At 38.0% G+C, this 144,179-nt stretch overlaps 8 protein-coding genes and 1 long non-coding RNA gene across 18 annotated transcripts in view; 2 read left to right on the top strand and 7 right to left on the bottom strand.

Moving 5' to 3' along the window:
- stab1 (stabilin 1) overlaps positions 1 to 23,192 on the top strand; it is a 73,417-nt gene extending 50,225 nt beyond the window's left edge. For 5 of the 6 annotated variants that reach the window (XM_051694198.1, XM_051694197.1, XM_051694195.1 and 2 more), the window contains 17 exons: positions 575 to 721; positions 844 to 900; positions 1,020 to 1,221; positions 1,308 to 1,457; positions 1,580 to 1,684; positions 4,052 to 4,159; positions 16,459 to 16,652; positions 16,753 to 16,897; positions 17,015 to 17,148; positions 17,309 to 17,474; positions 17,599 to 17,705; positions 18,150 to 18,269; positions 19,957 to 20,106; positions 20,706 to 20,819; positions 21,391 to 21,540; positions 22,335 to 22,442; positions 22,746 to 23,192. In XM_051694198.1, the coding sequence (XP_051550158.1) occupies positions 575 to 721; positions 844 to 900; positions 1,020 to 1,221; positions 1,308 to 1,457; positions 1,580 to 1,684; positions 4,052 to 4,159; positions 16,459 to 16,652; positions 16,753 to 16,897; positions 17,015 to 17,148; positions 17,309 to 17,474; positions 17,599 to 17,705; positions 18,150 to 18,269; positions 19,957 to 20,106; positions 20,706 to 20,819; positions 21,391 to 21,540; positions 22,335 to 22,442; positions 22,746 to 22,787 (2,199 nt within the window). In that variant the 3' untranslated portion in view covers positions 22,788 to 23,192. Of the gene's footprint in view, positions 1 to 574; positions 722 to 843; positions 901 to 1,019; positions 1,222 to 1,307; positions 1,458 to 1,579; positions 1,685 to 4,051; positions 11,742 to 11,840; positions 14,882 to 16,458; positions 16,653 to 16,752; positions 16,898 to 17,014; positions 17,149 to 17,308; positions 17,475 to 17,598; positions 17,706 to 18,149; positions 18,270 to 19,956; positions 20,107 to 20,705; positions 20,820 to 21,390; positions 21,541 to 22,334; positions 22,443 to 22,745 lie in introns of those variants that run through there. The other variant, XR_007896756.1, reaches the window with a different exon arrangement.
- Positions 23,193 to 28,394: 5,202 nt separating this feature from the next.
- ccdc71 (coiled-coil domain containing 71) lies at positions 28,395 to 48,909 on the bottom strand. 4 transcript variants are annotated; one of them, XR_007896715.1, is made up of 3 exons: positions 48,794 to 48,902; positions 32,486 to 32,543; positions 28,395 to 32,152 (listed from the first exon to the last, which is right to left on the bottom strand). XR_007896715.1 is itself a non-coding variant. In XM_051693800.1 (2 exons), the coding sequence occupies exon 2, from the start codon at positions 35,861 to 35,863 to the stop codon at positions 34,829 to 34,831; it is 1,035 nt and encodes a 344-aa protein (XP_051549760.1). In that variant the 5' UTR covers positions 35,864 to 35,904; positions 48,794 to 48,909; the 3' UTR covers positions 34,525 to 34,828. The 4 variants fall into 4 exon arrangements, 3 of the variants coding, with proteins under 3 accessions (XP_051549760.1, XP_051549761.1, XP_051549762.1); XM_051693800.1 differs by lacking the exons at positions 28,395 to 32,152; positions 32,486 to 32,543 and adding an exon at positions 34,525 to 35,904 and having other exon boundaries at positions 48,794 to 48,909; XM_051693801.1 differs by lacking the exons at positions 28,395 to 32,152; positions 32,486 to 32,543; positions 48,794 to 48,902 and adding exons at positions 34,525 to 35,904; positions 45,841 to 48,773.
- A 17,483-nt stretch (positions 48,910 to 66,392) lies between these two features.
- On the bottom strand, positions 66,393 to 67,077 carry kctd6a (potassium channel tetramerization domain containing 6a). Its single transcript, XM_051693142.1, is given in 2 exon segments — positions 66,393 to 66,951; positions 66,953 to 67,077. Coding segments are annotated over 2 exon segments (684 nt in total).
- Positions 67,078 to 70,215: 3,138 nt separating this feature from the next.
- On the bottom strand, positions 70,216 to 84,006 carry pdhb (pyruvate dehydrogenase E1 subunit beta). Its single transcript, XM_051693137.1, has 10 exons — positions 83,904 to 84,006; positions 83,746 to 83,805; positions 80,112 to 80,219; positions 79,927 to 79,989; positions 79,771 to 79,806; positions 78,798 to 79,083; positions 78,610 to 78,720; positions 74,321 to 74,412; positions 74,093 to 74,234; positions 70,216 to 70,680 (listed from the first exon to the last, which is right to left on the bottom strand). Exons 1-10 carry the CDS (start codon positions 83,937 to 83,939, stop codon positions 70,535 to 70,537), a joined length of 1,080 nt encoding a protein of 359 aa, XP_051549097.1. The 5' UTR covers positions 83,940 to 84,006; the 3' UTR covers positions 70,216 to 70,534.
- LOC127437966 (uncharacterized) lies at positions 81,213 to 83,732 on the bottom strand. The gene is made up of 2 exons (XR_007896640.1): positions 81,414 to 83,732; positions 81,213 to 81,285 (listed from the first exon to the last, which is right to left on the bottom strand). It is a non-coding gene; the product is annotated as an uncharacterized LOC127437966 (long non-coding RNA).
- Positions 84,007 to 84,873: 867 nt separating the features above from the next.
- Positions 84,874 to 112,213, bottom strand: pxk (PX domain containing serine/threonine kinase). Of its 2 annotated transcripts, XM_051693134.1 has the most exons (19): positions 111,410 to 112,213; positions 109,993 to 110,043; positions 107,487 to 107,534; positions 107,120 to 107,306; positions 106,944 to 107,021; positions 104,100 to 104,173; positions 103,736 to 103,810; positions 99,457 to 99,561; positions 99,186 to 99,287; positions 98,914 to 99,075; positions 98,540 to 98,657; positions 97,101 to 97,179; positions 96,631 to 96,679; positions 96,445 to 96,522; positions 94,002 to 94,088; positions 93,793 to 93,856; positions 91,833 to 91,895; positions 89,740 to 89,765; positions 86,905 to 87,049 (listed from the first exon to the last, which is right to left on the bottom strand). In XM_051693134.1, the coding sequence occupies exons 1-18, from the start codon at positions 111,521 to 111,523 to the stop codon at positions 89,749 to 89,751; spliced, it is 1,551 nt and encodes a 516-aa protein (XP_051549094.1). In that variant the 5' UTR covers positions 111,524 to 112,213; the 3' UTR covers positions 86,905 to 87,049; positions 89,740 to 89,748. The 2 variants fall into 2 exon arrangements, with proteins under 2 accessions (XP_051549093.1, XP_051549094.1); XM_051693133.1 differs by lacking the exon at positions 89,740 to 89,765 and having other exon boundaries at positions 84,874 to 87,049; positions 111,410 to 112,209.
- A 220-nt stretch (positions 112,214 to 112,433) lies between these two features.
- Positions 112,434 to 116,809, bottom strand: rpp14 (ribonuclease P/MRP 14 subunit). Its single transcript, XM_051693144.1, has 6 exons — positions 116,738 to 116,809; positions 116,046 to 116,150; positions 115,773 to 115,857; positions 114,607 to 114,683; positions 114,252 to 114,330; positions 112,434 to 113,853 (listed from the first exon to the last, which is right to left on the bottom strand). The coding sequence occupies exons 2-6, from the start codon at positions 116,117 to 116,119 to the stop codon at positions 113,758 to 113,760; spliced, it is 411 nt and encodes a 136-aa protein (XP_051549104.1). The 5' UTR covers positions 116,120 to 116,150; positions 116,738 to 116,809; the 3' UTR covers positions 112,434 to 113,757.
- Positions 116,810 to 117,926: 1,117 nt separating this feature from the next.
- On the top strand, positions 117,927 to 129,419 carry LOC127437954 (ranBP-type and C3HC4-type zinc finger-containing protein 1-like). Its single transcript, XM_051693135.1, has 13 exons — positions 117,927 to 118,088; positions 118,821 to 118,873; positions 119,333 to 119,477; positions 119,566 to 119,662; positions 121,756 to 121,954; positions 123,718 to 123,824; positions 123,963 to 124,136; positions 124,278 to 124,438; positions 124,534 to 124,645; positions 124,926 to 125,105; positions 125,311 to 125,409; positions 125,560 to 125,703; positions 128,078 to 129,419. Exons 2-13 carry the CDS (start codon positions 118,837 to 118,839, stop codon positions 128,156 to 128,158), a joined length of 1,536 nt encoding a protein of 511 aa, XP_051549095.1. The 5' UTR covers positions 117,927 to 118,088; positions 118,821 to 118,836; the 3' UTR covers positions 128,159 to 129,419.
- Positions 129,420 to 129,452: 33 nt separating this feature from the next.
- Positions 129,453 to 142,384, bottom strand: tbc1d20 (TBC1 domain family, member 20). Its single transcript, XM_051693136.1, has 8 exons — positions 141,981 to 142,384; positions 141,125 to 141,310; positions 139,662 to 139,742; positions 139,377 to 139,563; positions 139,061 to 139,162; positions 138,763 to 138,904; positions 135,671 to 135,855; positions 129,453 to 131,064 (listed from the first exon to the last, which is right to left on the bottom strand). The coding sequence occupies exons 1-8, from the start codon at positions 142,042 to 142,044 to the stop codon at positions 130,788 to 130,790; spliced, it is 1,224 nt and encodes a 407-aa protein (XP_051549096.1). The 5' UTR covers positions 142,045 to 142,384; the 3' UTR covers positions 129,453 to 130,787.
- Between the last annotated feature and the right edge of the window lie 1,795 nt (positions 142,385 to 144,179).

Here is a 144,179-nt window from a genome sequence, read left to right as displayed (position 1 = left end):
AACAGAATGTTATTTACCACAAAAATCTGGGTTACAGTGAGGCACTTATTATGGAAGTGAAAGGGACCAGTCCGTAAACTTTAAAATACTCACTGTTTCAAAAGTACAGCCACGAGACATAAACAATATGTGTGTTAACAGGATTTTAGTGTGATAAAATCACTTACTAACCTGTTCTGTGTAACGTTATATCCAGTTTTACAACTTCATGGCCATGACAACATAACGCCATAAACCATATAACCCTAAAACGAAAATTTAAACAACTTTACAGCTCAAATAATGCACAAGTTTTAACAGAAGAATTAATGTAAGTGCTTGTATAAAATTATTAGCGTCACATTTCTGCCTTTAAACCCTCCAAAAATTGGCCACATTCATGTGCCTCACAGTAACTTCCATTTTTGAGTCAAAAAGATTTTTTGTGGTAATCAAAATTATCCCACAAATGCTGTCGATTGAGCTTACCCAGAATATTCCTTTTAGTTGACATGCTGGCAACAATTTCATAAATTGTGGTTTAACTGGTAATTAAAATGCTTACCTTTGCTCACCACTCAGTATTAATTTTCAGGGCGACATATTAATCGGTGGAAATAATGCCAGAATCATATCGCGAAACATGCTGTTTGATTCTGGAATCGCTCATGGGATCGACCAGCTTCTGGAGCCTCCGAGCATTGGCGCTCGCTGTGATGACTTCGAAAGCACAGGGATAAAGGTGCAAATCTTGCAGATTTGAGACAAAGATCATGTTCATGTTGTCAAAGATATTAACAAACTCTTGAAGTAATTTGAAGATTGAAATCCATTATAACCATGCAACATGTTCATTGTCATTAGGGACTTTGTGGTTCTTGCACTGAGCCACCACCATGTCCCCTTGGAGCTGAAGACACAGTGAGTGCATCTAGTTATTGTTGATTTGTGCTTACATTTATAAGCGTGCAACTGTCAACACGTTTTAAACTTGTGTTGAACTCCTAATCCAGACTAATCGTTTCGATGTGTTCTTGCAGAACAGAACTGGCATTTGTAGACGACCCTATATGCCTTACATGTATAGACAGCTCTATCCTATGACACACAGTTATTACGATATTCACTCATATGGTTATGGATACAACTCCTATAGTAATTGGCTTGGCTGTGTTCGTATCTGTACAAAAATGGTATGGACTTTCAAGTGCTGTAAAAACCACTATGGAAGAGACTGTCAAGGTGAGAAATTAACATTGGTGTACATTAAAGTGCTACTGATGTAAAATAAGATTATATAAACTCAAGTGTGTTGGTTTGTGCTTTAGTGTGTCCTGGCGGTCTGGAGGCACCGTGTGGCGAGCATGGCGACTGTGATGACAGCCATCTCGGCACAGGGAGATGTAAATGTCACACAGGTTTTGCAGGCACAGCTTGTGAGCTGTGTGAAAAGAATCACTTTGGGCCAAACTGCACAGGTAATGCAATAAACCGAATTTAAAACCTCAAATCATTCTTTAGAGTACACATAACAAAAACTTACGAAGAAAATTAGGCCTAATTTCAGGACCATTAAGATTTTTGTCATATTTGCTCACAGCATGTAACTGCACCAGCAATGGCAAGTGTGATGATGGTCTAGATGGTATCGGTAGCTGTTTCTGTCAAGAGGGATGGACGGGCATAAGTTGCGAAGCAAAAATCGGTAAGAGCAACGGTTGCCAAACTTCAAGTGGAAAACTCTGACATAAATTCTCGGTTAAATACAAGTTAATTTCTATCGATAGCAAGGACATAGATTTGGTTTGAACATTGGGGGGGTTGCAGCGTGAAGCATTTATCCATGTTTCCATTGATCATGGTATAAATAATGGGGGGTTGTACTTGCTTGTTTTTGCCCCCCACCCCAGAGTCTATGCCCCTGATTGATAGTATCTGCTGTTGCAAGCTATCATCAAAACTCATCAAAAACGGATGGGTAAAAATTAAGATTTTCAGATTAATTGCGATTTTCATTTTATCGATATCGATTCTTTAAATCCAAGATTGATCTTTTACTTTAAAGTTTACTTTTAAGTTTTGGTTGTTGATTATTATATCTGTTAAATAAATAGCAATTGGACTACGTAGTTAAATGTTTTTTTATTAATATTTTCATAATTTACCAAGTTAGAAGGTTTCCTGTATAATTTACAGCATTAGCTGACAGCGAATTTATTTCATATGTACAGTTGTGCTCAAAAGTTTGCATACTCTGGCAGAAATTGTGAAATTTTGGCACTGATTTTGAAAATATGACTGATCATGCAAAAAAACTGTCTTTTATTTAAGGATAGTAATCATATGAAGCCATTTATTATCACATAGTTGTTTGGCTCCTTTATAAATCATAATGATAACAGAAATCACCCAAATGGCCCTGATCAAAAGTTTACATACCCTTGAATGTTTGGCCTTGTTACAGACACACAAGGTGACACACACAGGTTTAAATGGCAATTAAAGGTTAATTTTCCACACCTGTGGCTTTTTAAATTGCAATTAGTGTCTGTGTATAAATAGTCAATGAGCTCTCACATGGATGCACTGAGCAGGCTAGATACTGAGCCATGGGGAGCAGAAAAGAACTGTCAAAAGACCTGCGTAACAAGGTAATGGAACTTTATAAAGATGGAAAAGGATATAAAAAGATATCCAAAGCCTTGAAAATGCCAGTCAGTACTGTTCAATCACTTATTAAGAAGTGGAAAATTCAGGGATCTCTTGATACCAAGCCAAGGTCAGGTAGACCAAGAAAGATTTCAGCCACAACTGCCAGAAGAATTGTTTGGGATACAAAGAAAAACCAACAGGTAACCTCAGGAGAAATACAGGCTGCTCTGGAAAAAGACAGTGTGGTTGTTTCAAGGAGCACAATACAACCATACTTGAACAAAAATGAGCTGCATGGTCGAGTTGCCAGAAAGAAGCCTTTACTGCGCCAATGCCACAAAAAAGCCCGGTTACAATATGCCCGACAACACCTTGACACGCCTCACGGCTTCTGGCACACTGTAATTTGGAGTGACGAGACCAAAATAGAGCTTTATTGTCACAACCATAAGCGCTATGTTTGGAGAGGGGTCAACAAGGCCTATAGTGAAAAGAATACCATCACCACTGTGAAACATGGTGGTGGCTCACTGATGTTTTGGGGGTGTGTGAGCTCTAAAGGCACGGGGAATCTTGTGAAAATTGATGGCAAGATGAATGTAGCATGTTATCAGAAAATACTGGCAGACAATTTGCATTCTTCTGCACAAAAGCTGCGCATGGGACGCTCTTGGACTTTCCAGCACGACAATGACCCTAAGCACAAGGCCAAGTTGACCCTCCAGTGGTTACAGCAGAAAAAGGTGAAGGTTCTGGAGTGGCCATCATAGTCTCCTGACCTTAATATCATCGAGCCACTCTGGGGAGATCTCAAACGTGCGGTTCGTGCAAGACGACCAAAGACTTTGCATGACCTGGAGGCATTTTGCCAAGATGAATGGGCAGCTATACCACCTGCAAGAATTTGGGGCCTCATAGACAACTATTACGAAAGACTGCACGCTGTCATTGATGCTAAAGGGGGCAATACACAGTATTAAGAACTAAGGGTATGAAGACTTTTGAACAGGGGTCATTTCATTTTTTTTCTTTGTTGCCATGTTTTGTTTTATGATTGTGCCATTCTGTTATAACCTGCAGTTGAATATGAATCCCATAAGAAATAAAAGAAATGTGTTTTGCCTGCTCACTCATGTTTTCTTTAAAAATGGTACATATATTACCAATTCTCCAAGGGTATGCAAACTTTTGAGCACAACTGTAAGCAAAGTGGACATTATAACTAAAATATACCTTAAATGAATTCGAATCAAATGATATTGCATTGGAATCAAATCAAATCGAGAGCTTGTGAATCGTAAACTAATCAAATCAGTAAATCCATATCGATTGACAGACAGGATTTCGGTCAATTCGATTTGTGGTGTGTTTGATAGAGCGTAACTTTCCTTTAACCAAAACTTGCTTTTCCTTTCAACAGAAGTCAAGCCGGTCTGCTCTCCAGTGTGTGATCTCAACGCGGTATGCCTCCCAGAAAATCAGTGCGAGTGCGTACCACCCTATGAAGGAAATGGCATCAACTGCACTGGTGTGTTCTGGATAGCATCTCTTGTATTACATTATGTCCAAACCAGACATGGTGCATAAGGCAACAAGTGATAAAAGTCCCCAAAAAAAGAGGCAGTTCAGACCGAATGCGCTTTTGCGTTAAAAATAGCCAGACCGCAGCGCAATGAAAGCAACAGAATGCATGTGTCTCGAGACTCGTTTTTTAAAAGTTCAAGTTTTTTTAAACATGGCAGGCTCTAACCAGACACAGTGCATTCAGACTGCAGGTGCTTTCACTTTAAAAATAGTCAGAACGCAGCGCAACGAAAGCAACAGAACGCAGGTGTCTCAAGATTAGTTTTTTTTAACCCTTATGTTGTGTTTTTATTTTATTGTTTTATATTTTACAATTTGTTTTTTTTTACTTAATCCAATTGGAATCAAATTCATTGTCTTCGTTCAAATATCCATTTTCTTTACATTTTCTTGGTTTCATTTCAATTTGTTACACCTGTTGTGTTCCCAGTCAAAAGGCCGTGGCTACAAAAAATGAACAAAGAAAAAATAAGTGTTCAGGAGCCTGTCCAACCATCTGATGAGCACCTACAGTATGTGCATGTGTACTTACACACATAAAGTCCTCGGACATGTGTACACACTCGTATACACACCCATACGCACACCCACATACATACACTCACACAAACACACACACATACACACAAAAACAGTTCGTTTTTTTTTTAACATGGCACGCTCCTGTGCTGACGCTGAAAAAACAGCAAGACGCGGCACAACAAACACATGTTTAGCGCACGTTTACATTGAAAAACTATTTATAAACGGACATTAAAAAACGCTCTGTGTTAACATCCCCTGAGTTTGTTTATCTGAGTCTTAATCATCCATGACGAGTGAATGGACATTTTAACTGGACATTTTTAGCACATGTTTACGGATGCAAAAACACGTTTTGTTTGAACATCCCCAAAGTCTTTTAGTCCAAATCAGCCATAACCCAGATGAGTGACAGGACATTTTGTCGATTGCTTGGTTTCTGTTTTGGCAGTGTAACGAAAAGAGGTGTCTGGAGATGCGTTTTTTTTAGATTAAAATGTTTTTATTTGTTGATTGTCAAACAAAATACAGAATATAGCAAAGTGTACATGTATAGAGTCAACCGTTATCCCCCATTAATTCCCCATCCCCCTCCTAGTCCCCAAACCCCAACAAACATTCCCGTGGTCTGTGCCTGAGTATAGACATATAAACACAAAGAAGAAGGAAAAAAACTTTCTCTCCACATGTTCCTCACCGATAGCCTTCCTGAAAGGTAATGTATTTGTCCCATTTCTTACCATATGCATCTAATCTGCTAAACTGTTTATATGACATCTTTTCCAATGCTGCCACCCTGCCCAATCGGTGAACCATTCTTGAAATGAGGGAGTGCCAATTGACTTGCATCCTCTAAGAATTATCTGTCTGCTAATCATTACACTAGTTTGGACCCAGCTTTTTGTATATTTGTCACCAACTTTAATAACCACCCCATTACCCAATATACATAGACTGGAGCAAAGTGAAATTTGAGTATCTAAAATCTCACAGATAAAATTCTGGTGTCACGTTTATGTGTTTTGTTCTTGTTTTCATGTCTTTTATTTTAAAGTTTAATTCCTGTTCCTATTCAGGTCATGTGGTGTCATGTCATGTGATTTCTTGTTCCCTCATGTGATCTTGTCATGTGTTTCCCCTGTTCATGTGTCTTGTTTTCATTGGTTCATTGTTTTGTTACCTTGTTATCAGTCTTGTCTTTTCATTGGTTAAAGTTCATTTAGTCTTGTTATCTTGTTTATAGTTTAGTCTTGTGATTGGTTGTCTTGTTTACCTGTTACCCATGTCCTTGTATTTAAGCCCTCATGTTTGCCATTGTGTATTATCAGGTATTGTTTGTGAATGTATCTTTGTTGGTTCTATGGTCAAAGTTAAAGTCAAGTCTCGTCTAATAGTCTACCAAGTCATGTCAAGTTTAGTTAAGTCAAGTTCATGTATAGAGTTAGGGTTTCAGGATATCACGATTTATAATAAACTGCACCTGGGTTCCTATATCATCATCGTCTCCGTCTGCCTGTCATTGCTGAGCTTCGTTACAGAATACCTGACTGACACAAGATGAACCCAGCAGTTCAGCTCATTCATCTATGCCAGGGGAATTGTCTCCTGGAGGATTATGTAGAGGAATTCTGCGCTCTGGCCTGCAGGGTGGATTTTAATGAGGTGGCCCCCAAGGACTGTTTCCGTTTTGGGCTGAATGAGCCGGTTTCCTCTCTGATGCCTGACAGTCGGTGTGCCGACGGCCTTGCTTGGTATATCGACCTTGCCCTAATGATGGGTGGTTCACCATTCACTGTAGGGGAGACGGTTAATGAGCCAGCACCCATGCCTGCCACGGTTAACAAGCCAGCGCCCATGCCTGCCACGGTTAACGAGCCAGCGCCCATGCCTGCAACGGTTAACGAGTCCGAGCCAATGCCTGTAGCCTCGACCGTCCCAGAGCCAATGCCTGTAGCCTCGACCGTCCCAGAGCCAATGCCTGTAGCCTCGACCGTCCCAGAGCCAATGCCTGTAGCCTCGACCGTCCCAGAGCCAATGCCTGTAGCCTCGACCGTCCCAGAGCCAATGCCTGTAGCCCCGATCATCCCTGTAACCACGCTCCCAGCTGTCTGGAAAAGGAGGAGAAGGAAAAGGACATCTTTTCCCCAGTCTCTGCCAGTGTTCACGACCACGGAGGTTGTTCCAGAGTCTCTGCCAGTGTTCATGACAACGGAGGTCGTTCCAGAGTTTCTGCCCGTGTTTGCGACCACGGAGGCCATTCCAGAGTCTCTGCCAGTGTTCACGACCACGGAGGTCATTCCAGAGTCTCTGCCCATGCTCATGACCATTGAGGTTGTTTCCCAGTTATCCAAGACTCTTAGCCTCGAGCCTCCCATGGCTCCGCCTTCCACGGCTGCGCCCCTCGAGCCTCTCACGGCTCCGCCTTCCACGGCTGCGCCCCTCGAGCCTCTCACGGCTCCGCCTTCCACGGCTGAGCCCCTCGAGCCTCTCACGGCTCCGACTTCCATGGCTGCACCCCTCGAGCCTCTCACGGCTCCGCCTTACACGGCTTCGCCCCTCGAGCCTCTCACAGCTCCGCCTTACATGACTTTGCCCCACGTCATGGCCGCCAAACCAGAGTTCCAAGTCATGGCCACCAAGCCAGAGTTCCATGTCATGGCCGCATCGTTGTTGGTTCTATGATCAAGTCAAGTCATGTTTATGTTTTGTTTCATAGTCTACCAAGTCATGTCAAGTTTAGTTAAGTCAAGTTCATGTTTATGTTTTGTTCACGTTTAGAGTTAGGGTTTCTGGATATCACGATTTATAATAAACTGCACTTGGGTTCATCACACATCATCATTATCATCATCTTTGTCATTGCCAGCATCAGCAATGTTACATCTGGACTCTTGCCCAGAATTCTTGAATCTTAGCACAGAACCACAGAGCATGGGCCATGTCTCCATCCACCAACTGACATCGCCAGCAGTTAGGTGTGTCTTTTAAACCAAACCTAAAGAGGGAGTCCAGTAGAAACGATGCAAAATCTTAAACTGATTAAGGCGTACCCTTGCATCCCTAGACATAGTTTTTACATTTTTTAAAATACTTTCTCACTCCCCATCCTCCAATACCAAGTTCAAATCTCTTTCCCATAACTTCTTAAGAGCTGTTAAGGCCCCGTCACCAAGACTCTGAATCAATGAAGTATAATACACTGACGCTTCATGCCCCTTTCCAAACCCTGTGAGCACAATACAGAGAGTGTCTGCAGCTTTAGGGGGTGTGTACTGCCACCAAAAATAGTACAAAGTAAATGGTGCAACTGTAAATACCGGAAAAATTGAGACCTAGAAATCCCAAATTGCTGTGTTATATTTTCAAATGATCTCAAAGCTCCATTTTCATAAAGGTCACCAAGTGTAGCAACACCCCTCTCAGTCCATTCTTTAGAGCAAAAGGGGGACTTGTTAATACACAATTTGGGGTTCAGCCATATGCTTGAGGAAACATTTAGGTAAGTATCAAAATTGAACAAATGGGAAACCTTTGTCCTTACTGAATGTAAGTGTGAAATAATGGGATGCATTTTTACTTCTCCAGGCAGTTATAGAAAGATTTTGCAATGGCAAGATTGGGGCAAGGACCATTTGTTCAATGCAGTACCAGGGAGGGGCTCTCTCAGGTGGAAGAAAACAATGGGCCAAGTGTCTAAGATTAAAAGCATAGTAATAAAACAAAGTTTTGGGGAGGCCTAAACCTCCTTTGTCAATTGGTCTATGTAACTTACTGGAATGCATCCGAGGTCATTTACCATTCCAAATAAAGGACTTATATATTCTATCAAATTGTTTAAAATAAGAAAGTGGAACTTCTATGGGGAGAGGCTGTAGTAGATAATTGAATTTTGGGATACAATTCATTTTTAAATCATTGACCTTCCCTGCCTTAGACAAATGTAGTGAAGCCCACCTATCCACATCACACAAGAACCTTTTCATTAATGGGTCAAAATGAACTAAATCTCTCAAATTTGCTGGAAATAAAATGCCTAAATACTTAATGCCTTGCTTGGGTATTCTTGATGTAACATAATGCTTGACAGCCCCAATCAGCTGTGCGCTTTCTACACTGTGAAAGAGACCCCACCACACACACACACACACACACACACACACACAAATACACGCACATACTCATAGTGACGTCACCGCAAAACACATGTGTCAAACTCGCTTCAGTTCAAGTGGCCCGCAAGCTCAATTCTGAAGTGCAGGATGGCAGGGGATCGCAACGTTTCACTGAACAATCAGTTAGCGTTTTCCTCGTAAATATTAATGAGCCTTCCACTGTCATCTGTATGATTTGCAGCACATTTTGCTCACTTCAAAAGTGGAATGAAACAGCGCTACATGGATCAATTATCAACACAGCTTAATCATAGCAGCACGAGTGCAGAGCAGGTGCAGTAATTCAAGGACTGGTCTCAACTGCACAGACTATTTTAAATGCGCTTGTTAATCAGGGAGATGTGCGGCGGGGATTGCAAAACTCGTTTGAATGTGGTACAGAATTGTCTGTAGCAAAACTCTTATGTCTCGGTGATAAAACTAGTTTAAAATAAACAGCCAATACTTTCTAAAAGGCACTGTCAAAGAAAACAGGAGAAAACAGAAATTAGAAGTCTTTTCCATTCTCAAATCACAACACTTACAAAAATGTACCATGGATTTACTGTAGTAACACTAACTGTACTGTATTAACTATAGTAGTTGTAGCAGAAAAAGTTTCTAAATGTATTTAGGCTGCTGTTTTTTCATTACAAAAATGCCATAGTTCTTTATATAGAAACCATAGTTAATAATCATGGTAGTGAGGAGCCATGCATGGTTTTACCTATGGTTACCATGGACTTATTACAAATATCATTGTTAAAACTATGGATATTATGGAAGAACTATGGTGCATTTTCATAATTATGGATCAAACTATCAGTTTTCCATCTGTGTAAAATCTGTTCTCTTGTAATGCTCTCTGATTGTTTTGTTTGCCTTCAGAAATTCCAAGACATGACTATAGTTTAATCAGTAGGAGCCTGATGAAAGGAATCTGTAAAGACCCAACTTAATCACACTGTCAGAATATTTAAATGTAGCAATATAAAAATGAGGTGTTTATTTTTTCCACAGATGTTACTGTTGTTAATATCATAATTTTCATCTGCACCCCGACCTCAATATCAATGCTGTATTGTCAAATGTGCAATAACATCTTCAATGCACATAACATGTAATATTATTGGTAATTGCATGAGTGCTACCAAAGCAGGTGCTGGTACCACATTTTCAATGGGCCCTTTGAGGGCACAAATAAACTGTGATGTGGCCCAGGCTGAAAATGAGTTTGACACCCCTGTTTTAAGCTATTTCTCGGCCAATATGTGTTAATATGGGTCCGGCATCACAGGCTTGTGGACGTGCTCACATCAGCACTGCTGCTGAAAAAATCCTAGAGGAAACGCTGTATCATCTGCATAGAGTAGAAGTTTATGTACCACACCTCCTGCTACAACACCAGGAAAATCATCCTCTTTTGTTATTGCGGCTGCTAATGGTTCCAGGGCAAGACAGAACAATAAAGGGGAGAGAGGACAGCCTTGCCAGGTTCCCCTACCAAGAGAAAAATTATCTGAAATTAATCCATTAGTTTGCACTGCTTAATCCACCCAATATAAATGTTCCCAAACCCGTAAATTTCCAAAATCTTAAAAAGATAGTCCCATTCCACCCTATCAAATGCCTTGTTGGCATCAAGTGATATGGCAGCGATCGGGGTCTGATCATTCACTACTGACAACATCATTTTTATAAAACGTCTAATATTATCAGAAGAACTACAACCATGCTAGGACCATGCTTGTTAAGCGCGACCCCGCAGAGATCTAGCGTGTGTGGAGCCTTCACGCTATTCTCCGCGGCATCCACGCACAACTCACCACGTGCCCCACCGAGAGCGAGAACCACATTATAGTGACCACGAGTAGGTTAACCCAACGTGACTCTACCCACCCTAGCAACCAGGCCAATTGGTTGCTTAGGAAGCCTGACTGGAGTCACTCAGTATGCCCTGGATTCGAACTTGCGACTCCAGGTGTGGTAGTCAGTGTCTTTACTTGCTGAGCTACCCAGACCCAGTTCACCTTTCTTTAATGACTCTGTGTAAACTTCCAACATAAGTGGAGCCAGTTCTATGACATAAGAACTAAAAAATTCTGCTGCAAAATCATCTGGCCCCAGTGCCTTACCTGTTAGCCAGGCTTTAATTACCTCAACAAGATCCTCCAAAGTAATATCTGAGTCGAGAGAGTTTTTATGATCACTCGTCAATTTAGGAAGTTCTAATGGCTCTACGAAGTTGCTAATATCCTTATCAGTAGACGAAGATGTGGAACTATAAAGATCGAAATAGAATTCTTTAAAGGCTTTATTAATATCAGAGGCAGAAATAAATATATTGCTTCCAGAAGACTTCACTGAAGGAATGGTGGAAAAAAACTCTAACTGTTTTATGTATCTGGCAGGATGTGTCCCTGCTTTGTCCCCCGACTCAAAGTATGTCTGTCTTGCCCTTAATAACCAAAACTCAATCTTCTGTGACAGAATAGTATTATACCCATATTTTAGCTGAGTCAACTCTCTAAGACCATTGGATGACATTCGGCACTTCAGCTTTGTTTCAGCACTTTTAATATTCTATGTGCTTTGATCTTTTTAATGAAGGAGGCATATTGTATGATCCGCCCCCAAAGAACTGTCTTAAGCACCTCCGATGCCACACCCACAGAGGACACTGAGGACCAGTTGGTTTCTACATAAACATTGACTTCTGTCTTTAACATTTGTTGAAATTCAGGTTCTTGTAGAAGGGATGTATTAAAGTGCCATCTGTATGATTTTCTTTTCTCTATATGCGGCTGTAACAGTCTAAGGACAGGCAAGGAGGAGGCGGGAACCAGCTTAACAGTAAACAAACTTTAATGATTTAAATGAATTTAAAACAACATAAAACATAAGGACACAGACACACATGCAACGTGGCTGTGTGCATCTCTCTCTCACCAGCGTCTCCGGCTGCCCCTTTATCTTGCTCTCCCGCTGATCAGCTGGTTCAGTGCCGGCCGTGCTCCATCATGGCCTGGCCATGCCCACCTCCTCATCACACACCTCCCCTGCCCGATTCAGGCCGGGGTGCCACCGGTCTGACTAACTCCCCCCCCCATCTCTGGGGGGGAGACGCTGCCCTTCCAGCCCTCCTGTCAGCTGGTGGCCCACCCCGCCTCCTGTGGACCTGGGGGGAGAGACGAGGGGAGGCATGGGGAGAGGGAAAGGGCGAGCGGAGACACACACAGGGAGAGCAGAGAGAGACGAAGAACTTGCTCGCTGGCTCCCGGACGCACTGTTGCCCGGTCCTCAACCACTCTTCCACTGTCTGGCAGGTGCCAACTCGCTCCTCCCCTGGCAGATGGAACTGCTCCTCCCCTTCTTGGCAGACGCCAGCAGTTCCTCCGGCTCTCGGCGGCTGCTCCCCTGGCGGATGGCAGTGGCAAGGACTTCACGACAGCGCATCCCTCCTCCCTTCCAGATTTCGGCACCACTGTAACAATATAAAGATGGGCAAGGAGGAGGCGGGAACTGGATGAACAGTAAACATAAACTTTAATGGTAAACTTAAAACTAACATAAACAAACGTGCAGCGCGGCCGCGTGCATCTCTCTCTCTCGAACCGGCGTCTCCGGCCACCCCTTTATCTCGCTCTCCCACTGATCAGCATGCTTCATCATGGCCCGGTCAAGCCCTCCTCCTCGTCACACACCTCCCCCGCCCAATTCAGGCTGGGGCGCTGCCTCTCAAACCGGCGTCTCCAGTCACCCCTTTATCTCGCTCTCCTGCTGATCAGCTGATTCAGTGCTGGACGTGCTCCATCATGGCCCGGCCACGCCCTCCTCCTCGTCACAGTGGCAACATCTCTAAACACACCAAAGCATGATCTGAAACTAAAATGTTCCCAATTGAGCAGTCAGTGGTAGATGTAATAAGTGACTTAGATTCTTATGAACTGATGAAAAAAGGTGTGGTCCCACCCAGATTGATTCAGAAGTCTCCATATGTCTGTAAGACCAAGATTTTTACACATCTTCTGTAGTGTCAACATTGCTCTAAAGGGTCTACACATTTTTGCTTCACTATGATCATGGACTGGATCCATTAAAAGATTTAAGTCTCCACCCAAAACCATATCATGAAGGATCCCAGCGGCTTGTAGCTTCCCCTCAAGATCTATAAAAAGTTCTAATCAGCATTGGGTGCATAAATATTATCCAAATAAGGTTTTGCCCCTGTATTTCAGGCAAAATAATAATGACTCTTCCTAAATTATCTTTGATCTATTTGAGACATTTGAATTGTAAATGCCTACCTATCAATGTGATGACTTCCCTGCTCTTACTTGAACAAGCATTGCAAAACACATGCCCAAACTACCAAGTTTTTCAGCTTCCTGTAAAGAAAGGTGCATTTCTTGAAGGAACACTACATCATATTTTTTATGCTTTTTTGTAATTAAAATATTTTATTGATTCAAAGAGAAAGCACAACAGAGAAAAACACAACATATACACACCAGAATCAACATTTAACTTTTAACACTCATTAACATCCCTCCCCAAACACCAACCCCACCCTACCCCAAAGAACACCCCTGTGGTCACATAAAATAATACACAATATTATTTTAAATATATAATATAAAATATATAAAATAATTTTTTTTTCCCTCTCATTTTCAGCATAAACCTCAAAATGTATGCTTAAAACAATAAAAAAAAAAAAAAAATATATATATATATATATATATATATTTCAAATTTGAGTGCCCAGAATGTCATGCAAATAATTCTGAATCTTTAACCAAAAATCTTGGATCTTAATGCATCCCCAAAAAATATGGGCTATGTCTCCAACTTCTGATTGGCATTGACAGCAGGTGGGTGTGTCTTTAAGACCAAGCCTATATAATCTAGAGGGGGTCCAATCAAATCTTTGTAAAATCTTAAATTGCATAAGGCGAACCCTTGCATCTCTAGATGCAGACTTGACATTTTTCAGAATCTTAGTCCACACTCCATCCTCGAATACCAAATTCAAATCTTTCTCCCATAATTTCTTAATAGAAGTTAAAGCTCCATCCCCCATACTCTGAATAAACAGGAAGTAGTACACTGATGCCTCATAACCTTTTCCAAAAGCTGCAATCACCTCTCCCAAAGCATCTGCCTCCTCAGGGGGGTGTGTGGTACTCCCAAAAATAGTACAAAGCAGGTGGCGCAATTGTAAATACCTATAAAACTGAGGTCTGGGGATCCCAAAATGTTGGACCAAGTTTTCAAACGATCTCAACACTCCACTTTCATATAGGTCACCGAGTGTAGCAACCCCCCTCACAATCCACTCTGGCCAGCAGAAAGGGGACTTGTCAATACATAGTCTTGGGTTCTGCCATATGCTCGAGGCAACATTTAAATAAGTGTCCAATTTAAACAATCTGGACACTTTAGTCCATACCGAGTGTAAATCGAAATAACGGGATGTAACTTTTATATTTTTTATGCTTAAGGAAAGATACAACCTTCCTTATTTTTATAGGGTGCCCCAGTCCATTAACATTCCACATGGAGAGAAACATTTTACCTATATTAAAGTGTTACATATTGACATGTAAAGATAAATTGTGTACCCAAGGCAAAATTATATAGACCACTTTCAAATCCTGAACAACCCACAGAACAGAAAAAATAAATGAAAATGGGCTTGAACCCTGCACATAAAAGTCCCATCTGGCATCCATCCCCCGGAAATCTGACAGTCAATGCACGCTCACGAGATTTTCCGCAACACTATTGCTACCGGATTTCTCAAGTCCGGTGTTTTTTTTTTCTCCTTGTTTTGTATTTGTTTTTTTAACATAAACCGTGCCATTAAATTGCACAAAAATGTATTCTATATAATAAGCCCCAGTAAATAATCACATCGAACCCACAAAATGAACAAATTAACTCAACAATATGTCAATAAAGGGAGAAAGAGAAAAAAAAAAAAAAAAAAAGAGTAGATCGAGAGTCAGTGGGCAGCCAAATGAATAACTTACCCTCTCAGGCTGCATCAGTAAAATGCACGATGTTTAGTCTGTATTGTTGACTGAGTGCAGGTAAAATTACCCACTCACACCATTGATTTAATGAAGGCCATAGCTTGTCGTGGGCATGTAAATGTCTTGCGACCACCCTTGGCGTCAATTCTCAGCTTAGCAGGAAAAAACAGTGCGAAACCCACCTTCTGTCAGTGAAGCAATTTTTTACACTCTTTGAATTCGATCTAGCAAAGTCCAGAAAAACCATGATGTTGTGGTCCTCCAATTACAACTTGCCTTTATTCTTCGCTGCTCCTAGAACAAAGTCTCTGTCAGCCGACCGCAAGAATCTTGCCAGGATAGATCGGGGTCTGTCACCCGCCACGGGAAGCTGACCGAAAACTCTGTCGGTGCTCTCAATTTCGAGCCGGCTGTCCGCTGTGTCGATCAAATTTGTAATAAACCAATCCAAAAACTTCACCATATCTTGACCTTCCTTTCCTTCTGGGATTCCAATGAAACAATCATTATTACGCCTGCTCTGATTTTCCATATCCTCTAGTTTTTTCCACACACATTCCACAACAGCCTTGGTAGCAGGCGGGTTAGCCTGTAGCACTCTTTCAGCCGACTCCAGAAACTCGATCCGATTTTCAACATCGTCCATTCTTGTGATCAGGGTGGAAAGTTTCGCCTCCATAGATGTGATCACTCGACGTATTTCTGCAAGGCCCTCCAAGTCAGTTGAGATTTTCTTCAACGCTGAATAAATGTTCGAGACATCCTGACCTACTTCACGAAGCTCACTGCCACCATCGACTGGACCTCCGCCATGCTGATCCTGCAAGACATACGCGTGAGAACATAAGTGCTTTTTAATGTCCCCACAGGCCGACAATTTTGAAATTTGTGACATCCTGCCCTCCCAGCACAGTTAGCAAAGAAAACTATTACAGTTCTCACCGATTAATATTGCTTAAAAGGATAATTGTAGCAAAGTTTATGCGGAGCTCGTCTTTAAGCAACCAACCTTTGCATAGCATCACGTGACTCCCCTGGAGATGCGTTTTTAAAAGTTAAAGTTCTTTTAACATATTATAAAACATTACAAGACACGGCATCTTAAAAGCTCAGAGTTCCTGTGTGAGACACTGAAAAAAACAGCGAGACACGCTGCAAAGTTCAAAGACATACATTAGTGCACGTTTAAATACAACTTTTTTTTTTGTTAACCAGCTGCAGCCGCAATAAGCAACAGGACATTTTGTCAATCACTTGGTTTCTATTTCACTGGCGTTGCACTGGGCAGCCCCGCCCACAGTGAAATCATACTGGTCCAAAACTCTTTCCACATAACTGTATATTAAATATCAAATATTTTCTGAATGGCTGTGATTGTGCTGCATTGCACAGCAGTTTTTCGTTCAAATTGGACAGACAAATTGCTTGTTGCTTGAAACTTGTCACATCGCTCCTGGTTAGGAATGTCCTGTTGAAGGAAAATGGTTTGTGAATGCCGTCTCGTATTGACTTGAAAATCTCTGTTTTCGTAGCTCCGGATCTTTGTAGTGAGTATAATGGTGGATGCCATGAAGAAGCCGACTGTCTACAGACTGGCATTAATGTAACTTGTTCCTGTCGGAGCAGCTATTCTGGAGACGGACACGTTTGTTCCCCCATCAACCGCTGCGTAGAGGAGGCGAATGGTGGATGCAGCGATTTCGCTGAATGCATTTTCACTGGACCAGTACGCTGAATTTCTCCACCATGAGTTGATTTACTTTGAAAAGACTAATAAATGTAATATAAATGGATAAGTGTAATGTGTACCATTTACCTTGTGGCAGAATCAGAGGCGCTGCGAATGTCTCACGGGGTATGTCGGAAATGGAATTCAGTGTTTGGAGAAAGTCGTGCCCCCTGTTGACCACTGCCTGGAGGACAACGGTGGATGCAATCCTAATGCCATCTGCAAAGACCTTCATTTCCACAGTAAGACTTTGCTGAGTCTCCAAACTATGCAATCCTTTGAATAGCGCCTAAAGAGCAACCTCAGATTTTAAGTATTTCAACAAATGTGGAAACAAGGCTATCATTCTTATTTTGCAGCAAAAACAGCTGGTGTTTTCCACCTCCGTTCACCTGAGGGAAAGTATAAAATGAACTATAGCCAAGCACAGGAAGCTTGTGAGGCTCAGGGGGCAACTCTCACGACCTTCTCGCAAATCTCTGATGCTCAACAGGTGACTTTAATCAAGACTTAGTGGGTATTTACCCTTAGTAGCTTCACCTCCTCATGAGGTGGTTTGAGACACATAAGATGCAACTTGGTCTTTTGGATAACTATCTAGTTTGGAAGTCTTATCTCATGCTATTGACTTTTTTTTTTGTTGCTTGTTTCAGTTGGGAATGCACCTGTGTGTGGCAGGGTGGATGGATGGAAAAAAAGTGGGCTATCCGATCAGGTTCCCTTCTGCTAAATGTGGGGACAACCATGTTGGTATTGTGCTATACAAAGAGCCAGTCAACGCCAGTTGGCTTTATGATGCGTATTGCTACCAAATGAGAGGTGTGATTGTCAAACAGAGGAAGTTCTTCTCAGTTGTTGTTATATAATTTGAGATTTTAAACTACCTGCTTATAGATATATAAAGACTTACAGTAAATGACCATCATTTCCTTGTCTTATACAGAGGTGTCTTGTGAATGTGGACCTGGGTACGTTGGGGACGGGGAATTCTGTAATGGCAACTTGGCCTCTGTTGTTGCTGCTACTTCTAATTTTTCTATTTTTTATACAGTAAGTGTACTGCAAAAATATATATTTTTAAAATCTGCATTTTTGTTTTGACTTGCAATAAAAAAAATAAAAATAAAACAAATGTATTTGAAAAGCAAAATTGTGTAATATAATACAACTTTTTTTAGAGGATATATCTCGTTGGCATTTTTGTTTTCTTGTTTTCAGTGTAAACCTCACTAAACTTTGTTATGAAAACAAGAAAACTGATTTATATAATCAAAAAATGTTTAATATTTTATCAAATATCTATTAATATATTAAAACAGTATGTTGGGGACATCAAAATGTACTGCATAGGCTATTAAGAAAGACTCAGAGACAATTAAATGTTAATTTCATAGTAATCGACAACATGGCACAGATTAAGTTGTATTTATCCCATAATAATAGAACAACCTATAACAACGAAGTCACGCATTTCCTGTCTGTTTCCTCCTGCAGACTTTACTAAAATACACAGAGGATGGAGTGGATGGCAAGAACCTCTTGAACTTCCTGTCAGACCACTCAACAAACATTACACTTTTTGTACCTCATAATGATGGCTTCTCTGAAAACAAGGTAATTAGCAATACAAAATAATCCAAAAAGCTAATACAAGTATGTGAACCACCATTTTGTTTTTGGGGTGGGATTAAAAGGAAACTTGCCTTAAAATGTGAACACTGCATCTCTATGGCTCTATAAAAATGGCTCTGTTTGTGTGATCAGCCCATCCAGCCAAACTAAGCAATATCAACTCCACCAATGGTGTGAGTTTGGGGCGGGACTTTCTGTTTCTAGGAAGTGTTCGAAAAAGCTATTTGAAAACAATGTTCTAGAGGTGCAGAAACAACACACTTAAGCTTTAAAGGGGTCATGTCATGAAAATCTAATTTTCCTTGATATTTTAACATATAAGAGGTCTTTCTACTATAAAAACATACTGTACATTTCAGAACTCAAAACTTAATCCCCAATGTATTTATTGAAAACAAGCTGCTTAAACGCCTCGTTCTCTGTTTCCACGACTTCCCTACATCACTAGGGGTACATTAATTCATGGCTGCCTTTACAGCGGAAAAAACATCAACACCTACTTTACATCATCGCATACTTGGCCCCGCCCACTGGTGTTTCAGTAAACTGAGAAAGCAGGACAAACAGGCCTAGTGTGGCCTAACTATTCCTGAACACCAAAGGGGACCCATCTGGACAATTTGGAATTATTTTTGCATATAAACATGCACTAGACAGACATCTCTGACTGCTGTCATGTATCTGGCGCTGCTTTTGAAAGACACAGTGTCAAGTTACAACTCTGAAAAGGAGAGCCCATTCGGTTTCATCAGATGCTCTGGGTCTTGCTGTTTTGAGCACAAACGTGAGTCCTGGATGCTTTCTTGAGCTCATCTGCGCTATATTTAATTGTTGGTGAATGTAAACATGCACTAGATGGACGTCTTTGACCATATTGATGCGTTTTCAGCGACGTGATACTGTATGTGTGTACGTCTATTCACCGTGATTTGGACTATGTATGTGTGGTTTTTTCGGTTCAGGTCAGCATGGATTGCTTGTGAACCAGTCATAATACTATTCAAGCTTTGCAGAAAAACTGTTATTGAAGGATGGGTCAGGTAAAAACACTTGGAACCAATCGCAAAACCGGAAGTAAACAGATTCATTCATGAATATTTCAAATGTCATGAATGTTTGATAGTTTATGGTGCTGATTTTTAACAGTTGTGCTTGAGATGAATAGTATAATATTTGGATGCAATGTGTTGGATGTGCGTTATGTGTAAAAACCTGAAATTGTGTTTTATAATATTGTGGAGCTTGTTCATTCCCTTCTGACTGAGTTTCAAATTTGGCTGAATTGGAGGGGCTCCACGATGTTAGCCAATCATAACAGTGGCTGTTTACATTCAAGTTTAAAGGAGACGCCAAAAGTTTAGGCCAAAACCCAGCGTTTCAGACAGGGCCAAATACAGGGTGTAAAATTATCATATATTTCTAAATTATTACTGTTTTGGTGCAAAAAAAACTTCAGGGAAGATAATAAAACTTTTAAAAAATTGCATTTCATGACCTCTTTAAGTATTCTTAAGGGCCGTTCCCACTGATAGTCATTTTTAGCAACAGTTGATCAAAACTCATAATGAGAATTACCTATTTTGAGCGACAGAGAGCATTGGTGATGAGACAACGTTGTGACAGAACTACTCAATGAGGGTTTGAGTAATGGTTTTATTTCCTTTTTCAGAGCATGTCATGGAGGGATTTGCAGTATCACATGTCTACCATCAATAGTATTCATTTCTATGAGGACTTGAAGCACAAAACAGAGATCCCGACCCGCCTGGGCTCAGATCTTGTTATTATGATCCCTTCGAACTCCACAAGTCAGTCTGAGGTAAATGATCATCAGTAGATTTATACTCTTAAACCTGCATTTATACTGTCGACCAATAGAGCTGCTGAGTTATAACGTCAATTTTTTGGACAAACTGTGAAGGCTTATTCGCCATGGGTTCCTGCAGAAATTTCGAATAGGTTTTTAAAATTGCGGTTTCCTATTTATGAGTAAAATAAGGTTTGTAGTTAACATTATTTGAAAAGACGTTCACATTTTGTTCTACAACTGAAATTACACAGTCATACCTCAAACTTGAAGTTTGACACCTTTAAATAAGTTGCAGCATGCTTCATGATTTAAACTCGCATCCTTGTGGTAGTTGCAGTGCAACTTGTTAGTGCAACCCAATATTCATGCGAACCCACTGAAAAGATGAGAGTGAATCCATTTACCCGTTACTAATGCGCCTCAAATTTAATAACGCTGCATTTGTCGTATTAATGTAAACCATAATTTATGTCTAAAGCGAATGTAAACAGATGGGAAAAAATCAGATGTGTGTCAATATTTCAGATCTGTGCATTAGGCTTGGCAGTGTAAATGCAGTCAAAGTCATGTTGAGCTGGAAACTATATATTTTACACTTGTTTCCACAGGACTCTCAACCCCTGAAACTGGTGAATAAGAAGGTTATATTAGCATGGAACATTCCAGCCATCAATGGACTGATCCATGTCATTGACGGTCCATTGACAGCACCCCCTATTAATGTAAGTAGCCACTTTTGTACTAGTACAATGAGGAACAATGTAGGATAGCTTTGCTTTTTGGATGCACAGGTATAATGTACTGTTGAGGATCATGGGAAGTTGCATAAACGCCAATGGACAGCCAATTGCAGCATTTATAAATTGCATTTTTTATATGGTTAACAGTCATATAGCTACTTTTTCGTATAATTCAACAAGTTTTCTGAACTTTTCCAGAAATTACATTCCGACACGTACAGCTGAGCAATAACTTATTTTTAAACAAAAGTCATTTTTGTTTGATACCAACTTCATCGGGCAGGCATACAATGCCTTCTGAGAACTATGACTCACCAAACTTGCTAAAACAAGTCAACATCCTTTTTGCCTGACATGGAAGTCGTTATTTTCAAACAATCCCAAACACCATGTATTTTTCAATGTATTAGTGGTAGATGGTTAAGCATAGCTTTGCCGATATGTAGACCTTACTAATAAGTTCTGAATTGATTGCATTTCATTATGGAATCAGTCATTACTGGTTTTTATGCAGTAAAATGTATAATCTGTTGAAATGTTTGCCAACTTTTAGGTGGCCCCAGTTCTTCCAGTCTCCCAGTCCAGTGGTGTCGTAGTGACCATGGTTATTCTGATAATTATAGTCATTGTCTGCATTGTTGCTGGACTTGCGTACTATGTCGTCAAGCATAAGAACGATGCATTTCGTTTCCAGTATTTCAAGGTAAGTTAATGAAATGGAACTTAAGGTATTTATGTTGGCTTGACAAAGCCATTTTTTTTAATCCTTAAACAAACCAACAATTCTTACTCCTAGAGTTTTTAAACTACATCCACCAAACTTGGCACAGACCTTCAGACTGTTCTGACTTAGTGTGCTTTACCTTTTCAAATCGATTGGACTTGCGGTTTTTCTGTAGCTGATGATAAAATATCCCCCAGTCTTCCTCATTCAGTAGGCCTACAACAGCACTCTTGCTTGTGGTATATTGCTTAAAGAAATATTCCAGGTTCAATGCAAGTTAGTTCAATCGACAGCATTTGTGGCAAAATGTTGATTACCACATAAATTAATTTCGACTCGTCCCTCCTTTTCTTTAAAAAAAAAAAAACCCTGTGAGGCACTTACAATGGAAGTGAATGGGGCCAACCCGTAAATGTTAAAATACTCACTGTTGCAAAAGAATAGCCACAAGACGTAAACAGTGTGCGTGTTAACCTTTTCTGTGGTTATATATGTAAAAGTTATATCCAATTTGACACTTATATGCCAGGATGGCCTAATGCTGTAAGCCCTAAAATGACTCTAAAAACACAGATTAAAAAAAACTTTACAGTTTAAATAATTCACAAGTTTTAACAGATGAATTAATGTAAGTGCTTTTATAAAATTATTAGCTTCACATTTCTGCCTTTAAACCCTCCAAAAATTGGCCCCATTTTACTTCCATTGTAATTGCCTTTTTGAAGATGAATGAATGTAATAAATGTCTTATTTTTCCATTTATACGTCAACAGAATGATGATGAAGATGGTGCTTCTACAAAGGCTGGTGGAAACCCTCCTTTAGTATCTATTCCAAACCCTTTATACAGTGGCTACAGGGCATTTGTAGAGCCATTTGGGGTAAATTTAGACATTTTAATAAAATGTTCTATGTAGTCATCCCCCCCCCCCACCCCCCCAAGCTTAATCCAGCCTAAGATGGTTTTAGTAGGTCTTCCAGTCTGGACAACCTGGTCTTTTGGCTGGTTTTAGAGGGGCTTTTGGCTTTTTTCAGCTAGTCAGGCTGGGAGACGAGCTAGACCATCTGAAGACCAGGTTGGTCAGGCTGGAAGAGCGACCATTTAAACACATTTAAAAGAAACCGTTTTTTCCTAGCCCATATTTGTAGTGTATGAACCAAAAAAAAAATGTTGTTTGTTTCAGGAGCCGGCTTCTGCTACAGACACGCCCAACCTCATGGACTAGCAGTAGCAGAGCTGACCTTTCCCATGCTTACCTGCAATCAGCAACTACTACAAAGAACCATGCCAAAGGACGCGCGCTCAACAACTTTGTAGTTGGTTAAACCAAGAGATAAAAGACTTAAATGACCCTTTTCCTATTCAACCTATATTGTGGTAATAATTTTGGATATTGTTGGACCTTTGCAGTTCATGGTAATGTTAGGCTAACAAATTTCAATGTTTGATTTTAAGGACACTTTTGATTACTTTTGATTAGTATTGTGTAGAGGCTCCTTTTAATGTTCAGTGTAAAATCTGGGCCCTGATACAAAACCAGTTAAGAACCACTATCATAGACATCATTACAGTAACATGTGGCTTTGTGTTCAATAAAGAAAGCAGCTGTTTAAAATGTGTGGGTTTGATTGTAAACCAATGTTTTAGGGGGTTTTCTTGTCTAGGCCAATCGTAAACTAAATTAGATATCAAGGGACTATGGGTTCTCATTAACGTCTTCAACTCCAGTGAATAATCCCAGAGGTCCCGTTGACAATAGAAGGGTATTTTTTACTTTGTTCTGTCATAATGCAGACGGTTGCCTTAGCAAAGAGAGAAGCGTGAAAATTCCCCAGCGGAAAACGACCACCTGTTCATATTATATGACAAAAAGACATGGACGAGATAAGTAAATGTATGAACAACAGCTAGATTTGTATTTCCTGAAGGACATAGGAGTGCCTGTTAGGCACTAAAATAACAGTGTTCAAGTTTTAGGTAAGTTTAGATTTTAGGATTTAGTTCTGTGTAAATGAAATGCCGCGTTAGATCCATTTGCCGTCACTGGCATAGGGGCCCCCCTAACAGCCTTTTAAGCCATTTATATTATGGTAAATTTGCTCATATGGAGTGATTTTACTCTGCATAGAAGCAGAATCATACTAACAAATATATTGTGTTTTTACACACTTTTTAATGTCAAACAGAGGCGGAAAATGTTCAGGATCAATCGTGGGGAAACGTGATTGAATCATTCTCTCGAATGTTGATTGATTTGCGGGTGTATCACAAGCCAATTTGACTTTTAATCACATGCAGGATATGAATTGATATCAAAAATTACATTTTCACTCATTAAAATTAAAAAAAATGTATATCAGTAATTACATTTGCACTAGTAAAAACTTTGATTCTTGATATAAAAAATGACAGCATAACAAAATTGCAATTTTAACTAGTGAAAACCTTAATTCTTGATATCTGTTTAATTAATTTCCACTAGTAGAATTTCACAATGATCTGTCATCCTCTCCTGTTCAAAACACAATTACAGATATCTAATATTAATTAAGTTGAAATTCCAGTTTTACATATCAGCAGTGCACTTCTTACTAGTAAAAAGTATCATTTTTTATATCAATAATGATATTGCTTCTAGTGCAAATTAACATTCCTGATATCAACAACTGAATTGCAACTAGTGAAACATTTGGATATATTAGCCAATTGGTTTTCATTGGTGGCAATGTTAATTTGTGATATATGTAATGTGCTTGTTACTAGCCTTTTTAGATATCTTTAATTACTCTCCAATTTATTAAAATCCGAAATCCATTTCCAGATATCTGAAATACCAAATATAACGTGTAAATATATTTACACAAATCAAAAATTTGCATTTTCAATAATTGTAATAACATTTTTGATGTTGAGAATGGACATTTGAACTAGTAACCATGTAACTATTGATATCAAAATTGGTCATTTTTACTGGTAAGAAGTGCTTTGCTGGTATGTGTAGATATCCGTAGTTAAGTTTTGAATAGGAGTGAATGACCGATCATTGTGAAAATCTACTAGTAAAAAATGCAGTTACAGATTTTTACTAGTTGAAATTAAATTTTTTATATCAACATTGTTTATGTCTGCGAGTAATTACATCATTTTTTATATAAAGAATTACAATTTTTACTAGTGCAACTGTAATTACTGATTAAAAAAATAGCACTTTCACCAGTAGTAATTACATTCCTGATATCAACAATTCATATCCTACGAATGATTAAAATCAAAGCTCCGTAGACTTCCTGTAGCGCACCGGATTTACACGTTCTAAATGACAGAGACCTAGAAACATAAACGGAATATATATAAGCACCGAATATGCTAAATAAAGAGAAAGTACTGAAGAGAGGGAAAAACTGCCCAACATAACTTCACTGTCTGTCTCCAACAGCAATACTATTTCACCCTTCCCCCCAACAAATGCTCGTGCCCTGTCTCGTGGCTCACATAACATGACAAGAAATGACCAAATTCAATTCATTACAAATAAACATAAGAAAGAAGACCAATGGCAATCGCTGGTTAGATTTTGAAGGGTAAGCATAGAGACCATTTAAGTCAATGGAGCATTTTCAAACTTTAATCTTAAATATCAAGTATAACTCTTACAAAAGCCAAGAATAGATTGCACACCTACTGAAATGATCTACAAAAACTATGGCGCTGTCTTTTTCTGCATATCGCAGTGCCGTTTTGCAGCCCTCTTCAGCTAGTTGCGGCCTGTTCGGCATAACGCTGTGGTCCGTTTCAGCTTATCGCTACCAGTTCGGCCCCGTTACGCGGCCAGCCCACCGGGAAAAGTCCCGGTTCTCCCTATGGCCAGTCCATCCCTGACTCACCCTCATGCCATCCCAGATATTTATGACTTTCTTTCTACTGCTGAACACAAACAAAGATTTTTAGAAGAATATCCAAAACTTTAAAGCACAGAAATCACATAAAGGCAGCATTAAAGTAATCCATATGACTCCAGTGGTTAAATCCATATCTTCAGAAGTGATATGATAGGTGTGGTTAAGAAACAGATCAATATTTAAGTTCTTTATTACTATAAATCTCCACTTTCAAACAGCCCTACTATGTGCTCTTCTCTCCTAAGTGTTCTTCTTCTTCTGTTTTTGGCGATTCGCATTCTTCGTGCATTTTGCCACCTACTGGGCAGGGAGGAGAATTTATAGTAAAAAAGGACTTAAATATTGATCTGTTTCTCACCCACACCTATCATATCGCTTCGGAAGATACAACTTTAATCACTGGAGTCTATGGAGAATATGGATTGCTTTTATGCTTCCTTTATGTGCTTTTTGGAGCTTCAAAGTTCTGGACCCTGTTGAGCTCCGTGTTCAGCAGACATACATCTGGGATGGCATGAGGGTGAGTAAATAATAAGAGAATTTTCATTGTTGGGTCAACTATTCCTTTAATATAATTTATTTAACAATGATACTGATTAGGAGTTGATTTTTGCAAGTACATGACCCTTTTCTTTTCTTAAATTGAGAGATATTACCAGGACTTTCGGACCCAGGGCTGATGAATACTGCAGTGAATTCACAGCTGGGCTTCCCTCCACCATTCTTTCATTCAGTTCCCATCCCCCCATTCTTGTCCCACTCTTCCGTAACAAAGCAACGACACCCATCCCCTCTCAAACCGTAGACGTAGAGGCTTCTGGGTCACACAAATGTGTCAGATGTCACACCTTTCATTGTGTTTGCATTGAAATATATGAAAGGACACTACAGTGTACAACACAATGTAGTGTTCTTTAAATAATGTCTGTGAATTGAGATAAATGAATTTTGAGATAAATGTGGATGGGTGTCAGGTATTTGGGAAAAAATGCAGATGTCTGACACCTGTCATTCAGCAAACAAATGTCTAGTTTAAACAGCGCAACAAATGTTTTTAGAGTACCAGCCTCAGTATGCAGAAACAAGCCAAAGACATCTGGAGGGAAAAAGAGTTATGCAGACATCCAAGCACCACTTTGATTAAACACATTTTAAAATAAGCCATATACGGCAGTAATGCAATTTACAGCACTGTTTCTAAAACACAAAATAAATATATGTACATTCTGTAAATAGTTGCAGTGTCAAACCATTATTTTTGCGCTTAACTAATGTTTTTTATGAATGTGGCCAGAACTGGTCCTCAGCTTAAACCACAAGCCCAGACCAGAAGTCCAAGTGTAACAGAGACCACAAGAGGGCAAAGAAGTTGAAGTCTTTTTAACCCTTGTGCTGTGTTGAAATTTGTTACCTAATTTGGTGGTCCCGGTCAATTATTAATGATCCGCTCTATTTATCACACATTATACATTTGCATATACGGTGAAATTCTTCTTGTCACATATCCCAGCTAGGCTGAGTCAGTGCAGGGTCAGCCATGATATGGCACTCTGGAGTAGATAGGTTAAGGGTCTTGTTTAAGGTCCAACATTGGTATCTTGCGATTCAGAGCTTGAGCCAGGAATTCTTTTGATCAATGACTTATAGTTTTGAACAAAATGAGCTACCAAAGTCACTACTTTGGCGTTTCCTGGTCAAAAATGACCGGCCTAATAAAAATTGCTTATAAATCTCTCATTATGCTATATTATCACCAAATATTGGATTATATCTTTTTTCCAACTTGTTTTCATTCAATAAGCCAGGAATTTTTTTGAAATGCTTATATTTTGAACAAAATGGCACAAAGTCACACTTGGGCATTTCCGGTCAAAAATGACCGGCCTATAAAAATTGCTTATAAATCTCTCATTATGCTATATTATCACCAAATATTGGATTATATCTTTTTTCCAACTTGTTTTCTTTCAATTAGCACAGGTTTTGTATTTCTTTTTGGAGCTTATTGATCATAGGCCTCATTGACCTGAGCTTATGCACCTAAAATAAATATGCATTAATTGTGGATAATTTTGGTAATAATAATGTGCACGCGCACATACACACACACGCACACACACATACTCACGTACATGCACAAACTCTGAGTATTACATGTTTTCTTTTTCACAGAGATGAACTTTATCCTACCCTGAACTGCATCCAACATCTATTTATCCATCCAACATTAACACACACACACACGCACGCACACACCAGAACTGTCTTTGCCCCACAGTGACCCCTCTCCAACAGAATCTTTCTTTGATGGTCTTTCTTTCATCAATCATTGTGTTTCAAATGCAGAGCACACATTTGCAAGGCACATGCAAAAAGCTATTGTCAGTCATGTGCATGATGACACAAACCACCAGGTGTTCTTGATTTGGTTTGTTGTTGATTAGAAAATATAACAGAAATATGAACAATGTTGACAGTGTTAATGTGTAAATAGGCTTAGGCCCATCACGATGGTCAGATTTGACAGGAAACACCACAAGTGTTACTTTGTGCCCCTTTTTAGAAAATAAAAGCATTTCAAAATAAAAGTCCTGTTTTTTGTGATCTTCCCCATTCATTTTCAATTGCCGGTCATCTTTGATGGGAACAGCACAATTCTATTGATTCTATTGGAGAGGGGTCACTGTGGGACAGTTCTGGTGTGCGTGCGTGTGGTAAGGTTGGATGCAGTTCAGGGTAGGATAAAGTTAATCTCTGTGAAAAGAAAGCATGACTACTCAAAGGAGTTTGTGCATGTACGTGAGCATGTGTGTGTTAGTGTGCTTTTATGTTTGCAAGCACATATGCATATATGTGAATATGAACATGTAAGAAAGCATGCAATACTCAGAGGTTGTGCGTGTACATGAGCGTGTGTTCGCTAGTGTCACAATCAGATAAGAATGAACTTTATTGCCAAGTATGCTTACACAAGGAATTAGTCATGGTGACAGAAGCTTCCAGTGCAAGAGAATGCAACTTATATACATACATATATACACATTTAAACATATATATAGTGACAAAGAAATAAAAATAAGATATAACAGATTAAAAAAAAAGAGAAATATACAATAGAGCAATAATGTTGTTTGAATATTTTATATACAGATATACAGTTATGTGCAGGTGATGTATTGAAGAAGAGGCAGTATATGTTAAAGAATATAAATGAAATATGGATACAAGTAGGAATGGATGGATTGGATATTTTGTCCCCAGCTATTTGAATAAAGGCTAGAAGAAGACTGCTTTGAAAAATACAAGCTACTCCGTGACAAGATATGAGCTGCATGTGGATTCTCACCTCTAAACATGCACATTTGCAGCAGAAATAAATTTAGTGATCAGATTGTTTCCCCCTACACCAGTATAAGATGTGACTGCAATTATCAGACTGATTTGAATATTATTATATAATATTTCTGTCGTAATTTCATTACATTCACACAGCATTGGTCCTATTAAACCCTCAAGCCTTTTTAAAAGGTAACCTAAAGACATTTGTATTTCTTGATATATATTTTATTTTATCCCCTTTTCTCCCAATTTGGAATGCCCAATTCCCACTACTTAGTAGGTCCTCGTGGTGGCGCGGTTACTCACCTCAATCCGGGTGGCGGAGGACAAGTCTCAGTTGCCTCCGCTTCTGAGACAGTCAATCTGCGCATCTTATCACGTGACTCGTTGTGCATGACACTGCGGAGACTCACAGCACGTGGAGGCTCATGCTACTCTCTGCGATCCACGCACAACTTTCCACGCGCCCCATTGAGAGCAAGAACCACTAATCACGACCATGAGGAGGTTACCCCATGTGACTACCCTCCCTAGTAACCGGGTCAATTTGGTTGCTTAGGAGACCTGGCTGGAGTCACTCAGCACACCCTGGATTCAAACTCGTGACTCCAGGGGTGGTAGTCAGCATCAATACTCGCTGAGCTACCCAGGCCCCCGCTTAGTTTTTTTTTTTAAACATGCCTCTCATTTACAATGTGGTGAAATGCCACCACCTCCTCTTTTGCACCCCAGTGTCACATTATTACAAGAATGTTTTGAATTACATGAAAGAAAATTGGTTGTAGCACTTTGCATTCTTAATGCACATTATATTGAAAAAAGCACAGCGCACTAATAAACCAAACTCAGAGCAGAGATTATTCAGCAGAGATGGGCCACTTCTATTAAAATGAATGGGAGAAATTGGAACGCTTAACCAAGAAGCTCTGAGCACCCAACGGTCAACGGATGTAGAAAGTCCCACCTTGCAGTTAAAAGAGCCAATCACCTTTTAGATGCGCATTAGCTACACAAGCCAGGGAAAATGGCGTTTTTTAGCTTAATATGAGGTAAAGAATCACAATTTATGATACCAATATTGTCATATTTTATTGATGATTTGAAATATGCTCTTTGATCGTAATGTTGACCAACAGTTTTTGAGATTTTATTCTTTCTCCATTCAAGTAGATTTGAGCTGCACTGGCATGACTGGAAATAGCCTCCCGAGAGCATCCCAAAGATTGCCGACAGTGGACTGGCTTGCTAGAAAAACTTTGCTCGGAGTCAGAACACTCCTGAGATTAATGGAGTTTGTGTGGGTCATTCGCTGTTTGTGAGCTGCTGAGACAGTTGAAAACAGTAGCCGTGCTTGGACCATGTTACTCCAGAGCTTAAGTACATTTGTTTAATAAAATTGCAGCCTTTTGTGGGGTTTAATAAACACTGGGCCATATCGTGATTTCGATTTTATTTTGATTAATTCAGCACTAGATTTAACATTTAATTTATCACATACGTTGACTTTCTGCCCTACTTAAATATTCATGCAATACTACTTATTGTATTATTGATTGTACATTATTCCGAAAGTTTTAACGAAATCTTTGTCTCATCTTATACCTTCAGAATAGCTTAGTGCTGATAAGTGCAAACATCCACTGACGTCTTTTTTTTTTCTTTGCACACTTAAGGCCGAAACATACTTCACGCAAGTAAGCAAACACACACGTGAGCGCTTAGCCAATGTGTAGTCCCGTTGTACAAACATTACGTTTGCTCTTGTGTTGCTCTGGTGGTTACAAATCTCAGACCACAAGGGGGCAATAGATTTTTTAGGCATGACCACAAAACCAATGTGGTAGATGAGTCGATAGTTGAGGAGTGGGGAGAGACACAGTGAAAAAACACGTTCGTTTGAATGGACGGGGGACAAAAAGTCGTACATATTTTTTTTTTAACGCTTCAGCTCAAATTGCTGCCCGAGTCCGCCATAACAGTTGTTGATTGAAAGAAGAAAATCCGCTCTAGAGCACCTTGCAGCAACGCTGAGGATGCAGCGGGTACTTGCGTTGGGTTATGAATTGAACGCTGACACATTTCACAGCGCAACGTGTGAACTTTGCGTAGTAAGGTGCGTCTGCGTTCAAGTACTTGCGTAGACTATGTCTGGTCCTTTAGACGGATTACCTTGTTGATCGCTCCACCGCATAGTGATAATTTATGTCTCCTCTTCCAGCCAGCTGTCATTGAAACAGCTCTCTGGCATATTGATGGAAGCAGGAGATGCAAGTATAATTTCTTTGTCGCCAATCCACCACATTGGAGACGTGCAGTACTTCAGTGTGCGCACAACATCAAAACAAGATGCAGAGTGGCGCACGTGTGCTCCCGCGCTTACGAGACACCACAAACATAAAGACTGTATAATGTCTTTTTCAAACTCAAAATCATTTTAGATCTTTTGTAACTGTCAACAAACTAAGGAAAAATCAAGCATTTTCAAGGAACGTATTCACCTTGAAAACCTAACTGGGAAAATCAAGCATTTTCACAACTTTCAAGACTCTGTACAAACCCTGCACATACAAACAGCTCTTAACAATGGGATTGCTGGCCCCAATGACTTGAATTTTTGCATGCAGGGTTTTTGTCTAAGGTCCCATCATTGTCTATGAGGACATTTGTATGTCTGGAAAGATATGGCTGCCAAAAGCCAATCAAATTTCATCAGCAATCAAACAAAGTTAAAAATGCCCTATTGGCATGTAACTCTGTAGGCCTTTTTGAATCTTGGTTTAAGAGGGCTGGATAACAATTTCGTATTAAATTGTATCAATCTAGTTAGCAGTATCACTGACACATAATCTGGCAAGAACTATCCGTTATCCAAATTCACATGCCCTGACCAGAAGGATCAGAGAAAGAGGCCACCAAGAGGCCTATGGCAGTTCCCCAAAATATTGTCTCCATGACAGATGGTAGAAATGGTGCACGAGGCAACTATACCCCACTCTTCTCATTAATGTGGAAGAAGAAAGTCTTTGTTGAAACATATCACGTCTTGGCTGGAATTTGCCAAAATCTGAGTTTCTATCATGCCAGACAAACTATTTGAGTTTCTCAAATTCCAAACCAAGACTCAATGGTGTGATGAGACCATCATTTTTAAAACTTTCAGGCCTTGATGGCAAGTACTACATTGGTTTGGTGAGACGAATGGTGGTGGTGGTGGCATCATGTTTTAGCAAAACTCTTTGGCAGGAACTGGAAAACTCAACAATAGAAGAAAAAATGGACGGAGCGAAGTATAAAAAAAAAATCCTGGTGGAAAAGGGGACTTCAAAGATGATTCATCTTCCAACAAGTTGACCTAATGTAGAGAAATTCCAACTTGGAGTTAAACCAGTTTTGTCAAAGAACACTGAATTGCTTTCAACTCATTTCCGTTTTTGACTTTCAATGGAAGATTAAATGTCTTTTTTTTTTTTTTTTTCTGATCATTTACATTATATTTTGATTTATTTTAATGAGTGTTCAAATCAGTATTTCTTTAAAAAAAAAAACATTCCCTCTCATTTTCAGCATAAACCTCAAAATGTATGCTTAAAACAAGAAAAAAAAAAAATAATAATATATATATATATATATATATATATATATATATATATATAAAATCCAAGATAATATTCTCTAAAAGTCTTACCTTGTGCGATTTTTCTTCTCACATAAATGTATAGTTTCAAGGCTGTTTAGATATTTCACTGGAAACAAGAAAAAATACAAATTCAGATTTTTTTGGCTTTGCAGTTAGTTACACGCTGTAACAAAATGATCAAAGTCTAGAGGGGTGAAAGCATTTTACAGGCACTGTAGATAATTTTGATCATATATTCTCAAAAGTACAGCAGTAAAAACAGGTTCAATACTACAATCTCAAACTTTTTACACATACTGTTCTCCCAGACTGTTACGCCACAGGAGGCTATGCAGTTTTAACACAGTTATGGGGTGTTGTTTGGCACAACGTGAAACAGAGTGCCTAAAACCCCCTTAAACGTGTCGCCAACAGCAACATGATAAAACGCACCAATAGAAAATGACATGTATTATTTGTAATAATCACAAAAATAATTCTCTCAATTAACGATTTTGAAGTGGGAACAATTCATTTTATAAAAATAATATTACAATAGCAGTCAAGGTCATTTACAAAATTGCAGCAATGGAAATAATTTCATAATGTCTCTCGGATTACGCTGACTGTTCTTTCCTGTCGCAACCCCACCGAGACCTCAGTAATCCACACCACCATATTTCAAACATATTTTAATTCACAACTTGGTAACAGTAACTAAAGATACAACACTGACATTTACAGCTTTTGAGTGTCACAGATTCAACTGCATGTAAAGAACCAATTTGATTAACAGGAAAATAAAGTCTTATTTTATGTGTAGTTAAATGATTTATAACAGGACCCAAATTGGTTAGAGTTTACTCACACCTGAAAGGATTTCAAACAATATTTTGTAAAGGTTTGCTTTGCGGCAATGATAAACTGCTGCGTTGCCATTAATTTTGTTTGAGAAAAAAAACAAAACTTAAGAACCAATCAAAAGCCTTAGGCATTGCTGAATGCTAATTTAGATATTCTTAAGCATCTCACCCTCCTCTTGTGCTCAAATAGCAAAGGTCCACCCCGATGTGCCTTAAAATGACTGCTTTATGCAAATGAATTATAACTATCCTCAACAAATGAAACCTGGTGAAGCAGAACGCTGACAATAATGAAATACCTTGACCAAGCTTTAATGGATGATCTGACTTTTTCCAATATGATACTGTCTGGATAACTGGAATTTAAATAGTAATTGCTTTCATTTCAGCCGAAACCTCGTGCTGGATCAAAATAGTGGGTCAATTTAGGACACTGATTTACCTAGTCATATTGTGGGTCAAAATAGAATTTTCAACATGCTTAGAAAGCTATTATTTTTAAGATGGCCATGAACCATTTAACACAGAAATGGACCAACAACTCCTGAATGCTTGGAATGAAAAATATAAATAATTAACTGTAGGATTAACAACGAAAGCATTTTCCCATTCAAGTGTTAGAGGTACTTTCAAATCAATGGACTAGCCGTCCATTGCTTGGTAGGAAGCAGAAAACTCAACTATGCCTTTTTTTGCAATTCTTTGTGGTCATGGCACCAGCAAAACTATTAAGAGACTAAATACCAGGGTTGGCACATCAGAAGAAAAATTACAGGGACATATAAAGAAGGAGTGTAGAAAGAAACAAAGTACATCAGGTAGGAAAAAGACCAAAGAAAAGTTCTTTTTCACAGTTCTCAAAGAATAAGGCCATTTATTTTGCGCAAATTAAATTAATATGAAAAAAGTGCCCCCAATTTGAACATGTTAGAATCTAAACAAAAAACACCATATGCAGTCTATGCTGGCAGACTAACATATTACAAAACTGGTGATGTTAAAAATCTGGATGATACTCTGATATCGACATTATCAACAGGATCCAAGAAAGTAGAAAAACATGAAGACCAACTACGACAACCCAGATTTGGGTATAATTGTCTTTTCAAGCAGTAGCATGTGATAAATCACTCTATAAATTCGGTCTGTTCCCATAGTCCAGTTAGTTAGCAGTCCGTGACGACAAGGTTCCAACAAAAAGACAACTCTGGGAACTGCATAGTCATAAATAAGTGTTTGTTCATAAATAAGTGTTTGTTCATAAGTCCAATCCTTCATAAGATCTAAAAATAGATCAAATTAGAACCAAAGGGTGGGTGTCGGGATGTGTCGGGGAAATAAAATACTGTGAGAGCTGAAAAAAAAAAAAACCCATCCCATCTTTGGATTCTGATGTCAGCACTACTTGACGATAATGGAAAATGTGGAGGTCACTGTAATGCTCCAATCCAGAGTTCAAACTACGGTTCATTGCCAAAAGCGCAACACTGCAAAACAAGAAAATTTAACAAAAGAGGAGGAAACAAAACAAAAAATCCTCAGCAAGGGTCTATACAGAGTCAATAAGGGGATGGATCTGTATCACAGGTGACAAATTAACTTGCAAGATTTTCTGTGCCTTCCTCCTCACTTCCTCGTCTGTGACCGAATCGTCTACTTTTATAACCTTCCACTCAAGACCATTTCCGTTCAGTCTAGAAACATCTTGGCCATTGGTGAGTGTTGAATGGGACCAGTTGAAGCTTTGGAAATGGAGTCTCCTCACTGGCCCATTGTCTAGACCCCTGGTCATCACATCAGGTTTGCCCGATACGGTTTCAATCTTTTTATAAATGCTACCATCTTTAAGACTGTACCCATTTTGACAGACAACCGGGGCAGAGTCTCCAATGAGGGCACCGTCTACTTTGATTGGACAAGACAAAAGACGTTTGTTGCCCAAGGAAACTACGTTTGATATCGGACTGCCATTTTGTGTGGGAGAGTGGGGAATTCCAGAGAGGTCTGGTGGTCGCCTCAAAGCAAGACTTGTTGTGCTTCGGGAATCTCCTCCAAAGTGAATCTGCAGCCTTGCAGTGTGGCCCCCGGTCAATCCCTTTATGTTTGTCAGCTTGAGGCACTGCTGCTTTTGATTAGAATGTTTATCTACCATTGCTGATGCAGTGCTCTTAAGAGTGTCCACAGAGAGGTTAGTAAGGAGGATCTTGGGTTGATTTTGGAGAATGTCTTTGGCCACTCTACTGAGGACGGAGTAATTCACATCCCTACCCTTGGTCAACCCTTTTCGTCCTCGCTTCTTGCAGGGTTTCTGCACTCGAGGAACCTTGCTGCATATCTTGGATGTAAGGGGCTCTGTTGTGCAAGACGTATATCCATACACATCTTTACTCCTTAATATCACAGGCTTGGCTCCTTCTTTTCTTAGCTCTTGAAGAAAGGACACCATTTGTCTCTCAGTGTCCGTTAAATCCTTGGACACGGGGTTAAAGACCCTCAAGGCTTCTTCAAGGGCAGCATGTCCCGCTGGGGCAAATCTGGCCCAGGAGTGAACTACCCTTACCATGCCCTGATCTTCACAATTCATGGTGCACCTTCACAGCTGATATGCATAAGGACCTCAGGTGTCTGTGAACATGAAAAGGATATTAGGATGACGATTCATAAATACACAAGAATAAGTGCATACAAATGAATGAAAAGCAGCATTTAAAAGTGATGTAACTGCTGTACCTTTAGCAGGTGCAGCACCAAACAGAAATGGCAAAAATAAAGATCAATCCAGTACCCAAACAGTCCCTGGTACCCCCCCCCCAAACAAATGGTCAGACAAACAGGTAGACCCAGCAAAATTCAAATCCATCATTTGAGCCAATCTTGCTATTATCTGGCCACCAAAACAGAATAATGTCAAAAGTGCCACAGAGCCAATGATTACACTGTTTGGGAAGTCAACTGACAAATGCTCCACCACATCATGAGTCTGGGGACAATTGTTTTTAAAACAGTCACAATGTTTTTAATTCTGTCTGGTGCCACAGAAATTACACACTTCACCCACTAAACCGGGATAGAAAAAAGTAATTTAACACCAACAAAATTACTTGCATCACCTTGACAGCTATGATTCGGTCTTCTAGACATAGATAACCTAGATTTCATCCATTCACTCCAAAACATCCAATTGTTCTTGCCAAATCTATAGCCACTTTTCTACCATTGAGCCGAACAGTTCTCATTGCAGTACATCCCCATTCCGAACCAGGTTCTTTTTCAATAGTGGTCCTGTGAAAATCAGGAATAAAATGGACTGACTGAGCACATGGCTAATTAAGTCACCACATCATGTTATGTTCCATCATCTCGGTTCTTTGTCCTGAGTATGGTTAGCAAACCATGCTCAGGGAGCGGGGGCGGTTTGTAATCGTACTGTACTGAATCATGCTCAAGTTGAAATGCTACTGGAAATATTCGGCCCTGTAGTGGAAAAGTGGCTCATTTTTTTATTTAAAAATTATTATTATTATTTTTTTCATTTTTGTTTTTTTTCTCTTTTGGGTTTGTCCAAACAGTTCCATGACTCAACTAGACAAAACACCCAGCTTCTAAAAAGATCTAGAAGCAAAACTAATTGAACTCAATCCTTGAACTGGGAAACAGGCATCGATAGATGACTGCGTCATATAATATAAAGCCTCAAGAGTTTGATGGTGCTTCTTAGCTTGTTTGACACAGAAATACTAACATGGCAAAGAACAATGTCACTGACACCCTAGATTAAATATCTGATAGCACAGTCTTTTGGACAATATAACTGAAAATAAGCCATTCCCAATGACATCCCTCTAATGGTGTTTTGGCCCACTCTTCTTTTGCAAACAACTCCAATTCACTCAGATTTGAAGGGTGCCTTCTTCCAACTGTTGTTTGGGACAGGTCAAAAGACATTTAATATCCAGTAAGAAATTACAGTAGTCTGCCCTAGCATGTGAACTCTCCTAGATCTGATCTAATCAGTATAACGTCATCACCTAAATGGCTTCATTAACATAGAGACAATGAAAGGTTGAAACCTTGTTGTCTGTCACCTTACCAATAGGGTAATCAAACACTATAGTTGAAAGTCACCAATTATAGATTGGGACTGCATATGCAAGAACTATCACAGACAGATGGTGATAAACTTAGTTAGCATTACAACACAAACATGTCTTCATTTTCACACAATTACATACAAGGCAGGGGACAAAAAAGGACTCACACTTGCCAGGAGTAATGATCTATTCACACCAAGAGCAAATATTCAGCATGAACAAGACTTGGAAACAATGCATCCCTATTAACCTAGTCGGTGACCGTAATTAAAGCAGCATGTACCTAGAACAACATTCCTATCAGACAATCAGATTTTTTGAGCTGGGTTTAAGGTTATTGTTATGTTAAGGTTTAGGACAGGGGTTAGGGGCTTTTACATCATTCTTATGAACCTATAATGTCTCTCTAATTTTAGGGATAGGTTAGGGGTAGTGGTAGGGTAAGGTTTATGTTGGGGTTAGGGTTTGAAATGTTATTACAGATCCAACAAAGGATTTTGAACCAAGCAGCATGTCTTTCTTGGCAAAGTCCCAGTGACTGTACCTATTCACACCAATAAGTAAAATGTGTCAAACAAAAAATCATGTGGATAACCAGAGCGCTTTTTCGTTTTGGTGTGAACCAGTGCTGGGTGATAGTACTACAACTGCTTTGTCACAGTCTTTAGTACGATCAATGGCAGGTGCAAAAACTGGGCCGTACACGGTCAGGCCGCGCAGACTGTGCTGATGGCGAAATTTGCTTCACGCAAGACGAACCAGAACGTGGAAAACTGAAGTATACATTGACCTTAAGTCTACATCCCCACAACCGATTTCTAACAAACTGCAAATAGCAGGAATGTCACACCTACAGATTGTTTTGGTGAAATCTTACACTCTGTTGTCTGAGGTCTATGACACTCACTAATTAAAGGCTAATTAACATTTACCCTTGCATGCCGAAATTCTGCATGGCCAAATGTGAAGCGAGTGTGAAACTTGCAAAAACAACTTGCCAAGAAATCTTTTTTCTATGCTGTACTTAATACTCTGGGAGAATGAAGTCATAAAGAAACTAGACGTCGAGCCATTTATAGTTTTTGTTGATTAATTGGCGCCAATGTTGATCAAGTTGTTGATAGTTCGCCGATAGTTTTTTCCCTGTAGACAGCATTGGAGGGTAACAATCACTGACACCTTGTGGAGATTTGCTGTACCTATTTCTATTGTAATTGACAGTTTTCATCCATAATTGTTATCCTCACTTTAATGTTTATTTTTTGTATTTTGAATAGATTAGAATTATGGATGTGCACAAGCAATCATTTAATGGAGTACTCATTCAGCTTTAAATATCTGACTAGGAAAAACACTACTCGAATATTGCAATTTTATTTCCCTTTGTGCCTCTGCCAACAATGAAAATGTTTTTCTGACCTAAATCTTACCGTTACAACTGCATTGGTTGGTGATGTGGATGTCTGATGCTATTAAAGGAATAGTTCACCCAAAAAGAAAATTTTAAAGATTTAAAGTGAAGACTTAGAATGTACTGTATGTTTCTATGTGTTAGTGCAATTTTTTTATGTTTGAATCTACTGTAGATTCTGTTTATGGATAGTACTTTTTTTATTTATAAGAAAAACAGGTTAATGAGGCAGAAAAGTGGCAGCGAAACAAGGGAACACCAACATGTTTGCTCCTCTGTGGGAAAGGTAATTTGTGATAGCTCTGCTCGTTTTCCCAAACCGTTTTTGAAAACTGAAAAACAACACTCTAAAGGGCGATTTATACTACTGCGTCAAACCTACGCCGAAGGCTATGCGTAGCTACAGTGGTTACGGCATAGCCTATGCCATAGCCTGCTGTGCACCTCTTCAAAAATGTAACTGCATGTCGCGTCGATTCAGACCACAACAGCTGTGATTGGTGCACTTTGTAACCAGAGACCGCCACCCATGATGATAATGATATCTGAGGTATCTTAGATTATTTTAATATCTATGCATCATATCACATTGTATTTGGACTCTGGACCATTACTGCAATCGTCTCAATCGGGATCATCAGCTGTTTTTATGTTCTGTTTGTGTTTCTGTAATTAATAATGGCAATGTGGCACAAAGATGATTTCAATATTAAGTTCAAGTTGGAACGTAACGCAATCGTACGTTGCCATACAGTGTGAGTGAACTTGCGGTTATTAAATTTGTAGCTAGCGCCTAGCTATATATTAGCAATTGGCTTGCTATCCAGAAAAAAACTATAATTAATTAAATCCCGTGATAATACTGTCTACCGTGATAAAAACGTATGCAATTATCATGATGTGAAAAAATGTATACAAAAAATGTTTTTTTTTTTTCTGGTTATAACTGGGATTTTGGTAGCACAATAAAGTGCCTCTGGGATTTAATTCAAATTGGATTCTTTCAGCATTTATGTCTGGGCAACCCCCCTATAAAAACAAATTACACAACAAATAAACATGCGTATTCAAATCTGAGTATACGTGATGTAACGCGAGTAGTGACAATCAGACACTGTTTGAGCAATCAAGGGCACTTTCAACTTGACTCCATTCAATATGCTCACTTGCAGTGTCAATCAAAGATGCGCGCTCTCCAGGTGCGTCAGTCACTCATCTCAGTGCTATTCTGTGAGGATCCCAATTTAAATCAGATTAATGTTGGTCACATTACCACTAATAACAGCAATTACATTTTAACCATAACAGCACTGCGTCTTTATGCATTTGCTTAATAATCAGTGATTTGTGTTACAGCAAAATGGCAAAGACAGTAAACAAATCATAGATATTAATGATTTCTCACTGGAGCAGTTTTAGAGCTTGTAATGGATATATTTTTCTTATTTTTGAATGTATCTCTGCTGTGTGTGATGCTCTCGTGGTTTTTACTGCTTACCAGTATGTCACGATGACCCTTTGATATTGACAATAGAACTATTTATAACTGTTTCAAAACAAATAAATGTTAGCAATTCACAATTAATGTCATTTTGGTAACTTTAATAAAAGGTCCCATTCGCTAACAATGCATTAGGTATCACAAGCAAACAATGAACAATATATTTTTACAGCATTTAATTGTAATGTTAGCTAATAAAATTACAATTGATCATTGTTAGTTCATAGTGCATTAACTAATGTTAACTAATACAACTTTTGATTAAAAAAATTGAATAGTATATTATGTTGTAACTAACATTAAGTTCATTAGTTCATGTTAACTACAGTAATGTTGTTAAATAATGTTAACAAATGGAACCTTTTTGTGAAGTGTTACTGTAATTTAACTGTGTGGGGCATAAACTGCATAATATAACTTGCAAAAGTGTGGCAAAGGGTACTTTAAAAAAAAAAAAATTGGTATCGATAGATCTTAGTTTTAAAAAAATAGGAGATCGGTATCCGCCTCAAATTTCCTGATCGGTGCACCACTAAAATATACAGTTTGCATGAGCTTTAAAACTAAATGTGAGAAGCTGCTGCTTATACACTAACCACATCATTAACATCATGTGCACTCTGTGTGTATTAATGACAAAGAGCAGATCACTTTATTCACTGTGAAGCACATTGCACATGCAGACTATATATTTATAGCCTTTTGCAGTTTAATAAGTACAGTAGCCCATATAGTGAACTGCTTTTCCGGAGGCGACTCGTCATCAAAAACACCCGGTTTTCCGCAAACGACAAAATAAAAGCTCCATTTAAAGGAATAGTTCACCCAATAATGAAAATTTGCTGATAATTTACTCACCCTTAGGCCATCCAAGATGTATTTGACCTTCTTTCTTCATCAGAACAGGATTTAAGATTTTTAGGAAAGTATCCCAGGTTTTTAGCTTCATCCAATGCAAGTGAATGGACACCAATTTTTGACGGGCCAAAAAGGATATTTAGTCAGCATCAAAGTAATCCACACGACTCCAGTCGATTAAGTAATGTCTTCTGAAGTGAATCGATACGTTTGTGTGAAAAACGAATCGCTAATTAAAATGTTTTTAAATTTAAATCTGCGCTTCCGCCAGCTCTCTGTAGCTGTTTGAATTGACCTATGTCTCGCATGAAGTACGTTCCTCTGTGGTAAACAGAACGGAACTTCTGAATTCTCGCACAAACGTGCCAATGTGATGACATCACACGACAGCGACGTGAGGCATTCAGTGTTTACAGGAAGAGTTTTTTTTTTTTTTTTTAGTTAAAGTTTTAATTAGCGATCTTGTTCTCTGTGGGGAGGAACAACGTCAAGTGGGAGCCACTGGTGGACCCCCGGAAGGTACTGATGCCACCACTGCACATCAAATTGGGACTTATGAAACAATTTGTCAGAGCTCTAGATAAGGAGTTGACGGCCTTTAAGTACCTTCAAGATTTCTTCCCTAAGCTGTCTGAGGCAAAGGTCAAAGCCGGTGTCTTTTTCGGACCACAGATAAAGAAGATCCTGGAGTGCAATGAATTCCCCAAGAAGCTCACTAGTAAGGAGAAAGCAGCTTGGAACAGCTTTGTCACAGTGGTTCGGGGCTTCCTGGGCAATCACAAGGCCGAAAACTATGTGGAGCTGGTTGAGACTCTGGTGAAGAACTATGGCACAATGGGCTGTAGGATGTCCCTCAAAGTCCATATCCTTGATGCTCATCTTGATAAATTCAAGGAGAACATGGGAGCGTACACGGAGGAGCGCTTCCAACAAGATATCCTGGACTCTGAATGCCGCTATCAAGGACAGTATAACAAGAACATGATGGGAGACTACATTTGGGGGCTGATTTGTGAAAGTGATTTACAGTATAATCGTAAATCTCAAAATGACTCACTTGTAAATCTTTTGTAGTCATTTTTGTATTACTTTAGTATAAATACATGTTAATTTTGATTCATATGTTGTTTTTTTCTGATTTATGTGAATGAAAAGACACAAATTTGCCCGTTTTCTCATTGGAAATAGGTACATTTCAAAATATCACTGTCCTGGTCACAAAAGCAAAGTTTGTGGGGAATAACAGCCATTTTCTATACTTTTGAGGCATAAGCAATTAGGAAATAACACTTACTACCCAGGAACATAAATTGTGTTACATAGTGTATTCAATATATCGATTTTAAAAACTATCGGCAGATTAATCGTCATCGGCTTTATTCCAACACCTTTGTTAACGTCAAAATCATCGCTATAATTATTTCCTCATCCAATGTGAATATTACGTGTAGCTATGTACAAAATACCACCCACACAAAAGTCACTTCCAAACAAAGAAACTTCCTTTTGGTGACCCAGGAAATTTGCATAGGGAAATTTCGTTGGCACCATAAATCCATCGTGCGAAATTCATGATCGTGTGAAATTCATGATCGTGTGGATTCCCATTGAGATGACTGTATTTCACCTGAAGCTTGTTGAAATAAGAATAGGAGTATCATGCAAACAAAAACAATTATAATAGACTGAATAAGGGTCCGTTCAGAGAGAAAGTGTTCAAGTGTTCAAAAAAAGCCACACGCAGCACAACAAATGGAATAGGAAACAGGTCTTTTTAGACGTTGCATCACGTCTTTCAGTTACTTTCAGCATCACGTGCCACGAGTGCTGCATTTGTATGACATGTCAAGTTAAAAATTAGATGCACCTTAATTTTATTTAGTCATGCTTAATTTAGCCATCTTTGCAAGCAAGAACTTTGTTCAGATAATCCTTTCCAAACAGATCGTTAGGCACTGACAGGCTGGAAGTCACCGTGTACAGCATTTAACCCCAATCAACTGGGCCACTTAGTACCACCTAAAATGCCACTGTAACCAATCACAAATTTTTATATTAATGCATAGTTGTTATTGGAGAAATGTAATGAAGTTGAAAAATAAGTACGACAGTTCTTGTTTTCATGATCGATCACTGCCGTCATTAATAATTCCAGCATGACGTGAATGCAGGATTAGCTCTAAAATAGAGATTTTGAGATTTTAATCTAACATTTAGAGCGTTTGCTCTGTATGGCTAAAAAGATCCTCTGTCAGGTGTAGCAATGATTTACATTTACGCATTTGGCAGACGCTTTTATCCAAAGCGACTTACAGTGCCCTGATTACAGGGACAATCCCCCTGGAGGAACCTGGAGTTAAGTGCCTTGCTCAAGGACACAATGGTGGTGGCTGTGGGGATTGAACCAACAACCTTCCGCTTACCAGTTCAGTGCTTTAGTCCACTACACCACCACCACTCAATGATGCTCTGTTTTCTTTGTTTATGGTTTATACATTATCTGCATAACGTTCCATTTATAGAAAACAAACAAAGCTGTTGACCATTTACACAGGACATGACAGAAGTGGAACCCAACGTGGTCTTCTGCTGTTGTAGCCTATCCACCTCAAGGTTCGATTTGTTGTGCATTCTGAGATGCTATTCTGCTCACTACAATTGTACAAAGGGGTTATCTGAGTTTATGAGCCTTTCTGTCAGCTCGAACCAGTCAGGCCATTCTCCGTTGACCGCTCTCATCAACAAGACGTTTCCGTCCACAGAACTGCCACTCACTGGATGTTTTTTGTTTTTGGCACCATTCTGAGTAAACTCTAGAGACTGCTGTGTGTGAAAGTCCCAGGAGATCACCAGTTACAGAAATACTCAAACTACCATCTGGCATCAACAATCATGCCACGCTCCAAATCACTGGGATCACATCTTTCCCCATTCTGATGGTTGATGTGAACTTTAACTGAAGCTCCTGATCTGTATCTGCATGGTTTTATGCATTGCACTGCTGCTACATGATTGGATTTCATGGCGCTAATGCTACATGTCCATAACGTGTGCTGGTTACATTCTCTGTTATTGTAATTAATGATGACAATATTACTACTGCAAAGATGATGTATAAGAGGGGTGCATTTAGAGTATTTGAGTAGATTTAATTACTCTCTAAGACTACACAAAAAACTATGAGAACGAGTAGTTCACTACACTGCGTCTCTATGCAAACAATCATACAGATGTAAAGTGGCTTTTCCACTGCACGGTACGGCTCGACTCTGCTCGCTTTTTGGGGGTTTTCCACTGTGGATAGTACCTGGTACTTTTTTAGTACCACCTCGGTCGAGGTTCCAAGCGAGCCGTGCCGATACTAAATGTGATGTCAAAACCCTGCAGATCACTGATTGGTCAGAGAGAAGTCACTACCAGCGTCACTGGATTTCAACCCACTAGTTTTAAAGTTAGCATCAGCGATAGCAGTATCATTTTTTCACGCGACTTTCGAATTGTAAAAGAAACGGCTGTGCGCAAAACCACGCCATGGTCAATAAACGAGGTGCAGACGTTCCTCTCGTTAGTAGCCGAGGAGAGGATCCAACGAGAACTGGATGGGGCAATGCGAAATTAAATGTCTGTCAGGAAGTGTCTCAGCAGCTGTTGGCCGCTCACAGACCTACCAACAGCGTAGGGAAAAGTAAAAAAAAAACTTAAGTGACTACAGAACCGTCAAGGACCACAACAACCGGAGTGGTTCAAACAGAAGAAAATGGAAGTGGTTCGACCAAAAGGACACTATGGCAATAGACCAGCGAGCAATGGGAGGGAGAGTGCCCTGGACTCGGCCACGGCGTTGTTGGAGTCCACGATGGAGGAATGGTACCTTTTGTTAAGTTAACTCTATATTCTGCTTGAAAGCTTCACTTTATTTAGTTGACCAGCTACTGGAAAGCAGCTTTTAAATTGGCCTGGTTGTTTTTGCTGTTACACTTGTGTAAAATCACCATGCAACAACTGCTTTATGCAGCACAATGAGCTAGTAGCTAACAGCTAGTGGTCATGCTATTGTTTACGGTCAGTAATGTTCTTGAGTTGTTGTTGCTAGTTTGTTTTGTGTCGCAGTAATTCATGCAATACAAGCAAATTGTACAAACTTTGTTTCAGTTTAAGATGTGTTTGTGTCACGTTTAAGATGATGTCAAGGAAGTAGAGGTGGCGCAACTATGACGTTCAGCCTATAATCCCACCCACGTTGAGGCTGCACTAAACTGCAGTGGAAAAGCAAGCTCTGAAAAGTAAAGCGAGCAGAGTCGAGTCGAACCGTAACATGCAGTGGAAAAGTGCCATAAGTGACTAAACAATGCAACCGGAATGGCCTCAAAGTAAGTGGAGCTCCAGGTTACACCTAATGATAGCATGGACCAAAGGGAGTAAAGTTTAAAGTGTGCTTTGGTCAGACGCAGATGCATGATGCAAATTTCGTCAACAGCACTAAACGTGCACAGCACGATTTTTCTAACCGTGAGTCCTTGAACGCGCAGATTGCACATGGAGTTATTTGCACTAATTAGTAGGTCTACAAGGTGGCAACACTTACATCTGAGCCATTGCTGTCACGGAGAGATGTTAGAAGATGTAATTGCCACTAAACATCAGGAAATTATAGTAAAAACAACAACAGTGGATGTGCAAGTCAAGAGATCTGGACATACCTGCATTTGTATAACTCGAGTCTGAAGGAATATAAAGACATCTTTAAGGGTCTAAACTCCTGAAGAGAATGTCCGGTGTCTCATAGCAGTCGTAGCGTGTATGCGCCAACTGCCTGTGAATGTGCTTACAGTTATATGGAGTATACTTTGACTGGCTCGCGTTCGACTGCACGTAGTCGCTGAGTGTTCACGTCAAAATGTAAGTATACCTAGGTCTTTAGAAGGTTTTTAGTAGGGATGTGCGAGACTAGTCGACTAAACGGTTCTGATGTAGTCGACGCTAGAATTACTAGTCGGTTAATATTCCCCCCCATTAAACTGATCAACGTTTTTACACGTTTACATCTGGCTTTATATTTTTACTGAGGCTGTGCTTAAATTACTGTCATATCAATGTTACACATTTTAAACAGAATAATACAAATATTATTTTAAAAAAGAGGATATCTGGAGCAGATACAAAGTTTCATTTCACCTCAGGCTGTGCATGCTTCTTCCCTCTCTCACTCGCGGTGCGCACAGGAAAATGTCCTCTCGCTAGACAATCAAACTTAAAGTAGTTATGAAATCACTTCGGTGGTGGTGCGGGAATCGGATTTCCAAACGTTCGGAAGTCCCTATGGATGTTTTCACATTTGAGTCTTCTTTACATCTGTGCGTGCTTGCACGTTATTTTAAATGGGTCGCATAAACACTTTTTTTTTTTTTTTTTACTGTTTTCTGAAGGTTGGTTTCTTTTTAGATTAGTCGACTTCAACGTTTTTGCTTACACGTCAGTGAAATTAGTCGTTCTGCACAACAAACTCAAAAACACATTCGTTCTGGCTAGATTTTGTTCCAAATTGTGTCACACCCGTTCATTCTTCGATATCGTATTAAGTATGCCGGGCCTTAACACTGGCTATAACAAAATGGCATATTAATTAAAAAAGTGTAAAGGAACCTTACTACCTTTAACTGTTAAGACTGCTGCCATTTTCCCTGATAGCACACAAACACCCAGACGTTTATCTGATGTGCGCGTTTACATCTGGAAGACATATTTTTTAAGTTGTTTGCTCATCTGCAATATGTTGATAAAGGATGTTTCCTGCCTGATGTCAATAAGACATTCAGCAGATGTCTTCCAGACATTTCTGATTTAGAATGTTTGTAAATCTGATCTTTTTAAGATGTTTAACAGATGTTCATTAAAATGTGATGCTTTCCAGATGAAACGGTCTTAAACAGACATCACCGAGATGCACGTGTGCTGAGTCTTTTTACATTACATCATGAAGGTCTAACTAGTAATTACGAGTTCAACAAAGACGTGAATGGTTCTTACAAGCCGGTACTTAATATCGTATTTACAGCAATACCAGCATGACTTTAATGCACAGTTAAAACTAGAGGTAGACCGATATATCAGTTAATCAGTGCCAATAGTTGCTTTGTAGAACTATTGGTTATCTGCAAAAATCTACGCTGATAGTTTTTTCATAATTTCTTACTTTCAAAATAAGAGTCCCGGTGTGTTTCGGGCTTGTTTATACTTAAAAGTTCTGCGTTACACACCAAATCGGTACCGGCAAAATCCACTATCGGTCGACCTCTAGTTAAAACGTATGAGAATCTACTACATACATATTATTATAATTTTTATGTTTATCAGATATTTCTGCACAATTATTAGAAAATAATGCTACGCTTTTTAAAAGTCTCGCTGACGTGGGACCTGGGTAGCTCAGCGAGTAAAGACACTGACTGTCACCCCTGGAGTCACGAGTTCAAATCCAGGGTGTGCTGAGTGACTCCAGCCAGGTCTCCTAAGCAACCAAATTGGCCCGGTCCCTAGGGAAGGTAGAGTCACATAGGGTAACCTCCTCGAAGTCGCTATAATGTGGTTCTCGCTCTCGGTGGGGCGCGTGGCGAGTTGTGCGTGGATGCCGCGGAGAATAGTGTGAAGCCTCCACACGTGCTACGTCTCAGCAGTAAGGTGCTCAACGAGCCACGTGATACGATGCGTGGGTTGACGGTCTCAGACACGGAGGCAACTGAGATTCATCCTTCGCCACCCGGATTGAGGCAAGTCATTACGCCACCACGAGGACTTAAAGCGCATTGGGGATTGGGCATTCCAAATTGGGGAGAAAATCAAAAAAAATAATAAAAGAAAATAATGCTACGCTCTTTAAAAGTCTCGCTGATGTATGTGTGCTTATTAGGATATAGTTCGCAAATTAACTGCCATTATCCTAAACACGTAATTGTTATTTACATGTAGATAAAGTAATATGCCCACTTATAACAATTTTTGCAAATTATTACTTGAAAAAATTGTGATTTACATTTCTTGATTAAGAAAACAGAAGTTAATTTAAATGCATGCTTACAATTCACATATAAACACAAGCACGCGTCTAGATAGTAGCTAAATCGCGCAGCGCCCCTAAACTGCAATACTTCACGACGTGTGACGTAAGCAAGCGCATACAAAAATACACAGATCCGGTCTTTACTCGTTCTATTAACCTTCCTTAGCAACCAAAGCGGTTAAACACATCGAATGAGACGTAAAACGCGAAGTGATACGACAAAACGCGAGGTTTGTAGCAGCTAAACGTCAATCATTTAGAATTACATTCAGTAACATTTCAAATGGCGATGCAACACAATACAATAGAGGAACCTTCAGTTGGCGAAAGAGGGAGGTTAAAAATCGTCTAATACTTACCGAAAGAATATTTCTCCGCAATTCTGCGGAATAAAATTAATTTTAAAACACCAGACGTTTTTCAACCCTACTTTGGGTGTCTACTTGGAAAAACTAATACGCAAAATCCAGACTAAAAATGTAGTTGAGCAAATGCCAAACACGGTGTCTTTATGGCGAAGCTGCTTAAAGTAAACAACATGTAATTCTATAACACCGCGCTTCATCCGACAAATAAACACATAATTTTTTAAATACCTTTTACCGAGTCCTTTCTGAGAGCATTGAAACGAGACCCACCGCGCTCTCTCTGCCATGAAACAAAAATGGCTCTCAGAGCTTCACAGGGCGAGAGTTTCGGAGTGGCTGACTGGGAGAAGGGGCGGAGCCATCGCGAAAATAGCTAGATGGGGTTTAAGAATTGTTTATATTTAAACAAGCTAATAAGGATATATATATTTTTATGTCATTGTTGTTAATTGTGTTTGTGTGTGTGTGTGTGAATGTAGTGTGTATATATATATATATATATATATATATATATATATATATATATATATATATATATATATAGATAGATATATTATACACTGTTGGCCAAAAGTTTGGAAGAATGTACAGATTTTGTTGTTATGGAAAGAAATTGGTACTTTTATTCACCAAAGTGGCATTCAGCTGATTACAATGTATAGTCAGGACATAAATAACGTGAAAAATTACAATTACAATTTGATTTTTTTTTTCTACTATTTCAAAGAGTTCTCATCAAAAAAATTCTCCACGTGCAGCAATGACAGCTTTGCAGATCCTTGTTATTCTAGCTGTCAGTTTGTCCAGATACTCAGGTGACATTTCACCCCACACTTCCTGTAGCACTTGCCATAGATGTGGCTGTCTTGTCGGGCACTTCTCACGCACCTTACAGTCTAGCTGATCCCACAAAAGCTCAATGGGGTTAAGATCTATAACACTCTTTTCCAATTATCTGTTGTCCAATGTCTGTGTTTCTTTGCCCACTCTAATCTTTTCTTTTTGTTTTTCTGTTTCAAAAGCTTTTTCTTTGCAATTCTTCCCATAAGGCCTGCACCCCTGAGTCTTCTCTTTACTGTTGTACATGAAACTGGTGTTGAGCGGGTAGAATTCAATGAAGCTGTCAGCTGAGGACATGTGAGGTGTCTATTTCTCAAACTAGAGACTCTGATGTACTTATCCTCTTGTTTAGTTGGACATCTGGGCCTTCCACATCTCTTTCTGTCCTTGTTAGAGCCAGTTGTCCTTTGTCTTTGAAGATTGTAGTGTACACCTTTGTATGAAATCTTCAGTTCTTTTTTTCAGTTTCAAGCATTGTACAGCCTTCATTCCTCAAAACAAAGATTGACTGGTGGGTTTCTAGAGAAAGTCATTTCTTTTTTGACTATTTTTGACCTAATATTGACCTTAAGACATGCCAGTCTATTGCATACTGTGGCAACTCAAAAACAAACACAAAGGGAGTTGTGTGGCACCATGCGGGGGTCGGACGTGTGAACAGCGAGCTCTGCGCACTTTGCTAGTTTTTAATTCTTTTTGTGTCTTAAACCGGTGAGATTCGATACACACTGCTACATAACTGTTCTATGTTGTCAACATGTCAAAGAATTCAAAATCCTCTGGCTCTGGAGATGTTAAAAGACACTCACGTGCTCAAGCTGATACCCCTGACAGGGCCGCAGACCAGGGACTCAGTTTGGATGGTGTGGCAGGAGAGATTCAGCGTCAACTGTTGAGCATGTCTGTAATGCTGGTGAAGGTCGTGGCGGACTTGGAGGATCTTGCTGTAATACGTCGATCGATCACTGCGATGGAGACGAAATTCTCTGAGTTGGTTACATGAATCAGGGATGTCGAGAAACGGATCGATTATCTGGAGTCATCGGAGAGGGAATTAGCTGTTGACCAAAGTAGATTTGGAACATGTTTGGGAAAAGCTGGAAGACCTTGAGAATCGTAATCAGTGAAACAACGTCAGAACTATTGGAATTCCTGAGCATGAGGAAGGCCGAGATATGGTAAAATTCCTAGACGAGCTCTTTCCGAGTCTGCTCAACATAACAGGCCATAAGCTGGAAATCTAGCGAGCTCACAGAGTCCCGGCTCGAAGATCCGCAGAAGGAGACAGGCCCCGATTAATTCTGGCCAAATTTCTGAGATCATCCGATAAAGATCTCGTGTTATGCGAGGCGAGGAGTAAAGGATGGCTTTCTTGGAAGAACCACAACATTTTCTTGTTCCCAGAAATTTGACAAGAGAGAAACGTGATCGATTCAAGGAATGCAAGAATCTCTTACATCAACAGAAGGTCACCTTTGCACTGATGTTTCCAGCCAAATTGAGAATAGACACTAAGGATGGCCGCAAAATATTTACATGCCCACAGCAAGCATTGTCCTTCATAGAGACAATGGGGTGAGTAAGCCATTTGGTGATTTTCATGTTGCTGCCTAGTTGGCTCACTGAACATTCACTTGACTGTCTGAGGAAGCTGGGTGCCTTTTTGCCTTTTGCATCGACGGAGGGTCGCTTTGCACTGAAGTTCCCGGCCAGGTTGAGAATTGATGCTAAGGATGGCCGTATTAGTATTTACTTGTCCCCAACATGCGATATCCTTCATAAAGCCTATGGAATGAGTGAGTCATTGTGTGGCGCTCGCTTTGCAGTCTAGTGGACCTGACTTACTGAACACTTACTTGACCGTTTGAGGAAACTGTGTGCCTATTTTGTTTCTTTTTGTGCTGGTTCTGCCTGGCGGCTGGAGTTTGTTTTGTGGGGTGGCACTCCTTAGGGACAGTGTGCAGGTGAATCTGCACATTCTTTGTGTTTATGCCTCCTATTGGCTGCAGTTTGTTTTGTGGAGTATTCTTTGCAGGACATTGGAAGGATTAGGTCATCTACTGCACTCATGATCAGCAGGCTCACTGAACATTCGTTTGACTGTCCGAGGAAACTGAACAGTGTTTGTTTTGTGAAGGATCGCACCTTCGGGACAGTTATGCAAAGGAATCTACACGTTCTTTGTGTTTATTCTGCCTATTGGCTGGAGCTTGTATTATAGATTTTCTTCTGTTATGTAATTCTGTCTCACAAAATTTGTACAGAAGCACTGGATTTGAGCAATCCGATAGCAAATTTGTCACGGGGACTCTCATAGGCGTACATGGACTGTTTGAGTTTAAAGGGATGGATGCAAGTTGGCGCTGTCATGCACGGGGTTAATGCACACATTTTTCTTTTTTCTGTTTGTTTGGTTCGGGGTGAAGATCGGGGTTTGACTGTTGCACTAATGTTGGAATGTGGTCTTTATAATTTTCTTTTTGACACACAATCTATTTTTTCTCATGTCAAAATGTCAGTTGTTAATATGAGTGGATTATCTCTCTTCACGTGGAATGTGAATTGGTTTGGGGCATCCCATAAAAAGAAGGTTATTTCTTTTCTTAAACAAAGGAAATATGATATAGTGTTTCTTCAAGAAATGCATGTTTCTCCGCAGGAAGCTGAAAAATTTGGGAAGATATGGGATGGACATGTTTTCTTTAGTGCTGGCTCAAGTAAGAGCAAGGGAGTCATTACATTGATAAGTAAACATCTACAATTCAAATGCCTCAAACAGATTAAAGATAAATTAGGAAGAGTCATTATTGTTTTAGCAGAAATTCAGGGGCAAAGGTTGATTTTGGCTAATATTTACGCACCTAACGTTGATGATCAGGGCTTTTTTATAGATCTTGAAGGGATGTTGCAAGCCGCTGGCACCCCTCATGATATAATATTGGGAGGAGAATTTAATCTTTTGATGTCCTTGATCATAGTGAAGCAAAAGTGTGTAAACCCCCTAGAGCAACATTGACGCTTCACAGGATGTGTAAAAATCTTGGTCTTACAGATATTTGGAGACTTTTAAACCCATCTGGTAAGGGGTGTAAAATGTTTTCATCAGTCCATAAGATTTATTCTAGAATATATATATATATATTTTTGTATCTAAGGCCCTCATTTCATATGTTGTTGATTGCTCAATTGGAAATATCTTAGTCTCAGATCATGAGTTTAGAGGTGTTGCCACATATGGAGAAAAATAAATCATATAGTTGGTGCTTTAATGTATCCCTTTTGCTGAAATCCTGATTTCCAACAAATATTAAAGGTTGAAATCAATGTTTATATGGAGACCAACAGGTCCTCAGTATCCTCTGTGGGCGTGGTGTGGGAGGCACTTAAGGCAATTCTTAGGGGTCGGATCATACAGTATGCCTCATTCATCAAATAATCCAAAGCACGAGAACTCGTGGAGTTGGAAGGGAATATTAAAAGTACCGAGCCAGAGCTGAAGTGCCGAATGTCGTCTGATGGCCTCAGAGAATTGACCTGATTGAAATACAGATAAAATACTATTTTGTCACAGAAGGTGGAGTTTTGGTTATTTAGGGCAAGACAGTCATGCTTTGAGTCGGGGGACAAAGCAGGGAAGCTTTTGGCTAGATACTGTATATAAAGCAGAGAGAGTCTTTTTCTACCATTTCCTCAGTGAAATCTGCTGGTGGTGAAATTTTTACCTCGGCCATTGATATTAATAATGCTTTTAAAGAATTCTATCTTGATCTCTATAGTTCCATGTCTTCGTCTACTGATGAGGATATTAGAAACTTTGTGGAACCATTAGAACTTCCTAAACTGATGGCTGAGCAAAAAAATTATCTTGATTCTGAGATAACCTTGGAGGAGCTTGGCGAGGTAATTAAGGCCTTGCCTACAGGCAAGGCTCTGGGGTCAGACGGCTTTGCCGCTGAATTTTTGAGATCTTACGCTACAGAATTGGCTCCACTTTTGCTAGAAGTTTATACGGAATCATTAAAGAATGGAAAGCTTCTGCCAACCATGACGCAAGCCCGGATCAGTCTGATTCTTAAAAAGGACAAAGATACAAGCGAGTATAAGAGTTACCGTCCAATTTTCCTGATCCAACTAGATGTTAAAATATTGTCAAAAAGTTTGGCTAACTGATTAAGTAAACTTTTCAGCCGGGCGTATTTTATTCCCAGCAAATTTGTGTGATTGACTTAATTTTGACCCTTTAATAAAACGTTTTTCGAGCGATGTGGGCAGGTGGGCTTCATTACATTTATCTATGATTGTGAAGGTTAATGTTATCAAAATGAATTGTATTCCAAAATTGAACTTCCTGCTACAGTCTCTCCCTATTGATGTCCCCCTCTCTTATTTCAAGCAATTTGATAGCATAGTGAAGTGCTTCATTTGGAATGGTAAACGTCCCAGATTACATTTCAGTAAGTTGCACAGGCCGATTGACAAAGGTGGGCTAGGCCTACCCAAGAATTTGTTTTATTATTATGCATTCGATCTCAGACATTTGGCTCATTGGTCGGTTCCACCTGAGAGAGCCCCTCCCTGGTTTTGTATTGAACAGGAAGTTCTTGCCCATATTTTGCCATTGCAAAGCCTTTCTATCAAACTAATCAGAGAAGTTATCATGTTACACCCTGTAATCTCACATTTGCACTCGGTATGGACAAAATTGTCCAGAGTGTTTAATTCTGACATTTATTTAAATGTTGCCTCGAACATATGGCTGAACCCAAAATTATGTATTAATAAGTCCCCTTTTTGCTGGTCAGAGTGGATTGTGAGGGAGGTTAATACACTCTGTGAACTATATGAGAGTGGAGTGTTGAGATCCTTTGAAAACTTGGTTCAACATTTTGGGATTCTCAGATCTCAGTTCTTTAGGTATTTACAGCTGCGCCACCTGCTCTGTACTATTTTTGGGAGTAGCATACACCCCCCTAAAGCGGCAGATACTCTGGGAGTGGTGATTACTGCTTTTGGAAAAGGTCATGAGGCATCAGTGTATTACTCCCTGCTAATTCAGAGTCTGGGGGACGGAGCTTTAACTTCTGTCAAGAGATTATGGGAGATAGATTTAAACTTGGTATTGGAGGAGGGAGTGTGGGCTAGGATTAAAAAAAAACATCAAGTTTTTGCAAGGGTGTGCCTTATGCAATTCAAGATTTTACATCGATTCTATTGGACCCCCTCTAGATTGTATAGGCTTGGTCTTAAAGACACACCCACTTGCTGGCGATGCCAATCAGAAGTTGGAGACACAACCCATATTTTTTGGTGGTGTGTTAAGACCCAAGAATTTTGGTTGAAGGTTAAGAGTTTTAAGTGTGATGTATTGGGCACTCAGATTTCATTTTGCCCCAGACTCTGTTTTTTAGGCGATGGGGCGGTCATCAATATAGGGGATAAACTCATAAAAAAATTGGGTCCTAACCAGTGTTATTATTGGCAGACAAATTGTTTTAAGGGGATGGAAGTTGGCTGGAGTGCCCTCATTTCAAGAATGGTGCACGGAGATGGGGAGGGTAGCGGCTTTCGAGGAAGTGTCATGTAGAAGGCTGGGGAACTGGGATTCATTTGATGGGAAATGGGGCAGCAATTTGGCATTTTTGGAGGGCTCTCAGTTAGGGGCAGTGGAGAGAGAAGTTTAGTTTTAAATGTGTGTGATTATTATATATGTATAGAGAGGGAGGGGAGGGGTAATAGTGGGGGTTAATTGTTGATTCTGTGTATATTTGTTTTGCTTTTCTTTGTTATTTATATGAATCGATAAAAAAATGTTAATCAGAATAATTCTAAATATATCATAAATTTTATAATTCAGATAATTAAAATACACTACATTATTGTCACAGAGGAGTACAGCATTGATAAGACTATACAAAAAGTGGCTTTAGATGTCAATATTTATTATTTATTTCCATATTATTGAACATAAGCCTATCATTGGTCGGTCCACAGCAATCCATTTTGCAATTGATTCCGTCAATCTGTCCGAAATAGATTTATTATAAGGGCTTATTATGCACACGTGCATCAGATGGATGGTTTTTGAGAGTGTAACTTTTGTTGTGTCATGTCATAAACAGAGTTTTTAGGTCACTCTGTCAAGTTAAACATAACTTGAAACACATCTCAAGATCTCTGCAGTTTGAACTGCACCCTGTAGAGCAAGAACTCATTCTCATCTTGTGCTGGTGCTGGTGTCAAGCAAGCCTGAATGCAGTTTGCTGTCTGTACAGTTGCACATTGCCTATAGAGTTTCGCTTACTGCCCCCTGCTGAAAACAGGAGCTAATTCATGCTTAAATTGCTCTGATGGTAGAATATGCCTTATAACGGTCGGGGGACTTGATTGTGTTCATTTTATTTAACGCAATATATTTATATAATTGATTGCACAAAAATAATGCATTAAATTGACAAACCTAGTAATTATGCAACCAGCTATAGGCATTGCTGAAACTCTATTATTTGTTGATTAGTAGCTCAGATTATTAAGCTACAACCTCCTCAACATCTAGTGGTTGTTGAGAAAAGGTGTGCAATTACTTTTATAAGTGATCAGACTTACAATTTCCACTTGGTGGATAATAAAACAGGCAAAGAAATCCCATAGTTTACATTGAAGCAGGGACTCTAGCCACATCATAAGCTTAGAATAGCATACAGACATCACAGCTTTTTTGACGTGGGCCAGTAAGCAACTACCTAGCAACCCCCTAGAACACCCTAGCAACCGCATAGCAACACGGTTTCTAAGAACTCCTTAGAAACCGTATTGCAACACCCATGGCAATCACCCTAACATAATGGGGTTGTCTTTTATACGGGCAAGCACCACTCATATGTCTTCAGAAAAAGCACAAATCTAGTCAGTGTTTAATATGGCCATAACAGCTTTTTGACATGAAGTGTGTGATACCTAACAAAAATTATTCTTTAAAACCTGACATCTATGATTTGAACAATTTATCATTTGTATCATGTGAACATTGTTTTGTTTTTTGCTTTAGTCAACATTTGTAAAATTATAAATTATATATATATATATATATATATATATATATATATATATATATGTACAGTTTATACATCGTGAAAACTACAAAGACAAATGCTAGCTAAAATACACAGGCAAATATATTTAGTCCTGTTTGTTCACACTAGATGTTTATAATTGATTTTTTTTTTCAGTACCTTTTCTTATCACAAAGACAGCCATTAGTAAGCCATTCTTAGGTTAATTTTCTCGAAAACTGTAGAAACTGTTTCTCTGTGGCACTAAAAAATTCCTCTGTTTGGGGGAGCCTGGGCAGCTCAGCGAGTACTGACGCTGACTACCACTCCTGGAGTTGTGAGCTCGAATCCAGGGCATGCTGAGTGACTCCAGCCAGGTCTCCTAAGCAACCAAATTGGCCCGGTTGCTAGGGAGGCTAGAGTCACATGGGGTAACCTCCTCATAGTCACTGTAATGTGTGGTTTTCGCTCTCGGTAGGGCGCATGGTGAGTTGTGCATGGATGCCGCGGAGAATAGTGTGAAGTCTCCACATGCGCTATGTCTCCGCAGGAACGCGCTCAACAAGCCATGTGATAAGATGCGTGGATTGACGGTCCAAGTTTCGTCCTCCACCACCTGGATTGAGGCGAGTCACTACGCCACCACGAGGACTTAGAGCGCATTGGGAATTGGGCATTCCAAATTGTGGAGAAAAGGGGAGAAAGTAAAAAAAAAAAAAAAAAATTCCTCTGTTTGTTCTGAGTGACCTGTCCAGCCTGACACAACAACATGGACTCAACCAATGATGTGAGTTGGGGGCAGGACTGTCTGTTTGTTAGATTTACAGCAGATGGAGGGTGTATTTAATTCTGTTCAGTGGTGCTAGAAGTTCAGAAATTACACACTTCAGCTTTAAATTTAAAAGAAATAGACTTGAAATCATGAAATTAAGAGTTTTTTTCCTCAGTTTTTTGACTTTTTCAGCAGTACACTTTTAAAAAGAAATCTTTTTCTTCTGGAAAAATGGACCGAAAATATTTTGTCCAATCAAATATCACACCCAAAGTTCCTGTTTCAATAGTAAATTTGTCAACACAGGATGGAAAACTGCATTCGTCAAATGATTTTCTGGATTGATCCAAGTGATTGGGTAAATTACAAGTAATCCACTAAAAATTACTAATTATTTTTCTGAAGTTGTAATCAGATTACTTATTAGTTCCTTTCTAAGACACTTTCACACTCAACAAATTCAAAATAATGTCTATATTTCTTGTTCATTGTTACAATTCATACACTCAGTACCTTACATTCCTCATTACAGGGCCATAATTCATGTATTCTACATAAAAATATATTAGAAATAAGCATAACTCTATAATGTACTTGAAAGTAATTAAATTCATTGAAAGTCAGTAACTGTAATCTGATTACAAAAATTTTAAATTTAATGCAATTCTCAAATTTTTTTGACTACAAATTATTTAGATTACAGTAACTAATTACTTTGTAACTGGATTACACCCAACACTGGCTCTGGATGTGTGCATTACGAAAGCCATTAAAACATATTATAACTATATGTACACTGGTGGCCAAAAGTTTGGAATAATGTACAGATTTTGCTCTTATGGAAAGAAATTGGTTCTTTTATTCACCAAAGTGGCATTCAGCAGATCACAATGTATATTCAGGACATTAATAACATGAAAAATTACTATTACAATTTGAAAAGAATGTTCAGAACTTCTTAAACTACTTCAAAGAGTTCTCATCAAAAAATCCTCCACGTGCAGCAATGACAGCTTTGCAGATCCTTGTTATTCTAGCTGTCAGTTTGTCCAGATACTCAGGTGACATTTCACCCCACACTTCCTGTAGCACTTGCCAAGAGCACTTGTGTCTTGTTGGGCACTTCTCACACACCTTACAGTCTAGCTGATCCCACAAAAGCTCAATGGGGTTAAGATCTATAACACTCTTTTCCAATTATCTGTTGTCCAATGTCTGTGTTTCTTTGCCCACTCTAACCTTTTCTTTTTGTTTTCTGTTTCAAAAGTGGCTTTTTCTTTGCAATTCTTCCCATAAGGCCTGCACCCCTGAATCTTCTCTTTACTGTTGTACATGAAACTGGTGTTGAGCGGGTAGAATTCAATGAAGCTGTCAGCTGAGGACATGTGAGGTGTCTATTTCTCAAACTAGAGACTCTGATGTACTTATTCTCTTGTTTAGTTGTACATCTGGCCTTCCACATAAAAAAAGTATATATAGTAGTATATATAGAATGTACAGTAGGAAGTATTGTACTGTATTGACATTCAGGCTGTCGGTTTATAGTCAGTTGTTAAGAGAGAAAATAATATAATAGTAATATAATTTATGACAGTCCGGTGTGAGATATAAGAGTAAGAGTAATAAAGTGCAGTGCTGATGTATTTTGATCGTGGGAGATCAAGAGCTCAAAAATCTGATTGCTTGGGGGAAGAAGCTATCATGAAGTTGGCTGGTGCGGGTCCTGATGCTGCGATACCGCCTGCCTGATGGTAGCAGTGAGAACAGCCCATGGCACGGGTGGCTGGAGTCTCTGATGATCCTCCGAGCTTTTTCACACACCGCCTGGTATATATGTCCTGGAGGGAGGGAAGCTTACCTCCGATGATGTGTCTGGCAGTTCGCACCACCCTTTGCAGTGCTTTGCGGTTGTGGGCTGTGCTATTGCCATACCAGGCGGAGATGCAGCCAGTCAGGATGCTCTCTACAGTGCTGGTGTAGAACCGTGTGAGGATGTGGCGGTTCATTCCAAACTTCCTCAGCCGTCTCAGAAAGAAGAGGCGCTGATGAGCCTTCTTCAAAACGACTTCAGTGTGGATGGACCATGTGAGTTCCTCAGTGATGTGGACACCCAGGAACTTGAAGCTGCTGACTCTCTCCACTGGTGCTCCATTGATAGTGATGGGACTGTGTTCTCTGTCTTACTGACATTGAGGGAGAGGTTGTGCTCCTGACACCAGTGTGTCAGAGTGTGCACCTCCTCTCTGTAGGCTGTTTCATCATTGTCAGTGATCAGACCTACCACCACCGTGTCATCAGCAAACTTAATTATGGCATTGGAGCTATGTGTTGCCACACAGTCATGTGTGTACAAGGAATACAGGAGTGGGCTGAGAACACAGCCCTGTGGGGCTCCAGTGTTGAGGGTCAGTGATGAGATGTTGCTGCCTATTCTAACCACCTGGCGTCTGCTTGACAGGAAGTCCAGGATCCAGCTGCACAGCGAGCTGTTTAAGCCCAGAGCCCGGAGTTTCTCATCTAGCTTGGAGGGCACTATGGTGTTGAATGCTGAGCTGTAGTCTACAAACAGCATTCTCACATAAGTGTTCTTTTTTCCAGGTGGGAGAGAGCAGTGTGTATTGTAGATGCAATGGCATCATCAGTGGAGCGGTTGTTGCGGTAAGCAAACTGCAATGAGTCTAGAGAGAGGCAGCACAGAACAGATGTAATCTCTGATTAGTCTCTCAAAGCATTTGCTGATGATGGGAGTCAGAGCAACAGGATGTCAGTCATTTAAGCTAGTTATTTTTGATTGCTTTGGAACAGGCACAATGGTGGATGTTTTAAAGCATGTGAGGACTACAGACAAAGAGAGGGAAAGGTTGAAAATGTCCGTAAAAACACCAGCCAGCTGGTTTGCTCACGCTATGATGACGCGGCCCGGAATGCCGTCTGGGCCCGTGGCTTTGCGGATATTCACCCGTCGGAAGGATCGGGTTACATCAGCTACAGAGACGGAGAGTGAACTAACCTCTGTAGCTTCGGCTGCGAGAGCTCTCTCCGCGAGGTCGGTGTTATTTCCCTCAAAACGAGCATAAAAAGTATTTAGCTCATCCGGGAGAGAGGCAGCAGTGTTCATGGCGGAGTTTTTATTCCCTTTAAAGTCCGTGATGATGTTAATTCCCTGCCACATGCTTCTAGAGTTGGTGGTGTTAAACTGTCCTTCAATCTGTACTGGCGTTTTGCTGTTCTGATAACTGGCTTGTTTATGCTCCTCCGCGTTCCCAGAATTAAAAACGGAGGTCCGCACATTAAGTGCCGCGCGAACATTGCTATTTATCCATGGCTTCTGGTTCGGATAGATCCGTGTTGTTCTGGTCGGAACGACGTCCTCCACGCACTTTCTGATGAAACACATTACGCTATCAGCATAAAGCTTGATGTCGTCATCAGAGGTGGACCGGAACATCTCCCAGTCCATGTGATCAAAACAGTCCTGTAGCGTAGAGTCTGATTGGTCCGAACAGCACTGGATCGTTCTGAGGGTGGGTGCTTCCTGTTTCAGTTTCTGCCTGTAAGCGGGCAGAAGCAGAATGGAAGAGTGGTCCTATTTGCCAAATGGTGGGCAGGGGAGGGATTTGTAGCCATCCCGGAAGGGAGAGTAGCAATGGTCCAAAACCTGGTCCCCTCGTGTGTTGAAACTAATATGCTGGTGGTATTTTGGTGCGACTGATTTGAAACTGGCTTTATTAAAGTCCCCGGTCACAATGAACGCGGCCTCAGGGTGTGCGGTTTCCTGCTCACTTATACTCCCATACAGTTCCTTGAGTGCCCGGTCTGTGTCGGCTTGTGGCGGGATGTACACAGCAGTGATAATGACCGCTGTGAATTCCCTCGGTAGCCAGAATGGTCGACACAGAAGCATAAGAAATTCCAGATCAGGAGAACAGAAAGACTTGATAGAATGTACGTTCCTCTGATCACACCAGGACTTGTTGATCATAAAACATACACCACCACCTCTGCTTTTACCTGAGAGGTCTTTCGCTCTGTCCGTTCGGTGCACGGAGAACCCCGCGGGTTCAATGGCTGAGTCTGGAATCTCCGCAGACATCCAAGTTTTCGTAAGGCAGATAATGCAGCAGTCCCTCGTCTCTCGTTGGAAAGAGATCCGCGCTTTCAGCTCGCAGAGCTTGTTATCCAGAGACTGAACATTTGCCAGTAGAATAGTTGGTAGCAGGGGCCGATTTGAACAGCGTCTTACTCTGATGAGAACGCCGGCTCTGTTTCCCCTTTTCCTCCTGCGTTTCCATGTCCGGACTGCCCAGACAAAGGGCTCTGCTTGCATGTTTGTAAACAGCGGGTCGGCATCGAGGAATTTGAAGTCCGGTTTATGGTGTGAAATTGCTGAACCAATGTCCAAAAGTGTTTGTCTGTCGTAGACAATAAGGCAGACAACATCCAAGACAAAAAACATAAGAATTGTGAACAAAACAAACAAAGAGAGAATTAAATCAAGTTGAAATAATCAATTATTTCAACTGTATTTGATATAATTGCAAGTGATTTTCTAGTACCAAATTAGCAATTTAGCATGATTACTCAAGGATAAGGTTGCTGGAAATGGGGCCTGTCTAGATTTAATCAAAAATGACTTTTTTCCTGACTATAATTTGTGACCAGCTGAATGCAACTTTGGTGAATTAAAGTACCAATTTCCTTCTGAAACAGCAAAATCTGTTCATTATTCCAAACTTTTCGCCACCGGTGTATATAATTAAGGGAAGGAGTTAATTAAGATGATGAACATACCTGGTGCTGCTACTACAGTGGCCATTTTGATCAGTCTGGGGTTGGATTTATTGATTTAATTCTCTCTCTCTCTCTCTTTTTTTTATTTTTTATTTTTTACATTATTGGAATGCCAGCAGGCAGTACTTGAACCACCAAGTGTCTAAAAGATCTAAATCCTTAATAAAGGTGAAGCTTTAGTTACTGTAATCGACAAACATTTGTAAAAAAAAAAATTGAGATTCATTTATTTATTAAGTACAAATATGTGAGGTTTGTGAACAAAAAATGAATTGCAATCTCAGACATTCCTATCTGGTGTGGATTAGATTTCTGGGAAGACACCAGAGTTAACTGAAAAACACAGGTAATTTCCTACGTAATTTATACATTGTGCGAGAAAAACAGTTGTGTTTGATCCAGATTCTGATTTGAATCATGCAAATTACAAATAATCTTTCATGTACTGTATCTAAATGGAGGAAATATAAGTGAGAATAAATAAATTGTAGTGCAGATACCACACAATCATGCAAACCAAGCACATACCAAGCTACATAATTTACAGTTTATGGACTACACAAAACAAAATATCTGCAGAGATATTGTAAATACAAATGAACAATGTTTTATTTATATTTAACACTGATTAAATATATTGTAACGATGCTGGCAATGACAGGCAGACGATGACGATAAAGTGAAGAACCCAGGTGCAATTTATTTACATGAAGCGTGAAAACCAAAAACGTGACTACAAAACATAAACATGAACTAAACTAGACTTGACATGACTTGACGTAACATGACTTGACTACCAAACAATGTTACATAAATACAATATCTGACAACCAATGCACAGACATAACTATAAACAAGATAACAAGATTAATAAACTTAAACCAATGACAAACTAGAACTGATAACGTTGTTAACAAGACAATAAACCAATGAAAACAAGACACATGAACATGGAGGGAAACAGGATGATCACATGACTTGACATGGAAACAGGGAATCACATGACATGGCAGGGAAACAGGAAATAACATGACATGGAACCACATGACCTGAACAGGAATTAAACTTTTTAAAAAAAGACATGAAAACAAGAACAAAACACATATAGACATTGACATATCCCACCCTCTACAAAAACACAGAGTTCAAAAGGGAGCTGGGGGGGGGGGCATGGCGACTTGGCTACATGGCATGACGTGGTAACGTGGTACGGCAGTATCCTGACTTGGCCATGGTAGGCATGGATGCTAACTCGTTGGCCGTGGCAGGCGTGAGCGCTGGACCATGGAGCGGAGGCGGGCTTGGACCATGGAGCGGAGGCGGGCCTGGACCGTGGAGCGGAGGCGGGCCTGGACCATGGAGCGGAGGCGGGGCCTGGACCGTGGAGCGGAGGCGGGGCCTGGGCCGTGGAGCAGAGGCTGGTCTGGACCGTGGAGCAGAGGCGGGCTTGGACCATGGAGCAAAGGCTTGCTTGTGACATAGCATGGAGTAGTTTGGGGCTTGGCTGAGACATGGCATGGAGCAGACTGAAGCTTGGCTGTGACATGGGATGGAGCAGACTGAGGTTCGGCTGTGACATGGCGTGAAGCAGACTGAACTGTTATTGTGACAGGCTTAAGTGTTGCTGTGACATGGCATGGAGCAGGCTGAGGTGCTGCTGTGACATGGCATGGAGCAGGCTGAGGCGTTGCTGTGACATGGAGCAGGCTGAGGCGTTGTTGTGACATGGCATGGAGCAGGCTGAGGCGTTGCTGTGACATGGCATGGAGCTGACTCAGGCGTGGTGGTGACATGGCATGGAGCTGACTCTGGCGTGGCGGTGACATGGCATGGAGCTGACTCTGGCGTGGCTGTGACATGGCATGGAGCTGACTCTGGCGTGGCTGTGACATGGCATGGAGCTGACTCTGGCGTGGCTGTCACATGGCATGGAGCTGACTCAGGATCAGGGGCAGAAGGTGGTGCAAACTCTGCGACCATGACGTGGGACCCTGGCTCGGCGACCATGACATGGGACCCTGCCTCGGCGACCATGACGTGGGACCCTGGCTCGGCTACCACGACTAGGACCATGGCTCGGCAACCATGACGTGGGATGCTGGCTTGGCGACCATGATTTTGTACGCTGGCTCGGCGACCATGATGTGGGATGCTGGCTCGCCGGCCATGACATGGAACTCTGGCTCGGCGGCCATGACGTGGAACTCTGCCTTGGCGGCAATGATGTGGAACTCTGGCTTGGTGTCCACCTCCCCCACAGTGAACGATGAACCACATATCAGTAGGGCAAGGTCGATAAATTGAGTCAGGCTGTAGGTACTCCGGCCGCCTGGCATCAAGGAGGAGATTGTCTTGAGTGCAATCTCATTAAAATCGACCCTGCTGGCAAGAGCACAAAATCCTCTACATATTCCTCCAGTGGACGATTCCCCTGACGTAAATGAAGAAGCTGAACTGCTGGGTTCCTTTTGTGGTCAGGTATTCTGTAACAATGCTGGCAATGACAGGCAATTGATGACGATAAAGTGAAGAATCCAGGTGCAGTTTATTTACATGAAGCGTGAAAACCAAAAATGTGACTACAAAACATAAACATGAACTTAACATGACATGACATGACATGACATGACATGACATGACATGACATGACTACCAAACAATGTTACATAAACACAATACCTGACAAAGGACCATGGCAAACATGAGGGTATAAATACATGGACAAGGGTAACAAGACAACCAATGAACAGACAGAAATATAAACAAGATAACAAGACTAATAAACTTAAACCAATGACAAACTGGAACTGATAACGAGTTAAGAAGACAATAAACCAATGAAAACAAGACACATGAACATGGAGGGAAACAGGATGATCACATGACTTGACATGGAAACAGGGAATCACATGACATGGCAGGAAAACAGGAAATAACATGACATGGAACCACATGACCTGAACAGGAACTAAACTTTTAAAAAAAGACATGAAAACAAGAACAAAACACATATAGACATGACATACTGTATATTAATCATATTTAGATTTAATTGTTGCATATACAGATTTGAAAACATGACATTGTAGGAAGCAGCCACTTTTCCAGAATGAGGTAAATAACACTTTAGTATTGTGGAAAGGAAAAACACAATGTTTTCAGGTTCCTTATGTCCATACTTTTCTGTAGTGGTAAAAATACACACTTAAAGAACATTTTCATTGTGGAAGTAAAAATTCTATTCATTTTCTCCATCGTGCAATTGATTATAGCTATAATAACGTTTTTAAGAGAAGAAATCAAATAAGTATAGCTACACTCTCAAACAGTGTTGGGTAAGTTACTAAAAAGAGGTAATCCACTACAAATGACTAACTACTCTAAAAGTATAATCAGATTACTTTACTGATTACTTCATTGAAAAAGTAATCATATTCTTAATTACTTTACTTTTAAGTTACTTACCAAAATAATATCTATTTTCTCCTCGCTCATTGTTGCACACCCTTTAGCTGTCACAGAAACGCAAACAGATGTACTATATGAACATATAAATTCTAATTTAAATTGTATTACATATAAATAATTTTGTTTTAAAATATTTGTAACCCAAGTAATGTACTTAAAAGTAATTACTTTCATTTAAAGTCAGTAACTGTACTGATTACCAAAATTTTAAATGTAATGAGTTACACTACTTTTTAAAGTAGTGTCTAAAAGTAACTAGATAAAGTAAAAGTTACAGTAACTAATTACTTTGTAATCCCATTACAAACAGCACTGCTATCAAACAACTTATCTATTCGTACATCAAAAGTATTGTATATTTAATGACTTATAGTCAACATTTTATATTGTAATAATTTCTGATTCGATTATGTCATTCGCAATGCTTCATGGGAATAGTAGTTCATTACCACATAAAAGAATTTAAGTACACAGTCTTGCACTTTTCTATTTTTTCAGATTTTGCTTTAGGCCACGTCCACACCAATACGATTTCATTTGAAAACGCATTGATTAAGCTATGCTTACACCTCTCAACCAGTTTTCCGCCACCGAAAACCGAAAGTCTTTGCAAAAATGCTCTCCATTCTTTGGAAAACGATAACGTTAGAAAACTGAAAACAGATTAGTGTGGATGTGGCATCAGATCAAAGTTTGTAATGTTGTGAATCGTCTTAGAACTGGTTGTTTTGATTCATGGCTTAGAACTCTTTATTGAAGAATTTTCTAAATGCCTATGGAGAAAATGAATGGAAAAAATACTTTTCCACAAAAAAGTACTTAAAAAGTAGGTGTTCGCTGTTGCACTCAATTGGTTAGCTTGGACTTTATCTCCATTTACAGGAAATGAAACAGAAAGTGCAGTGAATCAGTCCTCAACCTTCTGAGTGACTCTACAGAGAGTCCAATGGTGCTCCACCATATTCTCATTAGTGCGTTCACTCATATGGTGTATCTACGTGTTTCGAATTGGGAAACCTTGCTTGGAGATGTACTCCACCAAATGCACCCTAAGAGACACCTCCTGATGGTGGTCGCATGGTCCAAAGGTAAATGACACTTGAAAGTCTCTGGTATCCATCATGTGTTTATTCCATCTGGTGAAGTTTTTGGAGATGCCTTCAAGCAACGAGTGTACTTTGGTGGTGACGGTGTGTGGGGTGATAATGACAGCCACTGGATTTGAGTACTTGGAGAGTTTGTGAGTACTCGAAAGTTCTACCACTTGGCCAAAAGTGTCCAGAGGATAAAGGGGTTTGATGTCGCTTAAACACTGGATCAAGGGTTCTATCTGGTAGAAGTTGGCTTCCATCCTGAGGAGCTCCGTCTCTTTGAAGTCACATGGTAGCATCAGTTTTGAGGTTCGTAAGAAGTTCAAGACATAACAGAATAGAGGACCATCCCGATCTATGAAATAGTGTCCACGAATCTCGTGTGGTGGGAAAATCGCCACGGAACATGGCACCCAACATAGAGTCTGGATAATGCTGCAGTGTGGACAGCGATGTAGTGTACAATTGTACACCAAGATTTAGGGTAACTGTGTCCGTCATCTACAACAAAGAAGAATACAATTGGTGGATGTTTCAAATATTAAAGGTGCAGTCTGTGACTCTTTCGCAAAACCTAGTGACCTGCCTTGCTGCCTAAAGGCCAAAGTATACTTTGATTTTCCATCTCGAGCACAGTGTGCGCGGACCGTCCACGTGCAGCACAGATTTTTTAGACACGCGGACAGTCTGGGCCTTTCCTACTCCCTGAAAGATATTAATGAAATAAGTGTCGTAAGATATCTCACCTGTATCTGTGACAGCCCTACACTCTGCAAACAGCAAATAAATATGTGTCGTGGACAATGACGCTTTCGACCTGTCAATCATTTTGCGTGTTCTCATAGTATTCTCATAGCGAATTATTGAATCGTAATGCATTTTTATGCCATTTTGTTCATAACAGTTGTCTTTTGAGGGCACTATTTTGCTGCTACAACAACAACCGTTTCTGCATGATGTCGGTCTCAATAAAGCTAATTTGTAATCTTTGGAGTGCTGGGTTTTGGAAAGATGAGGTGTGGCTAATTCAATGGCTCAGTCTCGTGGAAGTAGAACAGCTGAAATCGCTTGCAGCACCTTTAAGCTAGTCAAACAGCCTGGTGGAAACATCAGCATTCCATGCTGGGCACCATTGTTAAAAACAACATTTGCTGCTTTGACAATAAGCTTACCCTATGAGCAATGGTTACCATGGAAACTGTAGTATTGTATATAGTGTGTCAAAGAGGATGGATCATGGCTAGAAAGATCAAACTATACGTTTCTGAATTAATTCAACCATGCTCTTCATGAAACCTTGGTCTCAGACAAAATGGACCACTGGGAAATGACAAAATGGCTGACCCTCCAAGCTTTTTCTCATTGGATGCCCTGTACTTATTTTAGATGTTCTTCATCATGTTCCTCAAACCAATCCCGAACAATGTGTGCAGTGTGGCAGGGAGCATTATCCTGGTGAAAGAGGTTACTGCCATCAGGAAATACCAGTTCCATGAAGGGGTGTACCTGGTCTGCAACAATGTTTAGGTAGGTGGCATGTGTCAAACTGACGTCCACATGAATGGCCGGACCCAGGGTTTCCCAGCAGAACATTGCCACGAGCATCACACTCCCTCCACCGGCTTGTTGTCTTTCCACAGTGCATCCTGGTGCCATCACTTCTCCAGGTAAATGATGCACACGTACATGGCTGTCCACGTGATGTAAAAGAAAACGGGACTAATCAGAACAGGCGACCTTCTTCCACTGCTCCAACGTCCAGTTCCGATGCTCAGGTACCCATTATAGGCATTTCAACGGTGGATAGGGGTCAACATGGGCAGTTTGACTGGTCTGTGGCTACGCAGCCCCATACGCAGCAGGGTGTGATGCACTGTGTGTTGTGACATATTCCTCCTGTAACCATCATTCAAATTTTCAGTGATTTGTGCCACAGTAGACCTTTTGTCAGTTCGGACCAGACGGGATATCCTTCGTTGCCCTCACGCATCGATGAGCCTTGGGTGCCCAACACCCTATCACTAGATTGTGGTTTGTCCCTCCTCGGACCACTGTCAGTAGGTACTCACCACTGCTGACCAGGAACACCCCACAAGCCTATCCGTTTCAGAGATGCTCTGACCCAGTCGTCTGGATATAACATTTTGGCCCTTGTCAAATTCGCTCAGGTCTTTAGTCCTGCCCATTTCTCCTGCATTCAACACGTTGTCTACGAGAAACGATTGTTCGCTCACCATCTAATCTACACAGACCTTGACACGTGGTCTTGTTAGGAGATGATCAATGTTATTCGCTTCACCTGTGAGTGGTCATAATTGCCCCAAAAAGTATTTGGAGTGACACTTTAAAATTAAAATTGTCATTGCAATGGAAAATAAAACATCAAAGAGGTGTTTATTTTAAAGGAATATTCTGGGTTCAATGCAAATGAAGCTCAATCGACAGGATTTGTGGAAAAATTTATTTCGACTCGTCCCACCTTTTCTTTAAAAAAAGCAAAAATCTGGATTACAGTGAGGCACTTACAATGGAAGTGAATAGGGGCCAATCTGTAAATGTTAAAATATTAACTGTTTTAAAAGTATAGCCACAAGATGTAAACAATATGTGAGTTAATATGATTTTAGTGTGATAAAAATCGCTTACTAAATCTTTCTGTGTAAAGTTACATCCAATTTTACAATTTTACTGCCATGATGACGTAATACCCTAAATCGACCATAAAATAATAACACATTTTTACAGAAGAATGAATGTGTGCTTTTATGAAATTCTAAGCTTCAAATTTCTGTCTTTAAACCCTCAAAAATTGGCCCCATTCACTTCCATTGTAAGTGCATCACTGTAACGGTGATTTTTGTTTTTTGAAAGAAGAGGATGCTGCACTTTTGCTCGGTTTAGGTCTCAAAATTACCTTTGTAGGGCGGAGTTTTGGAACGAGGGGGTGTGGCTAATTCAACGGCTCAGTCCCATGAAAACTTCAGACCGTTAAAATCGCTTACAGTACCTTTAACTTGTATTGAACCCAGAATATTCCTTTAAGAAAGAGAGCAAAAGCACAGTTTCAAAGCAAAACATTTCACAAAAACGAAATTTTTAGGTTTTAAATAGTAAAAAATAGATGGGTATGTGACACAAAACGTGTCCATGTACATTTTAGATCAACATTTTAGGTCATAAAATCATTCATATAAAATGTATAGTACTATATGTGTTAAAAGTATTTTCCACCATTTTTAATCAGCTTTTACTTTTCACTAGCTCCTTTTAAATGGTCTTGCGGTATGACATATTTAAAAGTACAAATATTCCAGCAAGCATCTGAAGCTTTTAAAATCGCTTTGAACATGGATCATCCAATCAGTCATTTTGTAATCTTGCAATAATTAAAAAAATTCAACAGTGATAAACCCACAACATTATGCAACTTACCATTTATTTCTTTATATGGGCAAACCCCTTGAACTGGACTCTATCTCAGTCCTTCAAGACCCTACACACTTTTCTTGACTTTTAAAAAGGATAGTAATATGCATTTCTATAATGCAAATTGGGTATTAGATTAATTTACCAAGTTTATTCATAATGATATGAAAAAAGAAAAAGAAAAAGAAAAAAAAAATCACAGTAAGTCTTGCAACCTGTTGTGATAAAAGTTTATTTTCTGATTACAGTACAATTCACATCATAATAATACACATGGTTCGTTGTTTATAGCCACAATGAAAGTAGTTGTCATGAAAACCCCTCATTTTCCAGTCAAAATGAGAACATAACTTTAATATACTGTGATACCGCCAATGAAGGAAGATGTAAGACCCATGTAACAGAAAGACGTACGTGATGAAAGAAATTTAGTTATTCTCTGACTATTGACGCAGAAATGGTCAGGAAGATACGTTAAATATTGTGTCCTAATAGAGGTGCTGAAATGGACCATCTTTTGGGAGAGAATATGTTACACGTTCAATGTCTTTTTGACAGAGAAGATGATGTCCTTGATTTGCGGTATGCTGTTGTCCTCCAAAATCTTGGCGTACGGCATTGGAATATCCACACCAGTGACTCGGACTGCAGGGGCGTCGAGGTAATTGAACGCTGGACCTTGAATTAAAAAGAAAAATATATTATCTACATTGTTTAAAAACTGAATGACTCATCTTGAATAATTACTTGAGAACTTGAAACAAAATGTACTCAAATTAGTTAGTATTTGTTAACTCATTAGCATAATCATATGCTAGATTTAATTGTGTCATATGGAGTTGATGTTGATACTATAGAAATTCTACCCCAGAGAGATGACATCTCAGATCATTTCCTCGTTTCTTGTATGCTGTGATCAGCTAATGTTACTCAATCTACACCACACTATCGTTCAGGTAGAACTATTCTTTCGACCACTAAAGATAGCTTCACTAATAATCTTCCAGATTTATCTCATGTATCCAGTAAGCCAAAAAGTCTAGAAGAACTTGAAGTAATACCAGAAAATATAGATACAGTCTTCTCTAGCACTCTTGATAGTGTCGCCCCCTTCGATTAAAGAAAATTAAAGAAAAAAGCCCTGCACCATGGTACAATGATCACACTCATGATCTCAAGAAAGCAGTTCGGAAAATGGACAGCAAGTGGAAGAATACAAAATTTGAGGTATTTCGCTGTGCATGGAAGGATAGTGTCTGTAGCTACAGACAGGCACTAAAAGCTGCCAGGTCAGCATATTTTAGCAAACTCATAGAAAATAACCACAACAATCCAGTACTGTGGCTAAATTGGTTAGGAATAAAGCATCGACTGAACCAGATATTCCGTCGCAGCACAATAGTAATGACTTAATGAATTTCTTTACTGATAAAATTGGAATAATGCAATTGTCTGTCACAGTACCTCAGAAAACAGTGTCTCATAACTTTCCTCATGAGCAACTTCAATCCTTCGATGTTAAAGGTTAGAAGAGCTAACAAAACTTATCGAAACATCAAAAGCCACATGTATATTAGATCAAATACCAAGTAAGCTCTTAAAAGAAGTATTCCCTGTAATCTCAGAACCTATTCTTAATATTATTAACTCCTCGCTATCCTTAGCACATTTCCCAAGAAACTTTGAAATGGCAGTTATCAAACCGCTTATTAAGAAGCCACAGCTTGATCCTGGAGAATTGGCTAATTATAGACTGATTTCAAATCTGCCATTTATGTCGAAAATACTAGAAAAGGTAGTGTCCTCCCAACTACAGTATGTTCATTTCTACAGAGAAATAGTATATATGAACAATTTCAGTCAGGATTTAGGCCCCATCACAGTACAAATACTGACTTGCTCTTATCATCTGATCGCGGCTGCATTTCTCTTCTAGTGCTTTTAGATCTTAGTGCTGCCTTCGACACCATAGATCACGACATTCTCTTGAATAAGATTGAGAATTATGTTGGCATTTTTGGACTTGCATTAGCATGGTTTAGGTTCTATTGATCAGACCGCTACCACTTTGTCTGTGTAAATGAGGAATTGTCAAATCAAACAAAAGTATGGAGTGCCACAGGGATCAGTTTTAGGGCCTCTGCTTTTCTCCTTATACATGCTTCCCCTGGGAGATGTTATGAGGAATCGTGGAATAAGTTTCCACTGTTATGCCGATGATATCCAACTTTATATTTCTTCAAAACCTGTTGAAATTTCACAATTCTCCAAATTAGAGTGCATCAATGAAATCAAAGATTGGATGGCCAGAAATTTCCTTCTACTCAATTCTGACAAAACAGAGGTACTAATTATTGGACCAAAAACCTCTCAAAATAAAAAGCTAAAATATAATTTGACTTACAGCGAAGAACTTGGGTGTTATATTTGATACCAATCTGTCCTTTGAAAATCAAATTTCCAATGTTTGTAGAACAGCATTCTTCCACCTCAGAAATATTGCTAAGTTACGACACATGCTCTCTGATGCTGCTGCCGAAAAACTAATTCATACATTCATGACCTCAAGACTAGATTATTTTAATGAATTTCTGGGAGGATGTCCTGCAAGTTCAATTAATAAACTTCAATTGGTTCAAAATGCAGCTGCCAGAGTGCTGACTAGAAGCAAGAAATATGATCATATTAGCCCCATTTTATCATCGTTACATTGGCTATCTGTTAAATTTCATATTAATTTTAAAATTCTGTTAACTACGTACAACTCTTTGAATGGTTTAGCTTCGCAGTACTAAAGTGACCTTCTACCATGATATATTTCATCACGTTCGTTACGATAGCAAAATTCTGGCCTGTTAATAGTTCCTAGAATATCAAAATCCACAAAAGGAGGTAGATCCTTTTCCTATTGGGCTCCTAAACTATGGAATAGTCTCCCTAACACTGTTCGAGATGCAGACACACTCACTCTGTTTAAGTCTAGACTAAAGACTCACCAATTTATACACCTAATTTATCCATAAACTCACAATTAGGCTGCTTTAGTTAGGTCTGCTGGAACCAGAAACATTTATCATAATCTATAACTCTGCAAAAAATGTAATGGCATCTATTCTAATATTATTCTATTTGTTTCCCTGTCTCGGGATTCATATCCCGAGGTTACCAGAGCTGACCAGATCCACCTCCATTCATGCTTGGTGTTGGACTCCACTGCTATGTGTCTCTGAGTGATCACGACTAAATGAAGCCAGTCCAACCAGACATCCCTTTAGTCTATTACGATGGACTTCAGAAGATGAACTAATGCCAACTCCTACCACAAGACATGGGTACTTCATATGCCACTGCTTGAACCTTGAGGATTGACCTCAACGAAATGACCTGCTGGTTGAACTGCGATGCACCTCACTGATCTCTGCCTGAATCACCTTGGTCTAATGATGGACTACACTGTTAAAATGGAATACACAGACTATCAATTAATTGCCAACAAAAGCCTTCATCAGTCAACTAACAAAGGACAATGCATCTATATGAACTTCTGCAGTTAATTAATAAATTAATAAACTTCAAAGACATTAGTCATTAATCTTACAGTTCATACAAAATCTTTGTTTAAACACTGGCCCTTAACACTTACTTAGTTTACTAATTTTAAACCATGACTTGCACTGCACATAAGTAACTAATATTGGCATTATATTCATGTTGTTTAGTCAGAGGAGAACTGGCTCCCACAGTGAGTCTGGTTTCTCCCAAGATTATTTTTCTCCATTAATCAACATCTTATGGAGTTTTGTGTTCCTTGCCACAGTCGCCTTCGGCTTGCTCACTGGGGTTATAAATACAATTATTATTTAATTACTTATTTTAATACACACTTCATAATCGTATTTAATCAAACTACACAATGATGACTCTAAGACTTTATAGATATTACCGTTTCTGTTAATGAATGATTTTCTGTAAAGCTGCTTTGAAACGATGTGTATTGTGAAACGCACTATACAAATAAAAATGACTTGATATGAGGTATGGAAATTGGAAAAAAATAAGTGAAATAGTTTTTTTTTTTTTTATGATTTACCCTCCATAATTTTGGCAAGAATCTCCGCTCCCACGCCAAACTGAGGCCAGCCGCCCTCTACAGTGACGAGATGGTTTGTTTTCATAATGCTCGTTTCAATGGTTTCTGTGTCGAGCGGCCGGATTGTGCGCATATTGATGACCTACAGACAAAAACATAGTGAGAGGTGAAACGAAACTAAATCAGAATAAAGAATTTCAAAGAAGCAGAGATAAGAGGACACAGTACCTCGCATTCAATACCCTCCTTGGCCAAAACAGCAGCAGCATCGAGACACAGAGTGACCATTCGGGAATGAGACACCAGTGTGATGTGATTTCCTACAGCAGACCACCAATAATTAATTAGCACTGATCAATTTAGTTCCACACAATGACACAAATCAAAACTATTTACATTTATAGGTTTGCTAAACAGTCATTTTATTTATAAAAACAGTTTTCATAGTCCACAGTTGCGTAGGGCTGTCACGATTGTGACATTCAGGCTGGCGATTAATTGTTATACAAATAATTGAGATTAAATTCAATTGTCTTTATTGCGCATATCAGTTACAGATGTTTCACATGGTATAAAGACATTAATAATAATTTCCTAAATATTAAAATAATATTTCTCCTGTGGTCCACCTTAGTTCTGCTTCTAGTCGCACTGTTTGAAACCCAGCCCGCCTGAATTACAATAATAAATCACATTTTTATTATTATTATTATGAATACTAACAGTACAACAATACATTGTTATTAATCCTTTCACAGTTTTTTAATATACTCCTCATCTACAGAAATGCTGTCATCTCCTTTGACTGAACTAACATAAATGAAGTGAATACGGAGTGTTATATTCATAATGCACAATACTGTGACATTTATGAAAGAGACATGAAAAAAGCATTTAATAATTTAACATTTATTTTACATAAAATTTGGATGCCAATAAGTGACTTGAATTAAAGTATGCAATAATTGTGGTTATCTCAAATGGTTACAATAATCAAATAATTGATTGAAAGATTATTAAATAAAGACATTATTATTATTATTATTATTTATTTTTTCCTCCCAATTTGGAATGCCCATTTCCCAATGTGCTTTTAAGTCCTCGTGGTTGCGTAGTGATTCGCCTCAATCTGGGTGGTGGAGGACGAATCCCAGCTCCCTCTGCGTCTGAGACCGTCAACCTGCGCATCTTATCATGTGGCTTGTTGAGTGTGTTGCCATGGAGACATAGCGTGTTTGGAGGCTTCATGCCATCCACCGCGGCATCCACGCTCAACTCACCATGCGCCCCACCGAGAATGAACCATATTATAGCGATCACGAGGAGGTTACCCTCTACCCTCCCTAGCAACTGGGCCAATTTGGTTGCTTAGGAGACCTGGCCGGAGTCACTCAGCACGCCTTGGGATTTGAGCTAGCGAACTCCAGGGGTGGTAGCTAGCGTCTTTACCACTGAGCTACCCAGGCCCCCCCAAAGACATTATTTCAAAATTAAACATTTGTTTGCCTGTGGTTTATAGACACTCTACAGAGACTGTTGCATGTTGCTCACTAGGGCTGTCACGACTATAAATTGATGATTAATTGTCAAACAAATAACTGTGATCATGATGATTAAATGATGACTGTCAAACGAATAATTGCCATTACGAAGATTAATTGTCTGTTTTAGGGCTTTCACAATTATGAAATTTGCTGAAGATTAATTGTCAAACAAATAATTGCGATTATGACAATTAATTTACGATTAATTGTCAAACAAATACTTGCGATTTAATTTAAATACTTAGCATTATTTGTCTGTTTTAGGGTCATCACAATTATGAAATTTGGCTAACGATTAATTGTTAAACTGATAATTGAATTATGACGATAAATTGTCTGTTTTAGGCCTGTCACATTTATGAAATTTGGCTGATGCTTAATTGTCAGATTTATAATTGTGATTATGATGATTAATTGTCAAACGAATAATTAGGCTTATGAAGATTAATTATCTGTTTTAGGGCTTTCACGATTATGAAATTTGGCTGACGATTGTCAAACAAATATGATTAATTCACGATTAATTGTCAACCGAATACTTATGATTATGATGATTAATAGTCTGTTTTACGGCTATCACAATTATGAAATTTGGTTGACGATTAATTGTAAGACTAATAATTGTGATTATGGTGATTAATTGTCTGCTTTAGGACTATCACAATTATGTCATTTGGCTGAAGATTAATTGTCAAACGAATAATTGCTATTATGATGATTAATTCATGATTAATCGTCCAATGAACGATTATGGTGAGAAATTGCCTGTTTTAAGGCTATCACAATTATGAAATTTGGCTGATGATTAATTGTTAAACTAATAATTGTGATTATGACAATTTATTGTCTGTTTTAGGGCTTTCACGATTATTAAATTTGGCTGAAGATTACTTGTCAAACTAACAATTGCAATTATGATTAATTGTCGAACTAATACTTGCGATAATGACGATTAATTGTCTGTTTCAGGGCTAACACAATTATGAAATTTGGCTAATAATAAATTGTCAAACGAATAATTGCAATTGTTTTAGGGCTTTCACGATAATGAATTGTCATACAAATTGTCATACTTTTTTATATTGCGCAGGGGTAGTAAGAATATTTTTAATATTATTATTCAGGTCAACCTGAATAACTATTATATAATTTTATATTATATTATATACACTGCCTGGCCAAAAGAAAATGTTGCATACTCTAATATTTCGTTGGACAGCCTTTAGCTTTGATTACGGTGTGCATTCGTCGTCGCATTGTTTCGACAACCTCCTGCAACATCACAACATTTATTTCCATCCAGAGTTGCATTAATTTTTGGCCGAAATCTTGTATTGATGACGGGAGAGCCGAACCACTCAGTTAAGTCTTCTCCAGCACATCCCAAAGACTTTCAATGGGGTTAAGGTCAGGACTCTATGGTGGCCAATTCATGTGTGAAAATGATTCCTCGTGCTCCCTGAACAACTCTTTCACAATTTGAGCCCGAAGAATCTTGGCATTGTCCTCCTGGAATATGCCCGTGCCATCAGGGAAGAAAAAATCCATTAATGGGATAACCTGTTCAGTCAGTACATTCAGGTAGTCAGCTGACTTAATTTTATTGCTGCAAAGCATTGCTGAGCTTAGACCTGACCACTTGAAGCAGCCCCAGATCATAACACTGCCTCCAGAGGCTTGTACAGTGGCCAATATGCATGACGAATGCATCGCTTCATGCGCTTCCCTTCCTGACGCGTCCATCGTCCCTTTGGAATAGGGAAAATCTGGACTCATCAGACCACATGACCTTTTTCCATTGCTCCACAGTCCAATCTTTATAATCCCTAGCAGTGAAGTTGTTTTTCTGGATTAGCCTCACTAAGAAGTGGCTTTCTTGTGGCCACACAGCTGTTAAGTCCCAATCCTGTAAGTTCTCGTCACATTGTGCGTGTGGAAATGATCTTACTTTCAATATTAAACATGGCCGTGAGTTCTACTGTTGACTTTTTTTATGATGTGACTTCAAGCGTTTTAGTGATCTCTGATCATGATCATTCAAGATTATTTTCCGACCACATTTCTTCTGTGAAGCTGACGGTTCACCACTATCCTTCCAGGTTTTAATAATGCGTTGGACAGTTCTTAACCCAATTCCAGTGATTTCAGCGATCTTCTTAGTTGTTTTCTTTGCTTTATGCAGGCCAATGATTTGCCCCTTCTGAAACACAGTGACATCTTTTCCATGACCTCGGAATACATCTTCCGACATGGTTGTTTAAGAAATGAGAAGCTACACACTGCATCAGTTAGGGTTAAAAGGATTGTTGCCAGCTGAAACATATTAATTAATTAATAATAATAATTAATTTGATTTATTTATCACACATTATATGTTTGCACATATACAGTGAAATTCTTTTTTTTTTTTTTTTTTTTACATATACCAGCTAAGCTGGGGTCAGAGTGCAGGGTCAGCCATGATATGGCGCCCCTGGAGCAGATATGGTCAAGGGCCTTGCTCAAGGGCCCAACAGTGGCATCTTGGCAGTGCTGGGGCTTGAACCCCAACCTTCTGATCAGTAACCCAGAGCCTTAACTGCTGAGCCACCACTGCCCCACTGATGGTTCACCACTATCCTTCCAGGTTTTAATAACGTGTTGGACAGTTCTTAACCCAATTCCAGTGATTTCAGCGATCTTCTCAGTTGTTTTCTTTGCTTTATGCAGGCCAATGCAATAATGATCCAATCACAGGCTCTTAAGTATTTGCTTATTTAAATCCAAATGGCAACTTTTTTTTTTGGCCAGGCAGTTTATTTCCTAAATCCTTCACTTTCACACGTTATTTTAAGGCTCTCCGATTAAACCCATGAGCCTGTTTTCACATGACCTTTGAGATTCTGTTTGTATTTGAAATGGAATTGGAATTTAGAGTTCACAATAATTGTGATCAAATGATTATTCAACAATGGCGGCAGGCCTACTGCTCACCCTGTCTTTCAATCTTTGCCTTTCCGATGGGTATGAGAAAATCTTTTGATTGAGCCTCTTCTGACATCTCGAATGGGACACCATACATCAACTCGTTCTCCAAAAACACCACTGCAAAAGAAACGACAACAATCAGAACACTGTTTACTTCCATCAGCCTTATCCGGTAGGCTCGGTATGGCACTCACCAGGGTTGTCATCGCGGATGGCTGATTTCAGAAGACCTTTAGCGTCCTCAGCGCTCCAGGGACTGACCACCTTCAGTCCGGGACAGTGTCCATACCAGGCGGCAAAGCACTGGGAATGCTGAGCTGCTACGCCAGCCGAGGCACCGTTAGGCCCGCGGAACACAATGGGAACGGACTGAAAGCCAGCAGACATGTAGTAGGTCTTTGCAGCTGAGTTGATGACCTGATCGATGGCTTGCATAGAGAAGTTGAAGGTCATGAACTCACAGATGGGCCTCAAACCAGCCTGAAACAGGATGAAATGGGTTAGGGTGGAAAAGGTAGTACAGTTGGAGTTTTGGATTATATTGAGTGCAATAGTCTGCTTCTGGAAGTAAAATTTATGACTTAATAACGATAATTTATAAACCTTTAAAGACAGACCTACCATGAGTTCTGAAGTTGTTAATTAATAGTATATGCTTAGCAATCAGAGAATCGCAGCAAAGCACACCAAAAGATCTCTGCAGCGAATGTCCACTTCCAAGTTGCCTACACTCCCTACAATCTCAAACTACTTAAATATTTGTCTATATCTGAATATTTTGCTATAAAATTAAAATATATTGTTTCTATACTTACAATCAACAACTTAACCATTTTTATTTTGATAACGTCATTCGCAATGCTTCATGTAGTCCATTCCCTCATTAAAGATGGTAAAGTACACACTCATGTACCTTTGTTTTTTTGTTCGATTTTCAAATACTTTTTTGCTTTAAATAAAAATCTGAAATGTTGTGATTCACCTCGGGGCTGACTGTTTTGTTCATGGCTTACAACTCTTTAATGAAGGATTTTTTTAAGAAATCCCCATGGTTAAAATTAATGGGAAAAATACTTCTGGAACCAAAACGGCTAACAAAAAGTGGGAGGGAACTGTTACGCCCTATTATCATTGTATTAAAATGTAATAATTTAAGCAAAAACTCACCATAGCTGCACCAACAGCAATACCAGCAAAGCCCATCTGCACAAATGAAAACATAAAGCAAACTTCAAGTGCAAGTGGTAATTAAGGACATATTATTAATATATTAGGACACAAATGTCATGATTCCAAATGTGAAATGTCACGATTCTTACTAACCTCTGTAATGGGTGTGTCAATGATGCGTTTGTCTCCATACTTTTTCCAAAGGCCTCTGCTAATCTGCAACCCACCACGTTACAAGCTAATTTAAAAGATCTTGTTGCATTCTTTACCGTAACGCTAATAAACCACAGAGGATGTAGTTAAACGTCTAATGGCCATCCCCAGATAACACTACTGACCTTATAAGCGCCATCGTACTGTGCGACTTCCTCTCCGAGCAGGAACACCCGTTCATCTCTCTCCAGCTCTTCATCCATGGCCTGGTTAAGAGCATCTCTGACTGTTACCTATAATAATCCAGAGCCGGTTAATATCACAACATCTGACCAATCATATCATATCAATCTATTCAAACTCTTACAAAAACGTGATGTACTATGGTCTAGTGATGGTAACTAATGGTAATACCATAGTACTCCAAGGCACTTCAATGGCACATGTTCAAAACACCATGGTATTGTCCACAAAAATGGTAACATATGTCCAAACAACATGGTGCTACAATGTATATATTTTTAAAAACACGATACATGTCTAAAACATGATATTACCTTGGTAACATGTCTAAAAACATTGTATTTCCATGGTACAAAAAAAATAAAATAAAATAAAAAACATGGCACATGAGCAAAATACCACTGTATTACAGTGGTATATGTCCAAAACACCACTGTATTTTCATTTTTAAAAAAGCATGGCACATGTGAATGATACCATGGCATTACCATGGTAAATAAAATGGCATTACCATTGTAACATGTCTCAAAAAATGTGGTATTACCATGGTACATATCTAAAAAGCATAGTAAATGTTAAAACACAGCGGTATTACCATGATACATGTCTAAAACATGATATTACCTTGGTAACATGTCAAAAACATGGTATTACCATGGTAAAAACATGGCATTACCTTGGTAACATGTCTAAAAAATTTGGTTTTACCATGGTTCATGTCCAAAACTCCACTGTATTTCCACTGTATAAAATAAACATGGCACGTGAGTAAAATATTACAGTATTACCATGGTAATGCATCCCAAAAACTTGATATTACTATGGTAAGTGTCCAAAACACCACTGTATTTTCATTTAGCAAAAAGCATGGCACGTGTGAATGATACCATGGCATTACCATGGTAAAAACATGGTATTACCTTGGTAAAATGTCTCAAAAAACGTGTCATTACCATTGTAACATGTCTCAAAAAACATGTCATTACCATTGTAACATGTCTCAAAAAACTTGTCATTACCATTGTAATGTCTCAAAAAATGTGGCATTACTGTTGTAACATGTCTCAAAAAATGTGGCATTACTGTTGTAACATGTCTCAAAAAACGTGTCATTACCTCTGTAACATGTCTCAAAAAACATATCATTACCATTATAACGACTCAAAAAACGTGTCATTACCATTGTAACATGTCTCAAAAAACGTCATTACCATTGTAACATGTCTCAAAAAACTTGTCATTACCATTGTAATGTCTCAAAAAATGTGGCATTACTGTTGTAACATGTCTCAAAAAACGTGTCATTACCTCTGTAACATGTCTCAAAAAACATATCATTACCATTATAACGACTCAAAAAACGTGTCATTACCATTGTAACATGTCTCAAAAAACGTCATTACCATTGTAACATGTCTCAAAAAACTTGTCATTACCATTGTAATGTCTCAAAAAATGTAGCATTACTGTTGTAACATGTCTCAAAAAACTTGTCATTACCATTGTAACATGTCTCAAAAAACGTGTCATTACCATTGTAACGTCTCAAAAAACGTCATTACCATTGTAACGTCTCAAAAAACGTGTCATTACCATTGTAACATGTCTCAAAAAACATGTCATTACCATTGTAACATGTCTCAAAAAACTTGTCATTACCATTGTAACGTCTCAAAAAATGTGGCATTACTGTTGTAACATGTCTCAAAAAACTTGTCATTACCATTGTAACATGTCTCAAAAAACGTGTCATTGCCGTTGTAACATTTAACATGTCTCAAAAAACATGTCATTACCGTTGTAACATTTAACATGTCTCAAGAAACATGTCTTTACCGTTGTAACATCTCAAAAAAATTGTCATTACTGTTGTAACATGTCTCAAAAACGTGTCATTACCGTTGTAACATGTCTCAAAAAACATGTGGCATTACTGTTGTAACATGTCTCAAAAAACTTGTCATTACCATTGTAACATGTCTCAAAAAACGTGTCATTACCGTTGTAGCATGTCTCAAAAAACATGTCATTACCGTTGTAACATTTAACATGTCTCAAAAAACATGTCTTTACCGTTGTAACATCTCAAAAAATGTGTCATTACCGTTGTAACATGTCTCAAAAAACATGTCATTACCGTTGTAACATGTCTCAAAAAACATGTCATTACCATTGTAACATTTAACATGTCTCAAAAAAGCGTCATTACCATTGTAACGTCTCAAAAAACATGTCATTACCATTATAACGTCTCAGAAAACGTGTCATTCCCATTGTAACATCTCAAAAAACATGTCATTACCATTGTAACATTTACCATGTCTCATAAAACGTGTTATTACCATTGTAACATGTCTCAAAAAACGTGTCATTACCGTTGTAACATTTAACATGTCTCAAAAAAGCGTCATTACCATTGTAACGTCTCAAAAAACATGTCATTACCATTGTAACATTTACCATGTCTCATAAAACGTGTTATTACCATTGTAACATGTCTCAAAAAAACGTGTCATTACCATTGTAGCATTTAACATGTCTCAAAAAACATGTCATTACCGTTGTAACATGTCTCAAAAAACGTGTCATTACCATTGTAACATTTAACATGTCTCAAAAAACGTGTCATTACCATTGTAACATCTCAAAAAATGTGTAATTATCGTTGTAACGTCTCAAAAACGTGTCATTACCATTGTTACATGTCTCAAAAAACGTGTCATTACCATTGTAACATCTCAAAAAATGTGTAATTATCATTGTAACGTCTCAAAAAACGTGTCATTACCATTGTAACATGTCTCAAAAAATGTGTCATTACCGTTGTAACATTTAACATCTCAAAAAAACGTGTCATTACCATTGTAGCATCACAAAAAAACGTGCCATTACCGTTGTAACATCACAACAACAAAAAAAACATGTCATGACCATTGTAACATGTCTCAAAGACGTGTCATTACCATTGTAACATTTAACGTCTCAAAAAACGTGTCATTACCATTGTAACATCACAAAAAAACGTGTCAGTACCATTGTAACATCACAACAACAAAAAAACTTCATGACCATTGTAACATGTCTCAAAGACATGTCATTACCATTGTAACATTTAACATGTCTCAAAAAACGTGTCATTACCGTTGTAACATCTCAAAAAATGTGTAATTATCGTTGTAACGTCTCAAAAACGTGTCATTACCATTGTAACATCACAACAACAAAAAAACGTCATGACCATTGTAACATGTCTCAAAAAACTTGTCATTACCATTGTAACATCACAACAACAACAAAAAACGTCATGACCATTGTAACATGTCTCAAAGACGTGTCATTACCGTTGTAACATTTAACGTCTCAAAAAACGGTATTACCATGGTACATATCTAAAAAGCATAGTAAATGTTAAAATACAGCGGTATTACCATGATACATGTCTAAAACATGATATTACCACAGTGACAATCAACATAAGTTTGACTTATCAAACATAATCACTGTTTAACATATATAAAGCTTGAATTGTGCTTATTTGTGTGTTTATATTTATGCAGCATCTGTTGAAGGTGAGACCTGCACCGCCGCCGGTCGCGTCCTGTGAAACTCCCTCCGCAAAACCACTGAAACGACATTCTGACAGACAAAAAGACACCAGACATCATTTCTCAGACGGTTTTCTCACAAACACACCCGTTATATTTCACTAATATTCTGTATTTTCTCGCAAATACCTTCCCCGAGCTCAGTAGGCTCCTCAGTGACGCCATCTTTCACTGTCCTCTGTCTGTAGGCGGGGCTTTACTGACAGCGGCAGCGACCAATCAGAGAGCGAGGTGTAAAATCAGAACAGTGAAGCCAGCGACAGCAGCCAATCAGGACTGCTGAGTCATGATACAGACGGAAGTTGTCCACAGACTGTCATTGGGTGTCCAAGGGCAAGAGAAAAATCTTTTTATAGAAACCCAAAACATGATTTAAAAATAGGTTTGATTCTACTAGGATTCACTAAATAAAATAATAATAATAATACAAACAAAAAAAATTATATATATATATATATATATATATATATATATATATATATATATATATATATATATTTTTTTTTTTTTTTTTTTAAATACATTTCCATGACGTTTCCAAGAAAGAAAATCAGTTTTAAAATTTATAATTATTTCCAGGTTTTACATAGAGATTGTTTAGAAGAGATGGGCCACTTCTATTTAAATGAACGGGAGAAATTGGAACGGCCAATGGATGTAGAAAGAAAGTCCCGCCTTGCAGGTAAAAGAGCCAATCACCTATTAGATACAGACATCGCCTGTCAATCAACTCGAGAAAGCGCATGCGTATTAGCTACACAAGCCAGGAAATTTACGTTTTTTTTTAGCGTAATCTGAGGTTAAGAAGCACAATTTATGATGCCAGTGTAGTCAGATTTTACTGCTGATTTGAAATATGTTGTTTTATCGTAATGTTGTCCAACCGTTTTTGAGATTTCGGTGTTTCCCCATTCAAGTAGATAGGAGCTGCACTGACATGACTGGAAATAGCCTCCCGAGATCGTTCCAAAAATGGCCGACAGTGGACTGACTTGCTAGAAAGAATTTGGTACACCTTAATAGCTTTTCATTATATTCAAACATAAACAATTTGTTCAATCAATAAACACATTGGAAGAGAAAATTAAACCACATGGCATCAATTCCATTGTCTTTACTTCAATGTTCACAGCTAAAAGCACAAGACCATTTCTTTTAAAATATTGCAATACAAGTTTTATAACACATTTTTTAGCAGTTTGAGGATGTTCACCTCCAGTGCTTTTAACAACAAATGTGGCAACTGTTCATCTGCAATTTTCTTCATTATCAAACATTTCTTCTGAAACTAACATTGTCTTCTCTGCTGTTCTTTGACATACATAAATCTGTGTAAACTTTATAACATTTCTTCTTTTCAAGACCACTGCTAAATAGTCAGCGGTAAAGTGCTGTAGCGAAAATCAAAATATTATTCAATTTTCCCCATGATAAAAATAACAAAGGAGAGAATTGTGGTACATGTATTACATTATTTAACAGCAATGTTTTCAATGTCTGTATGAAATGAATCTATTTACAAATGGGTTGACTGTTACAAGGGCAAAAGATGACCTTTAAGGTGAACTATTGTGCACTATTGTACATCATATAACCAGATCTCTTCGGTTTTCAAGACAAACTTGAATAAACAAAAACCCAATAGATGTGCAAAATAAGGAATTACTTCCAGGATTTTCACCCCCTGGCCATCCCTAATTGGACGAAAATCTCTTAACAGGTTGCTAACAACCAGTAGAATTGGATAGTACAAGTGACATCACAATAGTACATTTTGACATCACAAATAATGTCAGTGGTGAATAAAAGCCATTGTAACTCTGTTATAAGGGGCATAGTGTTAAACATAATGTCTAAATGTTACTATTTGTGAAACATAATGGTTGTGATCTTGCAGTACAGGAATACAAATATTACTCTGTTCCGAGTGAAAATACGAACAATATAGGTAAAAATTTCCGCAGGAAAAAACTAAGAGAACGAAGCTCTCAGCTTTTGTAGGCACAATGGTAAATGTGGCAAACGCTGAAATGCATCATTCCACCCAAGCCCCCCAAATTAACCACAACCAGGTAAACAAAAACAAAAAGTGCTAAATATTGCACATTTTTGAATTAAAATGTCAGAATCAATCCACCCCACTGAAAGCATTCAAATACTCTCTGCAGTACTCTGTATGAACCAACAATAAAATCCAGTTAAATTTTTATCCATAATAAATGTGCCGTCGTTTTTTTGCTCCAGCTTGTGCCCTCAACTTTAGGAGTCAGTACGTTAAAATAAAAAAAAATGGCAATGTTTTTCTTCCGAAGAAATCCAATGTCCGATTAAATATGATATCTGGTCCAAGCGAAATTGATCAGGTTATGTCTAGCAGCATGAACAAAAAAAAAACAAAAAAAAAAAACAAAAAAAAACGCAGAGCTCCCATTGTTACGTAATGTGAATAAAACAAACATCGTTGAAGTTCAAATATAAACAGTAACTCTTTACTGCAAGATGGAAGTAGCTAAAAGCAATGAAAGAGTTCGCAATTAACAAATTGCGCTAAAACAAAGAGGAACCCATTGCAATTTTGCTGTCGTAATTTTTTCGTCTGAGGTTTAAATACAATACAATGCTGGTCCAAACAGAGTTGTTTAGGTTACATCGAGTAGCAAAGAAAATAATTTTTTTGCAAGGCTCAATGTCCAAATTGTTACAGAAATGTAAATAAAAATAAACATTGTTGAAGTTGAAATACAAAAAGTCACTCTTTGCTGCTAAATGGAAGTAGCTAACAGCCATGCAAAAGTTCACGATTTCGCTATTTTTAACTTTTCCTCTGATCTGGTTCAAGCAGAATTGTTTAAGTTACATCAAACTACATAAAAAAAATGCAGGGCTCCATGTCCAAATTATTACAGAAAAGTGAATAAAACAAACAACCTTTGTTGAAGTTCGAAAATAAACAGTCACTCTTCGCTGTCAGACAGAAGTAGCAAAAAGCTATGAAAAAGTTCAAATGGACAAATTGCACAAAATCAAGGAGTAACCCGTCACAGTTTTGCTGCCGTAATTTTTTTTTCACAAACGTGGGTCGCTGAGGTCAACGGTCTCTGCTTTTTTCAGTTTGCCTTTGTTGAACGACTGGATGGAGCTGAGGAGGGCACCCCTGCCCACGCCGTTGACACTGGGAGGTGTGAAGGGCGGAGGGCTGGGATCGAGCCCTGGAGGAGGCAGAGGTGGTGGAGGAGCAGCAGCAGGGGGAGGAAGAGGAGGCGCTGGAGGTGCAACTGTGAGAATCAGAGAACAGTCAGTCAGTTATATCAGTCAATTATGATCATTTGCATTTCAATAACATAAGCACCTACTTATGGCCAAAGTATACTTCAGTTTTCCACGTGACAGTTTATCTAGCGCAAAGTGTACGTGATGCAAATTTCGTTATCAGCACAGTTTGCATGGACCGTCCGCTTGCAGCCTAGTTTTTCTAAATAGCATGCACCTGGTGATGACTGTGCCAAGTGGTTGTAGTATGTACAGTATGTGTTAAAAGTATCTCTATGAGCTTGCGTCAAAAGATTATACTTTTATACATTTAGAGTCCTGTACATTATGTTAACAGTATGTAAAGTACAGGTGCCTTTCAAAGTGATACACTTACCATAAGTACCATCATATAATGTCAACATGAAATCAAAATTACTTGGGCTGGCTATCATTCACTTCCTTGCAATACAATAAATATCGCAAAAGGTATGTTGCGAAAACCCCATTTGCTTTGGCTGGCTTTCGGCAACTACTTTGCAATACAATAAATATTGCGAAACAAATGTCGCAAAAACCTCATTTGCTTGGGATGGCTTTCGGCAACTACCATGCAATACAATAAATATTGCAAAACGTTTGTCGTGAAAACCAGTTTGCTTAAGCAAGTTATCGACACCTATCTAGCAATACAAGAAATATAATTAAACATATGTTGTGAAAACCCTATTTGCTTGAGCTGGTTATCGGCAACTACCTTGCAATACAACAAATATCCCAAAACATATATCGCGAAAACCTCATTTGCTTGGGCTGCCTATTGGCAATTACTTTGCAAACAATAAATATTGCATAACATATGTTGCGAAAATTCAATTTGCTTGGGCTGGCTATCGGCAACTAGCTTGCAATACAATAAATATCATGAAACATATGTAGCGAAAACCCCATTTGCTTGGGCTGCCTATCGGCAACTAGATTGCAATGCAATAAACATTGTGAAACTTTTAATCAGGAAAACCAGTTATCACTAGGGTAGTTATCGTCATCTACCTTGCAATACAATAAACATATGTTTCACAAAAACCCTCTTTGTTTGGGCTGGTTATCGGCAAATACCATGTAATCAATAAATATCGTAAAACGTTTGTCGCAAAAACCAATTTGCTTAGGCTAGTTATCGTCAACTACCTTGCAATACAATAAATATCGCGAAACGTATATCACGAAAACTCCATTTGCTTGGGCAAGTTACGTAAACTAGCTTGCAATACAATTAATATTGTGAAACGTTTGATGCAAAAATCAATTTGCTTAGGCAAGTTACGTAAACTAGCTTACAATGCAACTAATATTGTGAAACGATTGATGCAAAAATCTATTTGCTTAGGATAGTTATCATCAACTACCTTGCAATACAATTAATATTGCGAAACATATGCCGCGAAAACAGCATTTGCTTAGGCAAGTTATCATCAACTACCATGCAATACAATATATATCGTGAAACATATGGTGCGAAAATCCCATCTGTTTAGGCTAGTTATCGGCAACTAACTTGCAATAACATATATATTGTGATACGTATGGCGCAAAAACCCCATTTGCTTAGGCTAGTTATTGGCAACTAGCTTGCAGTAAAGTAAATATTATGAAACATGACGGGGAAAACCCCATTTACTTGGGCTGGTTTTTGGCAACTACAATGCAATACAATAAATATCATGAAACGTTTGTCGTGAAACCCCCATTTGCTTAGGCAAGTTATCGTCAACTACATTGCAATACGATTAATATTGTGAAACATGCCGAGAAAACCCCATTTGCTTAGGCTGGCTATCAGCAACTACCATGCAATACAATAAATATTATGAAACGTTTTTCGCGAAAATCAATTTGCTTAGGCAAGTTACGTAAACTAGCTTACAATGCAATTAATATTGTGAAACGATTGATGCAAAAATCTATTTGCTTAGGATAGTTATCATCAACTACCTTGCAATACAATTAATATTGTGAAACATATCCTGCGAAATCAGCATTTGCTTAGGCAAGTTATCGTCAACTACCATGCAATACAATATATATCGTGAAAAATGTGTTGTGAAAACCCAGTTTTTAAAGTTTGTGCTGTTTCATGTTGACTTCCATTATCACAAACAGCTTAGTGCAGATTTGTCGATACAATGTACATTTACTGACCAATCACCTTCTTACAAATGAGTGACGGCGTGACTCATGCCCTATTTAGCATTCAGTGAAATGTAAGTATCGTCAACTCTGCATACTAGTTGTGCTCAGTTTTACTTGTTTTTGCCATTGCCCCGACCATGACTTTATTTTCTTATTGACTATCATTTACTAAAATAATACTGCATACATAAAATCATTTTTTAAAAACCACAACCATCACAATCCACAACACCCCTATCAAAGTGCCATGACAGTTTGCTGCCAAAGTGAATTTACCCTCTGAAACAAGCCCTAAAATACCAGACTGAACGAATTTTTGCACCAGGACAGACAATTGCAGATTGTGAAATTTTAAAGTTGCATTAACCCTTCTCAGTAGCCTTGACACTAACCTTGTTTGCATGAATTTGCATACATTAATATTGATGAGTAACAGATCTGTTGTGGGGAATTGGAATCTACTACTGAGGGAGGGTGAATTGCATCTTTAGGGTGGAAATAGATTATTATTGAATTACTTTACCCCACACGTTCAAAATGGTGCATGCTCTAGTTTTGACGACAGCATAAGAGAGAGAAAAAGAGAGAGGCAGACACAAGTTACTGATCATTTCAGAATGAGATGACACACTGTACTGGAAGAGATGATTATGATTCTGGTTAGATGAATGAAGATTTTACCTGATGTCAAAAGGAATCTGTAATCAATTGATTAATCTTGAAAATTAGGGCACTTTCAATGAACAGTTTAAAAAACAGGCCCTGAACCTCTTAAAATAAAGTAATATTTTTCTGTTTGCATTTTTTCAGTGTTGTTACCATAATTTTGGACATGTCTAAATAGATTAATCCTTGATTTGTATATTTTTTTTTTAGCAATTAACAGTAAACAAACATCAAAATTAAATGGACAAATTTATACAAATAAAAAAAAATAAAGAAAGAAATTCTTAAACTACGGCAGAATGGAAAATAGGGTTAAAAGTAACAGATTTAGCATATATTAAGCCATCACTTATTAGCCGCTAGCTAGTTTGGGACCAAATGTTGGTTTGTAGTCATTGGTAACCTTATTTTTCCCATTAATTAAAAAAAATGTTTAATCATTTTATCTAATGGTTAACAGGCTTTTGTAACATGGTTGTGTGCAAAATAATTACAGCAAATTTTTTTATGTTTTGGGTAATTCAAATTAGTTATTTAGAAACAACAAATTTTAAAAGTAAAAATGTATTATAATTAAAATAGTTTTTTAGTACCATTAATTGAATTTCAATTCAACAGATTAAGTGAAAATAATGAGGGGCGATACAGATATTTAATGTATCTTAAACTTGCTACTTTTAATATTAGGCTTATTTTATGTGTGACAAGGAGGACACACGCCCAGCCCTGAATCGGGCTAATCAGCTGGGAGGGGGATGAAGACGAGCCGGAGGCGCCAGTTCGAGAGAGAGAGACACACGCGGCCGCTGTGTGTGTCTATGTGATTTATGTTGTTTTAAGTTCATTGCTATCATTAAAGTTTGACTGTTGACTGTTCTGCCGGTTCCCGCCTCCTCCTTGCCCATGTTTACCCGTTACATTGGTGCCAAAACCCGGGAAGGACGAGGGATGTGCAGTCGCGGAGTCCTTGGCGCTGCCATCCTAACAGGCGAGCAGCCGCGGCCGTCTGCCTGGGGACGGAGGAGTTGCTGCCGGCCGCCAAGAGTCAGAGGAACCACTGTCGTCCACCGAGAAACGGAAGGAGCCGTTCTGTCCGCCAGGAGTCAAGGACTCGCTGCCGTCCGCCAGGGGAGGAGCGAGCTGTCATCCGCCAGAGGTCAGAGGAGTGGCTGAGGACCAGCGAGCCAGTTTTCTATCTCTCTCTCCTCTCTGTCGCTCCGCCTCGCTCTTTCCCTCTCCCTTTTCCCTCACCTTGTCTCTCCCAGGGCTCCAGAAAGGCGGCGAAGACCTGATGGAGGAGTGTGATGAGGAGGAGGACGGGGCCGGCCGTGAGGACACAAGCCCGGCCCTGAATTGGGCTAATCAGCTGGGAGGGGTATAAAGAGAGCTGGAAGCGCCAGTTCAAGAGAGTGAGAGCCACATGTGGCCACTGTGTGTGTCTATGTGTTTGTGTTTAAGTTGATTTGAGTTCATTTATGTTATTAAAAGTTACGTTGACTGTTCAGCCGGTTCCCGCCGCCTCCTTGCCCACCTTACCCCGTTACATATGTTTTTTTTGTTTGTCTAACATATCTAATAGTTTTCACATGGGAACATTTGTACATCTAAAGCTTTAAAAATAATAATAATGGATCAATAACATGTACTCTATTCATGAAAAATGCCTTTTAGATAGATTAGAGATGAATATGTCATGATTAATCTATATTTGAAAGACAGAAAAGATAATGTTAAAACACCACTGTAAAACACATTCTCTGAGGCGAGTTACAATCTATAACATTTTACCACAAACAACAAATATAAAATACACAACTGTATGCAATGTACTGCTACTGGGAAAAATATGTTTGGTTTGTTTACGCACACTGACTGTGAATGAGGAAAGTTTGATTTATGATGTAGTTCACATAATGGATTAGGATGGATGGAGTTATAAATTGGAAGTACCTGATCCAGGTAGAGGAGTGGGCGAGGATGGGCAGGTTGGAGGAGAACTCGCCCCAGAACCAACTAGACCACAAGAGAAGGAATGCTCATTATATTACTATCATTACTGTTTTTATACATAGAGAGCTGCACCTAGAATCAGGTAATAGTAGCGCTCAACTGCAGGATTCCAGAAGTAAAAATTACACTCATATATATATATATATATATATATATATATATATATATATATATATATATATATATATATATATATACACATACACACACACACACACACACACACACACACACACACAGAGGCAGCCAAAAGTTTGGAATAATGTACAGATTTTGCTGTTTTGGAAGGAAATTGGTATTTTAATTCACCAAAGTGGCATTCAATTGATCACACAGTATAGTCAGGACATTACTGATGTTAAAAAACAGCACCATCACTATTTGAAAAAAGTCATTTTTGATCAAATCTAGACAGCAGCCATCACTCCAACACCTTATCCTTGAGTAATCATGATAAATTGATCATTTGGTACTAGAAAATCACTTGCCATTATATCAAACACAGTTGAAAGCTATTTGGTTCGTTAAATGAAGCTTAAAATTGTCTTTGTGTTTGTTTTTGAGTTGCCACAGTATGCAATAGTTTGGCATGTCACTGTTAGGTCAAAAATGGCAAAAAAGAAACAGCTTTCTCTAGAAACTCATCAGTCAATCATTGTTTTGAGGAATGAAGTCTATACAATGCTTGAAATTGCCAAAAACCTGAAGATTTCATACAAAAGTGTACACTACAGTCTTCAAAGACAAAGGACAACTGGCTCTAACAAGGACAGAAAGAGATGTGGAAGGCCAGATGTACAACTCAACAAGAGGATAAGTACATCAGAGTCTCTAGTTTGAGAAATAGATGCCTCACATGTCCTCAGCTGACAGCTTCATTGAATTCTACCCGCTCAACACCAGTTTCATGTACAACAGTAAAGAGAAGACTCAGGGGTGCAGGCCTTATGGGAAGAATTGCAAAGAAAAAGCCACTTTTGAAACAGAAAAACAAAAAGAAAAGGTTAGAGTGGGCAAAGAAACACAGACATTGGACAACAGATAATTGGAGAAGAGTGTTATGGATCTTAATCCCATTGAGCTTTTGTGGGATCATCTAGACTGTAAGGTGTGTGAGAAGTGCCCGACAAGACAGCCACATCTATGGCAAGTGCTACAGGAGGTGTGGGGTGAAATGTCATCTGAGTATCTGGACAAACTGACAGCTAGAATAACAAGGATCTGCAAAGCTGTCATTGCTGCACGTGGAGGATTTTTTGATGAGAACTCTTTGAAGTAGTTTAAGAAGTTCTGAACATTTTTTCCAAATTGTAATAGTAATTGTTCATGTTATTAATATCCTGACTATACATTGTGATCAGTTGAATGCCACTTTGGTGAATAAAAGTACCAACTTCTTTCCATAAGAGCAAAATCTGTACATTATTCCAAACTTTTGGCCACCAGTGTATATATAAAATACTTTAATAGATTGAATTGCTGGATTCATGGTGAAGTACTACACTACCCACAATCCTAAAGTGAGATCCACCAATCATAGAAGTCACTATTACCATGTAAACAGAAATCGCAGAAATCTTTACAGCATGAGTTTTTGCAGACTAGCCAAGGCTAGCTACGTAACCTTGCTAGCTCTTTACTTGTTAATATATTAGTCAATAAAGGATGTTGACCTGTTCTGCTCTCTGAGAAAAAAAAATAAGTAAAAAACACAACATTTGTTAACATTAATAACGACCGCTTCATGGGATAAGTAGTTCAAACAGTTTTTTTTGCTTCAAATCAAATGTTGAAATGTTTGGTTTTGTTTCTGGTTTTCGGAAATCCATATGGAGAAATCTGATTTGAATAAAATAATATAAAATTAAATTAAAAATAATAATAAAACAAAATAAAATACCAGAGTTGTTGTTGTATTTCACAGAGAGATCCTCCTCATTTTCGTAAGTTGAATGTCTGGATTTCTGTAAACAAAAAAGGCAGTTTTATAAAAATAAACAACAACAACAACAACAACAACATTAAGTTTAAGATAAAACACAAGGTATGGGCATTGTCATGAAAACACATGTAAGTCCTAATTATAGTAAAGTGGTCAAAATCGTTTACCTTTCTGGCCAAGATCTTCCGTTTCCTCTTCTCTTCCTCCGAGCCGTGGTGTGATTGTGCTCGCGTCAACCTTTTATGCTGGTGGATCTGAAAACACACACAGTTTCAGTTAAAGTCAAAAGTTTATTAAAACTCATTTTTTAACCACTCCACAGATTTCATATTAGCGAACTATAGTTTTGGCAAGTCGTTAAGGACATCTACTTTGTGCATGACACGAGTAATTTTTCCAACAATTGTTTACAGACCGATTGTTTCACTTTTAATTGACTATATCACAATTCCAGTGGGTCAGAAGTTGCTCATGCACAACGAGTCACGTGATAAGATGTGCGGATTGACGGTCTCAGAAACGGAGGTAACTGAGACTTGTCCTCCGCCACCCGGATTGAGGAGAGTAACCGCGCCACCACGAGGACCAACTAAGTAGTGGGAATTGGGCGTTCCAAATTGGGAGAGAAGGGGAGAAAATTATATATATATATACACTATATTGCCAAAAGTATTCGCTCATCTGCCTTTAGACGCATATGAACTTAAGTGACATCCTATTCTTAATCCATAGGGTTTAATATGACGTCGGCCCACCCTTTGCAGCTATAACAGCTTCAACTCTTCTGGGAAGGCTTTCCACAAGGTTTAGGAGTGCGTTTATGGGAATTTTTGACCATTCTTCCAGAAGCGCATTTGTGAGGTCAGACACTGATGTTGAACGAGAAGGCCTGGCTCGCAGTCTTCGCTCTAATTCATCCCAAAGGTGCTCTGTCGAGTTGAGGTCAGGACTCTGTGCAGGCCAGCCAAGTTCTTCCACACCAAACTCGCTCATCCATGTCTTTATGGACCTTGCTTTGTGCACTGGTGCGCAGTCATGTTGGAACAGGAAGAGGCCATCCCCAAACTGTTCCCACAAAGTTGGGAGCATGGAATTGTCCAAAATCTCTTGGTATGCTGAAGCATTCAGAGTTCCTTTCACTGGAACTAAGGGGCCAAGCCCAGCTCCTGAAAAACAACCCCACACCATAATCCCCCCTCCACCAAACTTCACAGTTGGCACAATGCAGTCAGACAAGTACCGTTCTCCTGGCAACCGCCAAACCCAGACTCGTCCATCAGATTGCCAGATGGAGAAGCGTGAGTCGTCACTCCAGAGAACGCGTCTCCACTGCTCTAGAGTCCAGTGGCGGCGTGCTTTACACCACTGCATCCGACGCTTTGCATTGCACTTGGTGATGTATGGCTTGGATGCAGCTGCTCGGCCATGGAAACCCATTCCATGAAGCTCTCTACACACTGTTCTTGAGCTAATCTGAAGGCCACATGAACTTTGGAGGTCTGTAGCGATTGACTCTGCAGAAAGTTGGCGACCTCTGCGCACTATGCGCCTCAGCATCCACTGACCCCGCTCTGTCATTTTACGTGGCCTGTCATTGCTGTCATTCCCAATCGCTTCCACTTTGTTATAATACCACTGACAGTTGACTGTGGAATATTTAGTAGCGAGGAAATTTCATGACTGGACTTGTTGCACAGGTGGCATCCTATCACAGTACCACGCTGGAATTCACTGAGCTCCTGAGAGTGGCCCATTCTTTCACAAATGTTTGTAGAAGCAGTCTGCATGCCTAGGTGCTTCATTTTATAGACCTGTGGCCATGGAAGTGATTGGAACACCTGAATTCAATTATTTGGATGGGTGAGCGAATACTTTTGGCAATATAGTGTATAAAGTCCAAAATAAGTTTTCCAACAAAACATAAATAATTAGGTCCTTAACGTAATTTAATAATTAATTAATGACTAATTATGCTGATTTATTTCCTTTTTTACATAATGCATTTTTTTCCTCAACTGATTAGACATTTATCTAAATTATGTTCAATATTGTCAGATTAACACAGCCATCAAAACACATTTTAATTTAACCAAAAAGGACCACAAAATGTCCACCATACTGTTTCCAGATAACTGATTAAAAATTAATATTGACATACAAATTTGGAATCATTTAATCATATAATACATATATAACACAATATAATGAAAGTTAAGTTGATTTATAAAACAGAAGTTAATAAAATAAACATTTATAAATAATAAAGTATATTTAATTTATATTTATTAATAATATTTATTATTAATATCTAATGTTTGGGGAAATACTCCATATGTATGATATTCATTCAAACTGAACATTTAAATGAATTATTAAAAACTACACTTTCAATTCCATTTCATGCCATTTTAATTCTAATTCTATTTCATTGCCATTCTTAGTTTAATTCTGAATGGTGCATAACCCTAATAATGATGTCATCAAATAAATTTACTAGGACGAATTTATAGAATTTGCACTTGCGAGACTGTGATTAAACGTTTCTTAGGCAAGCTGAAAATAACTTTATCTTGCACAAGAAACCATCAGTGAATAAAGCAACACACTGACCGTTCTCTGTTCCTCCAGCAGACGCTTCTCTAAACACTCTTTAGATGATTTCAGAGCCTCCTTTAATTTAGAACTCATCTGCAATTCAAAATGAGGGAAAATAAAAATCATCAATTATTCAACAAGAACAAGTCCTTAGGTTTATTTTTCACTTTAGTTGGTCTTTTTTTTTTTTTTTTTTTTTACCTTAAACTGGGGTTTCTCCAAGTTATACAGCAGCACGTCACTGAATAACCTGAAAGGACAAGCGTTACAATAAGAAACAGTTTTTCAACACTTAATTTGTAATATTGAAAAACTCTGGATTCGTTGATGTATGGGTGAGATTTCACCCCAATATAAAAAAAAATCATTTAAAAAAAATCTTTTTCTGTAATGCAAAAAATCATATATTATTGAAACTGTAAAGTGTGTATACATCATTGGTAGTATTTGTTGTACTGCCTTTAACGTACACTGATTTAAATTACGAGAAAAAGTTATATAATACAATACGTAATTAAAGAACTACAAAACTCAAAGGTGAAACAACTGGATGCATTGCAACAACGAGAACTTTGGGGGGGGAAATGTGCGGAAAATAATGTTACAATGCAAAAAATCGTAATGGTCCAAAAAAGCAAAAGCTAAATCAGATCTGAATGCTGCTAACTCACGGTGTTTGTAGAAGTTGGGAAATGGTTGGCATTCCCGTTTTGCAAGCTTCTGTGGACAGGATTGACTGAAGTACAGATACTGCAGGAGAAAAGAAAACAATCAGTCACATATTTCTAAAAACCAGCACACAAAAACCTATGCAGACCAACAAACAGAGCAGATTACTGGGATTTTACGTAGTGCTGCTGTAGGAAAACAAATCATAGTTTATTAATGTAAAACAGCCAATGTTGTAGCGTGATATGGCAAATTCAAAATATTAAATAAACTAACTAATCTGCTTATTGATTTAGCCTATTCTATATACAACATTCAGCAGTGATCAGATTACTGTCTTCGCCAAAATACCCAACTGACACGCCAAAGAAGTCAGACGAAAGCTCTGTAGATTTCAAAAGAATTTGAACTCAGACGCTCACAAATTTGTGCACATCCCCCATCACTTGCATGCTTATTCATTAACATTTTTGGTTAAGTTGACTATAATTTCAGCTCTTCCATTTAACACATTTACCATGTTTAGATGCATTCAGCACAATTTTGCAAATTTCCCCCCAAAGATTAGAGATTTCTTCTCGCTGAAAATTTTGTTTTCGATCATTTTTTGAATAGGGAAAGAAATATGTAAATAAATGAACATGAAAGTGAAATATTAATGGCCATGGATACATTTGTACAATGTCGCTTACTCTTAAAAAGTGTACTTTTAGACTCTTGAAAATTGAAATTTTGACATTATTGTTTCTATGTGAATAAGTAAAGGTACATTACTAGTTTCAACATTATTTGTACTTCAATAACTTTGTTTTGTTGGACAAGAAAAACTAGCTTCATACCATTTGACCCACATTTTTTGGATGGAGCCACATTAAGAGCCCAATAACTCTGGGATTTAACCATATAGGCCCTTAAAAGTGAAGATACAAAAAGAAAAGTTTGTTCTGAACTAGAATCTAAGAGGATATTAAGATATCTTAAATACTTCTGGAGTTATAGGCGCTCCAACCTTGGAAAAACAACACAAATAAGTTTGTTTTTCCCATATTTGGACTCACACCATTGACATATAATGCAACAATGGGTGCTGAAGTTAACTGGTTTTAGTAATATAACTATCCATCTCTGTGTACAAATAAAATAATAACACTACTACCTTTCAAAGGTTATTTGTTTGACCAGTAGTTTTGCTCCAAATTTACGTGAAAACAGTCAATTTGATCCGCCCTCTTCAGAATAACGGATAACTCCATGAATATTGATCAATGCCATTTAATATTTTGGTTCTCATCGTCACTAATGTTTATCTTTTTTCAGAAACGTATCAACAAAACCAAACATTTCAGCCGAGGAAGTTCCTGAAATATGGTTGATTTAACATGGAATTTCCCTACAGCAGTTTTGAGGGAATATTTATATAAGTAAAAAAGATAATACTGACCTACGAATGAGAACGGGGCAGGAGGGTACTGATCCACTGGAACAGCATCTGGTGGGCGGCCATACATCATTTCATAAAGCAAGTGTCCAAACGAATACACATCAATGCTTTCTGTTGTCTGACGAAAGAAAACATCACTTTAATGTAATTTTGGGTTGGTGGTGAATGACGATAGCCAATTTAAAAGGTAATTACTAATGTTTAATAATTTTATTTTACCAAGTTAAAATAATAAATTACATGAATAATTAATTATAATTAAATTAATAATTAAATGCATACATTTAATTTACTCTTGAAATGACCTAAAACTTAATTTTGTCTTGGTTTTCATGTCTGATCTGTAGTAAAAGTAATAACGAAAGGAAGCTTACGTTAATTTTCCTGAATTGCGTAACGTAGGGCCGGTAATACGAAGGCAGTCCCAGTAATGAATTCTCTATATCCAACAGTTTACACGTGTTCTCCTCTATAAGAACATTAGATGCATGCAGATGACCGTATGGAAAACCCTTGTCATGGAGGAATTTCAGTGCCTGAAATAACACAAAAATGATCATATAAAATGAAAAACATTTAAGCCTACGAGTCAATTCTTCATACATTTTTATTTTGTAAATTATTTTGAACTAATGCCACAACAGACCTCCAGAATCTGTTTTCCGTAAGTTCTGATTTGTTGCAGCTCCAGACCCTGGATCTTTTTGGGATTGCAGTATTTCTTTATAAAGGGCTCTTTTGGCTTCACCTGAAAGAAGAGAAAGGGATATTTCTGTCATTATTATAAATATATATAATATATTTTCATTTAAGGGTGAACTAAAACAGATCTACTTTCAAATAAACTATTAAAACAGAAAAAAATGAACATGTGTCATTGACATATTTATTCAAGAGACAAGAAAAAGGGAACAGACCTTGCAAATGTGATCCCTCAGCGTTCCTTTCTCGCTGAAAACTCTAATGACTAGTGCAGATGATTCACTGGTAGTGGCGAAACTCACAGGAGAGATGTTTGGGTGCTACAAAGAAGACAAACATACGCACATTTCAGACTAAATTAATCCCGAATATCACGGGTTGCGTTACAAGGTAATAGTTGCCCTCTGATCTTTAGTTAATAAGAGGCAATCCAAAGACTCAATTTTCATATAAACACATGCTTTGAAAACAAACCAAATCAGGGACAAAATAGAGCATTTAACTTTGGGGTTCCCAAGCTTTTTGGCCAATGAATTTCCATGACCTTTCCAGTTGGAAGTAAAAACTTCCGACTGATTCACTAATGATTCATTAATGGTGAACAGGTGATAATGGTGAATTTCCATGACTTTTCCACGACCTTTCCAGTTGTTTGTGATTGCTGGATAAGAATTTTTTAAAAGTAAAAAATTCCGACTGATTCACTAATGAATCATTAATGGTGAACGGGTGATAATGGTGAATTTCCATGACTTTTCCACGACCTTTCCAGTTGTTTGTGATTGCTGGATAAGGATTTTTTAAAAGTAAAAAATTCCGAATGATTCACTAATGAATCATTAATGGTGAACGGGTGATAATGGTGAATTTCCATGACTTTTCCACGACCTTTCCAGTTGTTTGTGATTGCTGGATAAGGATTTTTTAAAAGTAAAAAATTCTGAATGATTCACTAATGAATCATTAATGGTGAACGGGTGATAATGGTGAATTTCCATGACTTTTCCACGACCTTTCCAGTTGTTTGTGATTGCTGGATAAGGATTTTTTAAAAGTAAAAAATTCCGAATGATTCACTAATGAATCATTAATGGTGAACGGGTGATAATGGTGAATTTCCATGACTTTTTCACGACCTTTCCAGTTGTTTGTGATTGCTGGATAAGGATTTTTTAAAAGTAAAAAATTCCGAATGATTCACTAATGAATCATTAATGGTGAACGGGTGATAATGGTGAATTTCCATGATTTACATGACATTTCCAGTTGTTTGTGATTGCTGGATAAGGATTTTTTTTAAAGTAAAAACTTCCGACTGATTCACTAATGAATCATTAATGGTGAACGGGTGATAATGGTGAATTTCCATGATTTACATGACATTTCCAGTTGTTTGTGATTGCTGGATAAGGATTTTTTTTAAAGTAAAAACTTCCGACTGATTCACTAATGAATCATTAATGGTGAACGGGTGATAATGGTGAATTTCCATGACTTTTCCACGACCTTTCCAGTTGTTTGTGATTGCTGGATAAGGATTTTTTAAAAGTAAAAAATTCCGACTGATTCACTAATGAATCATTAATGGTGAACGGGTGATAATGGTGAATTTCCATGACTTTTCCACGACCTTTCCCGTTGTTTGTGATTGCTGGATAAGGATTTTTTAAAAGTAAAAAATTCCGACTGATTCACTAATGTATCATTAATGGTGAACTGGTGATAATGGTGAATTTCCATGACTTTCCATGACATTTCCAGTTGTTTGTGATTGCTGGATAAGGATTTTTTTTAAAGTAAAAAATTACGATTGATTCACTAATGAATCATTAATGGTGAACGAGTGATAATGGTGAATTTCCATGACTTTCCATGCTGGATAAGGATTTTTAAAAGTAATTAAAATTAAGACTGATTCACAAATGAATCATTAATGGTGAACTGGTAATAATGTTGAATTGTCCATGACTTTTCCAGTTATTTGTGATTACTGGATAACAGGGCTCCACATTAACACTTGTCTGCTTGTCCGGGACAAGTGAAATTTTGAAGGGGCAAGTTAAAGAGACTTTTAATTGCCCGACCGGACAAGCAGACTGATTAAAATGTCAATAACTATAAAAAATAACCAGCTACATTTGTGATAGCCTAGGCCTGTGTCACTTATTACAAAGTTAATATTCTTATTCTGCTGTTGAAAGTAATCCAGAGCACGTTATTTTATAATTCTTTAGCGATCTAGTGACAGCAGCGCCCTGTTTGATTGACAAGCGGCATATGTGTGTGTGCTGAATATGCGCGTGTGTTCCGAAACTGCTCGTGCTAATGCACGCCTAAACGGTCAAATACATTTCAAAATTCTGCCAAAATGCCCGTCTTGGTGAGGTATTCATGCAAACACTGAGAGTGAAGTCTAAAGTGAACGTAAACAGCAGAGAAAAAAATCTGATTTGTATTAAAATGTCGGACTTGTAAGTGTAAATGTAAGCTAATAGACCTGCTGCCGTCTAGTGTGTCATTATAATAATCGAACAACTATAACAAGAAAACACACACTGCTCTTGACTGGGTAATTTTAGAAGCTTTAAAAAATATTAATATATTATTATCACACAGTGAAGAGCAGTAGTATTTATACTTGAATACTTGATAGCCTACTGCTGTTAAAAACTTCTAAAGCTGTTAAAAAAAGCACAGAATATATATATATTTTTTGTTCTATTATTTTGAATCTATTTCTATTTATTGCTGGGGGGTTTTATTACTCACTGTTTACTAGTCTTGAATAATTACTTAAGAACTTGAAACCATTCTTCCATAATTAACATATTAGTTAGTTATTATTTGTCGTGGTTTTGAAGCTGGTCTTGGGAATCGTCAAATTTCACTACAGACTACTGAAATTTTGTTATCGTGATAATATATAGCCTTTATTGTACATGGCAGATCTTGCTACAATAACACGATGAAAAAGTAGATCTCATTCTATAGAATTGAGTTGATTGCATAGGTACACTATTAGGTTGGGCATTGGTCATAATTTTAGAAAACATACAACATAAACTTTGACATGTTACTTGAGCATGTAAATTAAATGTCCTTTTTTCTCTCTGGACAAGTAACTTTTTTACTCATACAAGTGAATGACCAATTTACTTGTCCGGAGGACAATCACATGACAATGCTTGATGTCAAACCCTGGATAACAATTTTTAAATGTCATTCAAATTAAGACAGATTCACTAATTAATCATTAATGGTGAATGGGTAATAAATGTGAATCAGTTTGACTGATTCATTGACTCAAAAGACCAATTTTGCTCACAAATGGGAACTATGGCTTGCAAGCAAGTTTTACTCTACACAAACTCTTCATAATATCTTGCCTAGAACATTATGGAGAGCACTATATTCATGCCATGTTTTTCCCATGACTTTTAAGATTTTATTCATTTCCATGACTTTTCTCAGCTGAAAATTCCCTGATAATTCCAGGTTTTTATTGACCGAACCCTATGACTTGCAGCTAAAGATAAAACCTTACTCATTAAAATTTCATTGCTATTCAGATTAATACATTTCCATTAAAAATGCCAATAGTTGAGAATATCCTGAGGGGAACTGAAGAAGCTTGTCTCTGTGTACAGATACAAAGGTTTGGATGTTTTGTATGCGAATATCATACACTGTCATGCTCTCTTGTTTTTCTTGATTTCCTGGTTTTCCTACTGAACTTCAGCTGTAATACTTGATATAACAGATACGACTCTGTTACAAGGTTAAAATGGGCAAGGAGGAGGCGGGAACCGGCTGAAGAGTCAAAGTAATATTTAATGAAACGAACATACACAACACACACACACACACATGGCAGCTGCGGGTGGCTCTCTCTCTCTCTCTCTCGAACTGCCGCATCCGGCTCGGCCTTATCCCTCTCCTTGGCTGATTAGCCCAATTGGGGGCCGGCCATGTGCACTCACGGCCCGGCCCCGCCCTCCTCCACGTCACACTCTCACAAAGAGATTATTTCCACAAAAGACTCCATTAACTTTGGCAAAATCTACTGAAAAGTCACACTTAGACACACGAAAATAATCCAACCCACGGCATTGACATACTTTCCATCAAAAAATGGTTGCTTTAAGACAAATTATTGTGGGAACACAGTTTAACTGAACTGTCAGATGTAGGAGGATGTATGACTGCGATGTCTGCATTCCAGAGGAGCAGATTACGGCAAACCAACTGAGATACAGTACATGCCGTTAATGTGGAGGAATGCATGAGTAGGTCAGTCTGACCATGAATCTAATGAGAAGTTGAACTTCAAGGGGACATATTGTGAACAACGCATTATAAAGCTCCTTTCCCAGTCCACCTAGACCATTTAAACCATTTTTAGTTCAACAAACCTATAACCAACATTATAAATAGACTTCTACAGGGAAAAAATACTGCTACAAAAGTACAGAATATGACCCCTTCAGCACTTACAGACAATGTAGGAATTAGCTTCATTGCAGACTGTAGATCTTTATCCGACAGAAATTTGTCTGGACCCAAATCAACCTATAAATGGAAAAGAAACGTATTACAGCTGATACAAAGGCCACTAAATCTCACTTTCTGCAACAAAACTGTGGCTAATTATAAAGCGGAATGAAAATAAATATGTAAAAGTGATTAGGTTAGTTTTATGTTAGGCCTTTTTCACAGCCAAACCAATTGGTACGGTGCACAAAAACACAATCTGCTTCATCAGGGTTATATAATAATGAGAATTAAACACGTTGGGGTCAAAGAACTGTACTAACATTGACCGGTGATTTTGGGTGCGTCTTTCTAAAATTGAACTCACCCAACTTAATACTTGTTTCTCTTTGGGCTGATCTTTGTCTCTGACCAAGCAGTACCTCTTTCGTAATCGCCAGCCTATAAAAAAAAAAAAACAGACATTAACAGATTGGGTAAATATCACGGTCTAATTTTACCCCCAAAATAAAATAAACAAATTAGAAATGATACTTTTCTAAGCTATTTTTAAGACCAATAACTGGACGATTGTTTTCCACCTCTACTGAAATGTGAAAATGAAAATCATCCTGTACCCAACAATTTTTAAATATTAAATAAAGCATAAACTAAATACAACATTACAGCTAATACTTCCATTATATATATACTTAAGACTGAACTTTACTATTTAAATGATATACAGTATATCATATTTATTTCACATTACACTAATGAGAATGCAATTTTTTTTTATCCATTATGGTAAAGATAATTAAGGGGGGAAAAATGTGTTAAATTGTCATGAGAACAATTTCACAATGGAACATTTTTTAATAATAGTCTTAATGGTCCCAGAACAGTCCTAAGACTTATTCACACTGATGAGCCAAAACATTATGACCACTCACCGGTGAAGCGAATAATGTTGATCATCTGCTAACAAGGTCACATGTCAAGGTCTGGGTAGATTAGATGGTAAAAGAACAGTTATCGTAGTGCACGTGTTGAATGCAGGAGAAATGAGCAGGACTAAAGACCTGAAGGACTTTGACAAGGGCTAAATTGTTTTGGCCAGATGACTGGGTCAGAGCATCTCTGAAACGACAAGGCTTGTGGGGTGCTCCAGGTCAGCAGTGGTGAGTACCTACCGACAGTGGTCCGTGGAGGGACAAACCACAAACCGGTGTTAGGGTGCTGGGCGCCCAAGGCTCATCAATGCGTGAAAGCAACAAAGGCTATCCCGTCTGGTCTGAACTGACACAAGTCTACTGTGGCACATGTCACAGAAAATTTAAATGATGGTTACTGGAGGAATATGTCACAACATACAGTGCATAGCACCCTGCTGCGTTTGGGGCTGCATAGCCGCAGACCGGTCAGACTGCCCATGATGACCCCTGTTCACCGTCAAATGCGCCTAAAATGGCACACGAGTGTCTGAACTGGACCTTGGAACAGTGGAAGAAGGTCACCTGGTCTGATGAGTCCCGTTTTCTTTTACATCACATGAACGGCCGTGTATGTGTGTGCCGTTTACCTGGAGAAGTGATGGCACCAGGATGCACTGTGGGAAGATGACAAGCCGGTGGAGGGAGTGTGATGCTCTGGGCAATGTTCTGCTGGGAAACCCTGGGTCCGGCCATTCATGTGGACGTCAATTTGACACGTGTCACCTACCTAAACATCTTTGCAGCTCAGGTACACCCCTTCATGGAAACGGTATTCCCTGATGGCAGTGGCCTCTTTCAGCAGGATAATGTGCCCTGCCACACTGCACACATTGTTCAGGAATGGTTTGAGGAACATGATGAAGAGTTCATGGTGTTGCCCTGGCCTCCAAATCCCCCAGGTCTCAATCCGATTGAGCATCTGTGGGATGTGCTGGACAAACAATTCCGATCCACAGCGGCTCCTCCTCGCAACTTACAGGACTTGAAGGATCTGCTGCTAATGTCTTGGTGCCAGATACCACAGGACACCTTCAGGGGTCTTGTAGAGTCCATGCCTCAGCAGGTCGGCGCTGTTTTGGTGGCACGCGGAGGACCAACAGCATATTAGGCAGGTGGCCATAATGTTTTGGTTCATCAGTATATATATATATTTTTTTTTATTTTCTCTTGATTTTGGGGTTCAATATAAGACCCATACATTTCTTAATAGTTTACATGAGATTTACGCATGATTAAATTTCTAACTGTATAAATGTTTAAAAAAAACTGTTGCAGTTACTGACTGTGAAGCTCAAGCTGTTTTTGGAGAAAATATTTCCCATGAGTTTCTGAACTCCACAAAGTCAACAGCAGCGTCTGACAATTGAGATCTGAATATAAACTCTCACCACAACAAAACAAATCAATAAAACAGAGATCATTAACTCAGAATTGGGCTGCAATAAGGGCTGCAATTCAAAGCAATTTATAGCTTTTGGTATGGAGTCCATTCCTGGGGCATAATTTGGCAACAAACAATGTCAATTTTGGTAGCAAAATTAATTTTTTAGCAATAACGTTTCAAGACGAACCTACTATGAGATTGCTAAACAATGGTTAATCCTTGTGTAGAGTCCATATGCTGGTTTACATTCAGCTTAATAATTTTAAAAACCTGTTTAATGGCCACATACCCAGTGAAGTACTACACTACCCATAATTCCAAAGCAAGATCAACCAATCAGAGAAGTAGCTGTTCCCATTAAAGCAAAAATTGCCACAATAGAGCTCAAAAGCTATTGCCGACTCCCATAAATCACTTTCTAAGGCCACGTCCACAGTAATGTTTTTGTATCAGTTGAAAATTGATCTGAATTCCATTTCCTAACGTTACCGTTTTCTAAAGTATGTGTCAGAGCCATAGCCTAGTGGGCTGCGGTCATGACGTGGTGCTGATGCATCACGGGTGACCCGAGTTTGAGTCCCGGCTCGTGAGGTCCTCTCCCGATCCCATTCCCACTCTTCTCCCTCTCATTTCCTGTCACCTCTCTACTTTCCCTATCCCATTAAAGAGCCAAAAGGCTATAAAACTGTACATTTTCGATGCAGAGAAAAAGCAGTTACAGTTTGGATGAAACGCATAAACGTAGCAAAAACAATGCATTTTCATCCAAAAACATATGAGTGTGGATGTGGCCTTAGTCGCTTTTGATGAAAAGTTTTGGCTTACTGGCGAATAACTGAACAGCTTTACTCACCGATGTCTTTTAACGGCTCAACAACCTCCCATTTTGGGTCAGATCTAAAGAACATGGACACCTGCTGTAGGGCTATTTCTGGAAAAAGAAGTCGTTACAGGTATAATTTAGCTGTAAAACAATCTTGTGACCATTAATCATTAGTAATCAAGATTAACACACCCTGGTTCAGTTACCTGTGTAGTTTGCTGAGTAATTGTTAGTATCGAGAAACTTTTTGACCAGCTCACAGCTGGACAGGATGTGGTGTCGCGTGATGTAGTTCAGATAAGCCTGAAGACCCTTTTGACGCTCTGCTATGAACTCTCGGTCCATATTTCCTATAAGCTTCTTAGGAGGAAGTGGCAAGTTTAGGCCAGAGATCTAAAAAAATGGAGGGGAGAGAGAGAATTTGGCCCAAAGTTACTTTTCTACTTTGCAAAGTAGACATTTTCTGGCATGTGCATTTTTGAGGATTCAGCAACACGAATCGCAGCCATTGTGAAACGGCAACAGTCAAACACCTTTACGAGAATGGATAGCTCGTTAAAACGCTGCACTTACCAGTAAACTATTATTCAGCATGTCAAAGTCACTGTATCGTCGGATAACCTGCAAAAAATCAAGACAGCAAATCATATATAAAGTTAACTTTTAAGTGGCTCGTTAAGTTTCCTGGTGAAATGACCACTAGAGGCGCTACAACTAAAATGACTTTTATTCACTTTCGCACATATTTACAAGTATAACGGCATTATAAGTTCACTAAAATGTTTCACCCTATTCCTCACACAATGCTATCTTATGGCATGTAAACACTTTTACTATAGTGCTTTACTCATTTTAACATTTGCATTACATAACTAACTACATTCAGCTTGTTCGAGTGTGATGAAGTTGCGTGGTAGCTCAACTGCCACAGCGTTGCACATACAATGCAAAAGACCGGGGTACATGTCCGGGAGGATACTGTCATAGAAGCACCACAAAATGAAATGGTTGCTTTAGCATTTGCGTTTTCATCTCACATTTGCTTTTTCTGACACTATTGGTTGGGTTTAGGTTTAAGAAATAGGGTAGGGAGGTTGGTTTTGTTGATTTAAAACTTGATAGAGCATTAACCTTAAAAACCACATCAGTTTGGGAGAAAGTTTTATTTGATTTTAGCGCCACCTAGTGGACATTTCACCTTGAAACCACCGCAATAAGGACCCATGTAATATTATTTAGCAAAAGTGCCACAGTCACGTATATTTTCATTAAAACGGGCTCATAGTGAGCTTTCACATCGTCCGAACGCGTTCTAGCATTTAAAAAACAAAATGCAACGCAACAAATGGAACAGAATTCAGGTGTCTTAAAACACTATTTTAATACCACCCCTGGATTAGCGAGTTCGAATCCAGGGCGTGCTGAGTGACTCTAGACAGGTCTCCTAAGCAACCAAATTGGCCCGGTTGCTAGGGAGGTTAGAGTCACATGGGGTAACCTCCTCATGGTCGCCATAATGTGTTTCTCGCTCTTGGTGGGGCATGTGGTGAGTTGTGTGTGGATGCCGCAGAGAATAGCATGAAGCCTCCACACGCGCTATGTTTCTGTGGTAACATGCTCAACAAGCCACATGATAAGATGTGTGGATTGACGGTCTCAGATGTGGAGGCAACTGATATTCGTCCTCCGCCACCCTGATTGAGGAAAGTCACTACGCCGTCACAAGGACTTTTGGGACTTTTGCGCATTGGGAATTCCAAATTGGGGAGGAGAAAAAAAAAAAAAAGACATTTTTAAAAGTTTAACTACATTTAACTTCGGCACTCCTGCATGAGATGCTGAAATAATAGCGAGACAATGGTCAAAAATGTCCATCTAGTGCATGTTCACATAGAAAACAATTAAAAACAATGCAAGCTAATGCAAAAACTGCCCCATTACGTGTATTTTGACTAGAGGTCGACCGATAGTGGATTTTGTCGATACCGATAACCGATTAATCAGCCAATAGTTTTTAAAATCGATTTATAGATTGTCAAGAAAAGAAAAAAAAGTATTCTTTCTTTACTATGGCGGGCAAAGACAAAGAGTCCAAAATTACTAAAATCCCAGATGCAGTTTTTTGTTAAACCAAAATCCCAATAATAACCAGAAAAAATTAAGCACCACAAAATGACATGGTTGCTTTAGCATTTGCGTTTTCATCTCACATTTGCCTTTTCTTGACACTATCGGTTAGGTTTAGGTTTAAGGTTTAGGGTAGGGAGGTTGATTTTGTTGATTTAAAACTTTATTGAGCATTAACCTAAAAACCTCATCAGCTTCGGAAATTTTTTTACTTGCTTTTAGCGCCACCTAGTGGACATTTCACCTTGAAAAGCTGTGATAAGGACACGTGTAATGTTATTTTGCAAAACTGTCATCACAGTCATGTACCATTTTCATGAGAATGGGCTCACAGTGTGCTTTCCTGTCGTCCGAATGCATTCTAGCATTAAAAAAGTTAAACGCAATGCAACAAATGGAAGAGAACGCAGGTGTCTTGACACATTTTTAAAAGTTTAACTACTTTAACTTTGGCACTCCTGCACGAGAGACGATGAAATAACAGTGAGATGTGGCGCAAAAGTCAAAAATGTCCATCTAGTGCATAGAAAACCTTTAAAAATTGATAGTGGATTTTGCCGATACCGATAACTAAGGTGGTGGGAAAGGCAGATAACCAATTAATTGGCTGATAGTTTTTAAAATCGATTAATAGAATGTAAAAAATATATATATATATATATATATATTCTTCCTTTACTATATGAGTCCAAAATGACTCAAATACCAGATGCAGTTTTTATGTTTAACCAAAATCCCAACAATAACCAGGAAAAAATTAAGATTTGGTACATAACGTGGGACTTTTAAGTATAAACAAGCCTGAAACACACCGGGGACTCTTATTTTGAAATGACCACAATTATCGGCATAGATTTTTGCTGATAACCGATAGTTCCAAAAAGCAACTATCGGCACCGATTAATCAGTAAAACCGATATATCGGTCTACCTCTAATTTTGACCTTACTCACCGTCCAACTGTTGTCTGTAGAAACCCCCCTTTGAACGCGAATGATGTACTCCTGTTAACAAAGAAAAAACACACATAAATGTACGAATCCAAACAAATAAATAAACCACTGAATGAGTAGTATTTCTAGTAAATAACTGCCAACTTTCGCGATTCAGTCGGGTCCTGCCATGCAGATTTGTATTTGAATATATTCTTTCTCTACATTAAAGAAATAAAACATGAACGTAATTTCATGTCAACTTACAGCATGATTGAATAAAACCCCCAAGCAAGCACAACTGGGACATTTTAGGTCTTTCTTTCACAATATTGCCCATTCAAGTGATCACAAGATGTGAGGAAAGACAATACAGGATATCCAAAGACTTTTAGACCCATATATTTCTAAAAACCTGCAATACCCTCATGGTGACTCTGTCATTTATGGTGACTTTTTGTAGCTTATCTCATTACTGTTTGACTTTCATTCAAAATGTCACCTGATTCTTGCCTTTAAACTTACACAAGAGCAAACGTGCTCATTGCAATAACAGTTCCCATCATGCATGGCAAGTGCACAAGTATTTTATGTGACATCTGTTCTATGACTGATTATTATAGCATGTTGAAAGTCTACTTAAAGAGGGACAGATTTGTTTTTAACAGAATAAAGTTTACACCACTGAGAGCTGAATGTGGTTCCTATAATGCACTTTCAGATAAATGAAACCGAAACAGATTAGTAAAAGACAAGGAAACTCTCTCATGTGGCTTCGGTTTCACAACACAAGGCAATGTGTTTCAGCTATAATGCAAAGTATCATTTTTCATATCTGACCATGAAGCCACAAGACTGATCCAGACTGGTTTATATGTCACATGAGATGTCTATTACTTCATGTATAGATGAGATCTTGTTTATAAATGCTTACTTTTTCTGCATTTATCAACATGTTTACTCTAAATGAATCTTTAAATTAAAAATTATTTCAATTTTAATGCTGACATTTAATGACCACTTCATTCCAAACTGATATACTTTTACTATACTTTAAAAGTAATGTTTAAATTGTGCAATAATAATGTTTGTTTACATTAAGTACTTTGTTGTTTACGTGTAAATAGTCGTTACTGACTATTTGCATAAAAAAATAAAACAAAAATGTCATAATGTTATCTAAAACGGAAACTAAATACGCTAACCTGACCGATTGTATTGATATTAATCGGCGAATTATCGATAATCGATTAGGTTTAATGTCAATATCGATGTTATAAATGTAAAGTTTGACTTTAAAACCCTTCGGATTATTAAATGTATATATTTACAGTCGATATTTATTGTTTTAAGGACCCACATCCGTTTAAACGACACCCCCCGGGTCTGAGCCCGAACATAAACACCCGTTAAGCGCGGCTCCGGTGGTTCCGATTACCGTGTGAGACTGTAAACTCTGGCTGGCCTCGATCACGGCGCTCAGCGGCACGGTGTCGTCCAGCGGCGGCTTCCTGCCCGACATTGGCGGCGTCTGCTGCTCCATAAACGCCATCACGGATCAAAACAACACCAAACAGCCCCGGTTCGGTATAACCGAGATCCCGCCCCGGTCGGTAAAGAGACGTGACGGTTCTCTGCTTCACTTCCAGTGTGCGTCTCTCCGCTGGCGACAACGTGGGAAACACAGATCAGAAACTACCAGTAAAAACTCAGCGTAGATGTTTTAACACGAGGAGAGTTTGGACACTCTGTAGTGCATACTCGGTAGTGCACACTCGGGTTGTTTATCGTAAAAGTGAGAGACGCCGCACTTTCTGTAATCCTCTCATCTGACTCCGCAATAGGGCTCTAAATATAATGTTAATTATGAAATAAAATTATACTTTTTTAATATTGTACAATAACTTGTATATTTTCATACTTTCTGAAGTATATTTAATTTAACTAATTTTATAAATACCTCATATTTAACCCAGTGTTTTTTTTAAATGTACGCTGTGATATTGTATTAATCATGGTAAAGAAAGGGGGAGAAAAATAGACGCCATGTTTTAGTAAGTATACAAACAGGAAATCGCGTAGAGCTCAGAGCTAAACCTAGTCATATCTTTTTTTATGAGGCTTCATATTAAATAAAACTTGACAAGGTAAGAAATAAAGCTGTTTTGACTATATTTATGTGCTCGTTGTTGTGAATTGTCGTTTTAAATTCGCAAAACAAGCTTTGAATATTTGCAAATCTGCTAGCACTAAAGCTAAATGTGACTCAAAAGAATACATAATATATATATATATATATATATATATATATATATATATATATATATATATATGTGTGTGTGTGTGTGTGTGTGTGTGTCAAAACTATATTCCAAATACTGCACAGTAGTTTCAATATAATTGTATTTATTATACATTGTATGTGTATTTAAATGCATATATTATTTTTTATATATATATATATATATATACCACTTTTATTTTTTTTACTACTGTTTTTATTCATTATTATTATATAGTAATCTTACAAGTTTTTTCTTGTTAAGTTTAGTCATATAAAGTTAACTTGGGGTTAACTAACTAACCCTAACCTACACCAAAGAACAAGAATCGGATTGCTTTGGACAGATATTAATGTCTTTGTTGTCCACAATATTCTACAAATGTTTATCTTATAGGCATATTATTTTTTGCTATAATGTTAATAATCATCTTATTGATGATGTATGTTTCCTTATAGATTTAAATGTATTATTTTTGTATTTTTAAATTACATTTTAAATAAATATGTTTTAAATGTATTACATTTTATTTCATTATATATATATATATATTATTTTATTCACAAATGCAAATATGCCAAATGAATGCCTCTCTACAGTGTTTATGAAAGAAATGAATATGAATACTAAAAAAATCTGTAAACAAAAACACAATCCAAACACTTAATGTTTTACATGTAACATTTTCATTTGTTTCATGGTGATAATTCTGACAGTTCTCATCTTGAACATCTACACTTTAATGATGTCTAAAATGACATTTATGTACCCTTGCTGTCTGCCAATATCTGAACTGTTTATAATAAAACATTATTGGCTTATTTTTGCACGCAAAGTCTATTTAAACTGCACCTCAGAGAACAAAATACTATGAAAATCAAATCACTGTGCAAATCCATTTAGTTACCCAAAGCATCAAAAGAACACAAATAATCTAGAAAGAACATATGATTCCTGGGAGCACATTTTGTACATAAACACAAAAAATGAACAACAACATCCACTCAAAATGAAAGCAGATTCTCATGATCCCTGTGCGTTCTCTGGCATCATAACTATGACCTCTCCCTCCATCACCACTTTGTCTTTGACAGCGCAGGAAACAGAAATGAAAGAGAAGGACATTTTGATCTTCTTGACCTCCGCTTCCGCCACCACTTCCTCTCCGATGTAGAGCGGCGCAGGAAAACGTATTTCCTGATAGAGAAAAATGCAGCCTTTACCGGGCAACTTCGTCCCCAAAACTGCTGAGATCAGACCGTTAATCAGCACTCCGTGAACAATGGGGGACTCAAAAGAGGTTGTTTTGGCATATTCAGGGTCAAGGTGGAGCGGGTTAGTGTCCCCCGTCAGCTCAGCAAAAAGTGCAACATCTTTGGCACTGAATGTTTTTGTTAGCGACGCTCGTTCCCCAACGTAGAGCAACCTGCGCCCTACCGTGAGGCAAGCGGGAACTGTTAGTGCCCCAGAAAATGCTGAGTTGACTTTGCTGAAAATATATCTTCTAAGAATAAACGTCATTTTTAGGTATGGCACGTGTAGCCTCTCCAAACTGCAGTTCGCGACTATTCCCGGACAGAGCTAGCAAAAACGGTGACACCTGCAATAATAAATAGACAAAAACAAATTAGACACTTAGAGACTTTGAGTCAACATAAATGTCTGTGACTTGGATTATAAATTCAGTGTGGTTCAGCATTTGAAACAAGATTAACGGCCACCACCGTAACCGCCCATCTGCAATCTGATGCATACTGCAACAAAAGTAAATTAAGTTGGCTGACATATTGTCAGTGTGAGTCATTCCTATGCAAAGGTACAAATGATTCAAAAGCTTTTTACTGACATCTAGGGTTAATCATAAGAATACAAGGTCAGGGCAAATTATTGCTACACCAAATGTTGCAACAACAACAAAAAAAAACCCCCAAAAAACTCAAGGAAATTCCAATTTTAACAAACAGAAAAGCCTTAAATGCAATGCTGGAAAAAACATACCTGTGTAACTCTAAAAGCACACGCCTCATTCTGATACCATCCCAGCAACGTTATTGCACTCCACAATTTCACCAGACCCCTGTGTGCAGGAAACAGCAGAATATTTAGAACATATATTAGTACATAAACAACTGTGCTAGCCAAATCTATAATGACATAGTGGTTGTATGTTCAGTTTGAAAAAATGTGTGTGTTGAACACACACATTTTACAGAATTTGACAACAAAAAAGGTCCTAAACTTGAGCCTTGCGGGACACCCAAGTTTCACCATGTTCGTAAACAGCTCTACTTTCAGAAAAACATGTCAAAGCACTTTGCCGTAAACTTGCAGGATTTGTGGAAGCATGACTTGCCTGTTATACACACGTAGAATTGCTGTTAGTGAGCTCTGATCAAACGTCAGCAGATCGAATGGAAAAGCGGCTCCAACCTGCCATACAGAAGAATCTTTAATTACACTGCAGTCAAAGAGTCACGTGAGAGTCAAAAGAGTCTATAGAGAAGATCACTACAGAAAGTAAACAGATAAAAAAAAAAAAAAAAGCAGAGGAGAAAAATGGATTTGTGCATTTACGGTATTTATCTAAATTCATATTATTTGTGTATAAAACGTTATAATGAAACTATTTAAATGTTTAAATATGCTATGCATGATTACTACATTAATTTTCTCCCCAATTTGGAATGCCCAATTCCCACTACTTAGTAGGTCCTCGTGGTGGCGCGTTTACTCACCTCAATCCGGGTGACGGAGGACAAGTCTCAGTTGCCTCCGCTTCTGAGACCGTCAATCCGCGCATCTTATCACGTGGCTCACTGTGCATGACACCGCGGAGACTCACAGCATGTGGAGGCTCATGCTACTCTCCGCGATCCACGCACAACTCACCACACGCCCCATTGAGAGCGAGAACCACTAATCGCGACCACGAGGAGGTTACCCCATGTGACTCTACCCTCCCTAGCAACCGGGCCAATTTGGTTGCGTAGGAGACCTGACTGGAGTCACTCAGCACGTCCTGGATTCAAACTCACGACTCCAGGGGCAGTAGTCAGCTTCAATACTCGCTGAGCTACCCAGGCCCTGTCAAATTCAATTCTTAACCAAAATATAATTTTAAAACTAGATCTAGATCTACTTCTGGTTGTGAATTGATTTTTTCTCCCAGTTACATTCGCTTTGCAACAAATTATGAATTATGAAACGTGGCAAATTTTATTTTCATGATGCATCACATAAGGAATAACTTTCATAAAAATTAAGCTCAACCAACAGCATTTGTGGCACAGTGTTGTTTACCACAAAAAATGTATTTCAACTTTCTTAAAAAATAAATAAATACAAATATAGAGGCTACAGTGAGGCGCTTACATTGGAAGTGAATGAGTCCAATTTTTGGAGGGTTTAAAGTCAGAAATGTGAAGCTTATAATTTTATAAAAGCACTTACATTATTCTTCTGTTAGAACAATAATTCTTTCTACAATTCTATCACAATTAAGACACAATATCTTCATACCTCTCCGTACAGATCTTTAAGTCCAGAGATGATCAATTGTTTGAACTGTGCGGCAGTAAGATTTCTGCTTCCATTCTCAAAAACTCTGAGAGGAGACAAAGAGATAAAATATAAACATACAGAATAACACGACAGGATGTTCTCTTTACTTAAGGATCACATATTTAATATTCTAGAGTGCTGCAGTTAAATAATGCCAGACACATCTTATATTAAAATCAGCTTGTTGGAAATATTGTCCAGGTCAAAACTGACCTGTCTCATGACACTTACAAAGATATCTTCATATAATGGTAAACTGAAGCGTTTTTGTACACATGTCGCTCGAAGGTTGAGAGTTCATCCATAGTACTCTAATCGCTGAAGGATGTCATCAATCTGTTTGAGGGAAGGCAAAAAATAAATAAAATAAAAATCATTTATTTAGTGGTGATTACAAACAAAATCAAGTTATTTATGCATGTAACTAAAAAAAATTAAAAAAAACTGCTTAAAACTGCTGTAACGGTCACATATATTTAACATTCATGTATAGTCTCTTTAGCTTCTCTAATTAAAAAAAAAAAAAAAAAAAAAAGAGATGATCTCCATATTTTTTTTCACTAACAAAAAAAGTACCATGGTAATACCATGTTTTTGTACCTTTGTGTACAATGTAAAAACATGAGTATGGTAATCATCCAATAACATGACATAGTTCAAAGACCCATGCTATAACCGTCTGATACATCACTGTACAATAGTAAATCCACAGTAATTTATGTAAGCTAAAGCACACTTTTGGGAAGCACCATGTACTGCAACTCGCATGCAAGATGTGCATTAGCTGTTGCTAAACAAACACACAAACAATGGACTATGAGACTTGCCAGCTATTATTTAATAACATATTTTACATTTATATGTAATTAACAATGTTTAGAGGTTAAAAAAAATAAATAATAAAAAAAAACTGATAAACTTACTGAGCTACTGCTGTTACTGTCTATGTGAGTCCTTCACGTGCTGCATGAAAAGGGGAAGCGCCATGATGCGCTACTCGCGCTCTCAAATCTCGCGAGAACAGCCCGCTCAACCAGAAAACAATTAATTACACGTAAATTACTTTTGTTTTATTTGTATTTTGGTCCTTTTCATGAAATTATGACAGAGAAAAGGCAAAAAAAATAAAATAAAAAAAAATAACAAAAAACCAACAAAAAAAAACAACATTTTTTTCACAATCGCTCCGACGGAAACAAAAACATATTGCAATCTGTGCGAAGACTTTTACCTTTTAAGATCGTTTTAAAAGTTTGTTGTATTTACTACTTTTTGCCTGTTCAGTTAAGGTTTTTCTGCCTGTAAACTTATTTTTGTAATTTATTTATTTATAAAATAATTATAATAATAAAGTATATATTTATTTATTACTATTAATATAGTATTTAATTACTCATCCAATCATTAATAATAATAATAATAATAATAATAATTATTATTATTAAGTTACATTAATATGACATTTTATATATACATATTTATGTATTTGTTTGTTTATAATAATAACAACAAAATATAGTATTTATTTATTTATTCATCTTCAATAATAATAATAATATAAGTTATTATTATTATTAATGCATTACACATATATTTATTTTTTATTTATATATATATACATACATATATGTATTTATTTATTATAACAACAACAATATAGTATTTATTTATTCATTCGTTTATTCATTCATGATAATATTATAGTATTAATTATTATAGTATTAATTATTAATATATATATATATATATACACATACAGTATATTATATATATGTATAAATATTTATTTATTATAATAATAAAAACAACAATATAGTATTTATTAATTCATTCATTCATTCGATCATGATTATAATAATTGTTATTATAATGTTTATTATTATCGTCATTATTATTATTGCATTACACATGATATATATATATATATAATGCCCTACATCAAACAAAAGAACTGAACTACAGAGAAAGATCATGTGTGTCTCTTCCGTGTCGGAAGGTAGGTAGGATGAAAATAAACTGCCTTTCAAACTGTTCTGAGACCAGTTTCTTTAAAAGGTCCAAAGGCAGCCTGTTGGACGAAGAGTTGCGTAATAACTTCTCTGCCGGATTAACACGGGACTTCCTGAAGCTGCTCTTCTTTCACTTTTCATTTATTTACAGTTCCTTCAGCTTGAGAAGAAAACAGACGTTTCACTCAGCAGTGACCAGTTAAAAGACGGAGAGAAAAAGACAGAAACACAGAGAAAGTGTGTAATAAACTCCTGTTTTCCTGTGGTAAGTTTATATATTTGGTGTTCTTCACTGTCACTATGTCTGTTTGTTTAGCTGTTTAAAGTAGGTTTTTTTGTTTACATACAGCGAAAATTATTCAAAATACACGTTTTTATACCTACAATGTTTGCAAAATGATTTGTAGCCTATTTATGTTCACTGATTTATAGATATGTTTAAATATGAAGCACTCTCGGAAAAGTACAGAAACATGTTTTATGATAATAACATCGTAGCTTACATGAATATGGTTATAATTTTTACCTTGGTATTTAAAAATACCATGGTATCACCATCTGTGCATTTTTGCAAGAGTATGAACTATTATTCATAATTAATGCTATTTAACACACATTAAAAATAATAATATTTTAGCCTATTTTTAAGATTTACACAGTTTAATTTTTATAACAATTGTATAAAAATTGAAAGAGTAATCTTTAACTAAATTAAATAAATAAAACTTGAATACGTTTAAGTTTTATTAAGTTTTATTTTTTTGAGTGTGACAAAATTCCATCAATTCGAAAATTACAAAAAATCCTAAATATTTTTTAAATAATGTAATTTTGTTAAAACATTTTTGTTATGAAATTGATTTGCGTAAATCTTAAAAATAATGAAAATTTTTTTTTTCTTGTGCACATAAAAGGATATTTTAAACACAACTGAATGGATATAATATAATATAATATAAACAATATTGCTGCCTAAACTTGTGCATTCTTTTACAAGTTTTCAGGATCAAATTATGGCTTCCCTTGATGCATCTAGCAATATAACAGAAGGTGAGTGTTTATTGGTTGAAAGAAAATAATGTCTATTTCCCTTTTATAGACAGAAAGTTTATTGTTTTGATAAAGCAGTCCTTTTGTTTTCTGCAGCGGTTCTTGTAAATGATTTCTGTTGTCAGTGTTACAAAATAAACTATGTAATGCATCAACCCAGCGTTTCATCTGGAAAGCATCACAATCTAATTAACATCTGCTAAACATCTTATAAAGATCAGATTTACAAACATACTACATCCTAAACGTCTCAAAGACATCTGCTGAATGTCTTATTAACATCCCAGAAATATCTTATAGACGCATTGCAGATGAGCAAACCTGGAAAAAAAATGTCTTCCAGATGTAAACAAACACATCAAATAGACGTCTGGGTGATACGTGTGCTGTCAGGGTACATTGCAAAAGACATTCTCACATTGCAATGTGTGTATCAACATCACATATTTGTTGTCTCAGCGGAGGACGCAGCTCGACTGCTGAGTGAAGCAATCAATTCGAGAGATAAAGAGGAGGCAAGCAAATGCCTGGATCGACTTTTGGATCTGAAACTCCCTGTGTGTGTTAAAATAAGTCCAGAAGTGTACTCGCAAGACACCATCAGGTATGCTGCCAGACTGGTTCCATGTGTCGAGAAACACTTGTTGAGGATCCATAACCTGATAATCGTTTTACTTACACTCTGATTGCAGGCTGAGAGTAGGGGTGGCGGACATCATGTCAGATGCCTACAGCCCAATAACAATAATGGTACCTGTTTACATGACTATATCAGAGTTGAAAGAAAAGGTAAATAGATGATTCCTATTTGCTTATCTTAAAGAAATCATAGGCGTCACTTTGTTTTAAAAGGTGGTGGGGACAGTTTGGTGGTGAAACTCATGAAAATTAATTAGGTTATGTGCAGATAATGTCAAATAATCTTTACTGTTTTGATAAAGAGTCATTCTTGATAGCCAATTCAAGTGCTCCAATAAATATTACACATAATTATTTGATAATTAACTTGATCTGTTAGCTCTGGGGTTTTGTTCGTCAGTGGATAATTAAGCTTTAGCTACAATGACCGCTTGGCTTCATGATAAAGTTTTCACCTCTATTACAAGGAGCTCCAGATTCGAATCCGCCCTAATACAACTTTTTAATTGAATAAACAAAGATTGCATCTGTACAAATCTGTTTGCGTTTAACTGGAAACTCGAGCAAACTTCAGCGCTGGATCTGCACTTTAAAACACACAAGAATGAAATGGAAACTTCTGCTCAAGAACTGGAGATTTTTCTTCTGCATTAGACACTTACCTGACGAAAGCCATTTCAAAAAGTGTTGGAGGAAAAACTGGCAAAGGCAAAAATTGGTAGGGACACGTCCCAACCGTTCCACCCCAAAATGATGCCTATGCATCAAAATGAAAATGATTTGTTAAAATTTAAACAAAAAACTCAGGACACGCTGAGGAGAAAATTTAAAATTGTATAAATAATTTGTTTTTTTGATCTTATTAAAATAATAGTAATGCACTAAAATGAAAATTCTAGACACATTTAGCATAAAATGTAAAATTGTATAAATAATTTGTTTTTGTTTATCTTATTAAAGTAATAATGATGCATTAAAATGAAAATTCTTAGTTAAAATTTAAACCAGAAATTCTAGACACATTTAGAAGAAAATGTATTTTTTATTATATGTATATATATTATTATTATTATTATTATTATTATTATTATTATTATTATTATTGTTATTGTTATTATTATTTTAATCTTATTAAAGTAACAGTTTTTCTTTAAAATTTAAACTAAAAATTCTGGACACATTTAGCAGAAAACATATATATATATATATATATTATCTTATTAAAATACTAGTAATGCATTAAAATGAAAATTCTTTATAAAAATTTTACTCAAAAATTCTGGACACCTTTAGCAGAAAATGTAAAATTTTGTAAATATTTTTTTATCTTATTAAAGTAACAGTAATGCATTAAAATTCCGGACACATTTAGCAGAAAATGTAAATATTTTTTCTATCTCATTAAAGTAACAGTGATGCATTAAAATGAAAATTCTTTATAAAAATTTTAACAAAAAATTCTGGACACATTTAGCAGAAAATTTAAAATTGTATAAATAATTTGTTTTTGTTTATCTTATTAAAGTAACTGATGCATTAAAATGAAAATTCTCTTTAAAAATGTAAACAAAAAATTCTGGACACATTGGGCTGAGAACGTAAAATTTTATAGCATTTTCAGCCCTATAAAGAATACATTGATCTCTGGGTAACACTTTACAGTAAAGTTCTGGTTGTTAACATTTGTAAATACAATATGTATCAAGAACTAAACTAACTATTTATAACATTTATAAATACTGTTTAATGTTCATTTATGAAAATATAGTTGTTCATTGTTAGTTTATAGTTCATGAACTAACGTTAACATATCCAACATTCCAGTAAAAATTATTTGTATATGTTGAAATTAACATTTACCAATATTATTAAGTGCTGTAAAAGTTTTGTTCATTGTTAGTTCATGTTAACTAATGTTAACAAATACAACCATGTTGTAAAGTGTTACAGATCTCTCAGAATTACAGAAAAAAACTTGTCGTCTACCTCTTTTATAGCCACTTTAGTAAAAGCAATTTATTTGATTGATTTTTGGATAATGCATTTTGAAAATTGATATGAATAATTTATTCGATCACTTTTATTTTTGGAATGTTATTGATTGGATTTATGGATATGAATTGTATTATTTATGTGAATAAATTTTGTATTTTATTTTTTACCTTCGCTTTGTGAAATAATGAAGATATGTTTTGTTAACATTGCAACCCAGTAGTCATTGTAATTCGTTATTTGTCTCTTAGATCAATCAAGACTACGGATTCCACCCGGCCGTCCAACGTTGGGTGATCGGGAAGCGTCTCGCCCAGGAAAAAGAGACTCTGTTCTATTATGGGATCAGAAAACATGACGACTCTGCCTTTTTGTTCATCCTTACGGCCCGGGCCGCCCATCTGAGTCGTGAGCAGGAAAGAAAAGAGAAAGAGGATAAACGAATGGATGGTAACACACCACTCTTCACTCTGTAGTCTGTACATATGTATTGAGGTACATTAGCTTTGGTTTCTAAACCTAGTCTGCTGTCTACGTAGGCAGCTACCTTCTAAGGCAGCACACTAACTGATATGAAACCTCAGAAGTGTCACATTTAGTGCGCTCTACATTGGCAGCAACTCTAAGTGCTACACAAATAGCACTCCTCATGTGAAGTGCGCTGGAGATTCGACTTTAACATTTGACATTAGCATGTTGCTAAGCTAACGGAACTATTTTTATCAATACTTTTTAGTATTAAATCATAAACAAGTATATTTATAATCGATTTGTCTGCCATCATGGATTCCTTTATTTTACTCGTTGCAATGCATTATGGGATTGACGTTTTCGTAAAGAAAACGGCAAGACGTGGCACAACGGTCAAAAACATGTTTTTCGTGTTAAAAAGCTAGATGCAGCACAAAAAATGGGACAGAATGTAGGTCTCACAAGATGTGTTTTTAAAATGTTAAGTTCTTTTTAACTTGATACGGCGTCTAAAATACATGACATTTCTGGCAAGACAATGAAAAAACAGCTAGTTGTGGCGCAATGGTCAAAGACGTCTGTCTAGAATGTGTTTACATTGAAAAACAATGTAGATGGATGCAAAAACATGTTTTTAGTATTAAAAAGCTAGATGCAGTGCAACGAATGTAACAGAATGCAGGTGTCTTGAGATGCGTTTTTAAAAGTTGAAGTTCTTTTAACTTGACACGCATCTAAAAAACGTGGCAGTACTTCGTGAGACGATGACAAAACAGTGAGATGCACCACTACGGTCAAAGACGTCCGTCTAGTGCATGTTTACAATTAAAACGATTGAAAAACAGCACATGGACATAAAAAAACATGTTATTTGTGTTAAAAAACTAGCTGCAGTGAAACAAATGGGACATAATGCAGGTGTTCCAGGACACGTTTTTAAAGTTGAAGTTCTTTTAACTCGATACAGCATCTAAAAAAATGCGGCACTCCTTCATAAGACGATGACAAAACATTATGACGCACCAGAACAATCAAAGATGTCTATCTAGTGCATGTTTATATAGAAAAAGATGGACACAAAAAAACTTGTTATTTGTTAAAACGTCTAGCTGCGGGGGCCTGGGTAGCTCAGCGAGTATTGATGCTGATTACCACACCTGGAGTCTCGAGTTCGAATTCAGGGCGTGCTGAGTGACTCCAGCCAGGTCTCCTAAGCAACCAAATTGGCCCGGTTGCTAGGGAGGGTAGAGTCATATGGGTTAACCTCTTCATGGTTGCTATAATTTGGTTTGCTATCGGTGGGGCGCATGGTAAGTTGTGCGTGGATGCGGCAGAGAATAGTGTGAAGCCTCCACACGTGCTATGTCTCCGCGGTAACGCGCTCAACAAGCCATGTGATAAGATGCGCGGATTGACAGTCTCAGATGTGGAGGCAACTGAGATTCGTCCTCCACCACCCGGATTGAGGCAAGTCACTACGCCACCACGAGGACTTAGAGCGCATTGGGAATTGGGTATTCCAAATTGGGGAGAAAAGCTAGCTGCAGTGCAACAAATGGGACATAATGCAGGTGTCTCAGGACACATTTTTAAAAGTTGAAGTTCTTTTAACTTGACATAGTGGCAAAAAAGTGTGGCGGGCATGCGCAAGATGATGAAAAAACAGCTAGATGCGGCAAAACCGTCTAGAGTGTGTTTACATTGTAAAACAATTGCAAAAATCTGTTCACTTATTTCTGAAGGTATAATTGAGAACATGGATGTCATAGAGTGTCCAGCCCCATGCTCTCCGGTTCTGGTTGCCAGAGGAAATGATCTTCCTCATCCTCCTCTTTCTCCCAAACCTCAGGTAAAATGTACTATAATGTTGTTTCTTCTGATTTTGCCTATTTATTTTACTCTCTGTCTGTCAGCAACCAGGATCAAATACTACAGATGAAACCGAATGCTAATAATTCTAATAAAATATATATTTGTTTTATTTTAGCCTCGTTGGTCATGTCCGGAGTGCACGTTCCTGAATAAACCGACACGTCCTGGATGTGAGATGTGCAGCACAGCGAGACCTGAGAATTACAAAGTACCAGATCTGTACCAGCCAGATGAGGAAGAAAGCAGAAGACTTCAACAGGAGGAACTCGCTAGTATGCAGTACCAGCAGGTTAGCTGAGCGACTAAAGCGATCTGTTTTTTTGTAACAAATTTGAAAACCCACCGAAACCCAGAGATGCACCGAGTCTAATACAGAAGTAAAATAATACAGAAGTATAACACATGTATTTGTCTCCTTGCATTGGTGTAGACTCTTCTGGAAGAACAGAAGAGGAATTTCCAAGAACTCTTGGAAACGGATTCCCACAGCCTGGTGGAGAATGTGGATGAGTTGGACTGCGCAATCTGCTTTTGCACCGTCATGCCAGGAGAGGGTGCTGTTCTAAGAGAGTGTCTGCATAGCTTTTGCAGGTAGTGTTTGATAGAAAACCACTCATTATATTAAAACTTTAAACAGCAAGTACTATTGAAATCACTAAAATACTGCTTTTGCATGTCTTGTTCAGAGAATGTCTCAAAGGAACTGTACTGAATTGTACAGATGCTGAAGTGTCATGCCCTTTTGTAGATCAGGAGTATTCCTGTGACTACAAACTTCAAGACAGAGAAATCAAATCAGTAAGATCATAAATGTTTTGCATGTATTTGCTTGATGATTTTGAGGAATAGATTTGTGATCCAAAAAGTCAAATATCCTCCAATTTTAGTGGCTGCCGTTTTTCCAAGTACATCCAATGTTACTCTATTGTTTATACTGTAGTTTGTGTAGTATTTCATTAGCATGGGATTATAAAACTAGTAAGCCTATAGGCTTTTACTTAATGTGATTTACCTGCTCAGTGAATATGGTGAACATACCAGAGAACATGAAATCACAGACGTTGTTATTTTCTGCCAGCTTCTCTCTCAGGATGAGTATCATAAGTTTCTAGAATTGAGGCTGAGCATCGCAGAATCCTGCGCTGAGAACAGCTACCACTGCAAGACGGCCGATTGTCCCGGCTGGTGCATCTTCGAAGACGACGTGAATGAGTTTACGTGTAATAATTGCAATGAGACGAACTGTCTCCTCTGCAAGGTAAACATTGATTTGTTTTTTTTACATTGTGTATTTTTGTTTATGGTTTTTGAATATAAGATCATGTCAAATTTGGCTAGCTTCTAAGTGACGAATTTGCGCCAAAATTGGATGCACATTTCACGTTGACAACAAAAGCTATAGAAAGCGTTTTTTCATTCCTTTTAGAAGTTGATAAGCTTATTAATTTTGCTTTCCTAACAAGGCTATCCACAAGGGAATGAACTGCAAAGAATATCAGGATGACCTTCATGTAAGAGCACAGAATGATGCTGCAGCCCGACAGACAACAGAGATGCTTGAGGTGGGCAGGAAATTCATAAATTCAAAGCTTTTTTTAATTTATTTTTATCTATTGCAAGAGCAAAACAGTGCCCACAAAATCACAGACACTAAGTTTTAATATTTGTCGTCATTAAAACGTTTGTTAACCGCTGACCTGTGTCCATTGCAGCAACTCCTGAAGAATGGCGAGGCAATGGAGTGTCCCAAATGTAAAGTGATTGTTCAGAAGAAAGACGGCTGTGACTGGATCTGTTGTATGATGTGTAAGACAGAGATCTGCTGGGTGACCAAACAGGCTCGATGGGGACCAAAGGTCAGAGATAAATCTACATGATTCAGTAGTTCAGTTCAGTAATTCAGTAGTTCTGTAGTTTATTTGTTTGGCAGTTCTGCATTTAAGTATGTCAGTGGTTTAGTAGTTCAATAATTCGGTAGTATTTAAATAATTCAGTGTTTCAGTAGTATTTAAGTAATTCAGTTGTTCAGTATTCAGTGGTTCAGTAGTTAATTCATAGTAATTCTGTTAATTGAGTAGTAATTTATTAGTATGAAAGTAATTCAGTGGTTCATAAGTATTTAAGGAATTCAGTGGATCACTATCCAGTGGTTCAGTAGTTCAGTAATTCATTAGTATTTAAGTAAATTAGTTTGTTTGTAGATTTTAAGAAATTCAGTGGTTCAGTAGTTTAGTAATTCAGTCGTATTCAAGTAAATCAGTGGTTCAGTATTTAAGTAATTCAAAAGTATTTAAATAATTCAGTGGTTCAGTAGTAATTTGGTAGTATTTAAGAAATTCAGTAGTATTTGTGTAATTCAGTGGTTCAGTAGTATTTAAGAAAATCAAAGCTTCGGTAATATATCCAGTAATTCAGTAGTATTTGTGTAATTCAGTGGTTCAGTAGTATTTAAGAAAATCAAAGCTTCAGTAATATATCCAGTAATTCAGTAGTATTTGTGTAATTCAGTGGTTCAGTAATTTTTAAGAAAATCAAAGCTTCGGTAATATATCCAGTAATTCAGTAGTATTTGTGTAATTCAGTGGTTCAGTAGTATTTAAGAAAATCAAAGCTTCAGTAATATATCCAGTAATTCAGTAGTATTTGTGTAATTCAGTGGTTCAGTAATTTTTAAGAAAATCAAAGCTTCAGTAATATATCCAGTAATTCAGTAGTATTTGTGTAATTCAGTGGTTCAGTAATTTTTAAGAAAATCAAAGCTTCAGTAATATATCCAGTAATTCAGTAGTATTTGTGTTATTCATTGGTTCAGTAATTTTTAAGAAAATCAAAGCTTCAGTAATATATCCAGTAATTCAGTAGTATTTGTGTAATTCAGTGGTTCAGTAGTATTTAAGAAAATCAAAGCTTCAGTAATATATCCAGTAATTCAGTAGTATTTGTGTAATTCAGTGGTTCAGTAATTTTGAAGAAAATCAAAGCTTCGGTAATATATCCAGTAATTCAGTAGTATTTGTGTAATTCAGTGGTTCAGTAGTATTTAAGAAAATCAAAGCTTCAGTAATATATCCAGTAATTCAGTAGTATTTGTGTAATTCAGTGGTTCAGTAATTTTTAAGAAAATCAAAGCTTCGGTAATATATCCAGTAATTCAGTAGTATTTGTGTAATTCAGTGGTTCAGTAGTATTTAAGAAAATCAAAGCTTCAGTAATATATCCAGTAATTCAGTAGTATTTGTGTAATTCAGTGGTTCAGTAATTTTTAAGAAAATCAAAGCTTCGGTAATATATCCAGTAATTCAGTAGTATTTGTGTAATTCAGTGGTTCAGTAGTGTTTAAGAAAATCAAAGCTTCAGTAATATATCCAGTAATTCAGTAGTATTTGTGTAATTCAGTGGTTCAGTAATTTTTAAGAAAATCAAAGCTTCAGTAATATATCCAGTAATTCAGTAGTATTTGTGTAATTCAGTGGTTCAGTAATTTTTAAGAAAATCAAAGCTTCAGTAATATATCCAGTAATTCAGTAGTATTTGTGTAATTCAGTGGTTCAGTAATTTTTAAGAAAATCAAAGCTTCAGTAATATATCCAGTAATTCAGTAGTATTTGTGTAATTCAGTGGTTCAGTAATTTTTAAGAAAATCAAAGCTTCGGTAATATATCCAGTAATTCAGTAGTATTTAAGTAAATCAGTGGTTCAGTAATTCAGTAGTATTTAAGAAATTCAGTCTTTAGGTAGTTTAATAATTCAGTAGTATTTGTAAATCACTGGTTCAGTAGTTCAGTAATTCAATTGTTTTTAAGTAATTCAGTGGTTCAGTAGTGTTTAATAATCCAGTAATTCAGTACTATTTAAGAAAATCAGAGGTTCAGTAGTTCAATAATTCAGTACTATTTATGTAAACCAGTAGTATTTCAGTGGTTCAGTAATTCAGCAGTTTTATGTAATTCAGTGGTATTCAAGTAAATCAGTGGATCAGTAGTATTTAAATAAATCAGTGGTTCAGCAGTATTTAAGTAATTCAGTAGATCAGTAATTAATTCAGAAAAGTTGTAGTTGTATGCAGATACTGTAATTTACTTTTATAGATTTATAAAAATGTATTATTTATTAATTTATAGATTACATATTTTTCTGTGCTGTATTTTAAGTTATAGATAATATTATACTGTTTAGTCTAATTATAGTGACACAAATATCCGATGGTTAATCTAGACTTTGTTTTGTCAGGGTGCTGGAGACACATCGGGTGGTTGCAGATGTCGAGTCAATGGAGTCCTCTGCCATCCACAGTGCCAGAACTGCCACTGATTGCTTAATGATGCTCCTTCTACGTGCAAAAACTAGCGCTACATCAGCACAACACTTTCTTGAACAGCTTGTGATTGTTAGGAAGCTTTAAAATCTTCACTTCCTCTTGTTACATCACTCTGGCACATTAATCAGGAATTCCTTTCTCGAGAGTGTTCAGGGTATTTGTGAATCGAGGACTACACCTTCGAACCAGATAGGATGTAAAGTTAACAGGACATTTACATTTAGTCATTGAGCAGACACTTTTATCCAAAGCGACTTACAAATGAGGAACGTAGCAAGCAATTTGCCATACAAAGTTCAACAACATCAACAGTGCTGTACTGCCAAGCTCTCAAGGTGGCTGAAGTAGTATAGGTGCTAGCACAGAAGAGACAGATTTTTGTGTGTGTGTGTGTGTGTGTGTGTGTGTGTGTACAGTAAGTGCAAGTTAAGTTTGATATTAAGTATAGTTAGGGTGGTTTGGTTAAGTGCTCTTGGAACAGATGTGTTTTCAGCTGGTTCTTAAATGTTGAGATGGTATCAGCAGATCGTGTGAAGGCTGGAAGCTCATTACACCACAGAGGAACAGAGAAAGTGAACGATCATGAAACCGCCGCTCGTTCATAGACCGCAGAGAGCGAGTTGGAGCATAGACCTGGAGAAGTGAATTGAAGTAAGAGGGTGCGGTTCCATTGGTTGTCCTGAAGGCCAGAGTCAAAGCCTTGAATTGATACGGGCAGCTACAGGTAACCAGTGGATTGAAATCAAGAGTGGGTAACGGTAAAACTGATTACCGACCAGTGTATACAATTGGGTGACATCAGGAGAACAGGGTTTGAAAATGATTGAGATATACTAGAACGTGAACAATTGGAAATGCTCTAGCTGTGACTTCTGACTGTGCCAAAGTGTTAACAAAAAAAAATCTGAGGTTATTTTAAAGTATACACCACATTGTTGAAAGATGCATTAAACTAATAAGTCTTATCAATCACTACAATTTCCCTTCAAAATGTCACTCTGGGACTTGTGAAATTATGGATAATATACTAAGATTTGTGCATTACCAGAATAATGACTATGATGTGAAATTAGTTATCAGGGCTCTAGAAAACCTTGATGTCTGTAAAAGGGATTTTTGTTGTTTTGAATCCATAAATTGAACCAAGAAAAAATAGGTTAAATAAGAACAAATAAGAACATTTTCTGTCATCAAGAGGGTCCCACTTAAATTGTTTACAATATCTTATGAATGGAGAGTTAATGTATATCATTTTTAAATGACTTTATGTAATAAAGCTATATAACTAATGTCTTTTACATGGATAATTTTATTTTTTATTTAAACATAATTAGCAACATGGTCATTGTGACACACTAACATGAGCGAATCCGAAACAAATTCTCAAAGTGCAAAGAAATAATCAAGAAGCGTCTTCTTTAGTGCAAAATAAATGCAAAATAAAAGCATCAGTAATTATGTATTCATATACAGTAGAATCATTGACCACTTGGATGTTACTCTAAGCTCAGAAGATGTTGATTAGTGGAAACGATCACTTCTAGACAGCATTTAAACAACAGAAGATAATGACTACCTTAGAAACTACTTTAAACATTATCCAGAATAAATACGTATGTCTGGACGTCAGTTTAAGTTACTTAGAAGTGGCTTCAGTTCCAGCTTGGTAATTCAAGAGAACTTATTGGTTTTTCAAAAAAACTGAGATCAGCACTTATTGTTAAATAAAATACTGCCATTAAATTGATCTGGAGAAAGAAAATGTAGTGTAAAAAATCATTTCAAAAACATAACGTACAGATTATAAGCTTAGTAAAAAGATTGTGTTCGTTCAGTGTTGTTTTACAATCGAGTCACAACTGAAATGAAACTCTATAAATAGGTCTCCAAAAGTATTTTGGTCTTAATATTCTAGAGCTATTCGGTAGTAGTGTAATAAAACACACAGGGCCTCGATCACGAAGTGCAAGCAGAACGAATTTTTGGGTTGCATTTAATGTTACAATTAACATAAAAATGGATTAACAAACGATGTACACAATGTTTTTGTTGGAACGTGTTTTGTACATGAATTTCAAAACAACGTTTTCCCCTTAACCATTATTATGTATATCGTTCATAAATACATTGTTACGTAAATTGTCGCAAAAAAAGATTTTATGAACAGAAACATTTGTTCTGCTTGCTTTTCATGAATGAGATCCAATATTTTTTTCTTAACGACTTATACACAGAAATTCGTTTAACTTACGTTTCATAAGTGAGATCCAATGGTTTTTGAACAATTTCCACAGAAATGTGTTTTACCTGGGTTTCATGAATGAGGCACATTGTTAAATATGTTGTTGCATTGAATAAAATGTGAGGTATTTACAAATTTACGTAACAATGGTTTTACAAATGGTGTGCATCGTCCTCTTTTAGGAATATTTCTGATTCTACGCCTCAACCATTATGACAAACAGCCTTTTTAATTATAACCTCTATAAGCACAACTTAATATTCATTAATCCGACTTCACAAGTAAAAAGGAAAGGAAAAAAAAGGTGAAATATTCACAAGTCCTCTCAAATAAACTCTTCAAAATGAGATGCTGTTGTTCTGTTCTGTTAATTGGCTCCTTCAAGGAAAGAGTAAGTCTAGTTTCGGGGCCCATTCCAGTGCAGAGTTCACCACAGCCAAAGCTGCGGCCCCCAATGCCACAGTCAAACCCATAACCGCCAGTTTCACAATACGTCGCGCGGTGGGCCGGACCACAGCTACAGTGCCTCGCTGGGCCTCCAGGTGGCGCTGTTGTTGTTGCATCTGCTGTTGCTCTTTCCTTCTTTTCCGAAGAACAATGTCTGGATGCTGCTGTGTCGACGCCAGCTCAAAGTCTTTGAAGGTGGAGGCGGCGGTTCTAGACAAAAGAATGTTTTGTGTCGTTTAGGGGTTGGGTGAGGATCAAACAGCTATGTTAGGAGAGTTTGGTTAACATTGTTAGATGTTCCTAAGTTACTATGTAAACACCAGAAGAAGAAATAAAACCCATAATAGCAAAGAAAGAACACAAAAGGTTATTTGGGATTAGACAATCACATCATAGGACATTTACATATAAAACAAGTTTTTGCGTCCCTCTGCCCTGTTTTCAATCTGATTCTCTGTGTAGACATTTGCTGGATGGACGCCTTTGACTGTTGTGCTGCATTTCAGCTGTTTTTGCAACGTCTCAGGCAGGACTTCAGCATTTTTTAGATGTCGTGTCAAGTTAAAAATAACTTCAACTTTTAAAAATGCACTTCACAAAATGCAATTCAGTTATATTTTATGGAGCCCCTTAGAGGACAGGGTGGGATTTTTTTTTCTGAAATAGTTTTGCGTGCCCTCGCAATATGTTTTGCGTGCCCTTGCAATATGTTTTGCGTTCCCTCGCAATATGTTTTGCGTTCCCTCTACATAAGTTGTGCGTTCCCTCTGCATAATTGTTTTGCGTTCCCTCCCAATATGTTTTGCGTTCCCTCCCAATAACTTGTGTGTTCCCTCGCAATATGTGTTTTGCGTTCCCTCGCAATAAGTAATGCGTTCCCTCGCAATAACTTGTGCGTTCCCTCTACATAAGTTGTGCGTTCCCTCGCAAATTGTTTTGCGTTCCCTGCCAATATGTTTTGCGTTCCCTCCCAATAACTTGTGTGTTCCCTCGCAATGTGTTTTGCGTTCCCTCGCAATAAGTAATGCGTTCCCTCGCAATATGTTTTGCGTTCCCTCGCAATAACTTGTGCGTTCCCTCTACATAAGTTGTGCGTTTCCCCCGCAAATTGTTTTGCGTTCCCTCCCAATATGTTTTGCGTTCCCTCCCAATAACTTGTGTGTTCCCTCGCAATATGTGTTTTGCGTTCCCTCGCAATAAGTAATGCGTTCCCTCGCAATAAGTAATGCGTTCCCTCTACATAAGTTGTGCGTTCCCTCTACATAAGTTGTGCGTTCCCTCTACATAAGTTGTGCGTTCCCTCGCAAATTGTTTTGCGTTCCCTGCCAATATGTTTTGCGTTCCCTCCCAATAACTTGTGTGTTCCCTCGCAATATGTGTTTTGCGTTCCCTCGCAATAAGTAATGCGTTCCCTCGCAATATGTTTTGCGTTCCCTCGCAATAACTTGTGCGTTCCCTCTACATAAGTTGTGCGTTTCCCCCGCAAATTGTTTTGCGTTCCCTCCCAATATGTTTTGCGTTCCCTCCCAATAACTTGTGTGTTCCCTCGCAATATGTGTTTTGCGTTCCCTCGCAATAAGTAATGCGTTCCCTCTACATAAGTTGTGCGTTCCCTCTACATAAGTTGTGCGTTCCCTCGCAAATTGTTTTGCGTTCCCTGCCAATATGTTTTGCGTTCCCTCCCAATAACTTGTGTGTTCCCTCGCAATATGTGTTTTGCGTTCCCTCGCAATAAGTAATGCGTTCCCTCGCAATAAGTAATGCGTTCCCTCGCAATAACTTGTGCGTTCCCTCGTACATAAGTTGTGCGTTCCCTCGCAAATTGTTTTGCGTTCCCTGCCAATATGTTTTGCGTTCCCTCCCAATAACTTGTGTTCCCTCGCAATATGTGTTGTGCGTTCCCTCGCAATAAGTAATGCGTTCCCTCGCAATATGTTTTGCGTTCCCTCGCAATAACTTGTGCGTTCCCTCTACATAAGTTGTGCGTTTCCCCCGCAAATTGTTTTGCGTTCCCTCCCAATATGTTTTGCGTTCCCTCCCAATAACTTGTGTGTTCCCTCGCAATATGTGTTTTGCGTTCCCTCGCAATAAGTAATGCGTTCCCTCGCAATAAGTAATGCGTTCCCTCGCAATAACTTGTGCGTTCCCTCTACATAAGTTGTGCGTTCCCTCGCAAATTGTTTTGCGTTCCCTGCCAATATGTTTTGCGTTCCCTCCCAATAACTTGTGTGTTCCCTCGCAATGTGTTTTGCGTTCCCTCGCAATAAGTAATGCGTTCCCTCGCAATATGTTTTGCGTTCCCTCGCAATAACTTGTGCGTTCCCTCTACATAAGTTGTGCGTTTCCCCCGCAAATTGTTTTGCGTTCCCTCCCAATATGTTTTGCGTTCCCTCCCAATAACTTGTGTGTTCCCTCGCAATATGCGTTTTGCGTTCCCTCGCAATATGTTTTGCGTTCCCTCGCAATAAGTTGTGCGTTCCCTCGCAATATGTTTTGCGTTCCCTCGCAATAACTTATGCGTTCCTTCCCAATATGTTTTGCGTTCCCTCGCAATAACTTATGCGTTCCTTCCCAATATGTTTTGCGTTCCCTCGCAATAAGTTTTGCGTTCCCTCGCAATATGTTTTGCGTTCCCTCGCAATATGTGTTTTGCGTTCCCTCGCAATATGTGTTTTGCGTTCCCTCGCAATATGTGTTTTGCGTTCCCTCGCAATAACTTATGCGTTCCTTCCCAATATGTTTTGCGTTCCCTCGCAATATGTGTTTTGCGTCCCCTCGCAATATGTGTTTTGCGTCCCCTCCCAATAACTTGTGTGTTCCCTCCCAATATGTTTTGCGTTCCCTAGCAATAACTTATGCGTTCCCTCGCAATAACTTATGCGTTCCCTCGCAATATGTTTTGCGTTCCCTCGCAATATGTTTTGCGTTCCCTCGCAATAACTTGAGCGTTCCCTCCCAATATGTTTTGCGTTCCCTCGCAATAAGTCATGCGTTCCCTCGCAATAAGTCATGCGTTCCCTCGCAATGTGTTTTGCGTTCCCTCGCAATAACTTGCGCGTTCCCTCCCAATAACTTGCGCGTTCCCTCCCAATAACTTGCGCGTTCCCTCCCAATAACTTGCGCGTTCCCTCCCAATAAGTTTTGCGTTCCCTCGCAATAACTTGTACGTACCCTCACAATATGTTTTGCGTTCCCTCACAATAAGTTTACCATGGTTTTACTACAGTAACCATATTTTAACCTTGATATTTGTAGTGAAGCCACAGTGATAATACAGGAAAACAAAACTTATGGTAATAAAAATCATAATTTTGTGGATATCATAATTTTACTATTCAAATACCATTGTTTCACTATGGTTTTACTATAGTAATATTGTGGTTACACTTTAAAACAAGGTTACTTTTGTTAACATTAGTAAACAACATTAGTTAACATGAACTAACAATGAATAATAATTTTACAGCATATTAATCTTTTAATTTCTAATTTCAACATGATTTTTAAAAGCTGTATATGTTCACATTAGTTAATGCACTATGAACTAACATTAACAATGAAAAATTATATTTTAATTAACTTACATTAACAAAGATAAATACTGTAAAAAATATATTGTTCATTATTAATGATACCTAATGCATTTACTAACAAATGTAGCCTTATAATAAAGTGCTACCAATATTGTAGACTTGTATTGTAACCAAAGTTTATTGGTGGAAAATATGTTTTTTCCATAGTAATATTGTAGTAACCATGATTGTTTTAGGTTAACCTTTTTTTAAATTATTTTATTTTTATTTATTTTATTTCTTGATGGAAACCATGGTTTTACTATAGTAAACGAAAAGTTAAGTAACCATGTTTTTGGTGGAAACCATGGTTTAATAACAGTATACTGTATCCATATAATAACCATGGTTTTACTCTAGATTAACCATGGTTAATCTTGTGGTTACTATAGTTTTACTACAAATATCATCAAAATAACCACAAAATTATGATTTTTATTACCATAGTTTTTATTTTCCTGTATTAGTACTATGGTTTTACCGTGAATATCAAGGTTAAAATATGGTTATTTTAGTAAAACCATGGTAAATGTATAATTTATAACTCAAAACTATTACTGTTTCAGAAAAAAATTCCCTCCCTGTCCTCTTAGGGGTTCTGTAATATTTTTTGCACTGTTTCTAGCTGCTTCTTTTTTTATGCGCAAGAACGGAATCAGTCTGACTAGCTGCTAAAAGGTACAGTAGCAAACAGACTTTCATTTCAGTTTAATTTTAAGGGTCAGAGAGAGGGTGGAAATGATCATATGAAACTAAATTACGTCTTTGGTGCAAGAAACCTAAACTAACATTATTTTTCACACAATAGGATTCAATCTATAAAGAAAATGAAGCCTATTTCTGGACCATAAAGTTTTTTTGCTCTGTGGCATCTTAATTTCACAATAAAGCACATTTTCCCTCAAAGTTTTCATTGTCATGAAAATCTTAATTGTCCAAAAAATAAACTTCAGTTTCTTTAAGCAAAATATAATTTCTTATCATTTCAAAAATGACATTCTCTTGAGAGTCACCCCATCTGTGGACTACGAAAAAATATTAAAATGCTACAAATGTGAAGAATATGGCCCGTTTAATATGTAAAGAATGTGGAATTATTCTGAGGTTTAGTCTTGATTTTCTTTAAAACAAATTGTTGCTTAAAATACGTAGAAACAATTATGTAAAATACTTCTGGACAGGGTGAGATGTTGCACAATGCAGAAAAACGCTTCCAACAAGCCAGAAAGAACGTAGACACTCACTGTTGACTGCGCTGCTGGACAGCTTCTCTAGCCAGCTCAGACGGAGGAAACTGAACAAACAGATCTCCTGCCCGACTGATCAGAGTCTCGTATGGCAGGTCTTCTGGGATACGAGACAGCAGATGATGCATCATGGCCATATCACACTCACAGTCCAACACCTCCTCCTCTCGATACAATACGATCTGCAAAGAGGAGATGGTATTTAACGCTATTGCTAAAGAGAAGAAAACAGCAAACAGTGGCTTTTGAGTTCTCCTACTACTGTGATAGACAGGATTGTCTCTCTAGATGGATGGTTTGAAAATAAGTCACATAGCTGGACTTTATTTTGGGATTTCTGCTGATAGGCCCTGGCTAGTTTGAAATCTCATAAGCCATTTTATACATGTTCTAATTTATTTTTTTAAGATCATAATTAGGGCTGACGATTTAACAATAATTTAGTGCAATTAATTATGTAAAAATTATGCGTAAAAAATGTACGCACTTAATCATGCCCGATCCATACGCAAGTTCCAAAATAAGGAATGCTCCAGTACATTGGACCAATTCAAGCTTCACGTACGACCTTGATGTTTTAATGAATATGATGCAGGAGGGGGCAGTCAGCGCAACTCAGCACAGCTGTACAGGCAACATGCTTTCTCAAACCAATGAGAGCACGCAGCACAGCCTTCCACAAACACGCTTTTGTGCTCAATTACAGCTGGACCGAGCACTAGAGGTAGACCGATATATCGGTTTTACCGATTAATCGGTGCCAGTAGTTGCTTTTAGGAACTATCGGTTATCTGCAAAAATCTATATCTATAGTTGCAGATCATCATTTAAAAGTAAGTGTCCCCGGTGTGTTTTGGGCTTGTTTATACTTAGAAGTCCCACGTTATGCACCAAAAACTGCATCTGGGATTTTATTCATTTCAGACTTTTGTCTTTGCCCACAGTCGTAAAGAAAGAATAAGATTTTTTTTTTGACTTTCTATAAATCGATTTTATAAAACTATCGGCAAAATCCGGTTTTACCGATTAATCGGTGCCGATAGTTTTTGGAAGTATCGGTTATCGGCCAAAATTTATATCGATAGTTGCAAATATTTTTTTTTTTATTCCACCATGTTTCCTCTGTGGAACGCTGGAGGATCTTGTTTTTTAATAATAAACCTTATTACTCATTAAACCTTATCTGGTGAAATATATATATATATATATATATATATATGCAAAACTCTTAATCTTGTGAACATATAGGCTACAGAAAGCTTAATTCGGTAAATTGCCTACTTAACTATAGAGCATTGTAACAGAGACAAGTCTCCGTCACTTTAAAATACGTAAAAAATAAGTTTATAGTTAAAAATTATGTGTTATGCACCAAATCTTAATTTTTTTCTGGTAATTATTGGAATTTTAGTTGAACAATAAACTGCATCTGGGATTTTATTCATTTTGGACTCTTGCAGCCTCTGTGTCTGTGCCCATCATAGTAAGGAAAGAATAAGAATTTCTATAAATTATATAAACTGATTTTAAAAACTACAGCTGATTAATCATTTATCGACTTTTCCCACCACCCTTAGTTATTGGTATCGGTGAAATCCACTATTGGTCGACCTCTAATGGAAATAAAACAAACTATATTTTGACTTTTAAGCCACTTTTCGTATTGTCTAAATGTTTTACTTGTCTTCCGCCACAATATATGTGCATGATGTAATGTATTTGAATTATCGGTAACACTTTACAATAAGGTTCCATTTGTTAACGTTAGTTAATGTATTAGGTATCATGAACTTGGTTAATGTTAGTTTATAAAATTACCATTGTTCTTTGTTAGTCCATGTTAGTTTATAGTGCATTAACTAATGTTCCAAAAATAATTTTTATTTTAAACATTTATTAGTACATGTTGAAATTAAAATGAACTAAGATTAATTTAAATAAAATCAATACAAGATATAAAACTCTTTACAATAACGGTGTTTAATAAATTCTCTGCATAATTCATTTCATTATATGTTACCAGGGTTGGGGGCAACCACAATAACTTTGCATTTTTTATTACTACTATTATTTATTTTTAATTTCTAATTAAGTTTAGTTTATAATTATATTTATTCTTTTTTTTTCTTAAAAAAAAAAAAAAAAGCCTTGGATGCAAATTAGCATGTGCTATAATCTTTATATACAATGCATCTTTTTATTTTTTTCTCTAGCTGAAATCATGTTTTTGTATTGTCCCTACACAAATAAATAAAAGATGCTGTAAAAGTATTGTTCATTGTTAGTTAATGTTAACTAATACAGTTAACTAATGTTAACAAATGGAAACTTATTGTAAAGTTTTACCAAATTATCTGAATTATAATATTTATTACATGTTATATTTATAGTTACTTAAATTATTCTATACTAAATTATTTTTATTTGGGGTCCTTTCTCAGTAAATATTGATATGTGATTAATTGCGATTAATTCGATTCATTAATCGGCACATCATGTATTTAATTTGATTAAAAATTTGAATTGACTGACAACCCCAATTATAATAAATAAATATTATAATAAATTAAAATAAAAATGTTTTGCTTTAGAAAAATGTCCTTCACATTACAGTAATGAGAATTAGTTTTTATTCCATTACAGTAAAGAAAGTCTGGAAGGAAAATGTGTTTAACTGTAATGAACATTATTCCTAATAGTCCTACAATTAGGCTGCATTTTCTTTGTTAAATATATAATTTCTTATTTTCTCTCTTTTGATTTCAATTTAAAATATAAACTGGATATTTCAGTTTTCAGAGATTCACCCACATACAGGTATTAATAGTAGTCCTGTCAAACAAAGCTCCAATTGTGGTGAATCATGGTGCTTTACTGTTCAACAATCAAAATATTCCTGACACAAGAGAATATCTCAATTACTTATTCAGAATAAACAACACAGCACGATTCAGGCCTAAATATAGCTGCTACTGCAGCGGTAGTGAAACTGCTGACCCATTTCTGCTGAATATCAAAAAGAAGAGACTCAAAGCTTTCAGAAGATGGTTTAGATGGAGACAAACTTCCAAAAAAGGGAAACATCTTACCACGGCAGCAAAGTATATGGGCATGAGAGGATGGCAGGCCAGGAAGAAATCGTACAACCGGACAACGTGGCGGAAATCTGACAAAACGTGTCCGAACCAGGTGATGAGCCAACTGAGGGCAAAGATGGTGCCAACCTCGGCTCTGCACACAAAATACAGACATATATTTATCTCAATCTATAAGGCTGTGCGGGATAGACATTCTAGATCATGTTTAAAAATATCAATCCCAACCACATTGTGATTTAAACATTGCAAAATATAAAGTCATAACAAAACAATAAGAGCATATCCTCACTGTTGCATAAAGTCGAAGACCTCTGGGTTGACTCTCTCTATAATGGGCATCAGGTAGTTCAGGATGTGTTTGGTGTTGTCCATTGTGGGGTCCATAAAGTCCCTGTAAAGTAGGACAGTTATTTTTTAACAATGTGCGTGAAATGAAAACGAAAAATGCCAAAATCGCAGTCAATCAGAACAAATTTCATTTGGCGACCCCATGTGTCTCCAATTCCAAAGTCCACGTGCATTAAGACATTTCGACGTTTGCTTGGTTTTTATTTATAACATGTTGCAACATTGCGTTTCAGCAAAATGTCTTGTTAATGGCCCACCTGAGATGGTGAGTGGAGAGTTTCTCCACCAGGGCAGTTGCAAGTCGTTCTCCCAGCACCAGTAGGAAGGTCACCACAATGTCATGGTAACCCTGATAATAGTGCAGTTGAGGGTTTTTCACAAGCACCCGTAGAATAATATCGATCAGCTCCTCCTGAAGGCCTTCACGTTGCTCATCTGGCATTCCTGCATCCATTACACATGGCAAAGCAACAAAAATCATCTTAGGCATGGATCAAGATCAGCTGAAACTTAAAAAAAGTGTGGAGGTCTGTTCTGCTTACCTGGAGGGAAGCGTCTCAAGGACCTCTGAACATCTAGAAGCACCTGATTAAAATCCTTGTTGTTCTCGCGATCTACCTTCTCTGATGAACAAAAAAAATATAAACAAATATGTTACCAAATTTTCAGTTTTCAGGAATAGCAAAAACATATTGTTCAAGTTTTAGCTAAAAGCGTCAAGCATTTAAAGCGAAAAACAATTACAGTGTGAAGTGATAAAAGTGACAGGACTAAAAGCGAAAAGCGATAAAATCAGCAAGCATTAGAAGCGACAAGCACTGATAGCTAGAAACGATAACAGTGACAAGCGATAAAAGTGACAGGACTAAAAGCGACATCCGATAAAAGCAACAAGTGTTAAAAGCATCTAACATTAAAAGCAGCAAGCGATAAAAGCATCAAACGTTAAAAGCGAAAAGCAATGAAAATGGCAAGTGATAAAAACATCAAAAGCGATAAAAGCATCAAATATTAAAAGCATCAAACGATAAAAATGTTAAGCAATTTAAAATGACAAGCGATAAAAACGACAAGTGTTAAAGCAACAAGCGTGAAAGCAGCAAGCGATAAAAGCATCAAACGTTAAAAGTGGCAAGCGAAAATAGCAGCAAGCGAAAATAGCAGCAAGCGATAAAAGCTTTAAACGATAAAAACGGCAAGCGATAAAGGCGTCAAACGTTAAAAGCGTCAAGCATTAAAAGCATCAAACATTAAAAGCATCAAGCATTAAACACTAAAAACGATAACAATGACAAGCGATAAAAGTGACAGGACTAAAAGCGACATCCAATAAAAGCAACAAGGGTTAAAAGCATCTAACATTATAAGTAGCAAGCATTAAAAGCATCAAGCGTGATTCGGTAAAAGCGTGAAGCATTAAATCACCAAGCATGAAAGCAGCAAGCGATAAAAGCGTCAAACGTTAAAAGTGTCAAGCGTTAAAAGCATCAAGCGATAAAAACGGTAAGCAATTTAAAACGACAAGCGATAAAAGTGACAAGCGATAAAAGCGACAAGTGTGAAAGCAGCAAGCAATAAAAGCGTCAAATGTTAAAAGTGTCAAGCGATAAAAGCAGCAAGCGGTAAAAATGGCAAGCGGTAAAAACGGCAAGCAATAAAAATAGCAAGCGAATATAGCAGCAAGCGATAAAAGCTTTAAACGTTAAGAACGGCAAGTGATAAAAGCATCAAGCGGTAAAAGCGGCAAGCGATAAAAACTACAAGCGGCAAAAGCGTCAAATGGTAAAAACTACATAAGTTGTGCCTGAACTCATTTTTACTCCAACTAACACTTAAAATGGTTGTTGTCCTGATCTGGATGACTTGTTTCAGTAGTTTAACATTGATTCTTATAGAGATCAGAACCAGAAAACAGTCCAGCAGCAATCTGAATCATCATGGCGCCGCCCAGTGGTTGGTCAGGAAAACTGTGGCTAGTGTGGCATTTAATGTATCTTGGTCTTACCTAGTTGTTCAGGTATGCTGTCTACAGACACGTTGAGCAATCTGGGCCACACCTGACGACGGATCTCATCGGTAAACAGTCCTCCTTCGCTGATGGCCATACGCCTCAGGGTGGCCACATCCACGGGTGTCATATTTAAAGCATGTGCAATCTCCGCCGTCTTCCGCTTCCGTCTGGACTCAGAAGCTGTTGACATGATCGCAAGAATCAGCACTGAACCAAAGCACCAGAATATTACTCTATAAACCAACAGTACTGTCAGCCAGAGTTTAAGAGTGTTTCATCAGAAAACTTGGTTGGAAAGACAAAAGTTGACCAAGATCTTTCACTTCAATTGCAACAACGGTTCCCAGAGGGACATTCAGGGCGGGTACAAAGATGCAATCTTTTTTGGGGGGGTCATATTGATCTTTAGGGTGGGCAAGTGTGGTTGTCTCTTCATTGGACCGGAAGGGGGTGGGGTGGGGTGGGGTGGGGGGGGGGGGGGTCACATGTTTCTGGGGGGCACAATAAAAATCTAGGAGGCAATGCCCCCCCAGGCCCCCCTTAGACTGGGCAATGGAGACATTAAGTCTACATTAAGATTAATGTTTATACTCACATCCCAAACATTTGAGGCAGTTTGTTTTTGGAAAAACAGAGATTTCCAGCATCCATACAACCATGCATATCTAACAGAACATTTTTTTTTTTTTTTACTTTCTGACATATCAACACCTTACATATGTTTCAGAACAACTGTAATACTCAAATGAGCTTCAATATATCAACAACAACAACAACAACAAAAAAATCTAACACATAAACATTACACACTATTTCATACACATACAGACTGTAATAAAGGTTAAGACACCTTGTTTTCCGAGTCCATTCAATGGAGAAGACGCTCCGACACTCTGTGACTTTTTCAGATTCATCCTGTCGCAAATTTCAGTCCCTTTCCCGGGGGATTTATTCGTTTTAATCCAGCTACATAATTTGATTTACATATAAATATAAACAGCTGGTGGATTTTCCTTTAGCATGACAGCTAACTCCAAAGGCCACATCATCACATTAAGGCCCAGGTTAGCTGTATAAACTCATTCCTAATGAAAATAATCTGCCTGTCCGGTCTAATATACTCATGTCAAAAGCTTTAAATGAGTGTGTTCTCCTGAACCGAACCAAAATAACGGACTCTTTTCTGTGTCATTTAATCAGTTTCGCCTCCGAAGCTGCAGCTGTAGCATCATCTGGCTTGGTGTTTATGTGTGAGTGGAGGATTCTGGGAGTTGTAGTGCAGCATCAGCTGGCTTGGTTTTATGGGTGAGAGGAGGATTCTGGGAGTTGTAGTTTTATTAGATCAAGGAAACGGCGCTGTCTCGAAAACTCGAATTCAAAATAAAAGTCTTTTCAACATGGCGTTTTGAAATATATAACTAAAGATTACCATATGACGCTAAAATGTTTATTTTTGGTATTTGAAACTAAAATAAAATATTTGGAAGAATTCACATTTTTGTGTGAGAAAGATCATGTTTAGAGCTCTTCAGCCATTACGGCAATTTGCATGCAAACATGGAAGGCTAAAAATCCTGTGGTTTTTACGAATAGGGATTTTCGAATAAAATAAGATCTGCGGTGAAAATTACTTGAAGAGACTTTCAAGTTTTGCTATAGAATTTAACCCTTGTGCGTCAATTTAAAAAGGTTACTCAGAGGTCCTTAGAGGACAAAAAATGTCCACGTCAGAAAACTGCCATACTAATGTTATATATTAGTATTATTTTCCACTTTCACTGACTTTTATAACTATCAAATATTCATTCATTTTCAGGATTTTAACCCTTTAAATGCCAGTTTGTTTATATAATGCCACTGTTGTTTTTTACACACACACACACACACATATACGCACACACACACAAATTTCTCAATACACAGATACAAAACACACTCTGACATCCATACCAACATACCCACACAATTTTAGCTACATCATTTATTCAATTGTCCTGCAGTGCTCTATAATACAGCAAACAGAAAATAGGGGAAAAGCTTGTATTTGCTCCATAGGCTAAACATGAGAAAAATGGCATCATCTGGTGGAAAATATTACAAATTTAAATTTTGAAGCCAGAGCTCCAGAATGAAAGCATAATATCCTAGAATTCATGATTTTATGCTTTAATAACACTGGGATCAAATATTGCAGTTTTAATGGGTCCTGAAGGTCCTGAGTGTAACTATTTTGTGAACACAGTGTGTTATAGATGTTTTATAGGAACTGAGGTTGAAATATCAAAATTCCCCCCAAAATTGGCCAAATTTATGCCGTTGGCATTAACACAGTCAAAATGATCAAAAAAACAAAAAGGAAAAAGACAAAAATGTCCCGAAGGTCGCACAAGGGTTAAATTACACACAGTCACACTTCAATATTGGATTCTGAAATCGTTGCATCTATTAAAATGCATGTTGTTAGCCCGTTGCTAAATAAAGCACGTAGCTCACATGCTCAGGGCAGTTGTAGTCCTTAATTAGCATTGTGATAGCAACATGTGTTTTTGAAAATGCAATAGTTTCAAAATGAACGTTTGAGGTATGACTGTGTAATTTATATTCTAGAACAAAACGTGAAAGTCTCTTTAAGTAATTTTAACCACAAGCCATATTTTATTTATAAATCTAAACTGGAAATTACAGAGGTAACCCGAGGCTCAAAATGATAATTGTCTTCCAGGCTTTTGTACTACAACCTGAAAATCTTAATGGCGTTACAGCTAGGGGCCTGTGAAGCTCAGCGAGTATTGACGCTGACTACCACACCTGGAGCCATGAGTTTGAATCCAGGGTGTGCTGAGTGACTCCAGCCAGGTCTCCTAAGCAACCAAATTGGCCTGGTTGCTAGGGAGGGTAGAGTCACATGGGGTAACCTCCTCGTGGTCGTGATTAGGGGTTCTCGCTCTCAATGGGGCGTGTGGTAAGTTGTGCGTGGATCACGGAGTGTAGCATGAGCCTCCACATGCTGTGAGTCTCTGCGGTGTCATGCACAACGAGTCACGTGATA

This window comes from Myxocyprinus asiaticus, chromosome 49 (assembly GCF_019703515.2).
Source record: "Myxocyprinus asiaticus isolate MX2 ecotype Aquarium Trade chromosome 49, UBuf_Myxa_2, whole genome shotgun sequence".
Classification (NCBI taxonomy): domain Eukaryota; kingdom Metazoa; phylum Chordata; class Actinopteri; order Cypriniformes; family Catostomidae; genus Myxocyprinus; species Myxocyprinus asiaticus.
The sequence above is the reverse complement of the archived record's forward strand: the minus strand, read 5'-3'. Positions and strand labels throughout refer to the sequence as shown.

Bases quoted from the DNA above. Each gene is read 5' to 3' on its own strand.
- ccdc71 (XM_051693800.1), bottom strand. From the start codon at position 35,863: ATGAATTGTGAAGATCAGGGCATGGTAAGGGTAGTTCACTCCTGGGCC.
- tbc1d20 (XM_051693136.1), bottom strand. From the start codon at position 142,044: ATGAATCTGAAAAAGTCACAGAGTGTCGGAGCGTCTTCTCCATTGAAT. The intron at 139,743-141,124 runs GTAAGACCAAGA...TTTGTTCATCAG, and splicing joins CAGCATACCTGAACAACTAG to AGAAGGTAGATCGCGAGAAC. The intron at 131,065-135,670 runs GTGAGTGTCTAC...TCTTTTGTCTAG, and splicing joins GTCCAGCAGCGCAGTCAACA to AACCGCCGCCTCCACCTTCA.
- LOC127437954 (XM_051693135.1), top strand. From the start codon at position 118,837: ATGGCTTCCCTTGATGCATCTAGCAATATAACAGAAG. The intron at 119,663-121,755 runs GTAAATAGATGA...TTTGTCTCTTAG, and splicing joins TATCAGAGTTGAAAGAAAAG to ATCAATCAAGACTACGGATT. The intron at 124,646-124,925 runs GTAAGATCATAA...ATTTTCTGCCAG, and splicing joins AAGACAGAGAAATCAAATCA to CTTCTCTCTCAGGATGAGTA.
- rpp14 (XM_051693144.1), bottom strand. From the start codon at position 116,119: ATGGATGAACTCTCAACCTTCGAGCGACATGTGTACAAAAACGCTTCA. The intron at 114,684-115,772 runs GTATGAAGATAT...TCTGTATGGCAG, and splicing joins TTAAAGATCTGTACGGAGAG to GTTGGAGCCGCTTTTCCATT. The intron at 113,854-114,251 runs GTATGTTTTTTC...TTATTATTGCAG, and splicing joins GTGCTTTTAGAGTTACACAG to GTGTCACCGTTTTTGCTAGC.
- pxk (XM_051693133.1), bottom strand. From the start codon at position 111,523: ATGGCGTTTATGGAGCAGCAGACGCCGCCAATGTCGGGCAGGAAGCCG. The intron at 103,811-104,099 runs GTGAGTTCAATT...TTCCATTTATAG, and splicing joins AGAAACAAGTATTAAGTTGG to GTTGATTTGGGTCCAGACAA. The intron at 94,089-96,444 runs GTCAGTGTGTTG...GTGTGTTTTCAG, and splicing joins TGCTGGAGGAACAGAGAACG to ATCCACCAGCATAAAAGGTT.
- pdhb (XM_051693137.1), bottom strand. From the start codon at position 83,939: ATGGCGTCACTGAGGAGCCTACTGAGCTCGGGGAAG. The intron at 79,990-80,111 runs GTCAGTAGTGTT...GGTGGGTTGCAG, and splicing joins AGTACGATGGCGCTTATAAG to ATTAGCAGAGGCCTTTGGAA. The intron at 79,084-79,770 runs GTGAGTTTTTGC...ATCCTGTTTCAG, and splicing joins TTGCTGTTGGTGCAGCTATG to GCTGGTTTGAGGCCCATCTG.